This window comes from Dipteris shenzhenensis, chromosome 23 (assembly GCF_047967505.1).
Source record: "Dipteris shenzhenensis isolate YYH24624 ecotype China chromosome 23, Dip_SZ_1.0, whole genome shotgun sequence".
Lineage (NCBI taxonomy): Eukaryota > Viridiplantae > Streptophyta > Polypodiopsida > Gleicheniales > Dipteridaceae > Dipteris > Dipteris shenzhenensis.
The window spans coordinates 8,804,435-8,948,613 of NC_141618.1; the positions used below are offsets into that span (position 1 = coordinate 8,804,435).

At 44.0% G+C, this 144,179-nt stretch overlaps 1 protein-coding gene across 2 annotated transcripts; it reads right to left on the bottom strand.

Annotated features, from left to right (window-relative positions):
• Positions 1 to 13,353: 13,353 nt before the first annotated feature.
• Positions 13,354 to 92,219, bottom strand: LOC147886954 (uncharacterized). 2 transcript variants are annotated; one of them, XM_087394611.1, is made up of 6 exons: positions 91,918 to 92,219; positions 90,612 to 91,839; positions 57,229 to 57,301; positions 56,962 to 57,076; positions 14,041 to 14,435; positions 13,354 to 13,551 (listed from the first exon to the last, which is right to left on the bottom strand). In XM_087394611.1, exons 2-6 carry the CDS (start codon positions 91,835 to 91,837, stop codon positions 13,360 to 13,362), a joined length of 2,001 nt encoding a protein of 666 aa, XP_087250737.1. In that variant the 5' UTR covers positions 91,838 to 91,839; positions 91,918 to 92,219; the 3' UTR covers positions 13,354 to 13,359. The 2 variants fall into 2 exon arrangements, with proteins under 2 accessions (XP_087250737.1, XP_087250738.1); XM_087394612.1 differs by lacking the exon at positions 14,041 to 14,435.
• Between the last annotated feature and the right edge of the window lie 51,960 nt (positions 92,220 to 144,179).

Genomic DNA, 144,179 nt, shown 5'->3' on the forward strand with positions numbered 1-144,179 from the left:
GTTCTCAAAGAGCCACACCCCTCCGATAAGTACTTGGTCAGATAACATACTAAGGGCGTATTTTTTTGCGGAATCTGTGCATATCACTACTGGAAAAAAGTTGTATAATGTGTAATCGACCATGCAGAGCATATCCGATGGTGACAATACTTTGCACGCATCTCAAACTAGTTGAAACGAACTTGTCTGCAAAGTGGAGCCCCCATTCGATAAGTACTTGTTTCATTAACACACCTAGGAGCGTGTTTTTTTATGGTTGTGCATGACACTAAGGCAAAAAGGGTGTTTTATGCTTGATCGACAATGCAAAGCATATCAGATGGGCACAATACTTTGCACACACCTTCAACTAGGTGGAATTTACTTACATGCAAAGTGGCATTCCATCCCATAAGTGCTTGATCAGATAAGATACCTAGCAGTGTGTTTTTTTCGGATGTGCATGATGCTAGAGCAAAAATAGTATTTAATGCTCGATCGACCATGCAAAGGATATCCGATGGGCACAACACTTTTCCTATGCCTCAATCTAGGTGGTATTGAAATTTTCTAAAAGAGACACACCCATCCGATAAGTACTTGGTCAGATAACACACCTAAGGGCATGTTTTTTAATAGATGTGCATATGACTAGGGGAAAAACGGTGTATAACGCGTGATCGGCCATGCAAAGCATATCTGATGGTGACAATACTTTGCATGCACCTCAATCTAGTTGAAAAGGACTTGCATACAAAGTGGAGCCCCCATCCGATAAGTACTTGTTTGATTAACACACCTAGGACCGTGTTTTTTCATGGTTGTGCATGACACTAAGCCAAAAACGGTGTTTTATGCTTGATCGACAATGCAAAGCATATCCGATGGGCACAATACTTTGCACACACCTTCAACTAGGTGGAGTTTACTTACATGCAAAGTGGCACGCCCATCCCATAAGTGCTTTTTGGATAACATACCTAGTAGCATGTTTTTTTAGGGATGTGCATGACACTAGAGCAAAAATAGTATTTAATGCTCAATTGACCGTGCAAAGGATATCCGATGGGCACAACACTTTTCCTATGCCTCAACTAGGTGGTATTGAAATGTTCTCAAAGCACACCCATCCGATAAGTACTTGGTCAGATAACACACTTAAGGGCGTGTTTTTTTGCGGATGTACATATCACTAGGAAAAAAACGGTGTAGAATGCATGATCGACCATGCAAAGTATATCCGATGGTGACAATACTTTGCACGCACCTCAATGTAGTTGAAACAAACTTGCTGCAAAGTGGAGCCCCCATCCGATAAGTACTTGTTTGAATAACACACCTAGGGCCGTGTTTTTATATGGTTGTGCATGACACTAAGGCAAAAACGGTGTTTTATGCTTGATCCACAATGCAAAGCATATCCAATGGGCACAATACTTTGCACAAACCTTAAACTAGGTGGAATTGACTTACATGCAAAGTGGCATTCCCATCGCATAAGTACTTGATCAGATAACACACCTAGCAGCATGTTTTTTTACGGATGTGCATGACACTAAGGCAAAAATTGTATTTAATGCTCGATCGACCATGCAAAGCATATCCGATGGGCACAATATTTTTCCTACACCTTAACCTAGGTGGTATTGAAATATTCTCAAAGAGGCACCCATCCAATAAGTACTTGGTCAGATAACATACCTAAGGGTGTGTTTTTTTGCGGATTTGCATATCACTACCGGAAAAACGTGGTATAATGCATAATCGACCATGCAGAGCATATCCGATGGTGACAATACTTTGCACGGATCTCAACCTAGTTGAAACGGACTTACGTGCAAAGTGGAGCCCCTATCCGATAAGTACTTGTTTGATTAACACACTTAGGACCGTGTTTTTTCATGGTTGTGCATGGCACTAAGCCAAAAACTATGTTTTATGCTTGATCGACAATGCAAAGCATATCCGATGGGCACAATACTTTGCACACACCTTCAACTAGGTGGAATTGACTTACATGCAAAGTGGCACGCCCATCCCATAAGTGCTTGATGGGATAACATACCTAGCAGCGTGTTTTTTTACGAATGTGCATGACACTAGAGCAAAAATAGTATTTCATGCTTGATCGACCATGCAAAGGATATCCGATGGGCACAACACTTTTTGTACACCTCAACCTAGGTGGTATTGAAATTTTCTCAAAGAGGCACACCCATCCGATAAGTACTTGGTCATATAACACACCTAAGGACGTGTTTTTTTGCAGATGTGCATATCACTAGGGAAAAAACGGTGTATAATGTGTGATCGACCATGCAAAGCATATCCGATGGTGACAATACTTTGCACGCAACTCAATGTAGTTGAAACAGACTTGCGTGCAAAGTGGAGCCCCCATCCAATAAGTACTTGTTTGAATAACACACCTAGGGCTGTGTTTTTATATGGTTGTGCATGACACTAAGGCAAAAACGGTGTTTTATGCTTGATCCACAATGCAAAGCATATCCGATGGGCACAATACTTTGCACACACCTTAAACTAGGTGGAATTGACTTACATGCAAAGTGGCATTCCCATCGCATAAGTACTTGATCGGATAACACACCTAGCAACGTGTTTTTTTACGGATGTGCATGACACTAAGGCAAAAATGGTATTTAATGCTCGATCGACCATGCAAAGCATATCCGATGGGCACAATACTTTTGCTACCCCTTAACCTAGGTGGTATTGAAATGTTCTCAAAGAGGCACACCCATCTGATAAGTACTTGGTCAGATAACATACCTAAGGGCATGTTTTTTTGCCGATGTGCATATCACTATCGGAAAAACATTGTATAATGCATAATCGACCATGCAGAGCATATCCGATGGTGATAATACTTTGCACGCATCTCAACCTAGTTGAAACGGACTTGCATGCAAAGTGGAGCCCCCATCCGATAAGTACTTGTTTGATTAACACACTTAGGACCATGTTTTTTCATGGTTGTGCATGACACTAAGCCAAAAACGGTGTTTTATTCTTGATCGACAATGCAAAGCATATCCGATGGGCATAATACTTTGCACACACCTTCAACTAGGTGGAATTGAATTAAGTGCAAAGTGGCACGCCCATCCCATAAGTGCTTGATCGTATAACATACCTAGCAGCGTGTTTTTTACGAATGTGCATGACACTAGAGCAAATATAGTATTTAATGCTCGATCGACCATGCAAAGGATATCCGATGGGCACAACACTTTTCCTATGCCTCAACCTAGGTGGTATTGAAATGTTCTGAAGAGGCACACCCATCCGATAAGTACTTGGTCAGATAACACACCTAAGGGCGTGTTTTTTTCGGATGTGCATATCACTAGGGGAAAAACGATGTATAATGCGTGATCCGCCATGCAAAGCATATCCGATGGTCACAATACTTTGCACGCACCTCAATCTAGTTGAAAGATACTTGCATGAAAAGTGGAGCACCCATCTGATAAGTACTTATTTGAATAACACACCTAGGACCATGTTTTTTTATGATTGTGCATTACACTAAGGCAAAAACGGTGTTTTATGCTTGATCCACAATGCAAAGCATATCCGATGGGCACAATACTTTGCACACACCTTCAACTAGGTGGAATTGAATTACATGCAAAGTGGCATTCCCATCGCATAAGTACTTGATCGGATAACACACCTAGCAGCGTGTTTTGTTACGGATGTGCATGACACTAAGGCAAAAAATGTATTTAATGCTCGATCAACCATGCAAAGCATATCCCATGGGAACAATACTTTTCCTATGCCTTAACCCAGGTGGTATTGAAATGTTGTCAAAGAGGCACACCCATCCGATAAGTACTTGGTCAGATAACATACCTAAGGGCATGTTTTTTTGCCGATGTGCATATCACTACCGGAAAAACGTTGTATAATGTGTAATCGACCATGCAGAGCATATCCGATGGTGAGAATACTTTGCACGCATCTCAACCTAGTTGAAACAAACTTGCGTGCAAAGTGGAGCCCCTATCCGATAAGTACTTGTTTGATTAACACACCTAGGACCGTGTTTTTTCATGGTTGTGCATGACACTAAGGCAAAAATGGTGTTTTATGCTTGATCGACAATGCAAAGCATATCCGATGGGCCCAATACTTTGCACACACCTTTAACTAGGTAGAATTGACTTACATGCAAAGTGGCACTCCCATCCCATAAGTGCTTGATCGCATAACATACCTAGCAGCGTGTTTTTTTACGGATGTGCATGACACTAGAGCAAAAATAGTATTTAATGCTCAATCGACCATGCAAAGGATATCCGATGGGCACAACACTTTTCCTACACCTCAACCTAGGTGGTATTGAAATGTTCTCAAAGAGGCACACCCATCCGATAAGTACTTAATCAGATAACACACCTAAGGGCGTGTTTTTTTGTGGATGTGCATATCACTAGGGAAAAAACGGTGTATAATGCGTGATAGACCATGTAAAGCATATCTGATGGTGTATAATACTTTGCATGCACCTCAACGTAGTTGAAACGGAATTGCGTGCAAAGTGGAGCCCCCATCCAATAAGTACTTGTTTGAGTAACACACCTAGGGCCATGTTTTTATATGGTTGTGCATGACACTAAGGCAAAAGCGGTGTTTTATGCTTGATTGACAATGCAAAGCATATCCAATGGGCACAATACTTTGCACGCACCTTCAACTATGTGGAATTAACTTACATGCAAAGTGGCATTCCCATCGCATAAGTACTTGATTGGATAACACACCTAGCAGCGTGTTTTTTTACGGATGTGCATGACACTAAGGTAAAAATGGCATTTAATGCTTGATCGACCATGCAAAGCATATCCGATGGTGACAATACTTTACACGCATCTCAACCTAGTTGAAACGGACTTGCGTGCAAAGTGGAGCCCCCATCCAATAAGTACTTGTTTGAATAACACACCTAGGACCGTGTTCTTTTATGATTGTGCATGACACTAAGGCAAGAACGGTGTTTTATGCTTGATCGACAATGCAAAGCATATCCGATGGGCACAATACTTTGCACACACCTTCAACTAGGTGGAATTAACTTACATGCAAAGTGGCATTCCCGTCGCATAAGTACTTGATCAGATAACACACCTAGCAGCATGTTTTTTTACGGATGTGCATGACACTAATGCAAAAATGGTATTTAATGCTCGATCGACCATGCAAAGCACCTTCAACTAGGTGGAATTGACTTACATGCAAAGTGGCGCACCCATCCCATAAGTACTTGATCGGATAACATACCTAGCATCGTGTTTTTTTACGGATGTGCATGACACTAGAGCAAAAATAGTATTTAATGCTCGATCGACCATGCAAAGGATAACTTGGCATGTCCATCTGATGAGTACTTGATCGGATAACTTCTCCCACCAATAAATTAAGTACTAATTAGAAATTATAATAAATGAGTAGATTATTAAAAAGAGACTAATATTTATGTAATTGTTGCTAGTGCATCTTGCTTGCAAAGGACTCTCACAAAGGAGATGGCTATAGATTTTGTTCGAGGGATGGATGTGATTTTATGTAGCAAAAGAGAAGTAGTTGCATTTGCTACAATCCATGATAGTGATCCCAATTCAGTTTGCCACTTTCGAAGACTTGGCGAAGATAAGGTGGTAGTTACTATATCAAAGATTCTTAGCGCACATGTTGAGCTAAAGTATAAATGTGGAGATATGGAAACACTTGGAGATGTTATGCCCTACAATACATCCAACAAATCATTTATAGCATGGGACAAAGATGAGACTTATGCAACAGACATTATCAAGAATACAAAGTGCACCACCTTGGATTTTACTATAGGGGACATTTTACAAATGAGATCATTTGCAAATAAGACTGTAGCAGAAGGTGAAGTATTGGGATTTGAACAAGTGGAGCAATGGTCATTTGCACAGATGAGGATTCTAAAAGTCACTGATGATGGTATGGTTGATAACATAACATCCTTATGTGATCCCTCCTATGAGGTAGGCAAGAATATGAGATGGAGCATGCAATTTTTAAACATGAGAAAGAGGCACGTGGTTTTCAATGATAAAGACAAGGTATACTATAATATCAAAGGACCTAAAAAGCGTGCCCATGTGCCAGGCTCTATCAATTCAAATGTGGATGATTTCAAAGTACTCAATTATAGAAGTGACATCTTATCTGGAGTGGATGAGTTCATTGGTTCCGAGAAACTAAATGATTTTAGAAGCGAAGCCTTATCTGGGGTGGATGAATTCTTGCACAGTGAGAAGGGCAAAGGTTTCAATAGCGATGTCTTGTCAAGTGTGGATGAGTTCATGCATATTAACAAACCTGGTGTCAATCAAGCTTGTGGATTTGTGAAAGCCATGCAAGATGTCCCAATGAGTGATGTTCTCTCAGGAGTGGAAGAGTTTCAAGGTTCTCAATACTCTCGTAGAATATTGAATTCATTGAATGGTCCTAAGAGTATGTTAAAAATGAGGATGAGATCAACAGAGGATTATTCAATATTTAACTTTGATTGTGATATGGCCAAGGATGCAACGACCAATCATGGATGCTTGGTTACAAACAAATGTGAGGAGAAGAAGTGCATAAATACAAATAACAACATGCACGAGGAACGAAAACGGTCATACATACGCATGAAGAGAAAGCGAATCCAGGCAGATCCATAAAAGCAACCAAAGAGGAAGAGAGTAATGAAGGAGGAGAACATGTTAAATGCATTGGAATATCTATGTTGCAAGCGAAGATGTATGCGCTTCATTGATCTTGCAGACATCAGGGAATGCAGAGGACACGTGTGGTAAAGAAGAGGAAGCGAAAGAAATGAATACCTTCTCACAAGTCTCTCTTGCTTTCTTTAGAATGGCAATAAAAGGCTAAGTTCAAGACAAAAGGTAAAACCTCTCGTAAATTGAAAAAAGATTTACAATAAGGCATATCGCAATATTACTGGATTATCCCATGGTACATATTGGGATTTAGTCACCAAGGCAAAGGGTGGCAACAAATTTAGCATTCATGGTAATAGAGGAAGGTCCAAATCAAGAATCTCAACTGTCAGGGTAGCAGCAATTTCGCAAGACTTCATATATGAAAATGCTTTACCTCAACCCCATATATCTACCAAACTCCCTAACGGTGATGCGATCACTGAAATGCACCTTCCAATGGGCTTGACAAAGCTCGAAGTATTTGACTCTATTGCAAAAAAGCAAAGGCAAAGAGGGGATGCCGTAGCTTCTTCTCATACTTTGTATACTCTTTGAAAGAAGAACTTTGGATATGTTAAAATCCCAAGGAGGCAAAAAATGTCAAAGTGCAATGTCTGTGATGATTTAAAGCGAGCGATTGAGAGTGCAACATGTCCAAATCAAAGGGAATTATACAAAAAAAAACCGAAAATCTCATCATGACCTTATTCGACATTCCAGACAAAAATATGCATTTTGGAAGGAGCAAGCTATTTCGCATCCTGATGACTACATGTGCCTTATTGTAGATGGCATGGATCAGGATACAACAACATTGCCTCGTTTTGTTGCCACTCCACCTAAATTACAAGGAAAGCACTTTCTAAAGACACATCCATGTGGAGTGTTAGTGCATGGAATTAAGTTCTTTGCAGATATATGGATTGATTCCTTGCATCTACATGACAGCAATCAAGTTGTAACATCTATTATGAAGGCAATTCGCAATGTACATGCAGAAAAAGGTTGCCTACCACCAACTTTGAGAATACAAGCTAATAATTGCTAGCGAGAAAATAAGAATGTACTCATGTTTGCATTCTGCTCCATGCTAGTTGCTCATCGAATCTTCAATGAGGTCGAATGTGGATTTTTGTATGTTGGGCATACACATGAGGATATCAATCAGGTTTTTAGCACAGTCTCAAGGGAGCTTAAATGCAAGGATATGGAGACAATAGATGACTTGGTAAGAAGATGTGGTAGGCAAGTTGGTGGTTATAAGTAAAGTATAGTATGTGAGAGGCTCGAAAGAATGTATGAATGGAAGAGCTTCATTCTACCTTTCATACAAACGGGTGGTGATGCATTGACAGGTCATACCAATCCACACTACTTTCGTTTTTTTTTTTAAGATGAAAAACCCATAATGCAATGGCAACAGTATTCTCATGATACAAAATGGGAACCTGAAGAACCTTACAGTCTCTTAACTTCAATTCCCAGCAAGGAAAGGTATCCAACATGGGCTCCTATACAAGAATTCAATGAGAGGTCTAACTGTGAAATAGAAGGATTAAAAGTATTTATTACATACAAAGAGGAAATGCTCCGGAGATATCCTGATTCGAAGCCTACTTGGAGAGAACACACTACCACTGTAATTAACAAGACACGAAATTTAATAAAGGACCTTGAGAGAATGCGAGGCTCAAAGGATGTCAAGGAAGAATGCAATATGTTTTGGCCAAATATTCATAACGATTTGCGCCCAGCTCCAATCTTTGAAAATGAATTTGTATCATTACTCCCACGTCCATATTGTGGACCGAAGAAGAGAGAGTTTATGCCACAAGTAGATATAGAGGTCGATTGTTTTGTTGTGGTTCGACCATCGGATGATGAATATGAGAATGTGAAGTTTTGGGTTGCAAAAGTAGTTGATGTGCAAAGAGATGACCAAGGGAGAGCTACAACATTTATAGCGGTATGGTATGAGCCAAAGGGCAGGAAGGAGAATATGGATAACAACACATTGTATACTAATTGTATAATGAAGGAGTGGGTCCCAAATGATGAAGCGGTCTCTCAAGTTTCGACGGAGACAATCATAGTGTCTTGGCATTCAAGGGCAAAGAAATCAAAGAAGTGCATGGGATATGAGGTAGAAGGAAAAATAAAAATACCACAGCAAAGTATTTTGCATATACATGAATTTTTGAGGATGCTCGCCATGGAGGAAGTAGAAGGAGACCGCGCAAATGAAGAATGTCCATGATTAAAGCTTTGTATTGAAGTCCATTGAAGGATTTTATTTGGGTACTAGGCAAGAAGCCAATTCAAGACAATTATAATCAGAGTCATCACCTCCTATGTCAAATGAGAGTCAAAATATGCACTGGATGTCACCCAAGGGTCAAGGCTTGGCAAGACAATAGGGAGTTAATGCAGATGGCACCTGGCAAGGGACTATCACATTGAGCAATAAGACAATGGGGAGTCAATGCACCCAAGGGGCAAGGCTTGGCAAGACAAGTGGGAGTTAATGTAGATGGCACCTGTATTTTGCACTGGATGTCACCCAAGGGTTAAGGCTTGGCAAGACAATAGGGAGTTAATGTAGATGGCACCTGGCAAGGGACTATCACATTGAGCAATAAGACAATGGGGAGTCAATGCACCCAAGGGGCAAGGCTTGGCAAGACAAGTGGGAGTTAATGCAAATGGTACCTGGCAAGGGACTGTCGTGACATTGAGCAATAAGACAATGGGGTCAAATTATGTAGATGGCACGAATTGAGGCTCTTTAAGAGCAACAATTTAAATTATAAACATATGTTCAATCTATATCATTTTGGATATAAAGACTCTAGCTGAGAGCAACGTCTCTCAATGTAATCATATAATAATAGCTATAATTGCTATTATACCTCTTTGGTTCAATACAAAACTTGGGTCTTATGGCATCGTGTCTTTTTTCTATTTATTAAAAGTTTTAAAATTTTTGTGCATATTGCGAGTGACAATGTTATATTCATGAAATATTTAAGCTCCTTTCATGGATTTATAAATTTATCACATCAAGAAAAAATATAAAAAATAATTAAATTAACAAATAACTTAGATATAGCTAGAATTTCTAATATAGGATTATTTCAAAGTCTTACATGTTGGTGCAAAAGTATAGATTGAAAAAACAATATTTATATGTGAATATGATAGTGCCACAAAGTGAACTTTTGATTTGGGAAGAATATTTTCATAAAGTAAAATTTTGATTTGGGAAGGATATTTTCACAAAGTAAACTTTTCATTTGGGAAGGATTTTTGGGCTTCGTCCAAAAACAACAGAAAAAGTCCAAAATTAATAAAATAGGTGTTTAGGGCTACCAAGCTTGGCAACCCTACTTTATATGCTCCCAATGCCCTAGTTCTTCTTCATCATGACCCATGACACTGCCAATGCACTAAAGAAATACTTGGAAGGGGAATACAACAAGATGTAGCCATTCTGCTCTTGTGAAAATTTCATCAAATGATGCCTCATCTTTTGCTCAATGATACCTCATCTGTACCCCATCATGTCATTTCATGTTCATACATGCAGATAGGATATTGTGGCTTGCATTTCTTAGCTTGTTCAGGGGTAGAATTGAATACAGTGAGTGAATGAAGCTCCCATTAGACAAGCTCCAAAGAGGTCCTATTTTCAGGGCATGAATGCATGAAATAAGCAGTGTGTTTACGTGTTGCCTATTTCAAGCATTAATGCCTCTAAAACATGACCTTCTAGAAGAGCATTGGGAGCATAAAATATTGGTGACCCAATCCAAATTCTAGGGCTACCATTGCTATTAGAGCCTTATATTTGCAATCTGCTTGGCTTTTCTTTACTTAACCATGTATGAGAATGTCTCTATTGGCCAATGTTAACCAAGATATGCCTAAACTCTTGTTCCATATTTTGTTGCTCAAGATGTGAAACATGAAGCATTAAAATTTTTCTTTTGGAATCTAGAAGGGGCTATCAAAATGGTTAGACAAGGCAATTCGAAGAGGTATATAGATTGTTGCATTGTTTGAATGCTGAATACTATTGCTTGTAAGCTCCAAAACTTTTAAGGTAATCCAAATCCTTCATTGCTAGATGCAATTTGTGATACATCTCGAGGGCATTGCCTTCTATTCTTGAGTATTCTTTTGGAATTGCAATTTCTATGGTTTAAATGTTTTTCAAAAAAGACTCATCGATGGTAAGTTAAGGTCGGATATATAACTTGGTTGGTTAGCCTAGTTTGCTTTCACAATGTGGAGTGGTATTTCTTTTCTAGGTTTTTGGCCAGCAAAAAACATCCTTTTTTGGGACTTAAAAAACTTACTTGGTTGCATGCCTGAGATATATTATATTCTTGCATGCCTTTTCAACATGACAAGGAAAAGAGGAAGAAAGAGTCAAGAAGGTAAGTAGAAAAATGCGAGGAAAGAAGACAAATCCCCATCTTGAGTCTTTAGTAGGTGCAACTAAAGAATAAGTGCAATCTATTGTCACTGAAGAATGAGTGAATATTGTTGGTAGATCATCTACTCCAAGGGAAAAAGAAGGAAAGATGAGGTGAAGATGGAGAAGACAGAGGTACAAGTGGAGACTAGAGGTGATGTTATTGGGAGATGCAGGATAGTGGATTCTGATAAGTGTCCTCGAATCCCTCTTTCTAGATTGATCCCATATGCAGCATTCAATCTTTTCTGATGTTTCAAAGTGTTTTTTCAAGTGTCATGCTACATATTGTACAAATGGTTTGTTGTAGACGTTAAATAAATTCTTTTATTTGAGTTTAAGTTTGGTTTTTTTTAAATCAGGATTTGTTCAATGCTATCATGCTTCCAAGCCCTCTTCGTTTCTCTATTCTGTAATATTGTGTTCTCGTTTTGCAAATTTTGGCTCTACTCTTTACAGCTAAGAAGAATCCACATGTATTTAGGGATGAAAGTGCACCTCGGTTTGAGGGGATTGATTAATCCTCTAGATGATATGTGGATGCAGTACGTTACCTATAGCTGAGAGGACAACCTTACCGATGTCCTCTCAGGTGGTCTAAGGTGGGTTAGAGAGGAGTAGATTTTTTGTTGGGTGCTTTCTTTTTTGTTGGTTGCATCTGATCTCATTTTCTTTTTGGTCATACATTTGGATGCTTCATATGATTTATTTTTATGCTCTATTGATGTGCATGTGTAATCTAAATGAAACTTGACATTCATGGGTACCTTCTAATATTACAACTCTAGTTTGTGATACGTTTTTAATTGGTAATCTTATGTATTTCATAAACATTTCTTATTAGTAACCCTAAACCAAACAAACTTTTCAATAGAAGTTCATCTTGTGAGTGCCATGATTTGGACTTTTCTACTTTGACTTACTATGGTTTGAAATGTATGTTTAGTTGTAGTAAATTGCCATGCTATGTAAAAGAAATGGCAAGGTTCATGGCAAATAGGACTTCATATAGGCAAAAATTGCATAATTTCTTTATTGGCAATGAATGTGAGGAAGGGTAGAAAATGGTTGAGAAAACCTATTTGTTCATAGTTTACAGATAACCATTTGGCTCAAAAAGGCTGTTTCTTAAATTTTCAATTTTAAGAAGTGATATTATTGTTCTTTTTATGATGCCAAAGATGGCTTTCTTGAGATTTATTTCATGTGTGGATGAAGTATTTTTAAATCATTCAATTGCTTCATGGTTTGGCAACAATTTTGGTAAGTTGTGATTGTCATGATATATTTATGGCAGTGATGTAGTCCCGCGCTATGAAGTGTTTAGGATTGCCTTATATTTCTAAAGTGGTACTTATGTTAGTTAAAAATATCATGCAAGGCGAAGTAGGGTAATTGTAGTGGTTATAATAATAAGACCCATTTGAAATGCAAAACAAATTTTGTATCAATAATGGATCCCATGCCTTGGAGAGGAATATTGGTTTCTTTCAAGCACACATACTATCATTGCATAATGTGAGTGGAGTCAATTGGAAGTTATGCTAAAGTAACGTCAAAAGTATTATGGGCAATGTAATAAGGTAAGCTCTATGTCTTAAGCATATTACTTATGATTGATGCAAAATCATGCTTTAAATTTTGCAATGCTAGTGTAGTAAACGTAGAAAAGTAAGCTTTCTCCTTAAGATAGTTCCCAATTAGGGTTTTCACCAAGCTATCTGTAGAATCCTTTCAAATGAGATTGTGGAAAAGCTCGCACGCTTTTTTCAACCCGCTCGCTTTTTCTCGCTCGCTCTATTGACTGCCTCATAAGCATGAGCTCCTCAAATTGCATGAATCCCTTTTTGTCATACATATTGACCGCTTTTCATGCAAATTAATTTTGTTAGAAGCATCCTACATTGTGAATTTGGATCTTTGTGAGGTTTGGGGGACAAATCATCTCTGAAACACGTGATGTGACTGGGTTAACGACGATGCTAGGGCAAGTTTATGAGGGAGAACAATGAAGTACTTTTGAGTCTCTAAAGATCACAACTCATGCAAAAGCAGATTTTGTCAAACGATGTGTTCAATGCACATTAATCTTTATGTTGTATCATGTAGTAGAAGTGGCACAGGAATTTTGTTCTATTGATTTACCACAGCGTCAAGACTCGATCGCAAAACCTCATGAAGATTACAAACGTGGTATAGACATTTGGGACCACGTGTATTTGGATTCATATTTATCAACAAATGAGTCAAGAGAATGCATTCCTCCACCAGATGAAGTTCGCTTGTCATGTGAAATAAGTTCAGAAGACGCACAAGAAAGAGTTCCTGCACACCAAATAAATGTGCAGCATAAATTTAGGGTTTGCAAAGACTAGACAACTTGTCAGTTTCTCAAGAATGCATGTGCGTTTCAAACGAGGCCTCAACCAAGTGCTAAGACTTCCTTAGATATCACCCCTTTGTAAAATATTGTTTCATTCATCTACCAAAGATCTCCCCTGCAAGTTACAAACCTGACAGAAAACCTCTCAACCTCATGAAAAGCCTCATGTTTTCGATGGAAAAATCATCGAAAGCCTCGCATGCATTGTACCAAGTTCTCCTGACAAAACTTCCTAGAAAAGAGATGCATATGAAGCCTTCTCCAAGCATTCCCTTATCAGGCAATTTAAAACCTCGGTGGCTTGAATCACATAAAATCTATTTTTCTGGCCTCTTGATTCATACAATCCTCCAATTAAACTTGTTGTACGATTTACAAATAGTAAACCATCGACGGCCAAATCTTCTGAGAGCAGGTAATTTTTTACCTACATGCTTGTCCTCCCTTCTATGAATTAAGGTCTCTCCATTAATGTTCTTGAACGTGCTTTTTCCTCCTTCAAAGCTTGCTAATTGGATAGGCATGCTGCTGCCACTTCCTCTTGCGCTTTGTGCATGTGCTAGGTTGCCATTTGCCTCAGGTCCATGCTCACTGGGCTGCTCAGAAGTCTCATCAACTAGATTTTGATAATAGATTTCTGCACTCCGCAAATCTTCAAGACACATCTTTTTCGCAGATGAAAATGTAGCTTGATCATCTATTGATCTCTGCAAACCATGAGAAGCTTCTATGTAGTTTAAGCCATTCTCATTTTCTGGTAGTGTACTCAACTTGCCATCTTCTTTGTGGACACGCTTTGCATTCACTTTTGTATCAATATGCAATCCTAGGATTTGTAATTAAGGGAGCACATCACACACAAAAATCAGTAGAGGAATAAAACGTCTCTCTCTCTCTCTCTCTCTCTCTCTCTCACACACACACACACACACACACATTATTTTCTTGGGAGAAGCAATTAGGTATTTCTTGAGTGCTAACCCAACCACTCATATGCACATTAGATAGTACACGGTGAGCAACTAGTTCCAGGTTGGGTCAATTCTGGTGAGTCTAGATTGAGTTATGGACTTCGCAAGCTTGGGTTACACTAAATGTTCTAGGCCCACTGTGATTTTAATTGTGTGCATGGGTAGAGTGGTCATGGGGCATATTTATATTCCTAAATACTTGTTTGAATTAACAAACACTTATTTTAATTAAATAGCTGATTATAGATTTTTGGTTGATATCTTTAGCTTTTTAGCTTTCCTTGAGTTTCATTGATGAAATTGAGTGTATCCCAATTTCTAGCCATGGCATTATCAAATGGAGCCTTCTAAGGATTATCATGAGAAGACGATGACACTTCAACATCATGGACACAACATCATCGCTTCAGTCAAGTCTCAAGGAGCTCATTCCCATGGTAATCTATGTTCAGGTACCAAAGGCAGAGGGAGGCCTGGGTATCATCGATCTCAGGTCTGGCTCCAGGCTTTGAGTGGAGGCTTCTGCTATGGTAGGGGCTTGCCATAAACAGATAGTGGCAATGGTCTCACCGATGGATTTTCATGGAGGCCCCTCTCACATGGAAGGGATCGCCATTGATGTGGAGCTTGTTGAGAGTGTGGCAACATCTTTTAGGCAGCCTTACTTGGGTCAGGCAGCCCATATGTTGGGCCATATCCATGTTGATCTGCCCATGTGGCCCCCTGAAACATTGTGAACACGTGGCAGCCTCTTATTCCCCCTACCACTGATTGTCAAATTATGCAAAAGCAAGGCATGTTTAACATGTCTTGGCAAAGAGGGCTAATTTAATGGAAGCTCCTATCTTGATCAATGAGGATCTCACATGAATGTTGATTGAACAGTGCAAAACTCTTAAGAAGTTTATGGAGGCCATGGCAAAGCACAAGGGGGTAAGTACAGACATGAGAGTCATTAGTCAAAACTAGAGATTCCCTCCTCTCATTTAGCAGGCGTGTGCGATATGGACCATTGGTTTTTTTTTGGACCGCAAATAGAATTGTATGGTCCTTCATAGGGCAGTCTCGCCAAGACTTTTCACGAGAAAGATTAAATGGATCGAGCAGAATGGCAGTTCTATTTCACTTGTATCTTTAATCACTCATCACTATCATATACAGGATACCCTGTATACGTTGCAGCATGCTTCTCCTCCCTCAAACATCCAATTATGCCAAGACTTCAATAAGAAGGGGCACCTCACATAGATTGAGAGCCCATCAATAAGGGCACTGCGTGTGTAGATGGGGCTGCATGCTATGCATGCACAGTCTTACCATGGATGGACTATGGTCATAGGTTGCCTCGCCTCTAGCTCGAGGGTGATCCTAAGGAATCTACGGTTGGGTGGTGACGCGCTAGCCTGTACCCAGGGTGTCCTATGCTTGTACACCGACACTTGTTGATCTTGCAAGTTAGCATAGACATAGACGAGATACTAGAACCTCAAGTTTAGTGATGACTAATGTGTTAGGAGCTGTTTCAGAAAGTGTTGTGTATTATTGTGAATTCCTTTGACGACGTGACAACATTCTTAGAATCCTATGTCCTATTTTCCAAAGTCCTCGACTTTAGTGGTTTAACAAATCGCAAATTGTATTCCGATGGGATGATCATGGCTGTGGATAATGGGGATGATTAGAGAGAGATGGACAAATGAGAACCACAAAACAATCTCTGGCATTAAAAGATGAAATTTTCTAATTTCTGAAAAGAAATCAATGATGAAAGAGAGAAAGGAAGGGCGAGAGAATCACGCAGCTGCAATGAAGGGGGGCAGGGACAGATTTGGTAAAGGGCCAGAGATGGCAGAAAAGGGGAAGAGGATAGGGGGAAGGAAGGATGAGAGAGAGAGAGATACGAGGGAAAGGGGGTAGAGAGAGAGGAAGAGAGAGATAGAGAGAGATTGGGACAGCACGTAGGAGGAAAGAAGTGGGAGTAGATAGGATTAGATGTCACATGTACAAAGGGTGGGGAGCTGGACTTATATAGTCTCCCTCCGTACTATCTCCTTTTTGCCATTCTAGGCCTGAACATCCCCTAGAGGAATTAGACTAGCCCTCACTAACTTGGGCCAATCTTGGCCTTCATTACATCCATCCCTCCTCAAAAACAATTTTGTCCTCAAAATTGCAGGTGACATTAGGCACCAAGGCCCCCTGCTGTTAAAAGGACATAATTTATCATGCATGCCACTGGGATCAAAAGGAAATGTGATATATTCCTATGCCTTGGGTGTTGTGGCACCTCCTGGGCCATGTGGCTGATAATCCATCTTGGCAAGATCATCATTCATAATCTCAGAGTTCCAGCTGTCCCCATGGGTTTTGTTCTGCACAATGCATTGTCTTTTGCTGTCCACTTTCGTCCACATGGGAAGCATTGCTTGCTTTTCCATATACCCAACATCTTAGCTTCAATGAGCTGTCTTTTGCATTGCATCTCTAGTTATTCTGTCCTTACCAAATATGAAGAACTGAAAATCATCTTCATTATAGCTGTTGTGTTTGGACTCAAACAACTCCATGAGTTTCTCTCATCCCTCAGCATCCCCTGGATCTAGAGTTCTCACATATGAGACAACATAGGGCTCCAATACTTGAATGCTAGCATGTATGTCTTTTGTATTTCTTCAAAAGATGGCACAATTGCTGAAAAATGGTGCATCTAGCCTTTGAACAGCCAAATAACTTAAGAGAGAAAAATCAGGCCTGCTAGGAGTCATGTAGGCATGGTCCCTTGTCTCTGGATACACCAAAGTCCGCACGTGGGGCTTGTTTCAGCCCATATAAAGCTTTGTTAAGCTTGCAAACCTGAAGTGCAATGCCAGAAAGCTCAAATCCAAGAGGTTGTTTCACAAGTTCTATTTTTAGTAGTGGTCTTTTTTGTAGGACCATGATTTCTTGAGCATACCTTATGCAAATCACACCATGGGCTGATCTACTTTCTCTTTGCCCTTTTGTGATACTTGCATACCACTATCTGCATTGCTTTGAGGAGTGCAAGTCCCCATTAAGGAAAGCTATTTTTATGTCCAACTGATGGACATTCCAAACAAAATTTGCAGCCATGCCAATAACTGACCGTATGGTGGTCATCCGGGATGTAGGAGCAAAAGTCTCCTCATAATCTATGACCTTCTTCTGTGCATAGCCTTTGGCAACCAGCCTTGCCTTGTACCTGTCAATGGACCCATCTGGCTTCCTTTTCACTTTAAAAACCCACTTGGAACCAATGGCATGCTTACCTGGTGGCAAATCCACAACATCCCAAGTCTGATTTTTCTCAATGGACTGCAATTCATTGTGCATGGCATGCATCCAATGCACATTATCCTTTGCTTCTTCAAAAGAGTCAGGTTCTTCTTCATCAAGAAGAGTCCCTGCATAAACTGTCTCAACTGAAAGAGCCCCCCCTGCGTGCCTTAATGTACTACGAGTCCTGCCAACTACTCTCCCTGAGAGTCTGTAGCAACCAATTCGGGACTGTTTTGGCTGCATGTATCTCTTGAATCTTTTGTGTGACAACTTCATCCACACCTTGCGAAGGTACAAAATCAGCCTGTGGCTGAATCGGGGCATGTGGATGAGCAGGAGGTTGTTGTAAATTCTGATTTTCAGCATGAGCCTCAGGTGGGGAACCAAATGCTATAGGAAGCATCCCCTCAAAAACATCGAAGAAGTTGGAATTGTAAATTCAGCATGTGTATGTGCTGAATTTTCAGAAAATATAACATCTCTACTCACCAAAATCTTGCGAGAAGCAGGACTGTAGAGACAATAGCCTTTGCTTTGTGCATTGTAACCAACAGAAATGCATTTAAGTGCCTTATCTGACAACTTATGTCGAAACTCCACACGCACGTGGGCATATGCAACACAACCAAAAACTCTGAAGTGATCCACTGAAGGCTTTCTCCCATGCCATGCCTCATAAGGAGTGATTGTCTTTAAAGCCTTTGTGGGAACCCGATTCAAAACATAGTTTGCACACATGAGGCCTTCGAGCCAAAACCTGTGAGGCAACTTTTTACTGGTAAGCATGCATCTATCCATCTCCATAAGAGAGCGATTCTTGCGCTCAGCTTTACCATTTTTCTGAGGTGTAAGCCTCACTGTAAGCTGATGCGTGATGCCTTTCTCCTTCAAAAATGCCTCAAACTCATGAGACATATACTCCCCCCCTCTATCTGTGCGAAGTGTCTACACCTTGAGTCCTGTCTCATTCTCAACCATAGGCACAAAGTGTTTGAAATGCATAAACACTTTGCCTTAAGACCATAGACCCAAGTGTAGTTGGTGAAGTCATCTATGAATGTAACATAATAGAGATAACCACCAAAAGCAGTGTCCTCATGGGATCATCATCGTTAGTGGCTGTAGCATCTGAACTACCCACTGAAATATCTGAAGTGCAAGACAGAAAGGTATAGTGCTCTTTCACAAAGTTAGCTGTAACATCTCCCCCATCATGTGCATGAGAAGCTGATGCATCTGACACAGCCATACTTGAATCTCTTTTCTTTTCTTTAGCTATGCACTTCTTGCATTCACCAATATAATGACATGGCTTCTTGGAGTAGTGACAAATGCCTTTCTTTTTAGGCCAATCAAGTTCTTGGAGTAGTGACAGGTCTCTACCAATCAAGATGTTGCGAATCATAAAACTCCACAAGGAGTAGTTGGTACCATCCAACTTATCCTCATGTGTGAGGACTCCAAACACCTCATTGGGGTTGTTCTGAGCCATTTTTGCCAGATAAACTCAAAAACACAGCAAACTGAACAAGTAAAATCCCTTCCTGGGATGCAAAATGCATAACCAAAGTCTACCAAAGAAAATCTACCCACAGTGACAAATATTGTCACAGTCTATCAAAGGCTTGAAATGCACAGTGCTCTGCAAATGCCCAAAAAAATCTGCAAAGAAAATATGCAAAAAGTCTGCAAATTGACTCACACAGTGTTACGCTCAAGTTGAGGCAACATGACCTTTGACGGGTCAGTCGACATTTTCCTTTAAAGGATCAATGTTTGTATTATATTTGTTTGGGCTTCACGTAAATAATTCAAAAAGGAATCAAGGTCAAGGTCCTTGGTGAGGATGACATGGCACAAGACTAAGTGGATCTAAGGCTAAGGGGTCTAAATGCATAAAATGTGCCAAGGGGCAAATGATTCAATGATATCCCAAGAGAGGGGTAAATGATGCATTGAGGAGATGCCCTCAAATGTAGACATGTGGCATACTAGATCCATCTAGGGAATTTTGGGGCTTGGTGGAATTTGCAAGCTTGAGCCTTCACGTTGTTGACATTTCTAGAGGTTTTGCTACCACCGAGGTTGGCTAGGAGGAAATTTGTGTGTGCTTGCCCCGTGATAGATTGTGAATTTGATCTGTGAACTGAGCAAAGGATTGAGAGCGTAAGATTTTGGTATCAGAGCACAGTGGATACATTCTGGAAAAGAGAATTCAGTCGCATAGGTTTGTCCTCTTCGCCATCAGATTGACCACCTTGGTGTCGCCTTTAATTACGTTTATCACGGAGCATTTTTGGAGCGTGAAACAGCTACGGCTCTGTGCTAAGGTCACAAAAGTATCCCGGAGGATCTTTAAGGAGCGGATGGCCATCTGAGTGCGTAGAGCTAGGCGTTGTGTTTGCTGCTACGACATGGTTACTTTGCATGTAGCGTCCAAAACAGGTTTGATATTTACTTGATAGATACTTGGACACATACTACGACGATTGTTAAGCCGCAGGTCCGATACACATCAACCCAACTTCGGAGCCGGAACTGTGCTTCTTTCTTTCAACTAATATACTAAGCGAAGTTCAGCCAATACCTATGATGCGTCGAAGTTCAGCCAATACCTGTGATGCATCGAAGTTCAGCATGATATTGCCGTAGCGCAGGGACAACGAAGTCAACCGGCAATTCTGATTTTTCAGAGGTACTCTACGTCAGCAACAGAATAGACAAATTGGTGGATTTGCTGATGCAGATACTCACAGAGATTGGGTGAAGGAGATCTCGGGAGCGAGGCGACCGTCTGAACGTTTGTATTGACAGAGGCCACATCATCTTAGCCTTTGGAGCTTGAGGGGAAAAAAAAAAGCCAAATCATACATTCCTATTTCAACGATCGTTCAACTATTGCACATAGCGTGCACTCCACGAGATGGCGTCGTGACTAGCTGGACTAGGAATGTAACTGGAATTTGGAGAGGCACTGCGCTTGGTCGTGAGCTCGTGGGAAGGGGTCGAAAGTCCCGCATGTTCGTGGTCTAGGCATCATTGCTGTTTCTGGGGTGGTTGCAGGACAGATTATAAATACAGATTGGGAGTAGCACATGGACAAATTGATCTCTTCATGCAGCAGAAATATGACCAGGGAGCTCTATGCCTTTTAAATTTTGTTGGGGTATATGCTAGTTTATTTGCCCTCGGTGTTTGAGTAATTTCAGATTGCAGATATTTCCCTAGTATAGGGAAAAGATATTCATCTTGGTTCTCAGCTATTTTATGTTGATGGTTACGCCTGTTTAGACACCTTTTGTGGTTATGAGATTGAAAAGCAGTTTGTAAATACAGTTTTAGGCAGTGTTTTATTTTTATTTTTATTTTATTTTTTAAATAACACCCATCGACCTAAATGGAAGTTGAAGAAGAAGCTTCTAGGGTGGATCCCGTAGAGTCGAGAGTCCGACCGACCCCGCAGGTGTTGCGCCCAGCAGGCCATACACTATCTAGTAGAATTGCATTATTGGAGGATGCCTTGCAACAGATTTTAGCGCAACAGTTACAAGCAAATATAGGGCAATCTGAGCTTAGGAAAATGGTTCATAGTATATCTACCAGACCATCTCGTGAAGAGAAAGGTAAAGCTCCAATGGAGCCTGAATCCAGTGTTCATACGGTCGAGCCTAGGAGGGCTAAGGTGCCTAATATTGCCAATTATAGGCCAGAAAAGTATTCTAGTCGGATGTCTGACCATAGTTCCGATATCATAGAGACCCGGTTACACAAATGGGACGAGGCCTTTGCCATTTGTGAAATCAAGAATGATATGAAGAAAATCCACGAGGCCACCCATATGTTTAATGAGGCAACGGATCGGTGGTGGATAAAACAGGTGGATAAAACAGCAGAAAGATGGAGTAGCATCCACTACTTGGGAGGGGTTAAAAAAAGAATTTAGAAAACACTTCTTACCTCCCGACGAAGCATCCCGAGCTTGGTATCAGTATCGAAACCTTCGTCAGAGAAATTTATCAGTGGAGGAATACACTGATAAGTTCAGAGAAAGTGTAATGAAAGTTTATGAACCTCTACCTCAATCAATCTAGGTAAAAGATTTCTTCTTTGGACTGAATGATCGGATCAAGATGGAAGTTCGGGCTAAGTATGCGAACACGCTAAATGAAGCAATTGCCATATCCCTGAACTATGAGGATACAAAAGGGAACAGACCAAGTCGGTTTGTGCAAGTTGGGACTCGGTATGAGTACCTGAAGAAAACTGGGTTTAAGAAGAAGTGGATTAGCAAAGGGAGTGTCTCACAGCCTAGTGGTCAAGCCAAGCAGGCGAAGCCAATTGAGACTCCTAAACCAAGTACCACCATTGGAACGAAAAGAAAAGTAACACCAATGGCAGCCCGAGCTTGGTCGAAGTCTTCTTTGAACCCAAAGCAAAGAGAAAAAGCGAGGAGAGAAGGCTTGTGTTTTAGATGCCTTCAACCTCGTCAGTGGAAAGATTATCCACGAAATAAGGATCGTCGGATGGCTGAGATGGTAATCTCAGAATGCAACGTGGAAATGAAGGGAAGTCCCAGAGCAGAACAGATGCAGATTCAGGTAGCGGGATCTTCTCAAAGGTCAGTACCTGTTTTGTTATGTGTGTCTGTTGCTAACCTAGTAACTAGTTCACCTATAATGTCCTGTCAAAGCCCGTAGCAACGGGGTATACAGCCTTAAACGATACAAAGTTAATTAAGATGAAGGGGCAAGTAGCTAATCATGACATAATTGTGTTGTTTGACTCTGTGTCAACGCACAATGTAATTAACTCCAAGCTTGTAAAGAGGCTGAAATTAAAGACTAGCCCATTGGACTATGCATATGCAATCAGAATAGCAGACGGAAGTTCAACTGAAGTATGGGACCAAAGGATTACCCAGTTAGAACTTTGAATTCAGGACTATGCTGAGAAGCTTGATTTTGAAATGACAAAGCTTGCTCACGCTGACATAGTCCTGGGTAAGGCTTGGCATTCTATGAAGAATCCAGCCATAGATTGGAAAAAGCACATTTATCAATTCAAGATGAATGATGTATTGTATGTCTTACGAGGTGAAAAAGATATACCTCAAGGACCGTTGGTTTCCGTAATGAAAGTTCGAAAAGCTCAAGAAGAGTTTTTGTTTCTTTGTACAGCATCAGTAGAGCCGATTGATGGTTCTTCGGCTAGCACAGATGTTACCCAAAATGGAAAGATGGCCCAGCTGGCTGATCACATAGCAGAGGAGTTCTCTAATTGTTTTAGGGATGAGTTACCTCCAGAACGGAATGTTCAGCATAAGATTGAACTAATCCCGAGGGCAGAACCTGTAAATAGACCTCCCTATAGGTTAAGTTTTACCGAAGAAGCAAAGATACGAAGACTGTGAGGGAAAGGGAGAGGGAGTGGAACTAAGGAGACAGAGAGAGAGAGACACAAAATGTGTGGGTGTGTCAAAAAGTGTTGAGCCACACCACAAACTCATAGGTTTTATTAGGATTAGGCTTTCACCCTATGACTGTCTTAAGACAGTCATAGGTGTCATAACTTTAACAAAAGGGTGGCAATGTGCCTTTACCCCAACAACCTCCCACCTAAACGCCAATGTGCCTAAAGGGGAGAAAAGAATAAAATTACAGCAATATACAGTTACTGTATACAAGACCATAAAATAAGAATGGTCTCATCCTAATCCCATGATGTGGCGGCAATGTGCAAACCGCTCTGTAGGCAAGCTCTTAGTGAGCAAATCTGCAGGATTATCATCAGTATGCACCTTCACAAGCTCAAGTCGCTTGTCTTCCAGTACCTCCCTGATGAAATGGTATTTCACATCTATGTGCTTGGTCTTTTGATGAAAGACCGGATTCTTTGCCAACATGATAGCACTCTGACTATCACAATGCAAAACTGGCATATCTCCTGTAATGCCCAAATCTCCCACCAGCCGAGTAAGCCATATTGCTTCCTTGCAAGCCTCAGTGGCTGCAACATATTCAGCTTCAGTGGTTGACAGTGCAACGCATTTCTGCAACCGAGACACCCATGATATAGCACCTCCTGCAAATGTGAAAATATAACCGGTAGTAGACTTCCGGTTATCTGCATTCCCTGCATAGTCTGAATCTGTAAAACCATGCACCAATGCATCCTGCCTACCATAGCATATGCACAAGTCTTTGGTACCCTTGAGATACCTCAAGACACCTTTCACTGCTTCCCAGTGCCGCTTGCCTGGATTTGCCATATACCTGCTGATGACTCCCACCGCAAAAGCAATATCCGGACGAGTGGCAACCATGGCATACATCAAAGAACCAACTACAGATGCATACGGAACCTTGGCCATTTCAGCCTTATCATCATCTGATCTGGGGCTGTCCTTACTGCTGAGTTTTAAATGTGGAGGCAACGGGTTACTAATAGACTTCCCCCCCTCCATTTTAAACCTCTGCAGTACTTTGTCAATGTACTCCTTCTGTGACAGAAACAAAAGTCCCTTGGACCTGTCACGAATAATCCGCATACCAAGAATATGATTTGCATCACCCAAGTCTTTCATGTCAAAAGACTTATGCAGTTGTTTCTTCAAAGCACTAATCTCCTGCTGAGATTTGCTGGCAATCAGCATGTCATCCACATATAGAATGAGTAGCATCAAACTGCCATCCTTTGCCCGTTTGGTGTACAAGCAGTGATCGGTTTCACACCTATGATACCCTTGGGACTGCATGAAGGCATCAAACTTCTTGTACCATTCTCTTGGCGCCTGCTTGAGTCCATACAAGCTCCTTTTGAGCTTACACACAAGCTGCTCTTTCCCTTTAACAGCATATCCCTCTGGCTGACTCATGTAGATCTCATCATGGAGATCTCCGTGAAGAAAAGCAATCTTCACATCCATCTGACATAAATCCATGTCCTCATGAGCAACAAGAGCTAACACTGCTCTCAAAGTAGTCATCTTGACTACAGGGGAAAAGATATCATCATACCTCGGTAAAGCATTTGAATCCACTTTGACTTTGTAAACCCACTTGCATGGCAAAACCTTTCTGCCTGCAGGTAGCTGCACCAAATCCCATGTATCATTTTGAAGTAGGGAGTCCATTTCTGACTGCATGGCTTTCTCCCACTTCCTTTTCTCTGTTCTTCCCATAGCTTCCTTGAAGCTGGAAGGCTCACCACAATCTATCAGCATGATAAAATCAGCCACATTATTGGCTCCTGGAACAAACCTGTCAGGAGGCCGTTGTACACGGGTGCTCCTCCTAACAAAATGTTCCGGATTAGGCTGCCGTCTAGCCTGTTCGTCATGCATGACGGGTGGCTGTACCACCATATTTGGCTGTTCTACAGCCCCATTTGCTCGCATATCCAGTGGTGCATCATTGGCAAAATTGTCTGGCTGATTTTCAGCCTGTATACCCTCTTGAACAGGGTTATCTACAGCAGCCTGCTGCTGCATATTAATGGGCATTCTTTGCTGTCCGACATCATCATAAACAACCCTCCTGTATTCCAAGGGTTGAACGGGTTCTTTGAGTACACTATCCTCTTTAAAGATGACATAATTGCTGCGTATAATCTTCCGTTTGACGGGATCCCATAACCTGTACCCCATTTCACCTTCGTCACCATAACCCATGAAGATGCATCTGAAAGACTTTGGCTCCAGTTTGGTGCGCAGTTCTTTGCGTACATGAGCAAAGCACTCGCAGCCAAACACACGTAAGTGCTTATATGAAGGTGGCTTGCCAGACCACACCTCCTCTGGCACTTTCAACTCCAAAGCCTTGTTCGGCGACCTGTTAATTATGTGAACTATTGTTTGCACGGCTTTTGCCCAAAAGCCATGGGGCAATGCAGCATAAGACAACATACATCGAACCTTCTCCTGAATAGTTCGATTCATCTGCTCACTCACACCATTTTAAGATGCATTATGAGGGGCTGTGAGTTCATGTTTAATGCCTTTAGCTTCGCAAAACTGTACAAAAGCATGTGACACATACTCACCCCCATTATCAGATCTGAGGCATTTCAGCCTACGACCTGTCCGATTCTCAACCTGAGCGACAAACTTCTTGAAAGCATCTAAGGCATCGCTCTTATGCTTCAAGAAATAGACCCACACTTTGCGTGTGGCATCATCAATAAAAGTAATGAAATACTTTGCACCCCCTAGTGATAGCTGTGGCATCTCACACAAATCAGTGTGCACTAGATCAAGTGGTGCTCTATTTTGGGGAGTTCTCCTCTTATGAGGAGTAATAGAATGCTTGCCAAATATGCAATGATCACAAGTAGGCAAATCTGAAAATGAAAGAGACGGCAGATAACCCAAACGTGACAGTTCTTGCATTCCTTTAACGGACATGTGTCCCAACCGGCTATGCCACAATGAAACCTTTGGCAGCTCGGTTATGGCAACAACATGATTACCTACACTGGAAACATAAAGAGGGTACAAGGTATCACTCTTATAACCCTCAGCCACTACAACCTGGCCATCAATAATCACCCATTTGGAATCCCCAAATGTGGTGTAGTAACCACTGTCATCCAACAAGCCAGTGCTAATCAGATTTTTCTTGATTTGTGGCACATGACGAACACCATCAAGCATAAATGTGCGTCCATCAGAAAATACTATCTGTATACTGCCAATCCCTGCAATCTGACATGCATAGTTGTTCCCAAGGTGAACAACTCCATGAGTACCTGTGTAGGAAGTAAACCACTCCCTATGAGGAGTAACATGAAAAGAAGCACCTGAATCCAAGAGCCAGGTGTGCATGTCATGGCCATCAATAACCAATGTATGTGCAATTACAGCAGAAGAGCATAAAACATCATGTCTGTCACTTTCACTGTCCTCTGCTGCAACATTCACTGCATCCAAGTCATCTGCCTTGGCCTTGCCTTTGCCTTTGCTTCCACTGCCTGCATCCTTTGTCTCAGCCTTCTTGGCTTTCTGATCCCGTATAAACTTGAAGCACTTAGACTTCACATGTCCCTTCTTGCCACAGTAAAAGCATTCAATATCCTTTTTGCCACGAGACTGACTGCGGGATTTGGACTTGCCAGCAGATCTCCCCTTCTGCTGAGTCCTACCTCTTTCCTGTACCTGCAAAGCATTGGAAGACTTGCTGCCCATATTATTCTTCCTGCTCATCTCCTCCATAAGGAGAGAGCTCTCCACATCAGCATACATAAGAGTGACATTTGAATTAGACAGGGTGGTCTTGAAAGTGTCCCAACTCTCAGGGAAGGTACACAACAAGAAAGTAGCCTTGAACTCCTCATCAAGGTTCAATCCCTGTGCAATAAGCTGTGTAAAGATGGCATTGAACTCACTCAAGTGTGAGGTCATAGCTGTACCTTCCTTCATGCGAAGGTCTTCAAGCTTTTTCAACCAATAAACCTTACTGGCTGAACTCTTTTGGGCATATAACTCTTCTAGCCTCTGCCATAGACCATAAGAGGTCTTTTCAGCCTGAACATTGAACACAAGAGAATCACTGAGAGTAAGCATGATAGCAGCCCTAGCGGACAAATCAAGCTCCTCCCACTCATCATCTGACATCCCAGATGGCTTGTCACCCTTCACCCTTATGGGCTTAGAAATCTTCTTTAGCAGAAGTACATTCAAACACTATTCTGCCCATAATGCATAATTGTGTGCCCCTTCCAATTTCTTTATGTTCAGAATTGAAGATTCACTTCCCCCTAATGCCATATCAGATAAGGAAAGTACCTGACTCCCTGTAAGTCAAAAATGACTAAATAAAATTCTGATTTCTCGGAAAACCTGCTCTATCAAGAGCCAGGAGCACTCACAATAGTGCTGTTTTTACTGTCAAAAAAATCTGCAGCAAAACAGAAAATTTTCCCTCCAGTCACTGTACCTTCTGACACACTGTACCGTGCTCAAATAGGCATAAAACAGTAACTTCAGAATGCTGCAGCTGTTCCACAAGTGCTTTATCAGTGCATCATCATCTGACAAAGCACAAAACACTCACTGCTGTCCTGGACACTTCTCCCACCTCAGATGAGGTATTGCACTGATTTTATATGCATGAACCACTTGTCATACACTGTTTTGTTTACTGAAAAAGGCTCCAAACACCTCAGCCTGTCACAAACCTGCAACAAAGAATGGGACAAATCCCAAGCAATCACCCTTCTGCCAAGGGGATAAAAGGCATCTGAAGGTCTCAAACAGTAACTCAAGTGCTCACAAGCAAAATCTGGGCAAAAGCCCCTTGATTTGACACCTGTACCAAGTGAAAAAACACCCTCAACACTGAGGTAGCATACAAAATACAGCGCTCTCCTGGCACTTTCACCTGACAATGTAATGCATAAACGGCCCTGTGTACACAGTAACAACACAGATCCCAACGTACAAGCACTGAAGAGAAAATCTTTTGAGCACTGTCAACGATGGACAGTTAGGGACCGAGTAAACTCGATGCGCCCTGGCCAAGCGTGGCTCAACTGAGATTTTTCAAAGTGTCGTACACAGAATGTGACCAGCAAGAAATGTCACTGAATACACTGCGGAAACAAGACCAATGTGGGCACCCTGGCTCCACACTGCCTCAAGGCATACACTGCATAAACTTCCAGGCAAAAGCCCTTTGAAATTGTCACCCGAAAGCTGAGATTTGCACTCAGCAAAAGCATAAAAGCCCTCTGCAAAATCAAGGCATCTGACCTCCCCGAAACAAAGTAACTGTGCAACCACCACACACTGTGGCAATAGTCACCTCAAGCACGAGGGACAAAAAGGGTACTTGCTGTACCTCAAACACACAGTTTTGAGAACTGAACAAATTCCGGGAATGAAGAGCAGAGTGCTCTCTCTTTTCCTTCTTCCCCAAAAAAAAATGTGCCTGTTGTACCTGCTGTACCTGCGCAGGGTACTTGCTGTACCCTGTACCTGCAAGGGCACAAATCCCACAAAAAAAAAATCCGACCTGTACCTCCCTGATGCAGCGTCCTTACGGCGGCGTCCGTACGGTCGGTACGGATGGCCGTACCTGTCCGTACGACGAGCTGCACGCAGCCAGTGTTGCGCGCTGGTCGCGCTGGCTGCGCGCGGCCGGTGTTGTGCGGTGCGCGAACTGGCTGCGCCCGCGCAGCTAGCAACAGCTAGCTGCTGCTGCAGCTAAGGCTGCGTGAGCAGCCGCTCTTGCACTGGCTGCTTGCCCTACAAGCTTGCGCTGCCCCGCTCGCTGGCACTACCCCGATCTGCTCGCGCTGCCGCCCTGCTAGCCGTTGAGGGCACGAGGCCCGAAGGGAGAGGAAGGGGTAGAGGGATAGACCTGAGAGAGGGGGAGAGATAGAGGCTCTGATACCAGTTATGAGGGAAACGGAGAGGGAGTGGAACTAAGGAGACAAAGAGAGAGAGACACAAAATGTGTGGGTGTGTCAAAAAGTTTTGAGCCACACCATAAACTCATAGGTTTTATTAGGATTAGGCTTTCACCCTATGACTGTCTTAAGACAGTCATAGGTGTCATAACTTTAACAAAAGGGTGGCAATGTGCCTTTATCCCAACAAAGACAACTGGAAGAATATCTCAAGTTGGGGCAGATTCAACCCAGTTTCTCACCTTTTGCTTCGCCAGTGATATTTTAAAAAAAGAAAGATGATACTTTTCGCCTCTGTATAGATTACAAAGCATTGAATAATATCACTACTAAGCACAGATATCCGATGGCACGGATCGATGATTTGCTAGATGCGTTACATGGGGCCGTAATTTTTAATAAGATAGATCTTAAATGTGGCTACCATCAGATTCGTATTAGAGCCGAGAATGGGCATAAAACCGCTCTTAGAAGCAGGTTTGGACATTATGAGTTTTTGGTAATGCCGTTTGGACTTACCAATGCTCCAGCTACATTCGTCATGCTTATGAATGATTTACTACGTCTGTATATCGGAAAGTTTGTAGTATATTTTATTGACGATATTCTTGTGTTCAGCAAAAGTATTGCTGAGCATCACGAACACTTAAGAATAGTGGAAAGTCAGTCTTTATGTAAATAAAAAGAAAACTGTACTATGTATGGTAAGACTTGAATATTTAGGATCTATTATTACTCCTGAGGGGGTAGAAATGGATCCAAAGAAAGTGACTGCGATACTGACTTGGCCTATCCCTCAGAGTTTGACCACTTTTTGCGATCATTCTTGGGATTTATCCAATTTTATCGAAGACATATCAAAGGATATTCCGAAATAGTATCGCCATTGATTGATCTGACCTCAGATAAAGTACCTTTTATATGGGGACAAAATCAACAGGAGAGTTTTAACACCATAAAACAAGCTGTGGTCTCAGGACCGGTGTTAAAAATAGTTGATCCCTAAAAACCGTTTTTCCTTGAAACCGATGCAAGTGGCATTGCGGTAGGAGCAGTTCTCCTCCAAGAGGAAAGGCCAGTAGCCTTTGAAAGCAAGAAGCTTTCTCCCTCTCAACAAAATTGGCCAACTCATGAATTAGAGTTGTATGCTGTTGTCCATGCTCTGAAAACATGGACACATTATTTGTATGGGTCAGAGTTTAATGTTAATGTTGATCATGATACTCTGAAACATTTTTGTAAACAACCTGACTTGAGAGGCCGCCAAGCTAGGTGGGCAGAACTCATGCAAGAGTTTAACTTAACGATTCCGTACCGAAGAGGGAAGGATAATAAAGTTGCTGATGCGTTGTCACACATTATGCATAATATGAGTTTCACGGTATTAGAGAGTGCTCCAATGACCGAGATTAGAGAAACTTAAAAGGTGGACGAGTTCAGCCTTTGGCCTAAGACTCATGTATTCAAACCCGGGGAAAAGGATGACCTGGCATCCAAAAAAGGCCAAACTTATGCAAGATATACCATAAGAGATAGTGTGCTAAAAAGAAATGGCAAGGTAGTAGTACCTAATCAGAATGATCTCAAGCAGAGAATCATTCAACAATGCCATGATAGCCCATGTACGGGACATCCAGGAGTCGAGAAAACATATGATCTTGTGAAGCGAGATTTCTTTTGGCCAAAAATGAAAAAACATATTCATGAATATGTGACACGTTGTTTTTCGTGTCAGGTAAGTAAGGCAGAGCGGGTGAAGCCACCCGGACTTTTACAACCTTTGGAGATACCACTAGGTAGGTGGGAGAGCATTTCCATGGACTTTATTGTAGGTCTGCCTACGACACAAGGTGGATATGATTCTATCCTTGTGATAGTTGATCGTCTTACCAAGATGGCTCACTTCATTCCAACTAGAGAGTCTGTTAGTGTCCCGCAAGTGGCGGATTTGTTTATTAAACATATATTTCATTTGCATGGATTACCCAAATCCATAGTGTCAGACAGGGATGTCAAATTTACCAGTCATTTTTGGACTGCAGTGTTTGAGACACTAAGGACTGAGTTGGGAATGAGTAGTGGGGATCATCCAGAAACGGATGGCCAGATGGAAAGAATCAACCAAATTTTAGAGGATATGCTTAAAGCATATGTGTCATTGAGGCAACATACATGAGACAAGTGGTTGCCACTATTAGAATTTGCCTATAATGATAGAAAACATTCCTCTACAGGGTTCAGTCCGTTTGAGTTGAACTATGGTTATAGATGAGCGAATCCAACTACAGTTGGAGTACCTCAGAAAGTGCCTAGTGCCGCGAACTTTGTAGTTCAAATGCGAGAGATGCTAGCATTTGCGAGAGCTAACATCCGCCAAGCTATGGATAAAGCTAAGGCGTATGCGGATGAAAACAGATCCGTTAGAGAATTTAAGGAAGGAGAAAGTTTTTCTCAGAGTTTCTTCGCACTCTAAGTCTTTGACTGTAGGGGAGTGTGCTAAGTTATCACCCCGATATTCTGGGCCGTGGTTAATTCTAAAAAGAATAGGCAAGGTGGCCTATAAATAAGAATTACCACAGGGTTGTAAGGTGCACCCAGTGTTTCATGTTTCTCGTTTAAAGAAATTTTTGCATACAGGTGACTCACTAATCGAGGGTATTTTTTTGTTTCAGGAGATAGAGGATAATGCAGGACACAAACCAACAAGAATCCTGGACCGAGGAACAATGCAAGTACGCAATCGGAAGATACCCACGGTGTTGGTTGCATGGCATGGTTTACCTCTATCACAAGCTACCTGGGAATCCATATACCAGTTACGGAGAGTGTTCCCAGACTTTATCATCAAGGACGCTGATGCTTGAAGCGGGAAGGAATGTTACGCTCAAGTTGAGGCAACATGACCTCGGACGAGTCAGTCGACATTTTCCTTTAAAGGATCAATGTTTGTATTATATTTGTTTGGGCTTCACATAAATTATCAAAAAGGAATCAAGGTCAAGGTCCTTGGTGAGGGTGACATGGCACAAGACTAGGTGGATCTAAGGCTAAGGGGTCTAAATGCATAAAATGTGCCAAGGGGCAAATGATTCAATGATATCCCAAGAGAGGGGTAAATGATGCATTGAGGAGATGCCCTCAAATGTAGACATGTGACATACTAGATCCATCTAGGGAATTTCGGGGCTTGGTGGAATTTGCAAGCTTGAGCCTTCACGTTGTTGACATTTCTAGAGGTTTTGCTACCACCGAGGTTGGCTGGGAGGAAATTTGTGTGTGCCTGCCCCGTGATAGATTGTGAATTTGATCTGTGAAATGAGCAAAGGATTGAGAGCGTAAGACACTGAGTCCATAACTACTTGCAAACCTCCCAAATGGTCTTTCAATTGCCAAATTGCATCCGAATGCCAAAAGCCCCAAATTCTTCAGGGAAATTGCATCCAAAAATGGGCAAATTACCTGAAACTCCCAAAAATGCCTGAAATTGCAGCTCACAACCAAAAGCCCAAATTTTTGGGGTGAAAGTGCAAGCGAAAGAGGGTGAATTGACTGAAAGCCCCAAATTTGCAAGTTGTATGTCAAAGCCCCAAATGTACTCAACACCTGCTACAGAGAAATGCCTTCTTCAACCCACAGCCAAACAATGGCTAGATGCAACAAATCTGTAGACCAAATGTGAGCTGCAGGTCGTACGGACGGCAGCTGCAGTTACTTGTACGGACGGAACTGTCAATCTGTACGGACTGACATATTGTACGGCACCTACACAGTAGTACGAAATCCGTACCAATGTACGGAGACTAGTATGGACAGAATGCGGCGCTGCTGTACGAAAATCCATACACGGTACGGATGGCAACGCTTGGTTGTGCATGCAAGTACAGACGACATTGTACGGCCGAAACCCTATAGGAGTACGACGAGCAGTACGGAGGCTGAGTTGTACGGTAGAACTACAACAGTACGACGGGATCGTACGGCCTGTACGAAGCTCCGACGGGAGCTGTACGAACAGAATGCGTCGCACGTGCGGGTTGTGAGCAGGAAGCCGCGAGCAAAGAGCTAGGTGAGGCGCAGGAGCTTGGGCAGGAGGAGCTGGTCCAAGAGCTTATCCTGCTCTGATACCAAATGTAAACAAAATGAGAGCAAGAGTGAGCAAGAGAGTAAGCTGAACGTAAGTCTATTCAATAGTGGACTGAAATGAAGTAAGTACAAAAGAGAAGTGAGGGGTTTTGTCTAAGTGACAAAACCCTATCTTATCCACTAAACGTAGGACCTCAAAGAGGAAAAAGTGCCCCTAACCCACTTATTACATTACATTGGCCACTGCCTAGAATATGATAATAATTCTAACAAAGGACACAATAATGGAAAGGCCTCATCCACCTCTCTACTGGCTGCTGGCTGGTACTGTACAACTGCTGCCTCCCTAAAGAACTGAGGAAGGGAAACTGGGAGGAAACTGCATGATTATCCTCACTGACTTCCAAGGAATCGTCAACCTCCGCAATACACCAATTGTCAAGGTACTCCCTCATGCTAGGCCTAAAGCTAGTCCGGTAGACTCATGAAACGCCCCCTTCTATTGAGCATCAAGGCCAGTAGGACTGGAAGCAAACCTGAATACTCCTGATGAGAAGGTGAAATGTGAGTCATGCTGACTAAAGCTACTATGGCCAACTGAGCTCCAAGGGTGGAAGACCCATGGGAACTGACAATAGCTGATGAAGAGGCGTGATGGATGCAAGACCCATCACCCCTATCTGTTGCATCTGGGGCGTCACCTTGGGTGGAAGCCCCAAGAGAACTAACTATGGGAGCTAGACAACCCCCTCAGGTAGTGGAACCAAGAGGCTCATCTACTGCAATTGCTAATGGCTCTGAGAATCATGTCTCCAAGGATGAAAGACCCATCATACATATATGCTTCCCTGATAAAGCTGATCCAGGTGACTGAGTTCCTTGGATGGGAGACCCGGAGGAACTAACTGGATACGATGAAGCTGCTGGACGAGTGAAAAACCCATCCAAACTAACTCTATATGATGAGGCTGCTGGACAAGTGAAAAACCCATTCGAACTAACTAGATATGATGAAGCTATTGGACGAGTGAAAAACCCATCCGAACTAACTGCACAGATTGCATAGTTACCAGAAACTGCCATTTCTGGCCTAGAAACTCTCTTTTTCTTTGTGGCCCTCTTTCATTTAAACTAATTTTTGCCCTCTTTTGATTAAACCGTTTTTCGTCGATTCGTCGCCTCCCGTCATTATTTATGCCGTCTCCCGTGCTGCTACTCTCTAGCCTCTCCATCTTTGATTCCTGGGCCCTAGTAGCCGCAGCCTGCTCTCCTCTGCATCCCTCCATCCTGCAGGCTACTCTCCATCCTACAGGCTGTAGTACAGCCTGCTCTCCATCCTGCAGGCTGGCAACTGCTCTCCATTCTCAACCTGCTCTCAACTCTCCATCCCTCCACTACCTCTCCTCTCTTACCTCTCCACCCTCCTCTACCTCTCATCCTCCTCCCACTCCTTCTACCTCTCATCCTCCTTCGACTCCTTCTACCTCTCCATCCTCTTTCACCTCCCCATCCTCCCTCTCAAACTTCAGATTGTTGTAACTTCAAACTTGTTAGAAGTTAGAAGTTAGAACTTAGTTCATGACACATGTTGATTGTTGAAGCATCATTCATGGATAATGGATGATACTAGATAGATCAATCATCATAGGAATTCAGAATCATAGAAGCATGCATGATGCTTCAAGTATAGATAATTGTATTATGTATAATTTGCACTCGATTGATGATTGTACTATGTATTTAAAAATATTTTTTATACATAAATTGTACCATATTGCTGTTTTTTCCGTTTCTGTTTGGGCAGGCGCCAGAAACTCCATTCCCCCAGTTTTTCCCATTTCCATTCTTCTGTTTCCGTTTCGGCTGGCAACTATGACATATTGAATGGAACCCCAAGAGAATAAGTTGTTGAAGTTCGGATGATCCCCATGGGTGGTAGACCCAAGAGGCTCATCATCTGGACGTGCTGATTGAGCTAAACTGGCCCAAGGATGGACGACCCCTGAGAGCGGCTGTGGAAATGGCCGCAGCAAACCTCAGCGTGTATTGATACAGATCTTGGTGCATACCTTGAGCTGTAAGGACAGCAGAAGATTGTCTGGAGGGAGCAGCAAGCAGAGATCAACCAGAAGCAATACTGAAGCCTGTTAGAGAGGCACACGGCAGTTGAAGACTGCAAGGACATTCACACATCTACACATTGTATTAGCTTTGCTATATTCCAGACAAGAATAGGTGTGTTTTCCACATCAGGTCTTGGTGATGTTCTTTATGCCGTCAAGATTGCTGAATATGTTGTGACCATGGACGTTGTGAATGTAAAACTCAGTATTCTATTGATAATGGATCATGGATGTTTGAAGATAATGCAGAATGTAAAACTCAGTATTCTACTGACGAATGTCGGATGGGTGCATGAGTGTTTGTTTCTAAGAAGATCAAACGTCGAAGGGGACTCACTTTTTTGCACAAGAGAGGTACCAAACCTCTGTCGTATTTTCTTGAGTGCATCTATTCTGCTGCCCTCCCTTGTTCTCATCGCAATACAACAATTAACTATCTCCTTCAGGTGCTAATTGCTCAATCCACAGCCTTGTTCAAATTCAAGGAGGAGCCAATGTGTAGCAAAGGTTGATAGAGTACTGAAGGAGTCACCTCTCATATAACTATCCGCCAAAGAGGGAGAGTGATATTTTGGAGATGGCAGAGCATTACAAACATACGAAAAGGTGTGTGCAGTGGAGGGGGACAGACTACCCCCGTGTCAATGTCGATTGTTCTAGGCATCAGAGTAACAAGGGTCGTCCTCTCTCTTTTGATCTGCCCTTTTGTCAAGGTCCCTAGTGAAGAATTGATCGAATATAGACATGACCCCTGATCACTTCCGGCAGGAATTGGCAGGTTTCATTAGCCACTGCATCACCAAAGTCTAATGTATGTCAATATCAAGTCATCAAGTGGCTTATATCATCAATTGATTAGGAGCCAGAATAAAACTAGATGCAACAACCATCGAAAAAATTCAATCCAGTAAGTGAGAAAGCTGTGTAGGAGGAACTTCTGCTATTGAGAAGCGTAAGAGTGTCCTCTCCCCTTTCTCAATCTCCAATTCCTCAATCTCAAGCTCTGACAAAACTAGCCATCACAGCATCCTCTATCCAAGATGTCTATCAGAATTCCTCACATTTACATACCCTCCCTCACCAAAGCAAATTCAACTATAGGTTTGGGCCATCCAGCGACCCTTGACAATCACCAATGGATTAGCAGTCCCCCAATAGAGACTCAAGCTCAACTTGATGACCCTGGCAGCCCTCCATAGGATGCACCACAATCCCCTAAAGACGAACCTCAGCCAAAGCAAGCTTCTACTAGTAGCCTTTGACCTCAAGTGCATCAAGGCATGAGGACATGATTCAAATTATGGAATTGGAAATGGCCAGATACAACTCAAAGGTCACTATACTCAACATTGAACAAGCCTAGTTGATAGAGCAATCATTTGCTCTAGCAAAACCGTTCAAAAGCTACATGGATCAGAGCAAGTATGTATATATTTATGTATGTATGGGCTCTCATTATCGTCCTTTGTGGCGACAAATTACTTCTATGCTTTCGCCTTTTGTTCCGATTCCTCCTTTGGAACTCCAAGACCAGCTGGAAGATTGGACTTTGACTTCTCTAGGGTCCTCTTCTCATCCTTTGAGGCTATCTCAGATTACTGTACTTGCATTGTATAAAATCCTTTTGCCTCAACCTTGGGTTTCAGAGAGAGGTGATTCTGTTTGGCGAATGCATCGCCCAACCAAGTGGTGGAGGAAAAGATTACAGCAACTTTGGGGCTATAAAGTACCACTTCGGCAACCGGTTTTCTTTTGGCGAGTTCTTTTGGGAGTGTTTCCATCTGGACAGCTATTAGCTCATCGACACATTGCTCCTGCACTTTACCACAGATGTTCTGCTTCTTCGCAGACTATGCCTCACTTGTTTTGGCATTGTCTGTGCTCTCTGAGTTTTTTTATCTGCTTCGACAACGCCTGCGAGCGAGATTCCCATCTGTTCCGTTTGGAAAGTTCTTCTGGCTATTTGGGTTTCATCCATCCAGACCGGAGTTTCATCTTTTCTTCGTTTGAGTTCGCTACTGGGCACTATGGACTTTATGGACGTATAGGAATTGTAAAGTCTTTGGTGATTCTACTTTCTCGCATATATTGAAATTTTCAGTTGATGTAATTGTAGCACCTTATTTTGAGGTTGCTCCTCATATAATATAATCAATCAAAGATTTCACCCCAAAAAAAGTATGTGTGTAGATGTGTCTGTAGCTATAGAGAGAGAGGGATGTGTATATGTACATATATATATAGATATATGTTTATGCATACATACATGCGCACACACACACACATATATATAGAGAGAGAGGAGTATATACTATAAATACATACATACATATGTGTGTATACGTATGTATGGATATGTGCATATATATAGATAGTGTAGGCCATCATCTCCTGGTAGTATTGATGCCCTCTCGGCCCTAGCATGTGCCATGTAGCTTTAGTTATTGGCACTTAGGTCACCTAGTACTTTTTTTTTTTTTCCGAAAAAACAGTTCTAATTATATTACTTCGAGAACAAGATACAAGAGGTCAGCTTATAGCTGACGGGCTGCGTACACAAACCGGACGCAGCCCAAAAGGTAGCATAATAAATCATACTCTCACGGAGGAATATGCTGAGTGTGAATGAACAGCCATCGGGGTGGTGAGTAGTGCCACCGAAGGCCCTGCGTAGTCTGCTCGAAGAAGAGGCTCTGTGAATCCCAAGCCTGGAGGAAGCGTCTCCGCTTCTCCTGACCAGCCCGGGAGTCTCCCTGAATCTGGTCCCACTGGCCTCTGAGGGTATGAATAATCTCACTCCAAATCTCCGCCATGATCTGGGCAGTCGATAAGGAGGTGCCACCGAGGATCTGCGCGCAGCGCGAGGTCCAGATGTGCCATCCTGTAATGCTGCTGATAATCTCCCAGACTGGCTGCCTCTCCCGAACTCCTGTATCAGCCTCTGCTAGGTGCTGTGGGATACCCTCGAGCGGCCCCCACGTCCCCTGTGTGATAAGGAAAGTGGGGTCCTGCTGGCATGCCTCGAACAAGTGATGAAGACCAGGTGCGGTGCTGCACCAACAGAACGCGCCCCAAGTGATCACTCCTAGCTCTGGTGCTGCACGAGTAAGAAGCCCGAAAGTCCACCTCCACACTTCCTGGGCGCGCATGCAGCTCCACAGGCAGTGTTTTGGTGACTCCTCATCCGCATGGCAAATCTGACAGCAACCGTCCTGGCCTATCTGCCTCAACCAGCTCCCCACTGGAAGACCTTTGTGGGTAAGAAGCCACAGGAAGTACGAGATCTTCCGCGGCCGCCAGCTCTCCCACAAGGCCTTCCAGAAAGCCTGCAAAAAGAACCTGGAGATACCCTGTGCGTACCAGCTAGGACGCTGGGTGGGGGGGCGGCTCTGCATCCTCCCGAGAATTCGCCTGCCCAGAGTCGTGCTGTAAGCGAAGAAGGAAGTCTGCCCCTGTCCTGTCACAATCTCTGGCCACCACCACTCTCCTGGGTCCCACTCAAGCTCTGACAAGGCCCGCCCCTCCCAGAGCCAAAGACGCCAAAGCTGCAACTGGTCCTGCTCGATACTAGGGTCGGTATGCCAGACCTTCCCCAGAAGGCCTACGACCCTAACCCTCTGCCACGGTAGTAGGGGGTCAATGAGTGCATCCTCTCTCCTGAGTCGTCCGTCCCCTGAAACCGCGAAGAAGGCGATAGAGGAGTCATCCAAACGTCCTGCGACCACCAGTGGGATGCCACGGGGGGTGAACTGTCCCAGCCAGTGGGTGTCTCCAGGCATGAGGACCTGAGGCTCAGGTGGAGCCAACCAAGCGGCTGGGATCGCTCCGTCGATCTCCGTGCGTCTCGCCTGGACTCCGCGTGCACCTCCCGCTGCGTCTGCCAGATCGGCCATCTCCAGATGTCTGTACGTATCCCTCCAAACTCGAAGGGACCGGGCTGGCCCCCTCATCCAGCCGTCCCACCTGATATGTGATCTCTCCCCCAACTGAAGGCCCTCGGCGTCTCTGACCTGCCCATTCCAGACGAGCGGCTGGCGATCGATCTCCTCCTGACAGCTGGGCTGGGACTGAATGAGACTGAGACGGAGCCGCCTCCAAACCATGAGGAGGCTACGAACGAGTGGGGAGCGGGGCTGAGTGAGCGGGGCGGAAGTGAAGATCCACCTGAAGGACGGTAGCCACTCTCCACCTCGGCGCGGGACACAAGAGCCGACTCCCTGCTGGAGTAACATCTTCCACGTCTGCCCCCCTGGGGTCAAACCGCGGATGATAAGCTTGCCTAACAAGGCCTGACTCTGAAGCTCTGGATCAATGACCCCCAGACCCCCCTCCGCCTGCGGAAGAATGACTGTCTGCCAAGCAACCCTGGCTCTGGTATCTCTCTGCCCATCCTCCCCAGACCAAAGAAAGTTCCGAACCAACCTCCTGAGCTGTGCCACGCTGGATCTCGAGAAGCACCAACAGGAAGCCACATACCAAGCCGTGGCTAGAAGGACCTGGTTAACTACTAAAGCACGACCTGCAAGGGACAGCTTAGCAGTGCTCCAGAAAGCCAGCTTCCGTCGGATGGAATCTAGCACCGGGAGAAACTGCTGAGCTGGCGTAATGTCTAGGCCAACCTGGAAGCCAAGGTATCTAGCTGTCTGACCACGTGGAATCCATCTGAAGCCCAGGAATCGCCCCCACTGAGAACACGCCCCCGGGTCTGTGAGAAAACCAACTGATTTGTTCCAGTTGATTTTTGCACCAGCGGCCGAGCAGAAAACCTCCAGGGCCATCCGCACCCTCTCTAGCATCCTCTCATCGTCCTGGACATAAAGGGCTGTATCATCTGCGTACTCTGAGTCCAGAAGCTCCGTGTCCTCCCGGAGTGGAAGGCGAACACCCCTGAGCCCTGTGGACCTCGCCCGAAGGTAGTAAGTCATGGCCTCGGCGAAGAAGAGAAACAGATAAGGAGCCAGGGGACAACCCTGACGTACTGATCTCTCCAAGCTGAAACGCTCACCCATCCTGCCTCCAATGATGACTCTACTAGACGCTGTCCTGTACAAAGCTGAGATACCCTGAATCCAGCCTGCCGGGAAACCTAGCCGCTCCAGAGTCCCCTCCAAAAAGGACCAATCCACGAGATCATAGGCCTTCTCGAAGTCGAGAAGTAAAATGGCAAGGTGTGAACCGCTGTACTGAGCCCACTCCGCCGCCTCTGAAAAGGTGAAGACATTATCCAGGATACTGCGGTCCTGGACAAAGCCTGTCTGAGTGTCATGGACGAGGTCTGGGAGTAGAGGTCGAACTCTGGCACTGATCATCTTGGCGAGGATTTTGTAGGCAGTGGTAAGGAGAGTGATCGGACGCCACTGGCGGATCTCCTGTCTATCTCCTCCCTTCGGGATGAGGCAAATCAGTCCCGAGGAGAGGCTCTCTGGCATCTGACCGCTGCTGAAAATCCCCTGCAGAGCTGCAAGGAGGGGCTGATGGATCTGGTCCCAGAAGGAGGTGAAGAAAGCTCGGGATAGCCCATCCTCACCTGGGCATTTCTGCCCATCAATAGCCATCAAGGCCTCCAACATCTCATCCGCGGTGAACGGCGCCAACAAAGACGCCTGCATGCTGGGCTGGACCAGGGATGGAATGTGCCTCCACACCTCCTCACGGTCACGACTAGCACGAGGGGCAAGTGGCTCCTGCTGGAAGAGGGTCCTGTAGAAGTCAGTGGCCAACCCCATGACCTCCCCCGGGTCCGTAACAATGTGACCATCCGCTGTCCTGAGACTCCGTAGCTGATCACCTGCAGCTCTCTGGCCGTGTGTCCTGAAGAACTCCCTGCACATCCGGTCACCCTTCCGGGCCCAGAAGGAGAGAGAGGCGTGATAGGAGAACTCGGAGCGACGCTGGAGGGTCTCCTCCAAGAGGGCTCTGGCTCGAAGGGCCTGGATCCGAAGCTCCTCCGAGCCCGGGGAAGACTGCTGAAGTCGCTGAATGGAGGCGAGGTCCCTCCGAAGAGCTCTCTCTCTGCCCCACCAATCCTGTCGAACCTGTAGGGCTGCGAGCTGGCAGAGCTGGCTGGACTCCTGCAGAGCCTGCGCGACCGAGTCTACCAGATCCATGCCCTCCCCCCAGTCTCTGTCCCAAAGACTGCAAATGCTGCTACGGACGTCCACCCTCGAGAAGATGGAATCGGGAATCCTGCATGATCGGGGGGGGAGAGTCTGGGCTGCCGAATCTAATGAGAGGAGCACAGGCGCATGGTCGGATAGTGTCGTCCCTGGAACAATGCCCGCCTGGCCACCTCTGCTGATGGCCCAATCACTGACATAAAACCTATCAAGCCGCTCCAGGAGTCTGCCTCCTTCCCTGCGGAAGCCCCAAGAGAAGTCCAGGCTCCCGTGCCAACGCCGGAAGGACGGGTCTCTCCAACTGTCCCTCCCTCCTGTCGCAAAGATGAAAGAGTCCCAAGCTGACTGCTCTGCCTGAGCCATACCTGTGAACTCCGGATCTCTACCCTGCTGGTCCTCCAAGGTCTCCAGGTTGTTGAAGTCTCCTCCAACAATCCAGGAATCCATGTCTGGAAGAATCCCTGTAAGTGTCCTCCAAAAGGTGGCTCTGCATCTGAGGTCTGTGGGAGCATAAATGTTGAGGATTCCTATCTTGGATCCCTCCAAATGCAGGCCTACCCAAAGGGCTCGGCCTGGGATCAACGTGCCGTGACCGAAAACTGACTGAGCTAACTGCTCGCACACGGAGGTACAGACCCCCCCGCTCCTCCCCTGTGCGCCGATCGAAGGCTCCCAATAAGTGTAGGAGCGTCCAGGGAGAACCTTCCCGCAGCTACGGGCATGAGCCGCAGAAAGCTTGTGCTCCTGGAGCAGCAGTACATCCAATCGACCAATCACTGCAGGCTGAAGTTCCTGACGCAAAATGAGCTTCCTGGGACCACGGGTACTCGAAGAGTGAAACCCGTTCACATTCCAGGAAACGAGGTGTAGGCTCATGGAGAGGGATGGGGGGCTGCGAACAGCTGTCTGCTCGCAGAAGAAGTCGAAGAAGAATCAGACAGATCGGAGTGGAGGCGCTGCCGCTTGTGAGAAGGTTTGGAGGGGGAGACGGGGTCGTCCTGCCCGTTCTTTAAAACCTTCAGCAAAGGCGAGAGGCCCCTAGTGCCATGAACAAATGCTTTCTCGAGCCAGCTCGAGATCTCTGAAGCAGTCATCCCGTAGAAGGTTCGGAGTTTCTGTTGGGACCAAGCTCTGACATCCTGGGGAAGAGGCCATGCCAGGGGGGGTCTGAGGATCACGATCAATCGGAAACGTTTGGCAGCGCAACGCCACCGCAAGCGCACATCGCCCTCGGACCACTGAGTCTCGAGGAGCTGCCCACCGGACGGGCCTATCCAGGAGCAAATCTGGGCGTGTGTCTGCTCTCTGAGAGCCTCCCACACCGAGTCGTCTGTCCAGGTCTCGGTGCCATCGCTGAGGAACGTGAAGGCGAAGCTAGGGCCATCCCTGGGAGCCAAGGCACCAATCCTCCCATCCGCCCCTTTGCGGAGCATGAAGATACTAATGTCGAGACAAGCCGGGAAGGTCCCAAGGTCGGCCACATCCAGGTAGTCCCAGGGGCCAGATCTGTAAAAGTCTCGAGGGAGCTCTCTCTCCTGGAGCTGAGACCCAGCTGAGTCTGCCACTGAGGGGCTAGCGGGAAGGGAAACCTGCTCCACTGGTGGTACAGACACCAGGTGTCCTGCAAGCGGGGGAGGAAGGGGAGGAGGCTGCGGGATAGGCGACTCGGGCTCCACGGAGGCGACTGGCGGAGAAGGTGGAGGAGGTGGAGCGGAGGCTGCACTCGGCTGGGAAGGCGACGGTGCAGCTAACTCTGTAGGAGGGGCGAGGGGAGCAGGGGGGGGAGGGGGATGGGGATGCATCTGGAACTGGGGCTGAGAGGGAGGGGGAGGGGGAGGGGACTGAGGAAAAGGAGGCGGGGGCTGAAGCTGCGGGGCGGGCGAAGGGGGGGGAAACTGGGGAAACCGGGGAGAAGGCGGGGGGGTGGGGGAGAGGAGGATCTGAGGCTGTGGAGGGCGGGCTGCCGTCGAAGAAGAGGCTCTCCCAGGTCCCTGGGGCATCTGCCTGTCAGGCCTGTGGAGTGCTGCTGCAGGAATGGTGACCTCTGCCTCCTTGCCTTTATCCGAAATCTTCTTATTCTTTCCTCTTTTCCTTCGAACCTCGGTCCAACCGCCCACTACCTCTGGCCCAGGCTCCGACTGCCTCGGCTCCTCCTGACGTGGCTGTCCGGGGGGGGGAGGTGGGGGCGGAGGGGGCGGGGGCGGGGAGGGTCGAGACGAGCTGGCAAAGCGTGGACAAGCAGCCGCCAAGTGCCCAAAGCCATGGCACCGCAGGCACTGACCTGGCTGTCCGGTGACTATCATGCTCTGGGTGATACTGTCGGCACCTGTAACGATCTCGATCACTGCAGGGAGAGTCGCAGGATCCGCCACAGCCACACGGACTCGGGGAGCTCCTGCCGTGGTCACCGCATCGGCAAAGGTGTCGTGCATAACCCAGCCAAAATGGGAGCCCAAATCCCTGACAATCGGCCGCAGCTCAGTAGCAAGCCCTGGAAAAATGAGTGTCACTGGGTGGCGAGGTATACGGAACCGAGTATCGAAATCCGCTGCGCTGAAACCACGGTACCACGGGACTATCATGATGATCTTCCCATCCACCGATGTGGGGGAACCGGCAACCAGATTGCTCGCAGCTTTCTCACTGGAGAGTTTGAGCCAGAAGATGCCCCTTCCCATAAGGGCCACCTCCTCAATGTGGCCATCCTCTAGCAAGAGAGTGGACTGGAGCCAGTCCCTGATGGTAGACCTGGAGGGGGAGTGTCCAATGACTCTACCGTAAACAGAGGTACGAGCAAAGTCACTGGCTACCGCCTGAACACGGGATGATTGTTGCTCTGTCAGGATAACGCGGTAGGCATCTGGAGAGGGAGGGTCCGACTGGGCCTCCGGATCCGGGCTGGGGGCCGCCATACCGCCAAGACTAACTGCAAGCTTCCGATGAAGAAAAACAGGCTGCCACCCAAGAAGGGGATGAAGCGGCGGTGGAGCCTGGGGGTGAGGCGGGCGAGGCGAAATGAAGGGTCGGAGGGGTCGAAGCTGAGGGCGGGGCGAAGGCTGCGGGGTGCGGGGAGTACGGAAGGGGCGAGAGGGCGGGGGGGGGGGTGAAGTTGGAATGGCGGGGGTGGAGAGGTGAAGCGGGGGGGCGAGGGGAGCGGAATGAGGCGGAGGCGGGTGAAGCGAGGGGTGAAGGAGCAGCGAGGGGGCGGGTTGGAGCGGGGTGGATGGCGAGGGAGCAGCGAGGGGCGGAATGGCGGAGGCGGGGCGAGGGCGAGGCGGGCTGGGGAGAGAGAGAGAGAGAGAGGAAAAAAAAAAAAAAAAAACCGAGGCGAGGCGACGCGGGATGGAGCGCGCGGTTAGAGCGGCGGCGAGGGGGGGTTAGAGCGGAGGCGGTTATAGCGGCAGCGAGGGGGGGGGTTAGAGCGGGGGCGAGGGGCGGGGTGGAGCGAGGGGGCGGGATGGAGCGGAGGTAAGGGGGCGGGATGGAGCGAGGGGGCGGGTTGGAGCGAGGGGGGGAGGGGCGAGGGGCGGGTTGGAGCGAGGGGGCGGATTGGAGCGAGGGGGCGAGGGGCGGGTTGGAGCGAGGGGGCGGGAAGGAGCGGAGGCAAGGGGCGGGATGGAGCGAGGGGGCGGGATGGAGCGAGGGGGCGGCTGGAGCGGAGGTGAGGCGAGGGGTAGCGGGAGGGGTGGAGGTGGTCGCAGCGAGGGGGGGGGGGGGGGGAGCGAGGGGGGAGGTAGGGGCTAACGGCGAGGGGGGGAGGGGAAGCTCGCAGGAGCGTCACCTAGTACTTTTAGTGCCTTATGACACCTAGTACTAGTGGTACCACTAGGACACTATGTCCTAGGGTTCCCTTTTATTGTATTTTGTACTTTCATTTCATTCATAGTTGATGTGACGGCTTTCCTTCCTTGCTCCTCTCTTTGCATCCTTTCGCTTCCGTGAGCCTACAGTGGTATCAGAGCAGCTCGTTGCTCTTGGTGCCTGCCCCTTCTTGTGCCTTGCAAGTTTTCCTCCCGCTCCTCCGGTCCTGCCCACCTCATGCTACTCCAGCTTGCACCATCATATCATACGTTTGTCGTGCACTTACGCCATCCGTACGTTCCAGCAGTCATACTTGCGTCGTACGCCTATAGCATATGTGATAGCAGAAAGGAAAAGGCAAGGCTTCCAAGCCTATGGGCAAGCCTAAATACGTGCCTAATAGTGGCAATTCCTCCAATGTGTCTCAAAATATAGCAGATAAGTCAAAGAAGAAAAGATGCAACTATTGTCGCAAGCCAGGGCATGAAATTTCAGAATGTAGAAAGTGCATTGCTTTGGAGAAGAAGAAAGCAGGATTGATGGTAAATGTCTCACATGCAATTGAATCCCATGAGCCAGCAGATGCCTCATATGCACAAGCTCTCCAGGATGATTGGGCATGGGCTGTCCATTGCTCTTTTGATCCCTCCAAAGTTGATGCATTCTTTTCTGCTAATGATGCTCAGTCTTGGTATTTTGATAGTGGTGCTTCCAAGCACGTAACCTCTTGCAGACAGTTGTTTCATTCCTTGGCTAATGCACCTGGAGGGGGGACTATCACATGTGCTAATAATGCTTCCTATGTTGTAAAAGGAATTGGAGATGTGCAGCTCACATCCATTTCAAGCCATCCTGTCACTTTGACAAATGTTCTTTTTGTGCCTCGAATTGAAGTCAACTTGATTTCAATTTCAGCAATTGCCACTTCAGGTTTCAGAGTGATATTTGATGGATACAAATGCCTAGTATATGATCTTCGTGATGACAATGCCATAGTTCTCACTGGCACTTGATAAAGGGGCTTTATCACCTTGATTATCACTCAGCTGCACTTTCTATTGAAGCATTTGCTATTTCAGATTCACAGGCTGCTGAAACTCATCTTTGGCATGAGAGAATGGGTCATCTAAATTATAGAGCTCTTGCCAAGTTACATTCACAGGGCATGGAAAATGATGTACCTCAAACTCACACAATTTCCAAACATGTGTGTGAGGGTTGTCTTTTGGGTAAGACGCATCAGTTTCCTTTTCAAAAAGATCATCCAAAATTCTCACAAAGGAAATTGCAGCTAGTGCACAGTGATAGTGATGTTTGTGGCCCAATGAGGACAAATGCCATTGGAGGGTACAAATATTTCATGACTCTAATTGATGACTTCACAAGATATTGTTGAGTATATTCTTTAAAAGCCAAATTTGAAGTGTTCTCATGCTTTCATAGGTGGCTGGACATGGTTGAAAATGAATTAGGATGCAAGCTTGTCACCCTCAACACAGATAGAGAGGGAGAGTATATGTCACAGGAGTTTGATGCATTTTTGTCTTCACGAGGCATTGTTCATTCATGCACTACTCCTTACACTCCTCAGCATAATCATGTTCCTGAAAGAAAGAACAGGTCCACTATGGAGATGGCCAGATGCATGCTTAAGGCCAAGTCCTTGCCCAATAAATTATGGCTTGATGCAATCATGTGTGCCAACTATGAGCTGAATAGATCACCTACAAGGGCATTGAGGACTGTTACACTTTATGAAGCATGGAAAGGCAGGAAGCCTTCACTTTCACACATGAGAGTTTTTGGGTCTCTTGCATATGTACATCTACCATCTCAGCTGAGACATAAGCTTGATGATAAGGCAATCAAATGCATATTTATTGGTTACAGCCAGAAGAGCAGAGGATATCGGTTGTACCAACCAAATAGTGGGAAGATTATTGTCAGTACAGATGTAATCTTTGCTGAGCATTCAGCTTCTCCTCTTGTGGACTGCAAAGCAAAGCCAGAAGTTGACATGTTTGATGCCTTCGACTCTTGGTTACCTCTTCTTCCCTCAGGGGGGGATTTTGACCAGCAACATGAGCCTCCTGCAAGCCCTCCAACAAGCAATGATCAGCCAGCAACACATGCTGATTTGCAGGTTCCTCTTCCAACACAAAATGATCCCAATATTCATGATGCAAAGGTTGAAGAAAGAGCTGTCAATAGACAGCAAAGGCAAGTTCCCAAATGGCTTCTTGACACATTGAGGGACATCAAACAAGATCAACCTCTTGCTGCCCGGACAAGATCAGGGAATGGACAGATGCATGGTCACTTTCTTGATTTTTGCACTCCTTGCTACAGCTTGCAATGAAGAGCCTTTATGCCATAAAGATGCTTTTGACAGCAAAGAGTGGATGGATGCAATGAGAGCTGAGCTAAAATCTATTGCCAAAAATGACACATGGGAATTAGTAGATCTACCTCCTGGCAAGCATGCAATTGGTACCCGGTTTTCAGCTCAAGATGGGAGCCCACCATGTGATATCACTCTTTACCAGCAGGCTGTTGGATGTCTCATTTACTTGTGCCACACCAGACCTGACTTACAATATGCAGTATCCCAGCTCAGCAGGTTCATGCACATGCCCAATTCACAGCATTGGTAGGCAGTGAAGAGAGTCTTCAGATATCTTAGAGGCACTCAGGATTTAGCCCTCTTCTATGGTGATCAGGGTTCACTTACCATGCATGCTTGCACGGATAGTGACTGGGCAGGTTGTTCCGACATTAGGGTATCACATACCGGCAACTGTTTTTTGCTTGGCAGTTCATGTACCTCTTGGCTCAACAAGAAGCAACCAACAGTTGCCACATCCAGCTATGAGGCTGAGTACAGGGCAGCCTTCACCGCTACAGTAGAGTGTGTCTAGCTTCGATAGTTACTTACAGATCTTGGTATCCGCCAGACATCCTCCACTATGGTCTACCCTGACAGCCAAAGTGCTTTGGCCATTGCGTGTAATCCAATGTTTCATGCGCGTACCAAGCACATTGAGGTTCACTATCATTATGTTTGAGAGCGGTTATAAGCAGGAGACATAGAGTTGTCCTACCTTCCTACAGAGGACAACATAGCAGATATGTTTACAAAGGCACTTCCTCGTCCCAAGTTTGAAGTCTTTCGACAGGCTTTACACTTGGTTCCCTTTGTTACATGATCTGGCATACCTTGTACATTCATAGGTGCCACCATCCCTTGGGATGAACGTGTGCCACCAGAAAATACCAGGTATTCTGAGACGTTTCCAAAATACTTCAGCCCATACCATGGAGGAGGGTTTGTAGGCCATCATCTCCCGGTCGTATTGATGCCCTCTAGGCCCTGGTATGTGCCATGTAGCTTTAGTTATTGGCACTTAGGTCACCTAGTACTTTTAGTGTCTTATGACACCTAGTACTAGTGGTACCACTAGGACACTATGTCCTAGGGTTCCCTTTTATTGTATTTTGAACTTTCATTTCATTCATAGTTGATGTGACGGCTTTCCTTGCTTGCTCCACTCTTTGCATCCTTTCGCTTCCGTGAGCCTACAGATAGATATATATGTGTATATGTACACACGCGCGCACACACACACACACACGTGTGCACATATATATATACACACACGCACGCGCACACTTTTTTTTTGGGTGAAATCCATATGTAGTTATATTACAAGAGCTGATCTCCAAAGTGGAGAGAAGATATAACAAAATCAGAAGATTTCATTGTAAGACAAGTAAGCACTGTAATCTATCTTACGCACACATAGGCTATCATAAAGGGATTGCATAAGCAACACACACACACACAAATATACATATATGTACATATACATACATGCACACACACATGTATGTATGTATGTATGTATGTATGAATGTACATGTATATGTATATGTATATTGATACATATACATACATACGTATATGTGTGTGTGTGTGTGTGTGTGTGTGTGTGTGTGTGTATGTATGTCTTTGTGCGTGCGCACATTTCACTCCAAAAAAAAAAAGTGTGTGTGCACATACATACATACACACACACACACACTTATTGATTGATTTATTTATTTATTTATTTATTTATTTATTTATATTTATATGTGTACATATACAGATGCATATACATATACAAACATACATGCATGCACACATATACATACATACATATACATGTGTGTGTGTGTGTGCGCGCACTTTTGATACGGTCAGCTCGGACTTCATTGCAGATGTCATGCAGAGATTGGGTTTTGGATATAAGATGCAAAGGGTGGTTTACTAGCTTTATAATAGTGGCACAGCTTCCTGCCTTTTTTCTAATGCTCTTTCCTCTTCATAGTCATTAGGACGGTCTGTTTGTCAAGGTTGTCCACTTAGTGCTCTGCTTCTTGCCATGCTACACATCCAATCCTCATGCATATGGAGCTCCTATGTCCAAACTGTTGGAAAGTACTACAATTTTACAATGGCTACTTGAAAGAAAGAACAATTTCTGGCAACTGAAGTAGGCGCATCTACAATCCGGTAATGGCAATTACCAACCCAAATCTTCCATGTGAGGTCATTGGAGCTCCTACTTGTGTCCGATCAAGGATCCTACTGAAAACCAAGATGATGTGTAGAGGATGACTCGAATATGTCATTCATTAAGGCCATGAATGTTACAGGAATCCCAAAAGACATGACCAGACTACTTTGTGTACAAAGTTGTTCAACAGGTTTGCACATTCATATTTGGTGATAGCCTGATTGGAGATCATGTACTTTGCATTAAGAGCAGAGCTAATCAAAGTGGTCATCCATGTGAGGCAAGGGATACTTGTTTTTATCATGAATTCGTTGTGAGTTTTATCGTTGATGTAGAGTCACATAGACTTATTTCCCTCTTGCACAAAGAGCCCTAGACAAACGAAACGATTGCGACAAGGCTAAACGTGACCTTTTTCAAGTAATATGTGATGTGGTGCTAGATTTCCTTATGCTGACTGAAGGGCATGGAGGCTGCATAATGAAAAATGCATCGAATTGGATCAATAACATTGTTCACTTGTCATCGAGGTGGTAGCTATTGTGGTGATTTCTTTGGAAAGTTATGGAGGCAAGGGGGGCTGGAAAAATGGTTGGTTCACATACTTAGGTGGATGTTTTTTCGGTGCCTCGTCGACTAAGTTAACCAACATAAGGGCGATGAAAGCTTGTCGCTTTGAAACCCATTTCTTGACTTGCAATGCTGAGGACATCCGTGTAGAGGGAGTCCTGAACATTGTGATCAAGCTAACTTATCAAGGGTGTCTCTATCACTTTTTGCTCCTATAAGTTTTGACAATCTATTTTCTTTGTTGAATACATATTTTTAGTTCCTATGTTGCCTCTGCCTTGTTGGGGTAAAGGCTCTATGGCCACCCAAGTACAGTTAAGTACACTTAGTACTTTATTTGTTAAGTACACTAAGTACACCGTACTTAGTGTTGTAACCTTATCCTTTCATATAAAAGCTTCATTGTGTGCTAGGGGAGGTACACACATACCTTTTATCCCCACACTTCTTGTTGCTTGTTCTGCTTGTGTGTGTGTGTGTGCTCTCTCACACTCTCCCTTCCACAACTGGTATCAGAGCCCAAACGTGGGTGTGCCCAAAAGTGGGACTTACCAACAGCCAAGGGGCACCGCCAGCCATTGCTAGGCAGCATCGACATCCTGCAAAACTTGCCTCCTTTCAGCCTTGTCGATCATCCATCATCAGGCCCAGCCAACGCTAGGCTCAGTTCCGACGCCGTCAGCCACCAGCCAACGGCATCTCAGCTGCTAGCGCTGCGCTAGCAGCCCTTTCATATCGCAACGCCAGCCATCACCGACGCCAGCGACCAGCAGGCCACCGACGCCAGCGATCAGCGGCGCCAGCCAGGGCCAGCAGGCCACCAACGCCAGCGGCCAGCAGGCCATCGACGCCAGCAGCTACCGGTGCTAGCCAGGGCCAGCAGGCCACCGACGCTAGCGGCTAGCAGGCCACCGACGCCAGAGGCCAGCAATCAACGGCGCCAGACAGTGACGCCATCGACTCACCAGCAACCACCGACGCTAGCCCGGGCCAAGGCCACCATCAAATCCGACGTTAGAGCCATACGTGGCCACAGGTTCACGTTATCGCTGGAGCGCTGGAGAGCTCGGGGACAGGTTGTCCTTTTCTGGTTCCTTGTGTTGTCAGTGAGGTAGATCTGCAGATCTACCCCCTCCAATGTGAGAGAAATTCTCATTTCTGAACTGTGGAATCAAAGGGCTTTTGCAGCCACAGCCAAGCATTGGCTTCTACATGCACTTATTTGCATATATCCTCCTCATTGGAGTTGATTTGTGCAAGGATTTGATGCATTTTATGACTTATGGGACAGTGGCAGATGCATATGAATTGGGGCTTTTGACATTGTTATGCATATCAGTGTTGGGGGAAACACCTGGATGCTTTATGTGATCAGTGGAGCTTTGGGAAAGCTGTGTATGCACTAAAATCTTCAAAATTGGCTTCTAGTCAAGGGGCTTTTGCCCAATTTCTGTTCTAAACTGTTGTATACAGTTTTAGAAGTGTCTGGAAGCTTGAAATTGACTTTTTTGAACAGTCAAACAGTCAAATACTGACTCTGTACTTTCTGGTACAGTCGGGGACTGTCCTGTGTCAACAGCTTTGAATGAATTCAGTCACGGTACAGAGGTACAGAGTACAAAGTACACTGCTGTTTTTCACTGTGTATGCAGGGCAGATGCTTCTGTAAATTCAGAATCTTGCTGTTTGTACAATGGTGCATTAAATGATGCAAACAGAGTTGCTGTTCAGAAACTGCAGCAAGCAGTAAACAGTGATAAATCTCTGTTTAAGTGGGAGATACAGTGCAAGCGCAGTTCCTGTTTGTTCCGCTGCAGGAATTGGATCTTTGAGCACAGTTCAAGTGCAAGTGTGTACTTGGTTTGCAGGAAGTCAGGCACCTAAGTGTGGGTTATATTTCTTGCTGATTATAATGGCTTCATCCTCGGAATCTTCTCTTCTCAATATTAAAAAGTTACAGGGTGCTGCTAACTACCCAATGTGGAAAAAGATGGTCCTGAATGTTCTAATTCTCAGGCAGTTTCATGCTCCTATTATACACAAAGGTGTGAAGCCCACTGGCACATCTGATGATGCTTGGGCACTAGCTGATCTGTCAGCAAAGTCCATAATTGAATTGTCACTCCATGAGAGTGTTGTTTGGAATGTGGATGGTGAGAAAACAGCCTGGGGTGTGTGGAAAAAGCTACAGGACACATATGAGCAGCAGAGTGTAGCTACAAAGATATATTGGCTGCGCAAGTTCTTCAATCTGAAGATGAAAGAAGGGACCTCCATGGATGCACATCTCAATGAGTTTAATTCAATTGTCACTCAACTTGCAAATCAAAAATATGTGGTGGATGAGGAAACCAAGGGTATGGCACTCTTGATTTCTCTTCCTGAAAGTTGGGATACATTCACCATAGCTGTAACAAATGCAAACACTTTCATAAGTTTTTCAGATATCACAGGGCTGATTTTGCAAGAAGAGCAGAAGCTGAAAGCTCAAGATGCAGTAAAGCCTAACAATGCCTTAAATGCAAGGGGGAGAAGTCAGCAAAGAGGCAAATCTCAGGAAAGGGGAAAAGGGAGGAGCAAGTCCCGCTCCAACAAAGATGTTGAGTGCTACTACTGTGGTAAAAAGGGACATACTAAAAAGCAGTGCTTTAAACTGAAAAATGATAAGAGAGACAAAGCCAAAAATACTGATGCGTCAGATGCAAAAGCAATTGTACCAATAAGCAATGGTAAGAGCAGTGTGAAGATTGAAGAGCTTCATTCTACACACGGTTATGACAGTGAGGGAGAGGTTCTATTTCTCTCTACTTTGGATGCTCATTCTCTCCATGCAGGAAATCTTGCAGACATGCACTCTTGGATCATTGACTCAGGTGCCTCATTCCATGTTACACCTTACAAAGAATTGTTTGTAAGATATGCGGCAGGCAGTAATGGAGTCGTTTTTCTAGGGGATAATCATGCATGCAGTATTGTTGGTATTGGAGATGTCAGGCTTGTATTTGCTGATGGTACTCAGCTTATGCTTCAAAATGTTAGGCATGTACCCGAAGTCAAGAAAAATCTGATTTCTACTGGCATGTTGGATGATGAAGGTTTTGTGACCAGCTTTGGTCATGGTTTCTGGAAGGTTACCAAAGGTGCCCTGGTTGTTGCCAGAGGCTCTAAGGTTGACACAATGTATACTCTTCATGCTAAAGTATGTAATCATGCTGATATTCATGCCACCGAGCTGCCGAATATTTCTATGTGGCATAGCCGGATGGGACATATGAGCATAAGTGGAATGGAGCAATTGGCTCGCCTTGGCTACTTACCGTCTCTTAAATTGTCTGATTTAAAGTTTTGTGAGCACTGCATATATGGTAGACAGTTACAGTGTCCTCATAAAAGGAGATTAGGACATAAAGATGCTCAACTTGAGCTTGTGCATACAGATGTGTGTGAGATGCCTAGTCTTTCACTTGGAGGTGCACGGTACTTTGTCACATTTATAGATGATTCCACAAGGAAGGTGTGGTTGTATCCTCTTCGATTGAAGAGTGATGTCTTTCCAGTGTTTCAAAAATGGCTTGCTATGGTTGAGAACCAAACAAGCAGAAAACTAAAGGCTTTGCGGTCAGATAATGGTGGGGAGTATATGTCTAATGCATTCAATGCATTTTGTGATGCTAGAGGTATTAAAAGAGAACTCACTGCCCCCTACAATCCAGCGCAAAATGGCACTGCAGAGCGTATGAATAGAACCATACAGGAAAAGTCTCGCTCTATGATGTCACATGCTGCTTTACCTCATGGATTTTGGGCTGAAGCTGTAAAAACAGCAGTACACCTCATCAATAGGTCACCAAATAAAAGACTAGATGGCAGAGTGCTAGAGGAGCTTTGGACAGGAAAACCTCCTTCCTACAAGCACTTGAGGGTCTTTGGCTGCACTGCGTACGTGCACATACGCAGAGAAAATCGCAGCAAGCTTGATCCTAAGTCTCTTAAATGCATTTTTCTTGGATATGGTGACAGTGGTGAGATGGGTTACCGCCTATGGGATCCTGTGAATAAGAAGCTAATACGCAGTAATGATGTCTTATTTGATGAGTCATGTATGTTTAAGGCAGCAGATAAGCCTTCTGATGCTTCAGAGGTTGACACTTATGACTCGGGACATCCTGTACAGTTCAGGCAGGCTGCAAATCAGCCACAACATGATGCTGCAGCAGGTCCAAATGGACAGCCCGCAGTGGCGGAAGATGTACTACGGGACATGCCACCTTTGGAAGACCTTCCACGCCTAATTCTGCAGCCTGATCTCCTAGAACAGCAACCTGTTCTAGATGAGCAGCAAGTTGGACAGCAAGACCAATGGGTCAGAAGGTCCACTAGACAAATGAAACCGCCAGACAGATTTGTACCAGGAGCAGATTTTATTATGCTTACAGATTGTGGAGAACCCTCCTGTTACAAGGAAGCAGTGCAAATGCATGATAAAAGGCTATGGGAACTAGCCATGAAGTCTGAAATGGACAGTCTCCATAAAAATGGTACTTGGGAATTGGTGCAGTTGCCTAAAGGCATGAAGGTACTGCCATGCAAGTGGGTGTATAGATTGAAAGTCACACTTGGAGCTAAGCCAAGGTATAAAGCCAGGTTGGTTGCCAAGGGCTTTAAGCAGGAGTATGGTGTTGATTTTGATGAGATCTTTTCTCCAGTGGTTAAGATGACCACACTCAGGATTGTACTTGCTTTGGTTGCATGTGAGAATTTGGAATTATGCCAAATGGATGTGAAGACAGCCTTTCTTCACGGTGATCTTCATGAGGAGATCTACATGCAACAGCCAGAAGGATTTGCAGTCAAGGGCAAGGAGTCACTTGTATGCAAGCTTAAAAAGAGCCTTTACGGGCTGAAACAGGCACCAAGGGAATGGTATAAGAAATTTGATACTTTCATGAAGTCCCAAGGTTTCAGGAGAAGTGATGACGATCACTGCTTATATACCAAAAGGGCTGCAAATGGCAGCTTAATCATTCTCATTTTATATGTGGATGACATGCTTATTGCTGGTAAAGCTCGTAAGGAGCTTGATGACCTTAAAAAAGGATTGCATGAGGCCTTTGATATGAAGGACCTTGGTGATGCAAATCACATACTGGGAATGCGGATACGGAGAGACAGGGGACAGCGTTTGTTGTATTTGTCTCAGACCGAATATATTGGCAAAGTATTGCACAGGTTTCATATGGAGGGGGGGAAGACCCTTAGTTCTCCATTGCCTCCGTATGTGAAACTCAGTGCAATGGACAGCCCACACTCAGATGCTGATAAAGCTGAAATGGCCAAGATTCCGTATGCTTCAGCTTGTGGCAGTCTCATGTATGCCATGGTTGCTACCAAACCTGATATTGTGTTTGCAGTGGGAGTGGTTAGCAGATATATGGCAAATCCAGGCAAGAAGCATTGGAATGCAGTGAAAGGTATCATGAAATACCTGAAGGGCACACAGGAGTTGTGCATATGCTTTGGTAAGAGAGATGCAAAGGTGCATGGTTATGTGGATTCAGATTTTGCTGGTCATCCCGATAACCGGAAATCTACTACCGGTTATGTTTATACATTCACTGGAGGTGCAGTGTCATGGATGTCAAGGATGCAACAGTGCATAGCCTTGTCTACTACAGAAGCTGAATATATTGCAGCCACAGAGGCATGCAAAGAGGCCTTATGGTTATCTCGGCTAGTGGGAGATTTGGGCATTACAGATGATATTCCATTGTCGCATTGTGACAGTCAGAGTGCTATTCAGTTGGCACACAATCCTGTCTTTCATGCAAAGACAAAGCACATTGATGTGAAGTATCACTTCATCAGGGAAGTGATAGATGATAAGCTGATTCAGCTTGTCAAGATTCACACAGATGATAATCCAGCAGATCTGTTGACAAAAGGCTTGCCTGTAGAGCGGTTTGCACATTGCCGACAGTTGATGGGTATAGGTTGAGCCTCATTTATTTTTACTTGAGGACATATTGCCTTTAAGTGGGAGGTTGTTGGGGTAAAGGCTCTATGGCCACCCAAGTACAGTTAAGTACACTTAGTACTTTATTTGTTAAGTACACTAAGTACACCGTACTTAGTGTTGTAACCTTATCCTTTCATATAAAAGCTTCATTGTGTGCTAGGGGAGGTACACACATACCTTTTATCCCCACACTTCTTGTTGCTTGTTCTGCTTGTGTGTGTGTGTGTGCTCTCTCACACTCTCCCTTCCACATGCCTATGGCCTACATACTTAATTTATTTTGAGAGTGTTTTTCCATTCATCTTTTATTTGCCTATTCAGCAGTGGATAATACTATAATATCCCCATCACCCCATCACTAATATCAATTCCTATAAGAAGGATCACATCACACATGTAGGGATGAGCACCTGTATCTAGCTTGGCATCCAGATCAAAAGAAGCAAGCCTTGTCCTTAGCTGATCAATAATCTTTGTTAACTCAATCACCTGACTGGATAAATGGTGAATCTCACTCTTTAGACTCTGCAAAAGTTCCAAAAACGCTAGAAGTGATGAATTACCAACATCCAAAAATGTTTGCTTCTTCTCTCAAAATTAAAGCAGGTTCTTTCACATCACAATCAGTGCAATTTTTGTTTGTAGACACTGACATCAAAGTCTTGTTTCCTACTTACTGGAATAACCGAGAGTTTTTGCTTCAGAGAACGATAACTTTTAGACCTTCGCTGCCTCACATGATTCTGCCCTCTGAAATTTCCCACCCAAAAAATATAAAAAAGACAAAATCAATGCCTCATAAGCATACACTTCTACTAAATTATCAAACATGCAAGTGATGTGAGGTAAATTAGAACATGCTTTGTAACAAAAGAAAGGAGAAACAGAAGAGGCCTCTAAACAAGACAAGGTTTGAAAGAAACATCACAATTTGATAGAACATAGCTAATAAAGGGTGCTATGCGAAATGGTATGTCATGTGCATGGACTGTATCTTACGTGCGCTTTAGACGCACAAGACTAGTTCGGGAAGCCTGCCCAGGCTTGTGGCTAGGGAGGCGATTCTCTAGTTGAGTTGCAAGGGGACAGATGGATTAGGGTTACGAATTAGGATTTTCGCTTATTTTGGCGTATCAGGCTCGAGCCTATATAAAAAGCCCATCGTATTAGGCTCGAGCCTATATAAAGAGTCCATCAGTAGTGCAAGTTAAAGAAGGTCTAGTTCTTCCTTGCCGATCTGGATCCTGCATTGTGTCACGGACGCACGCATGCTTCCTAGTGTAGCCCAAGACCCAGCAACTATTCCAAGGCCCTTAGGCACCACCTAATGGTATGGGACACTAAGTGCTTGGGAACTGGTTGGGAGATGTGCCAATAGCTCAACTTGTGCCTCTAATAGGACGTCCCAATTCTCAAGTCCTTTTCTCACGGACGTCATAGTTGGGTGGTGAAACCAACCTAAAGGCCAACAAGAGGGTGGTAGAACACTAACTAAACAAAAGCCTTCACAATCAAATACTCAGCAAACACTCCAAAGACAGATAGGGGGAGCTAGAGCACTCCTGCTCAAATACAAAGACACAGACTAGCCCCAAAGCCTTGGCGCTCCTTTCGGTATTTCTTTATCAATTGAAGAGTGCCACAAAGAGTTTACACAATCAGTACCAACTCACGCGCATTCAATGCTCTTCCCTCACTCAAAGCATCAGTATCACAACACATTAGCCCTGCGGGGCTCTGCTATCACACCCATCTGACCACAAGCATCCATACTCAGTGCAAACACCTGCATTTTAACATGGGAGCCATTATTTACAGACCAAGCAAGGCCACACACTCCCCAAACACAACAGTTCACCAATCCACTAGGATACCCAAACAATGGGTGAAAGCATAACTGAGCTGCCCCCGATGCTCAGAAGCATAAACCATATCTGCAAGCATTCACTGTGACCACTCTGCCAAGCAAGTCTCTTGAAAAAACAGGTTACAACTCAAATGCCAATTCGTGAGCATTCAACACTGTTCTGCATGGCTTGTACTAAGCCTTGACTTGTTGCCAGCAATCCCACACTGGGCCCTCTTGAGCATAAGCCTAGAACCAATGGTCAATCGTAAGGTGACCAAGCTCTACTTGTCAACATCTCGAACACGTAACCAGCATCAACAGCTGCCCGTTCCCAAACCGTACAACAACTGAGCTACCCTGCCAGCCCTGCATTCATACAGCCTTCTATGCAGTCGTACATACAGTCCCGTACCTGCAGCAACCAAAAAATATTTCGTACCGTCCTGTTTACTGTTCCGTATAGATTTCGGGGGCCACAAGCCCTCCCCAGCTGCAAGCGCCTGTCCACAATGCACGTTTCGCAGTCGTACGATGGCTATTCCTGCTCCGGGTACTCACAGCCAGCAGCGCCTTCGATCACGTAGCCTCTTTGCCTACCCGCGTGACAATCTGCATGTGCCTTTCTTTTCGTACGTGATCCTTCTTCCTGCTCCTTCTCCAAGAGAAACCCGTCACCCCATATGCCCATCGGCCAGCCAGCTCCTACCATCGTTTTTCCTCCAAGGCCTTCCAAGGCTTCCTTACCAAAAGGGTCTACATGGGCTTGCCACGTGACAGCCCATGCCTTGGGTTGCCCCCAAGGGCTTCATTTGCTCCTAGGTCCCCTCTAGTGGGGTCTTTTTTAAAAGCCTACCAATTACCAACTTGAAAAGGCTAAGGTTTTTGGGCCCCTTTTTGGCCCTAAACCTTTCAGTTGCCCCCAAGGCACAATTGCCTAGGGGGAACTTGCACACCCACATCCTGTGACCTCGCCATTTGATTACCGTGGTCATTACTGGGGTCGAGGCCACATGTGAGCATCAAAACTCACGCCCTCGTGACATACCCCTCTCTTGAAACATGGCAAGTGACCTCGATTGCATCTGAATGTTACAAGGATATGCAGTAACTGAAATACATATGAATATACCATCATAAAAGCATGTATTACCATTGAAAAACAGATTATATGATTGTTCGGAACCTAGGATAGAAATCCATATAAACTGCAATAACCCACTCATAGTGACTACTGCACTGATCATAGAAGTCCCAAGGCATCTGATGTACTGTCAGCAAGCAATACCTCTGTTAGAATTATTGATAACTTCTAGGCAGTGACCAATGTAAAGTCAATAAGTGGGTTAGGGGCACTTTTCCCTCATTTAGAGGTTTTTTTCCCTAACCACAATTAGTCCACTATCTACGGTTAGTGAAGGATAAGGTTTGTCACTTAGACAAAACCTTATCCCCCTTTTGTATGGTTCTTACTCAATTCTATTGCACATTCGACGTTCTGCTCACTCTCTCTGACTTCCTGCTCTCTCTCTCTCTCATTTCTATCATTTGATATCAGACCGTACTATAGTACGGATTCCGTACTTGCTCACGATGCCATCAGCCGTACAAGCATCGTTGTAATCGTCCGTACACTTGCAGGTTCCCATTTGTACGTAGCCCGTACAACATACGCCTATCTGTCCGTACGACACTCCATCCGTACAAGCGTACGACGCCGTACAGCTTGCAACGAAGAGCCATGCTGTCCATACAGCCACACGTGCGGTGCCATACCTATATCCATACAGCTCTTTAGTTTGCACGCGCACTACCAGTCCATACAACTGACGCTGACCGTACATTCTTCATACACCTATGCCATACATGCCGAACAGCTCAAACCGCACGTGCGACCTATACCTGCCTCGAAATTTTGCGACCCACATCTGTACCTCTAAGCATTTCCGTACAGTCCATACACAGTGTACAGGCTGTTTGTCTAGGAATTTGAGCTGATGTCCGTACATCCAGCAGCAAACTCAAGGTACAGGTACCTCTATTTTGGTAGCAGACAATCTTTTGTAGGCACATTGCATTTTTTGGAACAAAAATTGGAGGCTTCTGTGCATTCTTGGACAAGTATTGCAGGCAGATGGCGAGAAATTGGGGCTTTTGCAATTGGATTGCAATTTTGCAGTAGAAGAGCAATTTGGGAGCTTTGCAAGCTTTTTGGACTCAGTTTGAGTCACATTTGAGCATTTGGGAAATTTTGCAGATATTTTACTCTAGTGCATTTTGAGCCATTGTTTGGTTGTGGATTCAAGCAGGTGCATTTTGAGATTGTGGGTGTGCTCATTTGCACACATTGGCAGTAGAATTTGGTTCTTTTGCATATAAATTGCAAATTGGGGCTTTCAATCAATTTGCCCCTTTTTGAGTTGCAATTTCTTGCAAAAATTTAGGGCTTTTTGCTTTACGCTGCAATTTCTTGCATTTTTGGGGCTTTCAGGCAATTTGCCCTCTTCTGGATGCAATTTCCCTGAAGAAATTGGGGCTTTTGGCATTCTGATGCAATTTGGCAGTGTACAAGCATTTTAGGACTGTTGCATGCAATTTTGGACTCATTTTGAGTGACATTGGAGAGCATTTGCAAGATAATTGAAGTGCATTTTGAGCCTTTGATAGGCTGTGACAATATTTGTCATTGTGGACAGATTTCTCTTTGCAGATTTCACTTGTGCATTTTACATCCCAGGAAAGGATTTTACTTGGTCAGTTTGCTGTATTTTTTGAGATTATATGGTGAAAATGGCTCAGAACAACCCCAATGAGGTGTTCGGAGTTCTCACACAGGAGGATAAGTTGGATGGCGCCAACTACTCCTTGTGGAGTTTCATGGTTCACAATATCTGGTTGGCAGATATCTTTGGGATTATGTCAATGGAGATGAAGCAAGACCAGCTACTGTCACTCCTACAGCTGGAGGTAGGGGTAGAGGTGCAAATGCAGCACAAGTCGTTGGAGCAGCCACTCCAGGAGCTCCCACAGCAAAGCAAAAAAGATGGGACTCTAGAGATGCACAAGCTCTTTCAGTAATTTCTCTTTCTGTCAAGAGATTCATTATACCTCATATTCGGTCATGCAAGACATCCATGGCAGCTTGGGAGATACTAGAGAGTATGTTTGCAGCAAGAAATGATACCAGGGTTTCCTTTCTGAAGCGAGAACTTTCCCATACGCATATGGAGGAGGGAGATTCCATGAATTCTCACCTCACAAAGCTTCAGGACTTGAGGGAACAATTGTTGAATATTGATGAAGTCATTCCGGATTCAGAGATGATCACCCCCACTCTGAACTCTCTTCCTGAGTCCTATCTCGGTTTCCAAACCTCGCTGAATTTGTCATTGAGTCCTCTCTTTTCACGAGTTAGTAGGACTTCTGTTGCAAGAGGAGCAGACTCGCAGAAATATGGCAACCCGGGCTGGCGAGCATGCTATGCTCTCCAAGTTCAAGCCCAAGGGTAAAGGGCAGCAAAAGCCACAAGCCAATCAGCCCACAAATCAGCATAAAGCTGATTCAGGACAGCCCTGTTATAAGGAAAAGGGTGATACAAATAAGCAGAAAAAGAAGGGCATCTATCATTATTGCAAGAAGCCACGTCATTATATTGGAGAATGCAAGAAGCGCATAGCCAAAGAGAAGGAAAGGGATTCCAGTATGGCTGTGTCAGATGCATCAGCTCCACATTCTCATGATGGGGAAGAGCACTATGCCTTTCTATCTTGCACTTCAGATTTTTCAGTGGGTAGTTCAGATGCTACAGCCACTAATGATGATGACCCATATGCTTACTTGACTTGCAGTTATGATCCTTCAAAGGATGCATGCTCTCTTAGTGTTGATGAGACACTTCATACTTGGTATTTTGACAGTGGTGCTTCAAAGCACATCACTTCCAAGAAGAGTATGTTTGTATCTCTACATCCTCCATCCACCGAAAAGAAGATGACTTGTGCGAATAATCCTTTTATTCAGTATGTGGAGTGGGAGACATTATTCTCACATCCATTGATGGCACAGATTTCAGAATTTCAGATGTTCTTTATGTGCTAGACATAAAAAAGAATTTGCTTTCAATGTCTTCACTCAATAGAGGAGGATTTCAGGTTGTTTTTTATGATGACAAGTGTGCAGTCAGAGAAAAAGAGAATGACTATGCTTTGATGTTGTCTGGCACTTTGTATCGGGGTCTTTTTCAGCTTGATCTATATGAAAAAAGATCCGATCTTGCATAATCAGTTAGCACTCCCACTGCTGCGATGCAAATGCGGAGTTATGGCATGCCAGGTATGGGCACATGAGCTATGTGACACATCCCATCACTCCTGAAACCCCTGATCTGCAAAATAACCACACACAACATCAGAACTGAGCAGGCTGCTCACCACCCAACCGTGACATCTACGGGATGTGATCCCGAATCAGAAGATGTCCCCCCGAGCCACGAGCTGAGCTACTGGCACGAACTCCCAATCAGATCCCAACCAGCCTGGTGTCCCATACCACCAGGTGGCGCTGTGAAGCCCTGGATCTGCCACTGGGCCTTGGGCTACGCTAAGATGCAGGCGCGCGTCCGCGACACAATCCAGGATCAGACCTAGCACCTGGGAACGAGACTTGCTCCCAACTGCACACTGAGAACTGAACCCCCTGGGCCTCTTTTATAGACTCAGGCCCCGGCGCCAAAAATAGCGAAGACCTATAAATAGTTCGTACCCTTGCCACTCAACCCGAGAATCAAGCCTGCCTAGCTCTAAGCCTCCCCAGGCTAACCTGAGCTAGTTCTGTGTACCCAGTACACGTCAGATACCGATCCGTGCACATGACATACTCCCCCTCCTCTAAGAACTCACTCCTGAGTTCGCTAAGAAATCGGGAAATGTTCTTTGGAGGTTTTGTAATGTCTCCCATGTTGCATCCTCCTCAACACGATCCTTCCACTTAATCTTGTATTCCGTGATAGTACGATTTCGAATCTGTCTTTCACGGAATTCAAGAATAGATTCAGGTTCGTGAGGAATAAAAGTTAAATCTGTAACTTCTATAATCTCATGAGGAGAAACAATTTGATCATCTGCACCCAATACTTCTTTCAGTCTACTGACATGAAAGACTGGATGTACTTTAACATCAGGAGGCAATTCTAGTCGATATGCAACTGGTCCAATTCTTTTAATGACCTTGAATGGGCCACAGTATCTGGGGGATAATTTCGGAACCAAACCAGTACTTAGGCTCTTGGATTCCTTAGGAATTCGCAAATATACCATCGTTCCTTCAGAGAACTCTCTAGGTGAACGATGTCTATTAGCATAAAATCTGTCCCGATCTTGGGCACTTCTAATAGATTCCTTGGCAAACTGCAACATTTCCTGCATGTCTTGCAAGAAGTTCTTAGCAGCATCATTTTGAATTCCTTTTAATCCTACCATAACTGGTGACTTAGGTTGAAACCCGTACATAAGCATAAAAGGACTATAACCTGTACTAGAATGCTTTGCACTGTTATAAGCAAATTCAATCATGGGTAGATAATCTTCCCATGAAGACTGTCTCTTAGATACATATGCCCGAAGCATGTCTTCAACCAACTGGTTGACCTTTTCTGTACTGCCATCAGATTGTGCATGATCTGAGGAACTCATACTTAGAGTAGTTTCTAACTTCTCAAATACAAGTGTCCAAAAGTTACTTGTAAACTTTGAGTCCCTGTCACTGACTATGTCAGATGGCAAACCATACAGCTTGAACAAGTGGTCCACAAACTCGTGAGCTAACTGAACAGCTGAAATAGTTGTTCTTGTAGGTAAGAATCTAGCCATTTTTGTCAAACGGTCGACTATGACCCAAATAGAGTCATGACCCTTGCGCGTACGAGGCAAACCAGTAATAAAATCCATGGAAATACTCTCCCATTTATTACCTGGAATCTGTAATGGCTGTAATAAGCCCGCGCTTCTAAGGCGTTCAGCCTTAGTAACCTGACAAACTCGGCAACCTACCACATAGTTCTCTACGAATGCACGCATCTTAGGCCAATAAAAGGTATGCTTCACAAGAGACAGAGTCCGATGTATACCTGGATGTCCCGCACTAGGAGCATCATGACACTCCCAGAGAATCTTGGATTTTAGGTCCAGAACATCAGGCACACAAATCTTTTCATTCCGGAACAGCAAGCCGTTCCTAATCATCCACTGACCTCCCGCCGCCTGTATCCTAGGTGGCACAATCCCTGAGTCCTGGTCAACCATGGAATTCCCATCCTGGACTTTCTGCCAATAAGAACTGAAATGACTATCAGTTGCGTATAGCCCTCTCAAGGATTGAAATAGGTCTGAGGATATTTCCGTAAATGACAAAGCATTTACAAACTTAACTCGACTTAAGGCATCCGCCACACTATTCAACGAACCCTTACGATAACGTATTTCGAAATCAAAATCCTGCATTAACTCTGCCCATCTGGCTTTCCTTCCTCTCAAGTCTGATCCATCACACACATACTTAATTGACTGGTGATCAGTCAATACAAGGAACTTTGAACCATACAAGTAGTGTCTCCAAACCTTGAGAGCATACACTACCGCATAAAGTTCCTTCTCGAGTGTGGGCCAACGATACTGAGTGTCGTCTAGCTTCTTACTCTCAAAAGCTACAGGTCTACCTTCTTGGAATAGAGCTGCCCCAATCGCATAATCACTCGCATCGGCCTCTAAAACATAAGGCCGGGTAGGATCGGGTAATGCAAGAACGGGTGCTTCCTTGATAGATAACTTCAAGGTTTCAAAAGCCTTGTTCATTGCATCATTCCAAGGGATCGGTTGAGTAGACCTGCGTCCACGACCTTTCAATATGTTGGTCAAGGGTACCGTGATATGTGAATAATCACGCACTGACTTTCGAAGAATACCGTAAATCCAAGGAAAGAGCGAAGTTGTTTCACAGTCTGAGGTATAGGCCAATCTAAAACCTTCTGGATACGATCCAGATCAATGCTAATACCTTCAGAAGAAATCTTGTGTCCTAAGTAAATGATCTCCTTCATAAAGAAGTCACATTTACTCATCTTGGCATAAAGCTTATGCTGTCTTAGAACAAGTAAGACAACCCGAAGGTGTCCTATATGATCCTCAAGCGTTTTACTATATACCAAGATATCATCTAAGAACACGACAACAAATTTGCCCAGATAATCTCTGAACAAATCATTCATCATCTGCTGAAAAGTAGCAGGAGCATTGGTCAAACCAAAAGGTAATACGAGGAACTCGTAATGACCATACCTAGTCCGGAATGCGGTCCTATCTATGTGTTTAGCATAGATACGGATTTGATGATAACCCGTACGCAAGTCAATCTTTGTGAAATACTTCGCTCCGGCCAAACGGTCTATCAAATCATCAGAACGAGGTAAAGGATAGCGGTTCTTAATTGTAACTTTATTTATCTATACACATCCTCCAGGAAGAATCCTTCTTCTTTCGTAAGAGGACAGGTGCACCCCAAGGAGATTTACTTGGGCGGATATAGCCCATATTCAGGTAATCCTGAAGCTGGATAGCTAACTCATCCTCCTCTACCTGGCTCATCCTATACGGTGGTACACTGATAGGTTGAGCCCCTGGGACTAAGTCTATGCGATGATCTACTACCCTTTCTGGAGGTAACCCTTCCGGCAGTTGAGCTGGGAATACGTCCTTAAAATTATCTAACAACGTTCTCAATTCTCGGTGTTCAAACACACTTAATTCATTTTTGTTAATTACCGAGACAATAAATGAAGAAAGTGGAATCAAAACACACTGATAAACATCATAATGAGAAGTGTTCAATATATTCCGAAGCTGCATCGCAGATACAATAGGCCCCTGAGAAGGGGTAATCTTATCACACTGAATACAAAATTGGGTGCCTTTGTCTTCAAAAGAAAGCGTATGCGCTGTCCATCCGATCTGGATATTGTGGGTTTTAAACCACTCTATCCCGATCAGCAAGTCTACATGCTCTAGATGCATAACATAACATGTGAGAGCTCCCGTGTAGGCTTGAATCCGGATGGGAAGCGCTTCAACCTTGCGATCCCAAAACTGCTTCCCGGCTGGAAGCTGCACCTCGTAGGTGTGGTCGCTAGGTACTGTGGACAGCCCCATCTTCTGCACAAATTTGTAATTAACAAAATTGTGAGAGCTGCCCGGATCAAAGAGAATGTGAACCTGTTGGTCCCTAACTTCTCCATAAACTCGGAAAAGATCATGGGAACCAAACAACGAAGTATTAAAGGTACAATTGCAAGAAAGGGGGCAGGTAATGACATTTACTGAAATACCTGTCATCGTAACCTGGTTGGCTCCCTTGGCTGCGGTACGTGGACCTGCCTGGAGCTTCGGTCCTAGCACCAATTTCTGGTTCTTCCGCTTAGGACACTCATTCTTCGTGTGGCCCCGCTCCTCGCAATAAAAACACCGGCCCTCTTTCTTGAGCCTGAGAGTGCGAAGGAAACGGGCCTTACCATTCTTCGCAGGAGTTAAGCTTTTCCTGGAGGCGTTGTCCGTAGACTTCGTCTCCCCAATACCAGTTGCATGCTGAAAGAACTTGCGTTTGTTCTTTCCGCTGGTCTCGGTAACTGTGGTTGCCTTGGTTCCGGCCATGGTATCATCATATATGCGCGCATATGTCATGGCCTCCTGCAATGTTGTGCACTTGTTATTCTTAATCTGTAACTTATAGGAGTCTGGCAAACCATCCACGAAAAAACCTAACAAGGTTACAGGATCCATTTTGGTGGCCCTGGTTTGCAGATCCCTAAATCTTTGAAGATAGACTTCAAAAGTTAAATTCAATTTTGACATATCGAGGGCTTTGAGCTTGCCGACGATATCATAGTCATCTTCCTTCTTCAGGAACTCCTTCCTGAAGATACCCTCAAATTCTGTCCAAGTGTCAGGCTTAGGCTGAAGTTCTTTCCACCAAAGCAAGGCTTTACCTGACATAAACCCTGCTGCTAGCTGAATCTTTTTCTCGTCTGGATAGGGGTGAAATTGGAAGTGTACTTGCCACTTGTGCAACCAAGTGTCAACCACCTCCTTTGTTCTTGATTTCTGGTCACCTGGAAAGGGATCCGGAGTGATATTCGGGCCTAGCACGGAAGCCATGGCATCCACATGCGTGAGTGCCTGTACCGTGCTAGCCAGAAGAGTCAAAGTAGCTTGTATCCCTTGGAGTTGCTGTGTCAACCCCGATTGATTAGCGTTGACCTGCTCAAATTTACCATCCAGAGCAGTCGTGAACTCACTGAAGGCTTTCTTAGTGATCAGGTCGTCATAGAGACCCTGGTCATCCTCTCCCACTGGAGTGTAGTCTAATTCCTGCTCCCCCATAGTGAACTCGGGATTCGGAGCATCAGACATGGCTGAATACTGATTCGATTACAAATGGAGAGAAATAAATAACTGAAACGGAGCACGGAGGGAGATGGAGTAGAAGAAAACCGTCCCAGATAAATCTGACAGAAAAGATGCTGAAATCTGGAAGACCACGAGCCCTGGTGCCTCCTCGAATCTGCAACCGGATGCGCAGTCAACAATAGAGGCTGTACGGACTGCTGACGTGGCCTGTACGGCTGCTGACGCAGTCCGTACGGTGGCTGCAGAAGCTGGCGCAGGCGCTGTACGGAGCAGCAGCAGGTACAAGAGCTGGCGAAACAGTCCGTACAGGCTGTACGGCTGTCGCTGTAACTGTACGGACTGGTACGGAAATTTTGGGAGCTGTGCAGGGCTGACGCAGGCAAGGCGGATGCAGGGAAACTGCTCGAACAGGGCGCTGCTGAAGGGCGAGGCTGGCTGGCACAGATCTCGAGGTGACGTCTCGAATCTTGGGCTGCTGGTGGATTGTCTAGCACCCAGCCCCCCATCTATATAGGGTGCAGGGCTGCCCGATTTGGAAGCTAGGCTTCCAAAGAAGGCTGAGCCCCTCCAGCTTTGGAGGGGTGCTTTTGCGAAAAAAGCACCTGAGCCCCTCCAACTTTGGAGGGGTGCTTTTTTTCGCAAAAAAGCACCTTCCACCTGCGCAGGCTGCACGCAGCCCTCAACGCAGGCTGTTCGCAGCCTGTTGCGCAGGCTGTGGACAGCCTATTGCGCTGGCTGTGGACAGCCTATTGCACAGGCTGTCCTGTCGCTACTGCCTCGCCTACTGCGCCCCTTCCTACACCCCACATCCTCTACTCCCTGGCTGTAAATTTCCTGCCCTACTCTCCTTCCTTTCTGCTCTCCTTCTCCTCCCTCAGACTTCTCTATGTAGCCTTCAGAATTTTCGATTCTATTTCACTCCTCTTCTTCTTCCTTTCCCAGATATTTCTTCACCCCTTCTACCCCAGGTAGTCAGCAAAAAACGCAGCAGGTAATCTCGAATTTTAGGGCATACCTGGAAGAGAAATCCGTCAAATTTCTTGCATCAGAAGTTCCTACCTCAGGAGCTGGCTCTGATACCAACTGACACATCCCATCACTCCTGAAACCCCTGATCTGCAAAATAACCACACTCACCACCCAACCGTGACATCTACGGGATGTGATCCCGAATCAGAAGATATCCCCCCGAGCCACGAGCTGAGCTACTGGCACGAACTCCCAATCAGATCCCAACCAGCCTGGTGTCCCATACCACCAGGTGGTGCTGTGAAGCCCTGGATCTGCCACTGGGCCTTGGGCTACGCTAAGATGCAGGCGCGCGTCCACGACACAATCCAGGATCAGACCTAGCACCTGGGAACGAGACTTGCTCCCAACTGCACACTGAGAACTGAACCCCCTGGGCCTCTTTTATAGACTCGGGCCCCGGCGCCAAAAATAGCGAAGACCTATAAATAGTTCGTACCCTTGCCACTCAACCCGAGAATCAAGCCTGCCTAGCTCTAAGCCTCCCCAGGCTAACCTGAGCTAGTTCTGTGTACCCAGTACACGTCAGATACCGATCCGTGCACATGACACTATGGCAGCTTAATGACACTTCAGAGGCATGATATGGTTGATGCATTGCCTCCTTTGGAGTTGCCTCCTCCTCATGTATGTGAAGGTTGCATCCTTGGCAAGATGCATAGACTTCCTTTCAAGAAGGATGGTGCAGTGAAAGCTACACAAAAATTACAACTTATTCATAGTGATGTCTGCGGTCCCATGAGGACACCTGCTTTTGGGGGTTATCTCTATTTTGTTGCATTCATAGATGACTTCACCAATTACACTTGGGTTTATGGTCTCAAGGCAGAATCAGAAGTATTTAGGCATTTCAAACACTTTGTGGCTATGGTTGAGAATGAGACAGGACTCAAGGTGCAGACACTTCGCACAGATCGAGGGGGAGAGTATATGTCTCATGAATTTGAGGCATTTTTGAAGGAGAAAGGTATCACGCATCAGCTTACAATGAGGCTTACACCTCAACAGAAATGGCAAAGCTGAGCGAAAGAATCGCACTCTTATGGAGATGGATAGATGCATGCTCACAAGTAAGAAGTTGCCTCACAGGTTTTGGCTTGAAGGCCTCATGTGTGCCAACTATATTTTGAATCGGGCTCCTACAAAGGCTTTGAAGACAATCACTCCCTATGAGGCATGGCATAGGAGAAAGCCTTCAGTGGACCATTTCAGAGTTTTTGGTTGTGTTGCATATGCCCACGTGCCTATGGAGTTTAGACGTTGTCAGATAAGGCACTCAAATGCATTTTTGTGGGATATAGTTCACAAAGAAAAGGCTATCGTCTCTACAATCCTGCTACATGCAAGATTTTTGTTAGTAGAGATGTTATATTCTCTGAAAATTCAGCACATACACATGCTGAATTTCAGATTCCAGCTTCTTCAGATGATGTGTTTGAGGGGATGCTTCCTATAGCATTTGGTTCCCCCGCTGAAACTCAGAATTTACAGCAACCTCCTCCAGATCCACATGTCCAGATTCAGCCACCGGCTGATTTAGTACCACCTCAGGGTGTGGATGAAGTTGTCAGGCAAGAGATTCAAGCCACCTCCAAGCTTTGCGGTATCAAATGATGCACGTAAGGTATGCAAGCTGAATAAAGCTTTATATGGGCTGAAACAAGCTCCCGTGCTTGGTATGCAAAGATAGATGCCTTTCTGTCCAGCAAGGTTTTCAGCAATAGTCCAACTGAAAGCACCCTCTACATCAAGAAGAATGGGGGGGAAATCTTGGTCATCATTCTTTATGTAGATGACCTACTGCTCACAGGGCCAAATGGTGATAAAATTGCAGATTTCAAGGCTGAATTGAGAGCCACTTTTGACATGTCAGATTTGGGCATGTTACATTATTATTTGGGGATCCAATTCATTCAAGCGAGACGTGGTATCATTATGTCTCAATCCAAATATGTTCAAAAACTCTTCGATAGATTCAGGATGCAAGATTGCAAGCCTATAGCTACTCCCATGGAGCCAAGGCCGAGGCTTACAATGTACGATGCAAGAGAATTTGTAGATGCCACACTCTACAGTCAGGCGGTTGGATGCCTCATATATCTGTACAATACACGGCCCGATCTTCAGTTTGCAGTATCTCAGGTGAGCAGGTATATGCACAGCCCAAAGACAACACATTGGCAGGCTGTAAAACGCATCTTCCATTACTTGCAAGGCACAAAGTCCTATGGCTTGATGTTTCCCAGGGGGGGTGACTTACAGATGAATGCTTACAGTGATTCAAATTGGGCTGGAGATTATTATGACACTAGGCAGTCCACAAGTGGTAATTGTTTCTTTTTGGTCAAAGCTTGCATTTCTTGGCTGAGCAAGAAGCAATTTACTGTGGCTACTTCCTCATGTGAAGCTGAGTACAGGGCAGCTTTCAGAGCGATAGTTGAATGTGTTTGGCTGCGTCGTTTGCTTGCTAATCTTCATCTTTCAATGGAGGGTCCTTCTCCGATTCTCACTATTAGTCAGAGTGCTATAGCAGTTGCAAAGAATCCTGTGTTTCATGCTCACACGAAGCACATTGAGGTTCACTATCACTATGTTAGAGAGAAGTTGCATGCAGGAGAGATCAGTATGATCTATGTGTCAACACATGACAATGTTGCAGACATCTTCACCAAAGCACTTCCACGTGAGAAGTTTGAGGCATTTCGCAGTGCCCTGAACTTATCGCCTTTTGGTGATTGATCATTTCCTTGTACATGACATTGGCACTGCAGGGGGATGTTAGAATTATTGATAAATTCTAGGCAGTGACCAATGTAAAGTCAATAAGTGGGTTAGGGGCACTTTTCCCTCATTTAGAGGTTTTTCTCCCTAACCACAATTAGTTCACTAACTACGCTTAGTGAAGGATAAGGTTTGTCACTTAGACAAAACCTTATCTCCCTTTTGTATGGTTCTTACTCAATTCTATTGCACATTCGAGTTCTGCTCACTCTCTCTAGCTTCCTGCTCTCTATCTCTCATTTCTATCAACCTTGGGTAAAACAAACAACGTCACCAAGCGACCTCTAGATATCTGAGCCTATCTGTAACATAGAAACAGAGGTACTACCCCTCTCTTGAGCATCAAGCAATGCTCCAAATCTACGCTCTACTAAGCCTGAAGGAGCCACAACCAAGGTCGGCTGAAAAGCATCTAGATAGAGCTGTAATAACAGAGGTGTATCTGCTAGATCACCCTCTTCCAACCACTTTGCATGTGATGGAGAATAATTTCTGAATTTTACCAAGTAGCGGCGGGAAACTCTACCCCTGATCTTCCTTTCCTTATGTGCCAAAATCTACTCTAGAACTAGGATCTCATCCAATTCCTCAACCTCTGGTTGCATCTCATCACGCATATCCTCTAGCACATCACCCTCGAAAGGTTTAAAGAGACTCACATGGAAAGCATTGTGAATCCTCCAATGATCCGGTAGCTTCAACCTGTAGGCTACATCACTTAGCTTCTCTGAAACCTGAAAAGGCCCATAATAAAACATGCTGAGTTTGGGAAACAACCAGTCTTTGGCCCTTTTTTTTTCAGCCTTGCCTTTTCAAAGCGCAAAAGAACCCAATCACCTTCATTAAATATCAATTCACGACGGTAACGACAATCAGCTACCTTCTTTTGCTTTGCATGAGTCTTCTAGAGAGCTTGCTTCACCTTCTTATATGCCACATCCATGCTTTCAACATACCTATCAGCTTCAAAAATCGTATCCTTTGTATGCAAGATAGGTGGAACTTTCCTGCCTCGTCACACTATTTCAAAAGGAGCTTTCCCAGTGGAAGTATGCACAGTATTGTTGTAAGCAAATTCTACTAAGGGTAGAAACTGCTCCCATTGTGTCTTATGCTCAAACACATAGTATTTCAGCAAATCAAGAGCAGTCAAATTAGCCTCTTCGGACCGCCCATCTAACTAAGGATGGAAAGAAGATGAAAATCTCAACGTAGCGCCCATATTTTCGAAAAGCCCTCTCCAAAAGAGACTCGTCATGCGCAGATCTTTGTCACTTACGATAAACTGAGGCATCCCATGGTATTTCAAAATGTTCTGCATGAACAACTTTGCCATATGATCCGCTGTAATTTTCTTCATTACTGGAATGAAGTGTGCCTGCTTACTGAACCAGCATATAATAGTCCAGAGACCATCATTCCCCATAGGCGTCCTAGGAAGATCGAATATAAAATCCACGGCAATACTTTCCCACGGTCTATCTGGGATTGGCAATGGCTGCAATCCAGGTGTCTTCTGGCACATGATGCATGTTCTGATAAAGGCATCCACATCCCGTCTCAAAGCTGGCCAATAGAAAAAGTGTTCCACTGCTTTAACCATAGCATCAATGCCTCTATGTCTTGCATACAGTGGAGCATAACTTTCTATTATAACCTTTGACCTTAGCTGCTTTGTGACACAAAGGCGTCCATGCTTCATAATGAAGCCATCTTTGACAGTGTAATGGTCATGCCGCTGATCATTAGACAGCTGGTCATAAATCCTTGAGAAATCCTCATCCTGAGCATATTGATCCTTCATTGCATCCAACTCACTGTGGTAAGCAATGGTTACTGCGGAAACCTGAGGCTTCCATAACAATGCATCGGCCACCACATTCTTTTTACCTCCCATATGCACTATCTGAAAGTGAAATATGGATAAGAAATTGGCCCATCGCATATGCTTCTCAGATAACTAAGTTTGAGTGAGGAAATATCTCAAAGATTGATGATCTGTCTGCATTGTGAAATCGGCCCCAAGCAATTAGTGCTTCAGCGTAAAAAGGGGATGAATTACAGCCAGCAATTCCTTCTCATAAATGCCCAGATGTCTCTCATCATCCCGCAAAATTCTAGTCTCATAGGCCACACGAAGATTTCAGAAATTTCAGCAAAATGGCATATAAATCGCCTGTAGTACGAGCATAAGCCCAAAAAGCTTCATACTTCATGCAAATTCTTAAGCTGTGGCCAGTTGCGAATTGCTTCAATCTTCGCAGGATCCATGCACATTCCATCCTTTGAGATAATGTGCTCCAGAAAGTGAATCTCAGACATAAAGAATTCACTTTTCTTTGCATTTACAATCGGCCTATGCTTGATGAGTTCTGCAAACACAATTGCCAAATGCTTCCTGTGCTCTACCTCATCTTTTGAGTACACAGTCATGTCATCAAAGAAAGTGCCCACAAAAGCCTTACGCTCACAGAAGATTCTATCCATCATCCGATTAAAGGTGGCAGGAGCAACATGCGTTAAGGGAAATTGCAAACAAAGCCCTACTACTACTCCCGCCGCCCGCCTGCCATCGCCCTTCCGCCCCTAGCCTTCTCTCCGCCCCGCCTCCTCTCCGCCTTCCACCCTCGTCTTGGCCTTTCGCCCCCGCCTCGGCCATCGCTCCTCCCCGTCTCCTCTCCGCCCCCCCTTCCGACGCTCCACCCTTCTGCCTCCTCTCCATCCCTCTCCGCCTTCACCTCCCTTTCCGCCATCTACTCCACCCCCCGCCTACTCGCCCTTCCACCATCCGCTCCGTCCCACCCTCCCTTCCAGACTCCACCTCCTCTCCCCTCGCCTTCTCTTCACCGCCCTCCCACCTCCTTCACACCTTCACTCCCGCCTCCTTTTTCATCCCCTCCCGCCTCCTTCCCGCCCCCCGTGCTTCCTCCCCTCCGCCTTCCTCCCGCCATCTTGCGTCCCCTTTCTGACCCGCCCCCGCTGCTTTTCCGTCTCACCTGCTCCACTCCTTTCTTCGTCTCCTTTCTTCACCTCCGCCCTCCCGCCTTGTCCATCCCCTCTCGCCCCACATCCCCCCCTTTTTCCTTCCATTCTTCACCCGCAGCAGGAGCATTTGTGTTTGTCAAGAGGAGGAAGAACTCGGTGGTGACCTTTGGTCTGGCCAGAGGGACTCTATGGTAGCACCCTCGAATCCCACAGCCGCTAAGGTCCTTCTTTCCCCAACCGACAAACAATAGGTTCAGCAAGCAGTTCAGTCCCTCCGGGACAAGGCGATTGTGGGCAGAATTGTGGACCTCACACCCACAAGGCGACAGATGCGAGAGTGGATCCAGGTGAGTTTGGCACTAGAGAGTGACCACATTCAAGAGATCACCATTTATGGAAGAGGCGTCTTCCTCATCCAACTGAGCTCTCCCGATACAGCCTTAACACTTGTGGAGCAGAGCCCCATCCTCCTTGGCCTGCATTTGGTGTACCTCTTTCCTTGGTACCATGGCTTTACAGTGGAGAACATGGACACAACACATCATGTTCCCTGCTTCCCGGTTACGCTCCGCTTCCCAGGGTTTCCAAAGGAGTACAAAGCCATCCTCCCCTCCATTGGTCGGGCATTTGACACTGTGCTCGAGTCTCCTCCAGATTCGGCCGCAGCAGTGGTAGCAGATGGCGGGGTCCCCATGATCAGACTGGTGGTTGAGAGCCCAGAGTCCCTCCCTGAGTTGATTCTTCTAGAGACCCTTGAAGGGGGTATACTTTGCCAGCGAGTGGAGATTTTTGGGTTACCAAGCCAGTGTCTCCGTTGCATACTGATGGTTCACTTAGCCAAAGATTGCCCCCGTGGCCACGACCGAGTGCCTCCCTCCCCATCCCTGTAGAGCAGGCAGAGTCAACAGGTCCGAGTCCAGCACCCTCTCAGACAGGAGCAGCAAGAGAGCACCCTCTCAGACAGGAGCAGCAAGAGTCTCAAACCCCCTGGGCTTCCCCCTCAGAAGGGGACTAGAACCAGGTTAAAAAGAAAAAGAAACCAAGCAAACAGGCCCACAAGCGCCGCAGGCAAAGGGCTAGACACAGAGAGAGGGACAGGGTTGACCGAGAGGTACCTAAGAAGGAGGAGCAGCAGCTGAAAAAGACCCCAATACAAAGTGCTAGACAACATCAAAGCATAGTCATTATCTTTGTCTCTGACAGCACACTTAGCATCATCAAATACAACTAGAAATCCTCCTCTATTATAAGAGGAGTCAGATTTGGGGCTGCTTCACTTTTATTTGGGGATCCAGTTCTCTCATGAGAGACGTGGCACTGTTATGTCTCAGACCAAGTATGTGCAGAAACTCTTGGACAGATTTAACATGCATGATTGTAAGCCCATAGCCACTCCCATGGAGCCGGGGCTGAAACTCACAATGCATGATGCAGTAGAATTAGTTGATGCCACACTTTACAGTCAGGCTGTTGGATGCCTCATATATCTCTGCAACACTAGACCTGATATTCAGTTTGCAGTATCTCAGGTGAGCAGGTACATGCACAACCCAAAAACTATGCATTGGCAGGCAGTTAAGTGCATCTTCCGTTATTTGCAGGGCACGAAGTCTTTTGGCTTGCTATTTCCCAGGGGGGGTGACTTGCAGATGCATGCCTACAGTGATTCAGATTGGGCTGGTGATTATGACACTAGGCAGTCCACTAGTGGCAATTGTTTCTTTTTGGGTAAATCTTGCATTTCCTGGCTGAGCAAGAAACAATCTACAGTGGCTACCTCATCATGTGAAGCTGAGTACAGGGCAGTTTTCACAGCAATAGTTGAATGTGTCTGGCTGCGACGTCTATTTGCTGATCTTCATCTATCTTTGGAGGGTCCTTCTCCAATTCTCACTGATAGTCAGAGTGCCATTGCAGTGGCAAAGAATCCAATGTTTCATGCTCGCACGAAGCACATTGAGATTCACTATCACTACGTCAGAGAGAAGTTGCATGCAGGAGAGATCAGTATGATCTTTGTGTCCACACATGACAACGTTGCAGATATTTTCACCAAAGCACTACCACATGAAAAGTTTGAGGCATTTCGCAGTGCCCTGAACTTATATCCGTTTGGTGATTGATCAGCCTTGTACATGACTTTGGCACTGCAGGGGGGTGTTAGACTTACAGATATAATTCAGCAGTGACCAATGTAATTTAAAAAGCTAGTTAGGGACACTTTTCCCTCTTTAAGAGGTTTTTTCCCCTAACCGCAGTTAGTTCAATAACTATGGTTAGTGACTACTAAGGTTTTGTCACTAGGACAAAACCTTATCTCTCACTCATTGAGTTGTACTCTTCACACTCTTCTATTGCAACTCAGCTTCCAAGCTTTCAGCTCTCCAGCTCTCACTCTCTTGCTCTCTCTCTCTCTCCCCATTTTCTCACAGGGAGGCAAGAAACAAGGCTCGCCGGTGGGTGGGTGCCTGTTCCATAAAAACTACCTTTTGTGACTTTGAGAGGGGTTTGGAGGGCGAGTAGTCCGTGTCTGTGTGACGGCGTACCAAGGTGGACACCGGCTCTATGCCAAACTTCCGTGCCCACAACAACATAAAGGAAACGTCCACTCCAAATAGCTCAACACACTTCTGGAGTGGCCAGTAGTATGCCGGATCAATCATTGCCTTAGGCGGCAATCTGATAACCCCTACTGTCAAACCATAAATCGGCTTCTCCCACGTGAAGCTGAACTAGAAGTTCACTTCAGTACCATGGGCGTACCAAAGATCTAGTCCCAGTGGACCCATCTAATCTTCCATCATATGTGAGATCTAATCCCCAATCATAGCATCAAATACCCCTGGGGTCCACTTCTCCAACCCTGTGGAGGCAAGCTGGAATCTCCAAACTTGATGTGTCTGGGAGCCCACTGCACTGATCGAACCCCGCTTTTGGGGTTGCAAGATCATGAGCATCACCTCCAGTGGTAGAGCGTAAGAGTCCGAGATCTCAAAGTAATTCCAAGGCCCCAATCTCCAAAAATCTCTCGGGAGAGGCTACCCAAGCTGAAGGATGGGAGTTACTGATCAGAAGGAGAAGCCCCTTTCCTCTAAATCCCCCCCGGAATGGGAGGGCTGAGAAGGGAAGGGGACAGGCCGCTGAGACGAGGAAGTGGAGGGGGAAGCGGTCGTGCCCTTACCTACTGGCAGGGTAGCCGAGGCAAATCTGATAGGGGGGTCCTAGGGGGCGGGAGCGAGGGAGGGGGGGTGGGAGCGAGCCCTGTCTTGCTGATCAAGAAAAACTGGGCTCTAAATCCCCTTCTCCTCAACCACTACCGGCTACTCTCCGCAGCTTCTGCCATCGCAACGTTAGGAGCTCCTAAGGCACCTGTTGATGCAAGGGTGACTGTGGTCATTGTACCTCCACTGATGGAGGATCAACTAGTTGAGCCATGGCCCCTGCTGCTAAGGGGGGGAGGATCTCCAATCAAGGGCTCCTGCCGGTGCCTATCGACCTGCTCTGTCTCTCAACCAGGACCATGGCTCAACGGCCATGGCTCCTCGTTGAGCCATGGCCCCCTGCTACTGGGGGGGAGGGTCTCCAATCAAGGGCTCCTGCGGCTACTTCTCTGCCGGTGCCTATCGACCTGCTCTTTCTCTCTCCCTGCGTCCAACCGATTGCCTGTGGCGCTTTCGAGCCAATTTACTTTTTTCTTTTTCTTTTTTCCCACCTAGGTCCACTCTCCCTCTGTGAAGGTGTCACCCAAGGGGTCTGGGACTCCTAATGCTCCCGTCTAAGGGGGTGCTGGGCTCTGGCCTACTGCTAAGAACAACAATCTTCCACCTATCCACTTCCCCAGCTCATTTGGGGTACAATTGTCTTCCTTTGAAAAGAACTAGCATCTAGCTTTCTGCATGGCTCAAAAAGCTTGGTACTATTGCCTTGCTGCTAAATGCATCTTTGAAGCAAAAATGGTGAGCCAAAACACTGAGAGGAGAATTGGCCCCTCTCTCACTATTGTGGATTGCGATGTGGACCCATTGCCTCTCTGGGCATGCTAATTGGTGTTATAAAAGGACCAGTGATTCTCATGGGAACAATGTACACCAGCCGATAAGCCCAAAATAGAGGGCTCCATCTACAAGGTGCAGAGAGCGCACCATCAATGCCAAATTAATCCCCATACTAAGGTACAAACTGCTCCAACTAAGATGGCCTTGCCTCCTCTGTAGATCCTAGAAAGCTTTCAAAAAGTTTCCATAGGACCGTAAATTGCAAGTAGTAAAAGGGCTGAAAGCTAGAAGGATGTCGAGCATCTAATATTAAACCTCCGCATGGTGCAAAGAATTCATCCTAGCCCTCCGAGTAACCGATGTTGGGTTACAGGGCGCTTGCCTTTGTCCTGAAATGCATGTGCAACAACTTGTTCATTGTTGGTCAATCTATTAAGAGATTTGCTGACAAATTGCTCTCCCATACCACGCACCTATAAATTGTTCCTATACATTGGTCGATGCACATGATAGGGGACAGGGAGGAATCCCCCTACTACTAGTGGGTCCACCCGTTATGGAAGACGCTTGCTCATGTTGAGAAGCCTCAATCGGTGAATAGCCATATTTGCTAGCATATCGACATGTTCCTTGCGAGCTAAGGTCGTAGAAACTTGTGAATAGAAGCAAAGCCTAATTGAAGTTGTATTAGCACAAACTAGGCGTAGACGGTAAACTAGATAGATGGGAAACAATTTCATTTTTTGAAGACAAAGTGTCAATTGCTATTGACAAATTTGTTGGCTGGAACCTGTTTTCGGCTACAGTTTTTTAGTAGCTGATGTTGACGTATGTTGGGTATGTGTGCAAGTCTCTGTAGCTTTTCTTGGTAAGAAAAGGTGGCTTCAAAGTTGTACTGGTAGCGTGCTAGAAGCCTCTACTTTGTGCCTCTATTTACGGATAAAGTTGCCGTGCACAGTCAGGGTTAGCATCCCAACAACAGGAAATTATGAACCAGGTCAAGGACCTGTTGGAGAAAGGGCTGATTCAACCCAGCTCTTCACCCTACTACTCACCTGTGCTCTTGGTCTAGAAGAAGGATGGATCCTGGTGGATGTGCATTGACTACAAAGCCCTCAATAAGATTACCATCAAGAACAGATTCCCTATACCCAAGATAGATGATATTTTGGATAGGTTATAGGGGTCTAGAATGTTCAGCCGCATTGATCTGAAGAGTAGATCAGAATTCAGCTAGAGGATGGCCACAAAACAGCATTTCGTACCACATTTGATCTGTACGAGTTTCTTGTCATGCCATTTGGGTTGACCAATGCACCTACCACCTTCAACACAGATGGACAGAATTTTAAGAAACACCGAGCCTTTATTGGGACTTTCTTCGATGACATCATCGTGTTCTCTCAGGATGAGGCTGAACATAAGAAGCACCTGGCAATTGTTCTTGAGGAGCTATGGAAGCATAAGCTGCTTGTCAATGCCAAGAAAAGTGGAATTTTCATGCATGAGATCCATTTTCTCAAGCACATTGTTTCCAAGGATGCCAAGGTAGAGGCCATCAGCAATTAGCCACACCTGAAGAACATCCATGAAGTACGCAGCTTTCTGGGCTTGTGCTCGTACTACGGGAGGTTCATCCAGTATTTTGCAGAGATTGCATCTCCTTTACATGCCTTACAGAAGAAAGGGGTCACCTTTAGATGGGGTCCCAAAGAAATTGCAGCTTTTGACCTACTGAAGGAAAAACTTTGCTCAGATCTTGTGATTATTTTGCCAAATCTTCGCAAACCCTTCACTGTCCAAGCAGATGCATGTGGGAACAGTGTAGGAGGGGTACTTATATAGGATGGTAGAGTCATGGCATACGAAAGTAGAGTGCTCCAAGATGCTGAAATGAATTTTGGCATCTATGAGAGAGATGTTGGCTGTCATACATGCTCTTTCGACAGAAAAAGCTATCTGAGAAGCACATGAAGTGGGCAAATTTTCTTTCTCTGTTTCATTTTCAGATTGTGCATGTGCCTGGGAAGAAGAATGTTGTTGCAGATGCACTCTCACGTAAGCCCACCCCAGATGCAGTGTCTATTAAGCCACAAGTTTCAGCAGTGACCAGGCACTAGAGAGGGGTCTTAAAGTTGGGCCCAAGGACAACCAACGTTGCCCTTGGCAGGAGGGTTAGGACTTTAATGAAGGGGCAAATGGCAAGAAAGAAGTGCCATTTGTCATGTATGTGTATGCATGTCATTTCCCCCAACCTACCATCCCTCCCAAGCTCTCCCTAGAGCTAGTCAATCTAGCAGAAGCTCTTCCTGTGGATTTTTCCACGTCTGTCTTCCTGCTGGCTCTTCCTGCTTGTTGTCCTAGTCCTGCACCAGGCCCTTGGCTGCTGTTTTGAAGCTGCACATTCCCCGAGGCATGCAATCCGTACAGCTGTACAGATTGCATGCGCATTAATTGTGACTGTACGGACGCCATACAGCAGCCGTACACCATACTGCTGTACAGATAGTTGGCGCAACACCCAAACCATGGCACACTTTTTGAGGCAGATGTTCGAACAGTTGGGCGCTGATTTTGAGGTCTTGGGAGACTGGAGCACAGATTCCGAGGCAGATCTCGACCAGGACATGCATTCTGGAAGCACATCGCGGTAGATATGCTGCAAAAACCTTTTCAACCCCTTCTCGTTCTCCCTTCCGCCTTCTACTTGCTCTTTTTCTCTTCTCCTAGTAGCTGGGAACCTCTTGTACGCTGCGGGGAGCCTAGATGGAGGATAGGCACAAGGAAGGAGCTCGCCCCTATGCCGCAAACAGCGGGATTTGGTTCTAGGTTCTAGTTTTCATTGGTTTTTCTCGCTTTGGAGCTTTTTGCAGTGCATGTGTGTTGTTTGCAGTCCTTTCAGGACTCCTACAGGTTCTAGCAAGCACCCAGTGCCTTGAGCTCAGTTTGCCAGTGGTTTGGATGCCCGAATGCCTCTCAGTTGGAAGTGGATAGAGTATGCCTTGCCAGTTGATATTCTAGTGGTGCATTTGGATTAGATGCCTTGAAGACAGATAGAGGATTTGCAAAGAGGAACAATGCAGGGGTGAACCCCTGGTGGAAAGTATTTCCTATCAGAAGCATTAAATAGATACCGTAAGGGGCGCCAAGGCATTTGGGGCCAGTCGATGCAATGTGTACTGTTTTCATTGAGCAGGGGCATTCTAACCTTCCCTTTGTTGTTGTTGAAGTTTGTTTCTAAGTTTTGCTAAGTAGTTGAAGTGATTGAAGCTTGCATTGTGGCTATTTATGAAGTTTATGACTGAGTAGAAGAAGATCGCTGCCCTTTCGTTTATTGAAGGCCGGTTTCAATAGGCTGGTGATCCCATAAGTAGTAATTGATGCTAGGCCCACACCTATAAAAGGGGGCTTTACTGTACTATGTACCAATTCATTCTTAATGCAATCTTGTGATCACTCATTTGCAGCTGCGCTTGACTAGCTCTAGGCTGAACTAAGATGTTTACTCCTAGCCTACGAATCTCCATTCCTAGCCCTGTTGCTGGTGCAGCCCATCACTAGCTATGGATCTACGCACATCCAGGTACCATGGTTCAGCTCATGGATTTCTGCAACCTACATGCTTCTTTACCTTTGCATTTATTTGCTGCCATTTCTACATTACTAGGCTTTTGAACTAGAGGGCTAGTTTAGCTACAGTGGTATCAGAGCATTTTCCAGGGATTATCATATTATTTGGTTCTGAAAATTGGATCATCCTGTCTTGAGCCTAAGGTCTACCTCTGTGCAAAATTTCATTGCCAGAAGTGCCCTGGATTCTGTTCTGCCACATGTCAGACTGCTAGAGGGCCAAATTTTTGAATTTCTCAGAATTACAATTTTTTTACATCTTCCTGGACGCAATGGTCTCCTGAACACAAGCCCTAAGGTACTGCATCAAAATTCCCAGAGTTGGATCAGATTTGCCAGGGTTTATGTGACTTAGGCAGAGCTGAGAAATTGCTGCTATCTGGATATTTTCTCTACCAAATCTGGATTTTTCTGCACACATGTTTTTACCCCAGCTGCTACAAGACCTGCACCAAGTTTGGTTTTGATCAGGTGTCATTTGCCCTAATTTCTACTTCGAAATTGGTTCCAGCCGTTGCAATTTTGAATTCCAGCAGTTATGGTTGCACTGAAATTTGGGGCTTCCAAGTTTTTCATGCTTATTTGGAATCACCCCAGCTGATTATACATCTGTACCAAGTTTGGGACTGATCAGAGTTCATTTACTCCTGAAATTGCCTCGAATTCTGTTCCAGCAGGTACAATTTAGGGTTTTTCTAAACCTACAGATCAGCTTTTCAGTTCTATGCCATATGTTTCTATATGCTATTCTATCTATAGAATAGCAATAATCATTGGTAATTGGTATCCCATAAACTCAGAATTAGGGGGAACTACTGTGCTGTTGCTACATGGCAGTGTACCTGTTACCCTGGTAGTGGCACGTACTGTCAAACAGTGTCTATACGGACAGTGATCCAGCTAGAATCCTCAAGTTCCAAACAGCTCTTCTAAACAGTGGTTAATTCACTGCTCAAACAGTGTTCAATTTACTGTTCAAACACTGTCTTTATATCAGAACTGATTTGGGTTATCAAGATGCCTCCAAAGAGATCTAGATATCAGTTTAAGAAGCATCAGATGGGGAACTTTGACCCCATTCCAGAGGATGATCTGGTGTTGGATTCTACGAGACTGATCTGGTGTTGGATTCTACGAGACTGGGCATTGGCTCCAGTGAGGGAGCCCAAGATAATGGCATGGAAATGCTGGAAATCCCTGCCAGTTGCAGACAGGAGCTAACTGATAGCACTTCCCATGCCCAGGCATCTCAGGCCCAGGAGAAAAACACGAATGGGTATATGGATCCTATATTACAGACCCTTAAGGAGATGATTGTTGAGATAAACGCTAATGGTATAAGGATGCACAATTCCCTTGCTACAATGAACAGGAGGTTAAACCAGCTCGAAGGAGTCAGATTCATGAGGGAAAGAAGCCTATGGAGCAAGCCCTAGAGGGCTGAAAAGGATGTGATGGTTAAGCCTACTGTAGACCCTCATGGCTTCATGGCATCAGCAAGGAAGACCTATCATTCTGATGAGGAAACAGCTCACAAGAGCAGGGAGCCACTAAAGAGTAATGTCCCCAAGAGTGCCAGCCCTGAGGTAGATAGCCTCTGTCAAAGAGTGCCAGCCCTGAGGTAGATAGCCTCTGTCAAAGGTTTAATGAATACAAGACCTTACCTGCTGATCTCGGGTCAGTCATGCCAATTCATCAATATATTCAGTCTATTATAGGGGACCTACTCAAGACAAGAATATCAAGCATGAAAGTGTTCTATCTAAGTTCAAGGGTAATACTTGTACCCCTAGTGAATTGGAAGAATGGCTGAGTAAAATGGAAGACTATTTTCTGCTCTATCCTAGAAGTGATCAAAGTAAGATAAGATTTGCTGTCCTACACGTGGAGGATTATGCTCATTCCTGGTGGAGAAACCTTCAACATGAGGGAATCACTATTCACTCTTGGGAGGAATTTAAGGAGCAAATGTTTCAGACATTTGTATCTTCTATTGCCAGAGATAAACTTGTTTGTGAATGGTATGATCTATCTCAGCAAGGCTCTGTGAGGAGCTATATTAAAAAGTTTTGGAAATTATCCTTGTTTGTTCATGGTATTGATGAAAGAAGTAGGCTGCTTTAATTCATTTACAGACTCCATCCCAGCATAGCTGCTGATGTGACAGCCCTCAATCCTAGCACTCTTAAGAAGCAATGAGGTTGGCAGAACTCTACAAACCTAAGTATAGCTTGAAGGAGAAAGGATTGGGCATTGGACACATAGACAGTAGACCTATCAGCAGGGGTAACCTCCCATTGGTTCCAAAGCAAGTGTTATCTGCTACCCCAGCCACTCTCATTCCAAGATATCCCATTGTTTATTGCAGCAATGTGGGTAATGTCAAACCTTTCAGGTCTGGAGATGCAAATGCCTCAACTAGGTCCAGCTCTAAGGAGGACCTAAAGGACAAGAAGGATAGCCAATCTGAGATCTATAGCATATCTCCGGAGGCATTTATGGGTTCCCAAAGCACGCAAACACTCAGGCTAAAAGGGGCCATCAATGATAGACCAGTTCACATATTGGCTGACAGTGGGAGCACCCACAATTTCATGAACTCTAAGTCTGTCCTATCAGTTAGACTACACTCTACACAAATCAAGCATGGTCTGCAAGTTCAAATGGCCAATGGGGAGCACTCCATTAGCAGATATTGCTGTCAGGCACCCAAATTCAGTTGTCCCCAGATTATACCTTCCAAGGAGACTCGTTTGCTTTGGATCTAGGGCCAATAGACATTGTCCTTGGATGTCTATTGGCTGAGAGCTTGTCATGGGGACGTGAAAAGTGATGTAAAGTATATTTGTAACTCAACCTATGCTTAACGCGGGGTTAACCATGGTTAAGTGTTGTAATGGCTTGGCCGTGAGGGACTGGCTAGAGGAAGTGCACACTTCCTAGAAGTTCCTAGGGGCAAAGTCTAGGTGCACCACTAGGTCCTAGGGGCAAGGCAAAGGCTTTAAAAGAGGGGTCTAAAAGTTGGGCCCAAGGACAACCAACGTTGTCCTTGGTATGGGGGTTAGGACTTTAATGAAGGGGCAAATGGCAAGAAGGAGGTGCCATTTGTCATGCATGTGTATGCATGCCCTTCCCCCACCTTCCATCTCTCTCCCCTCACTCTCCCAGAGGTGTTGGACGTTTTCAGTTGTTCTTGTGCAGTTTTTAAGCTGTTTAAGCTGTTTCAAACCTGTTTTCAGCTTGTTTTGCCAAAAGTCATTTCCCAACTTTTTGGAAAAATTTATACGAACTATACGGACACGGACGTCCGTATGGCTGTACGGAATCTATACGGACATGTGCTGCTGCCTCTAGCAGGTGCCCAGGGTTGTCTTTTGCTGTGTTGGACCTTTCTGCACGTGTTTCTAGCTGCGTGGTGGCTTCTGGAGCTGTACTGGACCACTGCAGGCTGCAGGAGGAACTTTCCCTGCTGCTTTTGGCATGTGCTCTTAGGAGGACTCATGCACAAATCCCGAGGCAATCATTTCGGGGCAGATCTGTGGACCATCTTTCCTCTACAGCTCTTTCTTGTTCACCCTCTGCTCTCCACCTTCATTTCTCTCTTCTCCTGATTGCTGGAAGACACCTGCACCCTGTGGGGAGCCTCGACAGACGATAGGTGCGAGGAAGGAGCTCGCCCCTTTGCCACAGACAGCGGGAGTTGGTTCCAGGTTCTGTTTTTCCTTGTTCTTTCTTGCTTTGCAGCTTTTTGCAGTGCATGCGAGTTGTTTGCAGTCCTTTCAGGACTCCTGCAGGTTCTAGCAAGCACCCAGAGGCAAGGGTGATCATGTGGCAGGCCTAAGGACAGTGTGGATGCATGTGAGAGCCTTGAGGCTGCCTTGAGCTCAGTTTGCCAGTTGTTTGGATGGTTGAATGCCTCTCAGTTGGGTCAGATCAGAAGTGAATGCCCGAGTATGCCTTGCCAGTGGCAATTCTAGTGGTGCACTTGGATTAGATGCCTTGAAGACAAGTTGAGGATTTGCAGAGAGGAATGGTGCAGGTTTGAACCCCTGTTGTAAAGCATTTCCATTTAGAAGCATTAAATAAATACCGTAAGGGGCGCCAAGGCATTTGGGGCCAGTGGGTGCACTGTGTACTATTTTCATTGAGCAGGGGCATTCTAGCCTCACCTTTGTTGTTGTTGAAGTTTATTTCTAAGTTGTGCTAAGTGATTGAAGTGAGTGAAGCTTGCATTGTGGCCATTTATGAAGTTTATGACTGAGTAGAAGAAGATCACTACCCTTTTGTTTATTGAAAGGCCGGTTTCAAAGCTCTTGGAGAGATTACTATGGATTTCAATCACATGTTTATGAGGTTCTTCCACAAAGGTAAGGAGGTAATTTTGAAGGGTCATGAACAACCTAAGTTGACTGTTATTTCTTCTAGGAAGGTGGCAAGGAACCTCAAAATGTGTGTGCAGTCTATGCCCTTCACCTTTCTAAATCTGAAGGGACAAGGAAGTGTGGGTTGAAGATCATGTCATGCAGGAGCTGTTACAGCAATATTCAGATGTGTTTGTTGATCTGCCCCATCATCTCCCACCTCAAAGGGACATTGACCACTCCATCACTCTTTAACCAAGTTTTAAACCAGTCAATAAAGCTACCTTCAAGTTGTCAATAACTTTTAATGTCATGGCAGTCACTCATGAACTCCATCAGTCCTATAACAAGGACTAACTACTATGGCATCCCCACCAACATCATCAACACCCAACGATAGGTGTGGAACATAGTACAAATATATGCTCTCACACATACATAACCACACCCCCCACATATTCTAAGCATCCATTATACAAAGGTCTTCGTACAGAGTTTCTGTTAGGACTTCAGAGGTGAAGGGCAGACTCAGCCGTGACAAAGGCTAGCAGTCCACATTCTTCTCATTAGAGCTACAACTGCTTGCGAAGACTAAGTATTCCATTTTAGTCCCTCCCAAACGAGCATTTCTAAGCAAAAAATGTTTAGAAAAAGACATATGTTGCTTTGTGGACTTCTGCAAAGCTTTTGATACGACGCCCAAAGCCCGTCTTATCAGAAGCTGGCAAGATTTGGCTTGTGACTTTATGGAGACACTAGGGGCTCTTGCTGGCACCTTTCTCTTATATGCAAATGACGTGGTCTTGCTCTCGGCCTCAGCAGAGGGGCTTCAAAGACATTTGGAATCTGGATGCGTTGCACATATCTTGTGAATCGCAAGACTTGGTCAACCTTGGCAAGACCAAGGTTATGATCTTCAACACATCCCGAGCAGCCATGCATAAAGAGTTGTTCACGCCAGATGGGTTATCAGTGTGGACGTGGTTTCCTCACACACACCTCGGCGTTCTCTTCTCTAGCCCGTTATTTACGATGCAACCGGAAAATCAGGCCCAACTGAGCAGGGGATATGCTTTGCAAGAGGTGCAAGGTGTAAATTATCAAGCACAGTGGAGGGAAGGTAGTCGTTGCAAGCGAGGCTATCAGAGGCTAAGTAAGAAGGAAAGTCGCGAGGTGCCATAGCAGACAAAAAAGGAGGGGAGAAGGTCACAAGCAACAGGGAGTTAGACAAGTGGCGAGGAACGGGAAGCACTATGTTGCCCTATGCTCGTCATGAGGAGGCGAAGCGTCGGCGATATGAGGTGGATCTTCAGGAGGGACCGTTATGGATGCATGGAGTGATGGTGATAGTAGCCCTCCGCCATTACCTCATGAGGCCGTGGAGGAGGAGGTGTTTGATGATATGGTGTGGGATTTATATGTCCATCAATCCTCAGGTAGGGATGATAGCATAGAGCAGGACGATCTTTTTACCACAGCATCGACTCCACTGTTTGAGGGGTGCACATTCTCTGTTCTACGTGCCTCACTTGAGTTACTAAACTTGCAGACCTTGGTCTGCCCAGCGGGTATGTATGGCAGCCCTTGTTAGTGGTCTAAGTTCCAATTTATCAGAGGCAGATTGGGCTGAGATAGAGCGTATCCAGGTTCTCTTGCTGTCATGGACGATCTGTAGCAAGCCATCAGTCCCGCATCAGATTGTTCTAGCTGTTGGTCAGTGCATCTCCACTACAGCTTGACAAGGCATTTTAGGTCATCGCGTACCTTTACTGAGTTAGGGACTATGGCCCTTGCACCTCAAGATGATGTAGATTACCATAGCTGGCCCTATCTTCCTTCACATGGATCACTTACCCCTTTTCTAGTATAACATTGAGGCTCCTTCAGTCCCGCTCATGTATCACGAGGTCAACCAGGACGTTCAAGAGGACCTCCTACAGCTACGCACATTCAAGACCCGGTTGGCACCCAACGAGCTTCTAGTGAAGCCCAGCTTCTACAGGGGCCACTGTTTACGGATTTCACAGGAAGGCCCTCTCTAGCTTCCTCTCTTACCAGATCAAAAAGGCCTTGCCGCCTTCATCCATGAGATCATCAGATACACAGGGCACTTGTCCAGGAAACAGGGGCGAGTCAGGGCCCACAGCTAGACTCTACCTAGAGCATGATCATGGAGTTTTTCCAGCCAGATCGTACAGACCAGCAGATCACGGGTAGTCGGCAAGGCCGAGGTCCAGAGCTAGTGACACAACAGATTCAACAGCAGCTTGACGCATGGATCATGCTTGGGGGTCTTCCCTCCATGTTCACTACAGGGGTTACAATGGCTCATCAGGCATAGGGCCACTGCTAGGAGACCACAGCAGGCCACATGCACGGACTGCTATCAGCTCTCTATCATAGATTCCTGTCATCACAGCCTCATTCATCACCGGACCCCCCTTGAGCTTCCAACTTGGCCACGGGTCCAGACTACTCTCATGTATTAGATCTGATATGATTTGATTATGTTGTACTCGTTGTGGGTTATGATGCCCAATTGGAGGCTCCACCCTTTCAGCTCATTTTATTAGGTTTGACCCTTTGATCTCTCTCTCTCTCTCTCTCTCTCTCTCTATATATATATATATATATATGTAAACTGATGTGATAAACTCTCTCTCTATATATATATATATGTGTGTGTGTGTGTGTGTGTGTGTGTAATGAAGGCCACTTTGTTATAGGACTATTACATGCATGTGTGCTAAAACAATCTCGAGCTGAGATGCCATGTGTACTCCTCAACTCTCTGAGATATAAAGACGTAGTAGCTACTTTTTTTTTGTGTACTTTGTCTCATAGGCCCCTGAGACCTTCTGAAGACCTCTCTCTCTCTCTCTCTCTCTCTCTCTCTCTCAGCCCTACACACAACAATTGGTCAATTCTAGCGGTACACGGTTTCCATTGTTAATGGAGCAGAGAATTATTGCCATTGAGGACACTGATAGCTTTGGTGCCGCTATCATGGCCAAGCACAATGGATGCCCATCTGTTTCAGCACAGCAAGCATGGGATTCTGCTTTTCATCGAAATATGAGGTGGGGTTTCTACTTCTGCTGCGCAAGCATGACCCTAAGCTTTGTATCGGCCACTGCACATGCAGCACTCTTTTCTTCCACGATGACTCCCAATGGTCATAGAGGCAGTCTAACAAGATGTTACCACGAGGCAGGCCACAATCGTAGATTATGGCACCATGGTGGGAAGGCTTCCATTTATAACGTTGCTCAAGTTTTCTTCATAGGCTTTCCCTGCAATGCGGCCATGTCTCCTTAATTTAAGGAGATAACGGGCAATAGCAGAGTTTGGGAGCACATATACTACCCCTACGTATAATACCTTGAGTGCAGCCGCCAAGGTGGATGATCTTGTGTTTCTGAATGCAAATTTATGTTGCTTCACAGAATCTGCTCCCAAGAGCTTCACTGGATCGTGATGAATAGATCATCCTCATGAAGGGTGGAGATTAAGAAAAGGTCCAGTATCAGAGCCTGGATTGGGAGCAGTAGATATTTGGGTCCCTAGAAGTTTGATTTAGGTCGCTGCTCAGTTGTCGCTACAACTTAGCAACTACCTTTACATGTATTTTGATTATTGGCCCTTGAGCCCTGGGACTTGAACCTCAAGCAGACCTTGATGACTTGTGTGGTGGGACTTCGGTGTCGAGTTGAGAACCGTGATTATAAAACCTATTCATTCCGGCTTTTTCCTTCTTTGATGATGTGGCATTTGCCCATCCCCACCCCAAGATGTTCTCTCTTTCTGCAGGTGTAGTTTCCGTGTCCCAAAAATGTACACTGCAATCTTGTTTGTAAAGCTCCAAAATTTCCCAAAAGTAGTGGCTGTAATTTAGTTACTTCGTAGCATGCTATTATACAAGAGCTTGCATGAAAATAAAGTAGTCCACATGGGCATGGAAACATCCAAGTCTCAACTAACCTGATAGCATTGAGTAACTCAGCGTTTTTTTGGTCTGAAACTAGAAAATCATTGATCTTATCTAGAGTTTGCTTCAGTAAATGGATTGTTTCCTGCTCCATAGTAGCAGAGCCTTTTGATTCTGCATCTGATAGCCTGTTGTCTTGGTTGACCATATTCATCATCCGACCTTGACTTTGCAAAGCTGCATTCTGCAGCATCTCAGAATAGAAAGGGAACGAACATTGTACACCTGCTTCTGACAGCCTGACATTACCATCATCATACACTCCTGTGCCCTTTTCATATTCCAGCAAGAGAGAGCACTGCAAACCTGCTTCTGATGACATGGTTTTCTTCTGAAGCAAGGTTTTCTCTTGTTCGAGACTGTGATCAGAAGATACCGTGGTATTCTGCTGATCTTGACCAGGTATTGTCTTAAAGTCTGGAGAGAGCAGTGATTCCAAACCTGATAATATCCCAGGTGTGTGACTGCCAGCTACTCTATTCTCCAAGCTCCTGCAAGGAGATGTATCAGTCTTAAGCATCAGTTTTGGCTGTGAGGGGTTTAAAGAGCTTTCAACAAGGGTTGAAAAATCATTGCAACGATCGTTATTGATATGCTGGTTCTCGTCAGTTCGTGGGTCTTTGTCCAGCGTTGACATTGGACAAGCAGGCATTTTCGAGACATCCTTAACATAAAGTGGCTGCAGACTAATACCATCATCCCATTTGTCCTCCTCGACAAGCAATCCTGAAGCAATAGGAGGCTCGGCAAGGATTATATCTGCAACAGCATCTGGATCATGCCATTGCTCCATGCCAACAATGTCATTCATCCTCTTTAAGAATGATTTTGGAGCCTTTGTTTCATACGAGAAAAGATTGTCCTCAGAAGTTAAGTCAGCATTGGCACTACCCTCACGTTTGTCGGAGCCATTATCGTCAGGTCTACCAGACTCATCAACTGACGGAGCATCCTCACGCCTCACATTGGATATCCTCAACTCCCTCTCTTTGGATTGGACAGTGTCTTCATCCTGTCTTGTCTCATGGATTTCAGGCGGGGTACCCTGGTCTGCAAGTCTCTCCTCGTGTGCATGATCCACTGATGGTCCACTAATACGAGTACTCACGGATTCGAGAGCAGTATCCTGTATGTGCCCATTATCTGTGAGATCGTTTTGGACTGCATCAGAGGTCTGCCCCAAGTCCAATTGCCCCTGGCTATTGCTTTCCAAAATCATTGCTGCCAAAAACGCAAATCAAGTGTCAGGTGCCTCGTAAAGATATAATCCACTCAATAATCTTTGTACCATGAGCTTACCCTCGGAGCTCGGAGTATATGCCGCACGATGAAGCACCCAACCGCTTGGACGACACCAAACCTTTTCTCTTCGCCTTCCTGCCACTGCTATTCGAACTTTCAATGGGAAATGTGCAGCCCCTGCGATGGAAAGCCCAGATCCAAAAAGGCAACTAGCTATGAAAGGCTCCTTAGACTTCTCGAGATAGGCCCCAAGGGTCACCCAAGCCCCCCAAAAAAAAAAAAAAAAAAAAGTGAGTACAAGTACTCGTGAGCAATGCCTTCAAATTGCTTCTGTCAAAGGAAAACACTTGTCAAGATGAATCAATGATTAATTTGCAACACCTGTGATGGAAGCCTGTGTATAGGAAAGTTCGAATGATTTGCAAACTCTGTGTGTGTGTGTGTGTGTGTGAGAGAGAGAGAGAGAGAGAGAGAGAGTTCTTAAAAAAAGAAAGTGTGAGTGAGTGTGGGTGTGAGAGAGAGAGAGAACCAAAATAGAAGGGGGCCCCACTTGGCAACAAAGTGTGTGGGACACTTTTTAACAAAAATGTAACTAGAGCGCATACTTATGTCAAGATACCGATGTTAGCATATTCGTTAGCATATATATGTTAGCATGCTTGTGTCAGGATACTGATGTTAGCATACTTGTTAGCATACTTACTTATGTAAGGATACTGAAGTTAAAAACTTGATAGCATACTTATGTTAGTGTACTTATACCAGGATACTGAAGTTAGCAACTTGATAGCATACTTATGTTAGTGTACTCATGTTAGCATACATGTTAACACAGATTACCTTTTGAATGTTTCCAAACACTTCGTATTGCAAAAATTCCAAACACTTCATATTGCAACTATTCCTCAAAGAATAGATTATTGCATGTCAACATCAAAGGGCATGCTGTTATATATGACCTCATAGGTATTTGGAGTAATTGAGAAAATGTTTCTTCGTTTTAGGAGACTCTCCATAGGTATCTTGATGCAACGCACAAGGTGCGAGAGTATGTGGTTGAGTCGTGAGGAGTTTAAATAAATAGTGATCTATTTGTTTGTAGAAGATATCTTTAATGACATAAGAATCCCTCACTATGACATTTCCCAAATCATCAAGATAGTCCCGATCGTAGTCTGTTGTACCAGCCCTCTCGTCGTCCATCGTAGCTCTCTCTCCTATCGCCAGCCCTCTCAAGCCCTAGCTGCTACCGCCGCCGTCCTTGGCCCTCAAAAACCCTAGCCACCGCCACTGCCCAATTTTTGCCGTCGACACTATCACCAGCAATAGTCACTGATAGGAGAAGCCAGCGACCCCCCTTCCAACTTACAGCCCCCCTCAAAAAAATCCTAACTTAACCTAATCTAGGTTAATTATGACCTAACCTAACCTCGATAAATGTTAACCCAAACCAAGGGTAGCTGGGCTGAATGCCTAGCCCAGCCAGCAAACATGCCCAACAAGGAATGGCCGAGCCTCTTCTCGAAGTCCCCCCCTCAACCCCAACAACCTCAAACAATAGGACACCGTTGCATCTATGACACCCTCTCCGTATGCACAAACATACCTACGAGGATGTCTGGACCAACCCATCATTGGGTACCATGGACATATTTTTTATCTACAAGAGTAGGTAAGAGAGTTAAAGATGGAATTGGTGGATGCAGTTGCTAGAATTCAAGTTCTAGGACCTGGCAAGCAAGCAGTCATTGATGAGGAGGTAAAATCTTGCAAGGCTTCCCCACCCTACCCCCACCTAGTCTCCACAATCAAAGATCTAGTTCACATTGAAGTACAAACCACAAAGAAGAAAGTTATTGTGGAGTTTGATGCAAAGGTAAATAAGGCTGACATTCAAGAAGAGATTAAAGAACATGCAGCTAGGCGTGATAATGCTTTGAAGATTAGAATAGGGGGACTCCCCGAAGGATGGTACAAAGAGGACTCTTTCAGCGTCACCTTAGCACATGTTTGGATGGTTGATAAGGATGATGCTCTTGATGACGATGATGAACCCATAGCAACTCCTATCTTAAAGTCTAAAGGTCATGCTATCATTACGCTTAACTCAAGGGATCTACGGGTCAAGCTTCTCCAATGATCCTACAAGTTGAAAGGAGCTAAGATATGGACACCTGAAGATTGTTGTTTTTCTGCAGTGGATTTAAGTAGGTAAAAATTTGCACCCTCAACATAATTGGTCTCAGCGTCGAATGCAAAAATGCCACCAACACGCAAAGCATTGCTTAACACATCATGATGGCCTTCAAAAGTTGCAGATGTGTATGCATCTTCCTCATTTGTAGTAAGCTGTATATCTGGCAAAGGTACCAATGTGTGAAAACCCCAAGGTTGCACATGTGCTTTGTTGGTACATCTGTTCCAAAGCCCATGCATGCATGCATCACGAAAGCATGACAAATGTTTGGTAGCAAGGCCTGATGGATCTTGTGGGTTGTGACCACAAAAAACATGTAAAGAACGTGAATTGGGAATAGCTTCACAGTTCCACTTATTTTCCCTCTTCACATCTCCTACCTTTATCTCCCAAAATACATGAGCACACTCCCTTTGTTTGGATGCGTAAGACGCTACAGCTCCCTCGGATAAGTTGGCCTGCAGGAAAGCAACAACATTGCTCGTACACTTTAAAGTAGCATCGTCTTTCTTTAGTTGTTCATGTGTTAAAGTTCTTTTAATAATAGCCCCTGCTCCATCGTGCTCTCCTTTGCCATGCCCACTTGCAAAGAAGTTCCAAGTCATTTCCATGCTTGTCATTTGCCATACCTAGCAACAAAATAGAAGGGCCTGCAAGCCTTGAACTGGGAGGCAACCCCATCATACCAAACCCAATGCCATTTCAATGCAATTTCTTGTTCTTTCAACCACATGTCATGTAACATGAAACAATGTTGTACAAATAATGTGTCATGCTGCCTCTATCATATGAAATGAAGAAGTGAACTATTTTAATAAATTTTCCTACCTTACAGTAGTAAGTTATATGCACAAAAATTGAGACCTTTAGTGAATGCATGTGCATTGACTAAACCTCATTTTGTTCTTTGAAAGCATAATTTTCTACGAAGTCTACAACTGAGACAACCACATCATCAGGGAATTTGATAATACATTCCTTGAATTGAAGCGCTTGCCATCGGGCTATGTAGTTGTGTTTGATAAAGTGCTTCATTTTACTTTTCAAGAACTGCAAAAATTCCCAACATGTCTTTGTTCACGAGATCTTTCCTCTTCTTCTTATTCCATGCCTGTCTATAGTATCCACATATTCAAATACTTTCACAGTGATGGTTTTCCCTTCCTTCATTATCTCCAAGGGGCAGCAAGCCAACTTCTTTATGCCACAATCCTTGAATTCACCCATTAAATACTTCCTACGATGGAAGTTTGCATAATTCTATGTTGGACAAATCAATGATTCCCACCAAATGAGTAACACCTTTGTAAGTGTGCAGAGTAGATGAACATATGTTGCTTGTGTCATCACTAGTACAGCCAATGCATTTGCATTGACATTTCAAATGGATGCCAAACTTTTTATTGCGCATTGGATTCAACGTAACTTTTAGAAAGGACATCTGCACATGGTATTCATGGCAACAGGTGTAGCGGTCCTTTAACTTGCGCACGAATAGAGGCTTCAAATATTCAAATGACCGCAATTGAATCCTACACTCTGGATTTTTTTGTTTAAATCAGTGAAAGAGTTCAACCTACCATCAAAAGGAATCATAATTGCTTATTAGCAATCATAGGTGTTGATGACTAGTCATAAGTGCTAACAGGTAGTGCATGTGCTAACAACCAATGCAGATGCTAACAAGCAATGCAGGTGCTAATAGGCAGTGCAAGTGCTAATTAACATAGCTAGTAGGTGTAACAACAAGCACTGTAGATGCTAACAGGAATTCCAGGTGCTAATAGGCATAGCAAGTGCTAATTAGCACAATTAGTAGGTAAAATAATAGGCATTGCATGTGGTAACTAGCATCTGGCAGGTGGTAGATGAGGGTGCTAATAAGCATTGCACTTGAGCTAACAAGGATTGCAAGTGCTAACAACCACAAGTGGTGCTGGCAGGAAGTATAGGTGCTACCCAGCATATGGATGTGGTAGATGAGAGTGTCAATATGCAATTGCTAGTGCTAACAAGGATTGCAGGTGGTAACAAGCATGGTGCTACCAACTACAGGTGGCACTAGCAAGAATAGCATGTGCTAACATGCACAAGCATTTCTTGCCAGCACATGCTAACAAGCACGTGAAATTCTTGTTAGCACATGTATGTTATTGCTTGTGCTAACAAGCACTCGCAATTACAAGCATTGCATGTGCTAACAAGCATCTAGCAATGGTAGATGAAAGTGCTCATAAGCATTGCAAGTATATGTGCTAAAACCCAAACTAGAAGCGTTTCTTGCCAACACATGCTAACAAGCACATGCAATTGTTATTAGCACATGAATATTATTGCATGTGCTAACAAGCACATGCAATAGTAGGTAATGCACATGCTAACTAGAATCTAGCAGTGGTAGATGAGAGTGCTAATAAGCATTGCACTTGATCTAACAAGGATTGCAGGTGCTAACAAACATTATAGGTCCTAGCAACCACAAGTGGTGCTAGCAGGAAGTATAGGTGCTAACCAGCATATGGAAGTGGTAGATAAGAGTGCCAATAAGCATTGCAAGTGCTAACAAGGATTGCGGGTGCTACCAAGCATGGTGCTAGCAACTACAGGTGGCGCTAGCAAGAATGGCATGTGCTAACACGCACAAACATTTTTTGCCATCACATGCTAACAAGCACATGAAATTCTTGTTAGCACATGTTTGTTATTGCATGTGCTAACAAGCACCTGCAATTACAAGCATCGCATGTGCTAACTAGCATCTAGTAATGGTAGATGAAAGTGCTCATAAGCATTGTGAGTGTATGTGCTAAAACCCAAACTAGAAGCGTTTCTTACCAGCACATGCAATTGTTATGAGCACATGAATGTTATTACATGTGCTAATAAGCACGTGCGATAACAGGTAACTAACATCTGGAAGTGGTAGATGAGAGTGCCAATAAGCATTGCACTTGATCTAACAAGGATTGCAGGTGCTAACAAGCATTGTGCTAGCAACCACAAGTGGTGCTAGCAGCAAGTATAGGTGCTAACTAGCATATGGAAGTGGTAGATGAGAGTGCCAATAAGCATTGCAAGTGCTAACAAGGATTGCAAGTGCTACCAAGCATGGTGCTAGCAACTACAGGTGGCGCTTGGCAAGAATGGCATGTGCTAACATGCACAAACATTTCTTGCCAGCACATGGTAACAAGCACATGCAATTCTTGTGAGCACATGCCTATTATTGCATGTGCTAACAAGAATCTGCAATTACAAGCATTGCATGTGGTGCTAACTAGAATCTGGTAGTGGTAGATGAAAGTGCTAATAAGCATTGCAAGTGCTAATAAGGATTGCAAGGGCTAATAGCAGTGCAGGTGCTAGCATATATATGCAAGTGTTTATTGTGAGATGAGAGTGCTAATTGCAAGTTCTAGCCAAGATTTATAGTGCTAACAAGCATTTCAGTTGCTAGCAAGCATTGATTGTGGTAGCAAGCATTATATGTGCCAAGAAGCCTATGACATTGGTAGAAGAGTGCTAATCATAATATGACAATTATAACTAATCATAATCAATCATGCACTTTAGTAGGGCAATACCTGAGGCTCCTCGAGAAGGTGCACCGGGTGCTTGATGTAAATATTTCTACCAATTCTTTCTTGGCACATGTCCTTCTTGTTGGGGGAAACATGCATCTCGGCCTCCCAAAAAGATTGTACAAGTTCCTTTATTTCATCCACTGATTAGGCTTGTGTGGTGTTGCTTCCAACATGCAGCCAATGAGAATAGTCCATTACCATCATCAGCCCGTGCATAGACTCTGGATCTTGCCTCATACAAACTACGCCTAGGAACTTGAAGTACTCTTGTGACCTTTGCCAAGGAAATGCACTAATTGGAGTTCATTAGCATAGTCAATGCACTTTTCTTCAAAAACAACTCATCTTTGGAAACTGATTGCTTTACAATTGCCAGTGTACTGCTTGAACATCACCTTTTTCTCTTGATGAAGGGTCACAAAGGCATTGGACCCAAGGATGTTGCAATATTGAATTGAAAAGTTCAGTCTTGAGTTTTGCACCCATGCCAGGCGTCATGCTATCAAAAAAATTCATAGTTTTGCAAAAAATCCTCTACTTTTGCAAGTCATCAATTCCATGTAAAGTAGCTCTTGAGCGCTATTAACTGGTTTGCATGCTGTCATACCATATTTTTTCAGCATATCCAAAGCATATTGTCTTTGTATCATCCAAATACCATAAGGTGAATCAATTACCTCACTCCCAAGAAAGTGCCTTAGCTATCTAAGATCCTTCATATCAAATTCATTTAACAATCTCTTCTTAATTGTTGTAATTTATGCATCAAGACTCCCCGTGATGATCAAATCATCCACGTATATTATCACAGTCACCATTTTGGCAACCTCTCACTTCACATATGGTGAGCTATCACTCTTGGATTGCCTGGGTTGTATATTTAGCAAGGTTTTACTTGTTCTCTCGCACCAAGCTCTTGGAACTTACTTCAGCCCATATAAGGCTTTCTTCAATTTGCACACATGCATCGGATATTTGGGGTGTATATACCCCTTGGGATGATACGTATAAACTTCCTCATGGAGTATACCATTCACAAATGAATTCTTGACATACATTTGACAGAGCTTCGACCCATGCTTTGTTACATTTGCTTTATTTCAGCAGAATTCGGGGCTTTTGGTCATTTTCCCCCTGAGGTAGGCCTTGGGTGAAAGGGTGGAGTGCTTTTTAGGCCCCCCTAGGTCCCTTTTTATAAAGTTTGGTGCTTGGCATGAGAGGGGGTGACCCTTGGAATGGGTAAGTTTTTTCGTGAAAGGGGTGCACCAAGAGTAAAGGCATAGTGGGGGTGTATATGTGTGATTGTTTATGAGTTTGTGTGTATGTTTGTGTAAATATGGGGAACAAGGGAACATAAGGTTTTAATTGCCCCGGTAAAAAGCCATGCATGAATAAAATTGGTGAACCAAGGGTTTTAAATAACCTTAGGGGGGGGAAATACAGTACAAAAGGAGGGGAAAAGAAAAGCATGGGGGGGGTTGAGTATAGATGATAAAGAATGTCCTTGTGCCCAAGTTTATGACACCTCTAAAGTGCCTTTCCCTTGCCCCTAGGACCTAGTGGTACACTTAGAATTTACCCCTAGGAACTTAGAGAACTCGTCTCCCTTGTAGATCATGGAGAATAAGGGTTAAGGAACTAAGGGTTTAGGGGGAGGATAGGAGTGGGAGAGGAAGAAGGTGTAAGAGCATGGGGGAAAGAAGAGAGAGGAGGGAGGAGGAGGAGGAGGAGGAGGAGGGAGGAGGAGGAGGAGGGAGGAGGAGAAGGGAGGAGACGGAGTGAGGAGGAGAGGGAGAGGATGGGGGGCTGCCAGGATCGTCACCATCTTCCCATAGAGGTGAGCCCTGGGAGTGTTGGGTGAAGGACACCTTCATTGCAACTGTTGCTATAGCCATCAATCTTAGTAAGCATGTTACACTGTGAGAGGTCATTGACCATCTCTGAGTAGGAGGGTCAGGAGGAAGATAGAGCATCAGAGAGCTTTGAAGAGGAGCATAGCATTAGTAGGGGTGATGACTAGCACGATAGTGGGGCACAACCAGTTTCTCCTAAGCATGCCATTGAGGACTCACAGGATGAGGTAGATGAGCAGAGGAGCTTGATCCCAATGCCCTTTTTTAGCTGAGAATGCAAAGCATAGCAGGAGCCTTGTTATAGTTGCAAGATGCTTTCACAGAGATTATGCAAGCTCCTCCTATTGTTGCTCCCTATGGAAGCACAAAGACAGCTCGGAAGAAACAGAGGAAGCATAAGAAGACTCAAAGACATGTATCTTTCAATGGTCAACCTTTAGATATTCCCACAATCACCCCTGTAGCGGGTAATGCCAATAATTTTCATTCAGTAAACCAGGGACAGCAAGTCCTACCTCAGCCCATGATGCATCCAAGAAACTTCGGAGGGGGATCAATTTTTCAAGCAATGGTGGGACCACCCATGGAAGGGCCCAGAATGCTAGGAAGCTTTATGGGTAGCATGTAGCCCAGAATGCAGAATTTTCAGCAGCAAATGATGGGTGGAATGCCCCCCCCAAATGCCAACTTGATGTACTCAAACATTGGGATGCAACCTGGGATGCAGACAGGAATGTCTGGAATGATGGGCAATACTTGGAATGTGCCACAGATGCAGGGAGTGGGACTCAGAATGTTTAACCCCACCATGGGTACGGGTGGAACAGCTCAAAATGTGGGAGTAATGATGACTCCGCCCTTTTTACAACCCCTCATTTATGATAATTTCACCCCTAAAGGCAAGTTGAAAGATTACAAGGAGGGAGGGGCAGCTGTAAAGTTTGAGACCTTTAATGGGATGCAGGAAAAATTGAAGGCTTTGACATTCATGTAACAGTTTGATGCCACATACTTAGGTGGACACTTTATGGAGTCTTTCAAAGTCGGAAAGGTAGCCGCCTTTTGGAAGGGCAATGTGCTCCAATGGTGGACCAACCTCCTCTTGCAAGGATGAGCACCTACCACTTGGGTCAAATTCAAGCAAGTCTTCTCGACAGCATCGCTCACTACCACTTTTGAGGTGGATATCATGACTACCCGGTACAAGTTGGATGCCCCTAACTCACTTATGGATTACATTGGTCACTGCCTAGGGGCGCAAGGCATTTGGGGCCAGTGTGTGTTTTGTGTATTGTTTTCACGTAGTAGGGGCATTCCAGCCTCCCCTTTGTTGTTGTTGAAATTTATTTCTAAGTATTGTTAAGTGACTAAAGCTTGCATTGTGGCTATTTATGAGGTTTAGGATTGAGTAGACAAAGATCGTTTCCCGCTGGTTACAGATGCAGTAATAAAATTTTCACCCATTGCCCCACATAACTTGTTATTGGCCTCTCTATCCCCCTCACATCACAAGACGATGTGAATGGACATGACTGGGCTTGTGTCCCTTCGAGTGCTTCCCAGACCAAGGGACACATCTTTTTGCCCAACAAAAGCACCTTGTACAACATGAAGAGTCCTACCTCTTCAGTCAAGGGGCACCTCCTAGCGTGAAAAGTCTCAACTTTTTCATGAAAGGACGCACCCTTTTATGAAGGGTCACACCTCTTCACTTGAGGGTTTTCTCTCAATTGAAGGGACACCCCCCCTCATACCTAGGGTCGCACCCATTCGCAAAAAGTCACAACCATTCATGAGAAGACATATCTTTTTAGTCCTTAAGCTGAAGGGAATTGATCAATTCCAAAAGATAAGGGGTTCCATGAGAGGTCTCAAAGACATTTATAAGGTTGAAGTGAAAAGAAATTCTCCTAAAACCTTTGAGGAAGCCATTAAGTATGCCCAAATATATGATGATATGATGGGGAAGTTCAAAGTTGGAACTTCAGAGCAAACAGGTTTTGTTCCAAAGTTCAACAAATTTCCCAATTTGAAAAGGAAGGGGCACTATAAGAAGGTGGTTCCTCAGGTACCACCTAAGAAACCTAAAAAATTATCCTCTCTTGAAGAAATAGGATTATGAAAGGGCCAGGCAAGAAAATATTTGCTTCAAATGTTTGGGCAAAGACCATGCTGCTTGGAACTGCTGTCCTAAAAATAAATAAGCGGGAGCTAAAGCCCCAAATAGACCTCCACAAAAACAAGTACATGCGGTGCAAATGTTGCCGCTTAATGGTACTGAAAAGTACACTAAGGTAGAGGTCTATCATGAGGATAGCACCCACATGTGTTGTCTATCATCGGCAATGTGGCAGCCCACCTTTGATCCTCATGATTCTGTGAACTTACTTTTATTTGTGATTTTATGTCTTCAGCATCAAAAAGAAGTAATATTGTTTTTGATAATGTTAAAAAGTATAAATCTTCTTTCAATGATTTAATGTTTGAATTTAAAGATGTTTTTCTGTCTGATTTCCCTGATGCTTTACCTCCTGAGAGAGAAGTAGATCATAAAATAGATTTAATTCCTGGATCTACCCTTGTTTGTAAACCCCCATATAGGCTTAGTCAAATGGAGGAACGTGAGGTCGAAACACGGTTAACGGAATATCTTAAGAAGGGCAAATCCAACCAAGTAGCTCATCTTGGTCTGCACCAGTTTTATTTGTAAAGAAAAAGGATGGTACTATGTGTTTATGCATAGATTACCGAGCACTACATAAAATCACCATAAAAAATAAGTATCCTATGCCTCGCATTGATGAGCTCTTTGATCAATTTCAAGGGGAAAAATACTTTACTAAAATTGATTTAAGATTAGGATATCACCAAGTACAAATTAGGGAAGAGGATGTCCCTAAGACATCATTTTGTACTAGGTATGGGCGTCATTAATTTGAAGTAATGCCATTTGAATTTTTAAAAAATTAAAAGTGGCTATAGCAGTAGCTCCTGTCTTAAAAGTAGTGGATCCCAATGAACCATTCGTGGTTGAGACAAATGCCATTGATTTTGCTATTGGGGTGGTACTTTTACAAAAAGGTCGACGAGTGGCTTTTGAAAGCAAAAAGTTAGATCATGCCCAACGGAATTACTCAGCATATGAGAAGGAACTATATGCTTGCAAAAAGAGGAGGCACTACTTATATGGTGTAAAATTTGAGATCATCTTTGATCAAGAGAGCATGAAGTGGATTTGTAATCAGCCATAGCTTAAAGGTAGAAAAGCTAGATGGGCTGAGTTAATGCAAGAGTTTGATATACAATTGACATATAGGAAAGGGATGTTCAATGTGCTAGTAGACCATTAGGACAAAAGGAAGCTCATTTTGGGGCCTTTTAGGGTTTGAGAAGAATGTCTCTCTACACACAAGCATATAGCAAGCATGTAATGAAGCATGCACTATCCCCTATGCACTCGTAGGTCCGTGCTTGTAGCGAGAAACCAAAACAGCCATCTCTTGACTTGTGGCTAGTGGCTTGACCACCTTCTTGGTTGAGTGCAAGCCCTATATCTATCCCTAGGTGCAAGCATCCCACATTGATGAAGCCCAACCCCGAGGAGGCTTTCGTTGCCCACTTGATGATGAAGACAAGACTCGATATCCTTTAAAAAGGGTAAGATTATAGTCAATGGGACTAGTTTGGCTAAATGGCAGTTCTGTGGCAGTCGAGATTGATTGACGAAAAGTCTTTAATTCTCGTTCAGTAGAGATATGTCATGATAGAGTAACTTATTCCAATAGCACTTCAAGAGGGTAGATAGCAATAGTACTTATTTAATTTTGTGATTACTTATTCCAATAGCACTTCAAGAGGGTAGATAGCAATAGAACAGTGACTTGCATTGTATTGTATGATAGAAAAGGATAGTTCTAATCTCATAACCTTGATTCGTATATGCAATGGCATTCTTACATGCTAGTAAGGAAGAATTTGCACTGGTTATGTTCGACCGTCATAGTTCACTATCACAAAGTGGTTTTGCTCGCTTGAAGATGGTTTTATTTTGTCTTCCTTTCATGGGTCCTCTTGGGGCTTAGATCTATATAACAATCTACAAGCTTTTCGGGTGTATGACAACCTTATGTTCTCTTATGCTAAAGGACATTGGTCATAAGTGTCAGGAGAGTTACGAATCTCTGGCAGAAACTAACCAGCCTATCACAATTTGGAAATAAAAAGGAAAGAGTTTCCTCGAAAAGAATCTATCAGAGGATATGGTGTATTCTACTCAGAGATCAGTTTACTAACTATTGGCTATGGCAGAGTTCTACTATGATGTGTGAGGCTTTTGGCTGGTTATTTTTCTGAGTTTAATAAATAACTATTATAGTTGCCAGATTACTAACATGCTTGGTGAGAACTATAGCAAATGGCATAAACCATGAAAAAGAGGGGTTCAATGTTGCCTGATAATTATGACATATTGTTTGAGACCCCATATTTGGGATGTTGTATTCGGTTTTCTATGGTTTACCAATATGATTATAAGAGCTCCTTGGTTGTTTTTTATGACTTTTGTAGAGGGACCTAGATAACAACTATGTGGGGTTTTCCTTCCCATGGAAATCTAACTATAGTTGTTTTCCTTGGATGGTGACAGGTGAGTCCCTGCAGTTCTTAGCAAGATTCTATGAAGACATCTAGGATGGCTCGGGTGGTGGAACAAAGACAACACTGGCATGGGCATTTTTGCCATTGGGACAAGAAATGAGACTATATAATGCCTAGGTCCTGGTGGAAGCCCCATAGCAGGATTTCTTTTCTGTCTATTTGAACATATAGGCAAAAATAGTTTTACTACCAAGTCAGAGGTTTATAATTCTGGGGTGATTTCATATAAGTAGAATGATGAATGAGAGATATGAAATATGGGACCCCTGCCTAACAGTTTTGATACAAATAGAAGAAAGAAAGTTTTGAATGACATGTGAAATTCTACAGTTGATATTCAGGCACGTACTTGCTTTGAAAAGAGATATGCTCTTTGAACATGGATTGATTAAGTTGCAATTATAAGAGATATGTTCCCCTTGCTAATAAACTAATACGAAAAGCATTGAGATAGCAGTGGTTTCTACTTTGAATTGGAAGTGATTACATGTCCCTATAACTTGGTGATCTTGTATACATAATGAAAAGAATATATAAAGAAAGGTTTGGTCTTTATAAACTTTGAGTTTGTGGATTTATTATAGCTAGGAAACACACACACACACACACACACATATAATTAATTTGATTAGTAAATGTATCTCACACACACATACACTTATTTCTTCACACACAAACACACACACACACACACAGACACACACATATGAATACTTTGACACACACACATTCAAATACTTTCCTAACTATGAATTATTATTTTATGTACCCCCGTGAAATCTTCCCTTTACACTTTCTTTTTAACCACCCCACATACCAAGTCCACTAATCATCCCATACCTCCTCTAATCCCTTCTTAACCCATGCACTCATTCACTCCTTACTCCACTTGTGGCTAAATTGTTTTTTTAATTATCTTAGAATCCATATGGTTTTCTATATTCCTAGGTAAAGCGATAATAAACTGGGGAAAATAGGCATTACCTATCTACCCAAACATAACTATGATGTTCTAACACCTAGTTTGTTTGGATGGTGGCAAGTAAGTGGACACCAACCTCGAAAGTTGAACTGCATGAGGATTTGACATCTTTTTTCAATATTATGTTTGTCGAACTCAACATTATTAAAAATTCTTAATTTTGATCAAAATTTTTACAAACTCTAGTTGCATTTTTCAACTTAGATATCTCAAACATTTTTTCCTTATATATGTTTCTCTTTTTTAACTTTTTATCCAATTCATGGAATTAATTGTATGGCTCAATTATTGATGGGAGTTTTTAATATAAACACACACTTTGATTTCCCAACGCTAGTGCCATACAATTAATTTACATCCATTGGATAATTCTTTAGCATGGATAATCCGTTGTGATCCACCTTATATTTTACTAACTTTTATATCAATTTTGTAGAAGTGGTTTATGCATTTACTATTGGCATTATTTTTTCATTTTGACACTTATCATACACATCCACTGTTATTCACTTATTATCAATAGGTGGGGAGTAAGTTCCACATGGTGGGCTTACTCCCCACCATGTGGTCTTACCCTCTAGGTTGGGGGAACACACACACACACACACACACATTTTCTATACTTTACAAACACACATGTTGGTCCCCACTCCCCGCCCTCATTTCCCACTTATGAATTACACAAAATGAACCCCCCACCTGAAAGCTTCTATTTAATACAATCAACTTTTAAATATTTTTTTCTTAGACTGTCTTTACTTTATTTAACCCTACTCCTCCACTTTCTTTTTGAATTTATAATTTATTTAAATTGAATTATTTTCCCCCCTCCCTACCTCCTTGATTTATTTAACTATTTTATGATTACACTCTTACTCAAAATTTAGTCCCTTAAGTATATTGCCCCCCTTCTTAGAGCACAAACTTTGGAGTGGATTGCCCCCTAACCCTTGCTTTTCTCCTTTAATACCCCCCTAAACCTTAATGTCCCTCTACAAAACTCCCCTAGACCTTCCCCTACCCTAGCCTTACCCTAAGCTAAAATTTCATAATATATAGATCTTTTATAATTTCATTTTTACTAAAACCCCCTTTAAAATTCCCTCTTAATGTTAAACCCCTTTAAAATAAACTACCCCTAAAATAAGCTACCCATTCACCTAACCAACCCCTAACCTAACTTATCTTACTTCTTACCATCCTCTAGCCTAACTACACTCATAAACTTATGTACTACACTCAAAAATCCCCCCTTCCCTTGAAAATTATTTAAATCACTAGCCTATTATGTTTTGTTTTCCCCGCCTATTCTACCTTTAAAAATCGTCTAACTTTTTTGCTTCTTGCATTTCCCCCCCCCCACACACAAATATTCATATTAATGTATCTCACTTTCACTATCACACACACACACACACAAAAATATATATATACAATTTGACCCACTATTTTTCTTTCTTTTTTATCACACAATTTATTAACAAATTTGTTAACCTTGTAATTTATCGACTTTAGTATATCTATGTAACTTTAATATTTGATAATAGGTCAATGTTGTATTTTGGACTTTATTAAATCCCCCTAGCACTTTGAGTATTAGTGTATTCCACCTACTCCTGGCCCCCTTTCCTGTGCACATTATGCCGTTATGCATCACCCCTTGATTCTCATGACCATTATCCTCCTTCTTACAAGATAATCATCCCCTTGCTTGACAACTTCCGTGACTTCTTGCTCGTTTCCTATGTTTTCATGTATGATAGCACACTATCTAATGGTGGTTCATTTCGCGGTGATTCTTGTCTGCTCATCAGCTCTATTTAAGAGCCTGAATTGTTGTTCCTTTGCACTGTTTGCTGAAGGCCTCACTATCCACTCCTCTACCAGTCCTCCCTTGGCAACTTCTACATTTGCTTTTAGTCTTACCATTGCTCTGTAAGCTTACAGCCTCCTCTCAAGCTAAAGTACTCCTTTTCTCCTCACTGCTGGCACCTTGTTCATTGCCTTACACTTTGGCGTCTCATGACTCCGTAGCCTTACTTATGGAGACTCTCATTTTTGGTGCATGTCGCATGGACTCGCACTTTTCTCTGGACCTCTTTTGTTGCCTTCCATCATCTTTATTTCCTCCTTTAGCTTTATGTTATAGCTGCCCTTCATGTCCTTGCAACCTCATTCATAGGCTCTCTGCATCCTTAGTTGCTTGCCCTTACGCTCTATAGCTATGTCTCCTGCTCTACATGTGGAGCTAGTTCTTGGAGTGGTCGACACTTGCTACATAAACATTTTACACTGGGATTTCTCTGCATTGAGGTAGCTACTGTTGCATTCTGTTGGTGCTTTCCGCCATGAAAAACACACAATGTTCATAGTCTGGCTTCCTTAGTGAACACCAACCTCAGATACACTACGTTCTAGCCTTCCTTCACTCCCTAGTTGACTAGCTCATTGCAATACTCGCTTTGCTCTCCCCTTCTATTCTCCGTGCTGCCAGCTCCCTGTGAACTTTATATGCACTCTGCATGAATGCTAATTCCATTATCTCTCCCTCCCTTACTCCTTAGTTTTCCATAGTAACTCGTTTGATAGAAGCCCTGGTCTACTCGCATAGTCGTCGTATTTGAGTTTACTTACACTTTTTCATGGAAGACTCCTTTTACTAGGTTCACTGAGGTGGTTCTACACTGTCCCTCAGATACATGTGCTCCACTTATGGGTTGGCAAGCGTTTCATGTTAACACTTTCGTTTGTTCATTTACTTCCTCTGATACTTGCTTTAATTTATAAATTAAAAATTTTATTTGTCTCCATTTATTCTTTAAAATTATCCTCAGAGTTGCATGCATTTAATCTAAAGGTAATTATTCATTTTTTAAATTATCATCTATATACTTATATATAAACTCTGTGGTACACTACTAGATTTCCCTTTGCATAAGTGATTGGCTGATTGAATTTTTTTTAGTGTTCATAGTCTATGCTAAAGTTTGTTGTAGTTTTATACAAATTTTTTTCTTAAGGCCCTCTTCCTTTACTAATAAATAGCAGTAATTTCTAAGGAGTCTTGTTATATATAGCGTTATAACCAAACTAGTTTTCTCCTTTGTTTATTTAGAGACAACTTTGTCTTGATTATTACAGAATTTTATTTGTTAATGCTCCTTGTATTTTAAACATGCCCCATGATTAGTTAATATTGAAAAATTAATTGCTTATAAAGATAATGATGGCTCTTTTACCCCCTCTAAGTGTAAAAACCTTTTTTTTGGCTCATTTGTTACTTAGTCTTTTAGCTTCCTTAGGGTGGCTTTTTTAACCCCTTCTTTTTTTATTAATGTATATGTTTTCCCCCTCCTCTAATTGTAAACCCTTTTTGGCTCATTGTTTACTTGGTCTTTTTGCATCGTTAGGGTGCCTTTTTAACCCCTTCTTTTTTAATAATTCATGTAATGTGTGCTAGTCTGGTTTGCTTTTCTTTTTAAAGTAAATCTCTTTTTAGCTCTCAACAACTTTCTTAAAGTAATTTGCTTGTCATAATTCTTTTTACAAACTATGGATCACTTGTTCATGTTAGCATGGGCTTCGAAAAAATTGATAAGTGCAATGTATGGTCTAAATATAGGTTTTTTCCAAGCATTTTTTGTACAATTGATTTAATTATTCTAACTACTTGCCACCCAATTCCTCCTCTCTCTATTAACAAAGAAACCCTTTTTATTGATCTTAGTTCCTTGTAAACTTTTTTGACGGTCTTAGGAATTGATTCATTTTTTTCTAGAATCCAAAAGGTGTTTCAATTTCTTAGGTAAATCGATAACAAGCCAAGGAATCTAGGCATTACCTGTCTAACAAATGGTTGGTTTGGATGGTGGCAGGTAAGTGGACCCCGACCTTGTAACTTGGACTCCCTGATGGATTCGACACCCTTTTCCAATCTAGTGTTCTTATTTCAAACTCAATATGATTATAAATTCTCAATTTTGTTAGAATTTTTGCAAACTCTCAATTTTTTACAATTCCCAATTTAGATGTCGTAAATATATATTTTTGTACTTGTCTCATATATAACTTTTTATCCAATTGGTGGAATTAATTGTATGGCTCATTTATTGATGGGACTATTAAATCTAAACACACATGAATACTTTCCTAACTATGAATTAATATTTTATGTACCCCCGTGAAATCTTCCCTTTACACTTTCTTTTTAACCACGCCACATACCAAGCCCACTTATCATCCCATACCTCCTCTAATCCCTTCTTAACCCATGCACTCATTCGCTCCTTACTCCACTTGTGACTTAAACTTCACTTGTGGCTAAATCATTTTTTAAATTACCTAAGAATCCATATGGTTTTCTATATTCCTAGGTAAAGCCAGGGAAAACAAGCATTACTTGTCTTCCCAAAAGTAACTATGATGTTCTAACACCTAGTTTGTTTGGATGGTGGTAGGTAAGTGGACCTTGACCTCGGAACCTGGACTGCGTGAGGATTGGACACCTTTTTTCAATATTTTGTCAAACTCAATATTATTAAAAATTCTTAATTTTGATAGAAATTTTTGCAAACTCTAGTTGCATTTTTCAACTTAGATGTCTCAAACATTTTTTCCTTATATATTTCTCTTTTTCAACATTTTATTCAATTGATGGAATTAATTGTATGGCTCAATTATTGATGGGGCTTTTTAATCTAAACACACACACATACACACAATCCCCTTTTTCCTCTTTTATCCATCCAAATTACTTTTTGTCCCTTTATACCCCCTTTGGAAATGCCTTTTTAACTGCCTTTCCCCTCTCTCTTTTCCCAATGATATTTCCCATATTCTCTCTCTAACTTGTTCCTCTCTCTCCTCTTTCCCCCAAACCCCCTCCCTTTCCCAACTTATCCCCTATTCTAGCTCCTTATGTCCTTATGTTCTCCTTATTTTCCTCTAATTTTCATTAATTTTTCCTATTCTCCCCTAGTTTATTCAATATTTAACTCTCCATATTTCTTCCTAACTTTCCTTAAACTTTTTCCTAATTTCCAAACTCCCCTTAATTTTTTCCTATTTCTCCCTATTCTTTCAATTTTTTCTAAAACTTTTTTTCTAAATCATTCCTAAATTATTTCTAAATTTCCCTAAAATTTTCCTATTTCTTCCTAATTTCTCTCTTTCTCTGTGTGTGTGTGTGTGTGTGTGTGTGTGTGTGTGTGTGTGTGTGTATGTGTGTGTGTGTGTGTGTGTGTTTACCCTTTGTCTCCCTCCCTTTTAAACCCATCGAGCTCTCTTTTCTTCCCCCTCTCTCTTCACTTCTCTCTCCAACCTTTCCCTAATTTCTCTAAACTCTCTCTTAATTTTTTAATTTCTCTCTCTAATAAATGACTCCCAAACTAAACCCCTCTCTCCCCAATTGCTCTAATTTTTTCTAACCTGACTACTTTGCTTAATTAATCCCCTTGACTATTTATCTTTTTACCCCCCCAATCATGAACCGACTAGCCAACTCCTCTTTTCTTCCCCTCTATTTAATACTCCCCATTCTCCCTCATTGTGCCTTCATTTTCTTGCATAGTCATTTCTCTTGGCTTTCCCACTACTCATCTTGCCACCCAAATTAGCTCTAGCATGTGCGCACAAACCGAATTTTCTACATACACAATCTAGCATTCAAGACAATAGCGCCAGTGCCAATCTCTGACCATCATTTGTGACATCCTTAACATCTAAAGAATGGCACTAAGCTAAGCTTTTTTCTATATGGCTTGATATTTTGACCTGATGACCATAATATTTTAACCATATGGCCAATTCTCGCAGAATGTATCTAGTGCAGAATTTGTTCACTAGATGGGTTGAAGCTTGAAGGATGGCACTGGTGCCATTCTCCACAACATAATATAAATATTTGAAGAATGGCACCAATGCCATTCATCACATGGAGAATGGCATTGGTGCCATTCTCCTCAATCCTTATGATTAATGGCACAGGTGCCAATCTCAATATGAGAATGGCACTAGTGCCATTCTCATCCGTGATGACAACATTGACATACAAGAATGATTTGAATTCTATATGAGTTGAATTTTTAAGAATGGCGTTGGTGCCATTCTCCACAACATCATATGAATATTTCAAGAATAGCACCAATGTGATTCATACATGGAGAATGAGAATGGCACTCATGCCATTCTCCTCAATCCTTGTGATTAATGGCACATGCGCCAGTTGATCTCAATATGACCATATGCAATTGATTTTTACCATATGAAATTGTCATGAGGGTGTCTTCTTCAACGGATCAGTTGAAGTGTTGGAACACAACCTTATATGAATATTTGGAGAATGGCACCAATGCCATTCATCACCTAAGAGAATGGAGAATGTCATTGGTGCCATTCTCCTCAATCCATGTGATTAATGGCACTAGTGCCATTCTCAATGTAATCATATGGTGTTCAATACAATGGAACTAGTGCCAATCTCCGACCATCATTTGTGATATCCTTGACATTTGGAGAATGGCACCATAACCATTCTAGCTAAGGTTTTATGTATATGGCCAATTTCCTCAGAATGGCTCGGGTGTAGAATTTTTTCACCAGACGGGTTGAAGCTTTAGAGATTCTCCACAACATCATATGAATATTTGAAGAATGGCAACAATTCCATTCATCACATGGAGAATGGAGAATGGCGCTAGTGCCATTCTCCTCAATCCTTGTGATTAATGGCATAGGTGCCAGTCTCAATATAATCATATGGTGTTGTGGACAATGGCACCTGTGTTATTCTCTAACCATCATCTGTGATAACATTGAGATATAGGAATAATTTCAATTCTATATGAGTTAAAGTTTGGAGAATGGCACTGGTTCCATTCTCCATAACATCATATGAATATTTCAAGAATAGGACCAATGCCATTCATACATGGAGAATGGAGAATGGCATTGGTGCCATTCTCCTCAATCCTTGTGATTAATGGCACAGGTGCCAGTCTCAATATAATCATATGGTATTGTGGACAATGGTACAGTGCCATTCTCTAACCATCATATGTGACAACATTGACATCTAGAGGATGGGATACGACCATATGCGATTGATTTTTACCATATGAATTTGTCATGAGGGTGTCTTCTTTAGCTACTCATGAGGCTTTTCTCGAATTTTTGCTAGGGATTTCTTCACTGGATCAGTTGAAGTGGTGGAATATAACATTATATGAATATTTGGAGAATGGCATCAATGCCATTCATCACCTAGAGAATGGAGAATGGCATTGGTGCCATTCTCCTCAATCCATGTGATTAATGGCACTGGTGCCATTCTCAATATAATCATATGGTGTTCAAGACAATGGCACAAGTGCCAATCTCTAACCATCATTTGTGACATCCTTGACATCTAGAGAATGGCATCATAACCATTCTAGCTGAGGTTTTGCATATATGGCTTGATATTTTGATCTTATGACCATATGGCTAATCCCCTCGGAATGGATCTAGTGTAGAATTTTTCCATTAGATGGGTTGATGTTTGGAGAATGGCACATTGTCCACAACATCATATGATAATTTGAAGAATGGCACCAATGACATTCATCACATGGAGAATGGAGAATAGCACAGGTGCCATTCTCCTCAATCCTTGTAATTAATGGCCCTTTAATGGCATAGCTACCAATCTCAATATAATCATATGGTGTTGTTGACAGTGGCACCAGTGCCATTCTCTAACCATCATCTTTGACAACATTGACATATAGGAATAATTTGAATTCTATATGAGTTGAAGTTTGGAGAATGGCACTGGTGCCATTCTCCACAACATCGTATGAATATTTTAATAATAGCACCAATGTGATTCATACATGGAGAATGGAGAATGTCACTCGTGCCTTTCTCCTCGATCCTTGTGATTAATGGCACAGGTGCCAATCTCAATATAATCATATGGTGTTGTGGACAATGGGCACCTGTGCCATTCTCTAGCCATTCTCTGTAACAACATTGACATCTAGGGAATGGGATATGACCATATGCAATTGATTATTATCATATAAAATTGTCATGAGGGTGTCTTCTTTTTACCTACTCATGAGGCCTTCCTCAAATTTTTGGTTAGGATATTCTTTACCAGATGAATTGAAGTGTTGGAACACAACATTATATGAATATTTGGAGAATGGAACCAATGCCATTCATTAGCTAGAGAATGGAGAATGGCATTGGTTCCATTCTCCTTAATCCATGTGATTAATGACACTGGTGCCATTCTCGATATAATCATATTGTGTTTAAGAAAATGGCATGAGTGCCAATCTCTAACCATCATTTGCAACATCCTTGACATTTGGAGAATGGTACCATAGCCATTCTAGCTAAGGTTTTGTCATGTAATGAATGGCACTAGAGAGAGAGAGAGAGAACATAATAAGAATATTTGGAGAATGGCACCAATGCCATACATTAGATGGAGAATGGAGAATGGCACTGGTGCCATTCTCCTCAATCCATGTGATTGATGTCACTACTACCATTCTCAATAAAATCATATGGTGTTGTTGACAATGGCACTACTACCATTCTCAATAAATTCATATGGTGTTGTTGAAAATGGCATCAGTGCCATTCTCTAACCATCATCTGTGACAACATTGACATCTAGAGAATGGCACCAGAACCATTGTGTGCAATCAAAGAGATTAATCACCATATGGATAAAGTTTTGACCATACGCATGATCTTTTCCCATTGTCCAAATATTTGACCACATGGCTCAATATTTTGACCATATGCAATTGATTTTACCATATGCCAGGAAGCTCTTCACTAGTTATCACCATATGGCTAAAGTTTTAACCATTTGCCAAGGATTTGACATTATGGATCAATCTTTTGGCAATATGTCTATGATTTGACAATATGGCTCAATCTTTTGACAATATGCCTATAATTTTGACCTTAGGTGTCATCTTTACCTAATCATGAGGGTGTCTTCTTTACCTACTCATGAGGGTGTTTTCATTACCTAATCATGAGGCCTTCCTCGAAATTTTTTTGGGGATATTCTCCACAACATGATGGAGCATTAATGGCACAATCCATGTGATGAATGGTCCACAATCCATGTGATGAATGGCACTAGTGCCATTCTCCACAACATCATGGAGGATGGCAATAGTGCCATTCTCCACAAATCCTCATGAAGGATGGCACTAGTGCCATCCTCCGCAAACCACATTAGGATTGGCATCATTGAAGTTCTTCAAAAGATCAGTTGAAGATTTGGAGTATGGCACTAGTGCCATTCTCCAAAATCCATGTGATGACTAGCACTAACGCCATTTTCTATGTAATCATATGGTGTCATGGACAATGCCACCATTGCCATTCTCTAACCATCATCCATGACAATCTTGACATCTGGAGAATGGCACTAATGCCATTCTGTGCAATCCATGTGGAGCCTAACATAGGATAGTTGGAGAGTAGCACTAGTACCATTGTCCACAACACCATATATTTATTCAGAGAGTTCCACTAGTACCATTTTCCACACCACCATATGATTATTTAGAGAATGGAGATTGGCATTTGTGCCACTATCCAAAATATTCTATAGAATGGCAATTGTGCCAGTCTCTGCAACCCATGTGATGAATGGCAGTGGTGCCATTTTCCACAACAACGTGGAGGATGGCACTAGTGCAATTCTCCACAAATTCTCATGGAGGATGGTACATGTGCCATTCTCCACAAGTAACATGAAGATTGGCATCATTGCCATTCTTTAATAGATTAATTAGAGATCATTGGAGTCATATGATTGTTGTCAAATCACAATCAAATCACAAGATCATTGGCATTGGCTCCATGATCCACAGAATCATATGATATTGTCGACAATGGCACCACTGATCATATGATATTGTGGACAATGTCCAGCCATGATCTGTGACAACCTTGAAATTTGGAGAGTGGCACCAGTGCTATATTGTGAAATCCATGTGATACATGGCACCAATGCCATTCTACACACACTCACATAGAGATTGGCATCAGTGCCATTCTCTAGAAGGTTAAATGACATTTTGGAGAATGGCCCTGGTGCCATTCATCACAACATCATATTATTATTTCGAGAATGACACATTGAAAATGGAGAATGGCATTGGTGCCATCCTCCAGAATCCATGTAATGAATGACACTGGTCCTCTAAATTTTCCATGAGAAAACTCTCATGTGATAACCTTCACATCAAGAGAATGGCACTGGTGCCATTCTCTGCAATCCATGTGATGAATGGCACTTGTACCATTCTCCTCAACATCATGGAGGATGGCACAAGTGGCATTATCCTCAAACTCTCATGGAGGATGGCACTAGTGCCATTCTCCACAAACTCATAATCCATGTATTCAATGGCATTGGTGGCACTCTTCACAACATCATATAATTGTTGGAGAATGGCACAAATACCATTCTTTATGATAACCATATTAACTTTGATAATGTGTAGAATTGCTTGTAGTGTGGGTGTAGTTTTTCATAATGCATATATTAAGTTGCTTTGCCTTGGTTATTTTGTTAATAGAAGCTGCATGTGGTTGTAATATTTCCTACTAAATTTATGATTTTCTATTGTACATTTCATTGTTGTTTTATCCATTTGGATTGTTCATTTTATTAATGTAGTTTCCCTTGGTTCTTTTGCTAACAAGATTGCAAGAATGGCTAGCAAGAAAAAGAGAAAGGTTGAGAGGAGTCAGTTTATGATGGAGTTAGTTTTAGAAGAGGGTGGTATGATATATACAATAACAAACTCCAAAGACTCCATAAAGCGCATTGTTTTTTGAACATTCAAGGAATTCCTTATCTCAAAATTCATACATTGGGTGGCAATGTGTATCAATTGGATCCTGCTTGTTTTAATCATGCGAGGATGAATGCTACTATAGAGGACACGACGATAACTAGGGGTTGGAATATTGAGCCAAAAAATTATACTAACCAACAGATATTAGAAGGATTTGATTTGGTAACAAAAGGGATAAAGCAAGATAATAAAAAGAATATAAAAATTTCTAAAGAACCAAGAAAAGCAATGTTGAGGGACCAAGCTCTCAAGTGTCTCACAACATAGTGAAACAAAAGGCTAGAGGGACCAAAACAACAAGTGAGAAGGAAATAAGGTCAGATGGAACAACAAACATTGGGGATATAGAAGATAAAGATAAAGAGACAAATTCAGGAGGAGAACAAGGAGGTACTGGAACAATCATTGATGGAACAGGCAGTGGAGGTGATGCAATGGGGAGTGGTGAGACACAGATAACAAGACATGGTGAGAAGTCATACGAAGCAACAATCATACCGTATAAGAAAATCTAGCCAAATGTTCACTCTACTTTTTAAAATCGTGCTTTCAAGGATGACCATAACCATTGAATGCCACTAATGGACCGCTAAAGGGATAGTATACTCGTGGCCTCGACCTCAATTAATTGTGATTTTTCAAAAATTGATCATCATCAAGGGTGACATTCTTACCACCATGAGGAGCCCACTGTCAGTGAGGCCAGCTCGTCATATGGCATTGCAAGACGCTGCTCTCCTCAGTTCTATTCCATGGTGTCTTGTGCAACCTACTAAATGGAGGTCAACGCAAAGAGCATTGCTACAACTTTATCCTACACGAGATTATAGAATCAAAACATGCAAGTGTTTTAGGTGTACCTGATCTCTAGCGGCCGCTAACCCTTATCCACCTGTAGTGAACAAACCTTTGAAATCGGTGGCCAGATGACTAGCCGCATGTAATTGTTATTATAGTTTCACACTCATTCTAAGATGCACAACAACCGTCAGATATGGTAAATGAATCCTAAGCTATACTGTCACTTATATCTTTTGCAAGCAAATGTGTGCCTTGCGAGCTTAGTGTCACTCATTTCTACGTAGTCAATGCCTCATACGGTATTCCCAACTCTCCAATACATCTCTACAAATTATTTGGTCTCGCAAGATTGGATCCTTGTATTGTTGATCAATTGTGTCCTGCCTTGAGCCTAGTTTTTAGTCTTGGTCATGTGCAAAGATCAACATAGATTGATCTATATTCCTGTATATCTACTGGAATAGCTCATAAAGATTTGCTCATGGCATGTCATCTATGTGCAATAGCAGCAATCTGTCTTTAGGAATTTTTCGACTGGACTCAAATCACCTCAGGATCTTGTAGAGTGCTCAAACTACTTAAAGATCTATGTATTGCGAGATGCATGTGCCTTGATCAGCCAAATGGATATGTAAAAATTTGTAGATTAGTCCACAAGCCATGTATGAGAATTGGAATAGAAGTCTTTCATGCATGTGAAGATAGAGCATCATGTCAGTTCATATTCACCATAAGAGCTTTGCTGTGTATTTGCTATGCATAGTCAAATGTTAATATGCGTCCAATTTAGCTCATTGGCATAGAGAAGCCAACTGTAGTCATGGGAGCTATATGTGGGGTTACTAAAGTCAATATTAGGCCCACTTAGTTATTGAAATGGGCTTTGGAAGGTAAGGCTCTAATGCTTGTCATAGGGTAGGTCCTACTAAAGTATATTTTCATGCCATAAGGATCAAATTCTCCTTGTGATTTGATAGATCAAATTACACGACTATGACATCATTGTAAAGCGAGTAATCTTTACAATGATTGTAAAGAGAGTTCTCTTTACAATGATTGTAAAGAGAGTTCTCTTTACAATGATTGTAAAGAGAATTACGCAACTATTACATCATTGTAAAGCGAGTTCTCTTTTATACATACGAGCTATCCAACTTGAGATATTCTTTTCATGTAATACGTCTCAAAAGAATCAAGATTTCAGTCATAAGTTGCCTCAAGCTATATATATGATGTCCAGGATATGGAGTTCATCCATGAAAAATTAACATGTTTATCAAACCATATAGGTATAGTTCTTCATACTTGACTTCTTAGGAACTTTTCATAGCACATGTCATTGTGATTGTGCTTGTACCAATACCATATATTGATAAAACACGCACATGCACATGCACACGCACACGCACATGCGGGGCACATGCACACGCACACGCACACACACACATGCACACACACATACACACACACACACACATGCATGCAACACACATACATGAGCGTGTGTGTGCATGTGTGTGTGTGCACGTGTGTGTGCATGTGCATGTCCGTGTTTTATTATTATATGGTATTGGTACAAGCATAATCACAATCACAATCACATGCACACACACACACACGTGTGTGTGTGCACGCGCACCCGCATGCGAGCGCGCATGCCCAATTGTCCTCCTACACATACATGGGCCCATACCCCACAAGGGTCACCAGTCCCCCCCGTGTGGGAGGGGCCATGGTGCCCACCACATGCAAAAAATAGAGATCATAAATCACATTCACATTGTCTCTATTGTTACCACCATAAATTGTTAAGTCATGGAGATCCATTTTTACGTCATCCATAATCTCGGAACCATGTATTGTGATTGTGGTTAGGCAGGAAACCAAAGGGCTTGATGATGTTTGCATACTATGAGGCCTAGAGGGTTTGGGTCTAGGGTCACGTCTAGGCCTAGACATTAGTTAAGAGGTGCAAAGGGCAGCCCATGAGGGGGCTAGAAGGGTAAGGTCCCTTGTGGGACACATGGCACCAAAAGAGGAGACCACTTTGCAAGCATTGGGCTTGGGGGAGTTTTCCAGAGAGAGATCTTCAGGGTGATAAAAAAAGAAAGAGGGCTCACGAGTTGGGGGATCACTGGAAACTGTGGCTGGGAGGAATGAGCAGACAGAGCCCTCTAATTCAATTGATGTATCATTGGTATCAGAGCTAAGGTGACGCGAGTTATGAATACCATGATGACGATTCACAAAGGGGTCGCACGCATAGAGAATTGAGTCGTGGTTGACGATTGGAGTTATCGGAGTCTGGACGTGCTGCTGGAGTACCACCGAGATGGGAGCTAGCAAGAGAGCTTAGACAAGGTGGAAAATTCCCAGTAGGAATTATTTCTACTTAGTACTGCGGGGCAGCACGACATTAATGTAAGGTGAAGTCATTTGAGGTCCCGTATCACCTGAAGATTACCACTGTGCCCGCTCATAACCAAAGTCATCCTTTTGACAGACTACAGCTATATCTGCACCAGAACGTGGGGATCCAGAACGTGGGGATTTGAGAACCTTATTACACATACAATCCATGCTTCCATGACGAGGCTGAGTCTAGTGCCGTAGGAATGACTTCATCTCCCCATACAGCTTGCTTTTACGTTAGGGCGCTGTGTGAAGTCATGAATTGACAACTTGCTGTCGGAATTGGTCGCGCGACAACGAAAATCCTTTCTGTGTAAAGATTGTTGTTTTTCCTTACAACAGTTACCATGCCATTTCTAAAGTTTCCCAACCTTTAACAAAAGCCACCTCACTTTTCTCTTTTTTACCCCTCTCATTTCTAAGATTCTTGCTTCCACCCCCAAGAACTTAAAAAGCCACCTTATCTTTCCTAAAGGCCCCTAACTCTCCCAATCTCCTTAGCCTCACCAAACTCAAAGAAGATCGAAGAACGGGTCGAGAAGTTCGAAGCAAAGAATATAAAGGAGAGCAGGATCGGGGAGAGAGATCAAGAATTAAAAGCGTGAGAGAACGCGTCGACTTCAAAGACAAATCCAATGCCTCGAACAAATATCAGGGAAGTGGGCACTACATTTTTTCTCTTTGACATAAGGCGTTTCACTTTATAATTTCGGGAAAATACACGTCTTTAAAATGACGACTCCAGAAAGGGATAATAGAATTAGGAAGGCGGAGGAAAGGGCTAGAAAGGGAAAAGCAATAGTTGGAGAGAAAATACATGAGGAGGCACAAATTGAAAATCAAGAGGATAACGTGGAAATGGAGGGAGGATAGAGACTACGGTGATTATACGGAATTCACTAAACTTGAAACTCGAACGTAAAATATAGACACAACTAGGAGTTATCAATGATACATTGAAAACCCTAGCTGAAGCTATATCTAAGATAGCCGATTCTCAATCGGTATCTATTATTAAAAAATCATCGATTCCTCCTAACCAAGTTGAGAGGTCCACCTCTCGACTTAGAGAAACCCCGAACATCCTTAAGGACTTAAAACCCCCAATTTTCAATGGGGAAGAAAAGGAGCATAATAAAGATGCGATTAATACGTTCTTGCAAGAGTGACAAGACTTCCACTGACTCAGGAATACACCTCCTAAAAATCAAGTCGTGAAAGCAAGTCTTTCCCTTGGAAATAAACCCTATCAATGGTTGATGAACCTTAGGGAGAGTGAAAGAATTCCTAGGTATTGGATTGAGTTTGAGCAAGCCTATCCTAAAAGAGTTTTTACCGAAAAATGAATTAAAAAGAGCATGGGAGGCTCGGGACAATTGCACTATGGGTAAAAACACTCTAGTCCAGTACATAACAAACTATAAGGAGGCAGTCCTTAAGCTGAAGGGAATTGATGAATTCCAAAAGATAAGGGGTTTCGTGAGAGGTCTCAAAGACACTTATAAGGTTGAGGTGAAAAGAATTTCTCCTAAAACCTTTGAGGAAGCCATTAAGTATGCCCAAATATATGATGATACGACGAGGAAATTTAGAGTTGGAACTTCAGAGCAAATATGTTTTGTTCCAAAGTTCAATAAATTTCCCAATTTGAAAAGGAAGGGGCACTTTAAGAAGGAGGTTCCTCATGCACCACCTAAGAAACCTCAAACACAAAATTATCCTCTCTTAAAGAAATAAGATTATGAAAGAGCCAGGTAAGAAAATCTTTGCTTCAAATGTTTGGGCAAAGACCATGCTGCTTGGAACTACCCTAAAAATTAAACCAACGGGAGCTAAAGCCCCAAATAGACCTCCACAAAAACAAGTGCATGCGCTAAAGCCCCAAGTAGACCTCCACAAAAACATGGGCACTTTGAGAAGGAGGTTCCTCAGGCACCATCTAAGAAACCTCAAACACAAAATTATCCTCTCTTAAAGAAAGAAGATTAAGATTATAAAAGAGCCAGGCAAGAAAATCTTTGCTTTAAATGTTTGGGCAAAGACCATGCTGCTTAGAACTGCCCTAAAAATAAACCAATGGGAGCTAAAGCCCCGAATAGACCTCCACAAAAACAAGTGCATGCGGTGCAAGTGTTGTCGCTTAATGGTACTGAAAAGTACAGTGAGGTAGAGCTCTATCATGAGGATAGCACCCACATGTGCTGCTGTCTATCATTGGCAATGTGACAGCGCACCTTTGGTCCTCATGATTTAATGAGGATGCATGAAAAAATTAAGGAGCAAAGAGTAAGAGTGATGGTCGATGATAGTACAACACATAATTTCGTGAACTACTCGTAAGTTAAGAAATGAAAATTGCTTGAGAGTCCTAGTGCCCATAAATATGTGGTCTCTTTGGCAAAGAACAGTCATAAAAAAGTTTGGGACACCATGATACATGGTGTAGAGGTGGATATTCAAGGTTATCAGGATGCCTTGGATTTCCAAATCATGCATCTCGACCAAGCATAGGTAGTGCTTGGTCGAGAACGGTTGTATATATAGTCTTGGACATAGCTTACAGAGGAGTTATCTTAATAACTCCATTATGTTTAAAAAAGAGGATAGAGTCCTCCAGATTCAAGGAGAACATGATGTGCCTAACTATCCTCTTATTTGTTCAATGGAATTAGAACGACTACTAGACCAAGAAGAAAGCGAGGTATATCTTTGTGAACTTACTTTTATTGGTGATTTTTTTTCGAAAGGGTAAGAGCTTCCTATTTGTGAATTCGAAATGTAGAGTTTCATTTTTTCAAAATATTCAAATCAAGTCCTATAAACTTATGATTTACCTAACAAACAAGCCCTCCCTTTTTGGTGAGCGAGAGAGGAAATCAAAAGAATCGACTATGGTGAATGGAAAATCAAAGAATAATAACACCAATGATAGTAGTCAAACTCTCATATCTTAAATGTCACAAACGATGATGATTACTTCCATGTTATAAAAAAAAGAGCTCATAATCACAAGCTCATGCGAGCGACCCCTCATTCATGTATTTGTTAGGCTTTACTTTCCAAAACGCACTAATCTTTGTCCTTAACACGAATGATAAAAGCACTACCCCTGATATACGCAACTTAGGTCCTATGGACTCATTGAAAATTTTATAGAATTGTAGATTTCAACTATGCATTGCAATTCCAAATTGGAGCGTCACATATATCGTTTATAAGGCGATAAGTATGACAATAAATAAAAAACATGTTATAGGCGAACCTAGTCATGCACTATGTTAGTTTTCATGTTGGGGACCCCCCTTGGAGGAGAGGTGCGCATGCGCGCAAGGGCCAAACCTACTCATGCACACTGCCAGTTTTCATGTTGGGGACCCCTCAGGAGGAGAGGGGTGCGCATGCGTGCAAGGGGAACGTGCATTGGTTAAGAAACTAAAACTAATAAACGGCTCGAGAACGTTGTAAATATGGATACCCATGGAGAGAAGCATGGCCTTTACAGTTTGTATTTTGCCACATCCTTTATCGTATTCTAATATTATATAGCTTATGCAATTGTTTCCATTTTAGACTACAATATATTGTGTCCAAGTGGAAGGTCACAAGTGGCAAGCTTTGAATCCCGGTTTGAAGTGGGAAATTGGGACCCACCAAGCTCCGTCTTCTTCATCGCAGCCGTTGTCCCCACCAGCACCAGCACCAGCACCACCCCCACCAACTACCACCAGAAACTCATCCTCCCTTCTCCCTCTCCGCCTGCTTATCAAACGCTCCACCTCATAATATTGCTCCTCCGCGTTGCTCGTATCTCCTACCATCTCTGCCCGCCTTGAAGATTTGCTTTCCCTGCCATTTCCCCCCCCTCTCTTCGATTTTGCACGCTTCGAAATCTTCACCGACCGTGTATCTTTTCGTAGAGATTTAGAATCGATCGTAGCAGGACACGCAACAACAACTGAATGCAATGGTGGAGATCGATTAGATGCCTCTTCACCGTTCGCAGCGGCCTTTGACATGCTGCCATGATGCTCTGAATCCTGTGAGTTTGCAGCCTTTGAGACAATGCCATGATGCCCTGAGTTTTGTGAGCGCAATTCTCCCGGCTCTACTTGTTTGGTCGCTTCCTGGATGCATGCTTGTTGACAGTATCGAAGGCTCCCCCGCAATGAGGTTGGACAGTGCCGCTCTGTGTAACTAGGCTCAAATGAAAAGCTTTCAGGCTTTATAAAACCATTCTTGCTGGTTGAAGTTATATTTTTCCATTTGGTATGCGAAGAAATAGGAAGCAATTCACTATCTGAAGTAGCCAACGAGCACTTGTTTGATACTGGTGGAGCATCATTTTTCGCAGCTTCTTGCATCTCCTCAAACTCGACTTCTTTCTTCACCGTTGTAAAGGAGATGAACGTGGAAATCTGACGCATCCCCCGTTCCTCAACCGTGGATATATTCCCAAGCAACTTCTTCTCCTTTGGATTCTGCATGCCATCTAGTGCATATTTCACTCCGGGTTTCTGCTTAGTGTGAGTGCACGACATTGCCATGTTTTCCTGTTCAGAGGAGCGATCTATGGCAACTGTGGATAACACCTTAGATGGAACCGGCAATGCTTGTACTATCAAGTTTTCTGGGCGTTCCATTGATAATTTGCTCACTTGCAATCCCTTCTTTCTCACATCGACGTGCTGATCAACAAACGTCTGCACAGAAGTTGACACATTCAATCCATCATTCTTTCGATATGCTAACACACTATCATGCATGCATTCGCCGTTTTTATCACTAACAGATAATATACTAGTCTTCTGTGATTGCTTCTGTCCTTCCTGTGTTTCAGAGGAGATAGCGCCACGCATCTTTCCCAAGAAAGGAGAACGATTTGGTGGTTCGTCTATGTCCTTCCCTGCGGGTCTGCCGGCTTTCTTCGTCTGTAAATGGCTACACGTGGCATCGTAACCATGACCAGGTTGCACTACTCTCCAAATGTGCACCTTCACCACAAGTTTTTTCTTGTCCGCCACCTCAAAAATGCAGACATCCCCTTCCTCTAGGCGGTGGTCCAAAGCAAATTTGCGCCATCCTCCACTAAGAGCAGGATTGGATCGATTTCCCATCCATTTTGCACTCCATTCTTTACCAGAAGAGTCCACTAATGTAATTCGTTGTATTTGGTCTGGCAAATGTTTAGCAGCAAAATGCACCGGAAAACCCTGCAAAATCAAGGGAGAGTTTAAATTCACCACATCCTCTCTCTCTCTCTCTCTCTCATACCCCCACCCCAAACACACGCACCAGCTTCGCATTATTGACTCATTTGATCGTTACTCCACGTGTGTACAGTTTTCAATTCTTTCAGGTTGCTTTCACCTAGACTCCTGAACACTCTTAGATCCTTGAGGCTTTCAGCGGACGTTCATAAAGCGCGCTCTCACACAGACACGAGAACAGGAAAAACTGCATGGTCATTTCAGCAATGACAAGGGAGATGGTGGTGTTTTATATACACAACGTTTTCACCAAGAATTACCTACTTTTCTGATTGTAATACGCAACAGCTCCTAGACCATACATGCTTTATATGTAAAGAAGCCATAACTAGACCAAATATCAGAGTCAAGGACTATTTGAGCTAAGTAAGGTAAGGGGTTGTTTCGGCCTACGAAGACTTACCTCACGGAAGACTTACCTCACGTTTTGATGTTGACCTCTCTTATGTAATTTGGAGCTCGCTCGTACTTCCTTCACCGATACCTCAATCTCACTCTCTCCCTAAACCTCACCTCACCTCACCTCTCTCTCTCTCTCTCTCTCCATGTTAACCAGATCAGAGGCATGATCCGATGGATATGACAATGGCACTTGTACGATTCAAGGCCACAACTAGGAGATCACAACAAACCACACACATTAATCGTCGCCAGTGCTCTATCACAAGTTTTATGCCACCGTAGCCTCGTGCATCACTGCGACCTTCCAACCCTCGTCTAGCACCTTGCGGACCACCTCAGTGATGCTACACCCTCTCCATGGGCTAAAACATTTTTTGAACTAGTGTTTCTATGTGTAGCTGCCAGCTTGGAGGCTCCATCTCATTGTGTCTGTTTTTTCCAATCTCAGACCATTGTTTCTTTGGAAGACTTCTCTTTTTTCTATATTGGTATGAAGCTCCACTTGGGCCTCTAACCCTTTCCATCAAACGTCTTCTTTTGGCTGTATTTATCTCAAGCAATATATAGCCTGTGAGTATCATTAAGGAGTATTCTCAACAGGACTGCGGGTTTTTCTTGCTGTTCATGGGACGCATCACCACTGAGGAGGAGTTCCCCAGATGGTTCCATGCGCGGTTGGGTACAGAGGTAATCTTGTTTATGCAATACCGTGGTGCGCATATGAATACAATTTCCCAATGTTAGTGTGAACTTTTGGGAGAGATTGAGAAGATTGCATCTGTATTGGGAACGGTGCTTTACGTCCCCCCATGATGCCATGAAAGTGGCTCGTGATGAATCCATTGAGAAAGAGTGTGACAATCAGGGTCGTAGCACAGCGGTCATGCAAGAGGGGAGTAACGACAAGAGATCTGTTTCTGACAAAAACAAAGAGGGACCCCTTGTCTTCGCAGCACTGAACATCCAGAGCGGACTACAGCTGAGGGCGGTTCGAGCTCTACCCAGGACCAAGAATGCGAGGCAACGCCAAAATCTGATGACGGAACTTCGCCGAGATAGTCGTTGGAGAGCAGCAATGAAGGTAGCCAGAGTGAGACGGAGAAGCGCAGAATGCATGATGACATGGGAGGCATGCAAAGAAGCTCAAATAGCAGAAAGAGGGCGTCTCTCGGAACGAACAAAGCAAAAGCACGAAAAGGGAAAGCATTTTTTAATATCTTTGTGCCGCTTGCGGAAGCTATGGATCAGGAGCTCGTGGATTCGTAGGTAAGTGGTTATTTTCTCTATCCGAATGAAAGCCGTTTCATATGGAAATCAATTATATATGCTTTTCTTCCATAGCTTTCCCAACCAATAGGCCTTTCTTCCCACTTTAAAATACATTTAAGGAAACCCATACGAAATCTATGAAACCCATATGAAACCAGTGTACCAACATCAAGTTAGGGTTCTGAGGTTCTGCCACATAAGGACAGATCTGAGAGACATAAAGGTTGGACAGTGGCTGAAAGGCTGTCACATGGGCATTATCCACGCCCTAGATCAAGGGCTGTCTATGTGTGTACTGTTAGTTGCCAGGCGTTCAGAAAAACTACTAAAAGGAGATCACATAAGATGCACAAAAAATGAAACGAGATTCATCAATGATCCTGAGTCCTACAAGCGATAAATCAAAAGTCAAGCCTATCATCCTGCTCCTCATCCGCATCCATACCCTCAACAGCCGCTACTGGCACTCCTAGAAGACTCCTGAAATGCATCCTCATCAGGCTTATTTTTGCACACTTTTCTTAACAGGCGACCCTAGGGAAAAGCAACTTCATTTGAAACAGGTTTCAAACGTTCGTACGAGTTTCTTAAACATTTGAAATGTGTTTCTATGCAACTATGTTGTACAGCCAGACATGGGGGCATGACAGAGGCCAAATGGGCTGGGACAGGACTGCATCAGATGCAGCATCAGCCTGGAGCAGAGAAGGCCCTGCAAGGGCAGCCAACGTGGGCTGCCAGGGCCAAGATATAGGCCCTGTAGACAACGACAGCAAAGAGCAGCATCAGGCCAGCAGAAATGTACAGCAGCAGGTTGGGGCATTGCTGGAGCAGGCCAGGCCAACGGGCGCCTGCCATATGGCAGTCAGGCGGCAGTTGGCAGATCAGGTCGGACCAGTATACAGATCTGGTCGGCTGGTTTTGGGGGGCATCCAGCCCTATATAAAGGACCCCTGGAGGGGCAGTTTATTATTCATCCCAGGAGTCTTCAGTGCCTCAGTTTGGGCTGCAGTTCAAGCAGCAGGTAGGTCTAGAGAACTCAATGATAGAGCCTCAAAACAGGCTGCAGTTCCAGTCATCCCAGGAGTCTTTGGTGCTTCAGTTTGGGCTGCAGTTCAAGCAGCAGGTAGGTCTAGAGAACTCAATGATAGAGCCTCAAAACAGGCTGCAGTTCCAGCAGCAAGAAGGCCAGCAGAGAGAAGATCAAGGATCAGGGTGCAAACAGTAACTCACCTTGGGGGGAGCAGCAAGCAGGCCTGTTTTGAAGGCATCTACACAGCCCACTGAAGCTCTAGAAGAGCACGCATGCTGACAGTGTTTTGAAGTACCAGGACAAGTTGGAGAACAGTTTTGTACTGCCAGGGGTCCAGATCTAGGTAGTACCTTAGTTGCTACATTTGAAACAGGTTTCAAACGTTCGTACGAGTTTCTTAAACATTTGAAATGTGTTTCTATGCAACTATGTTGTACAGCCAGACATGGGGCCATGACAGAGGCCAAATGGGCTGGGATAGGACTGCATCAGATGCAGCATCAGCCTGGAGCAGAGAAGGCCCTGCAAGGGCAGCCAACGTGGGCTGCCAGGGCCAAGATATAGGCCCTGTAGACAGCGACAGCAAAGTGCAGCATCAGGCCAGCAGAAATGTACAGCAGCAGGTTGGGGCATTGCTGGAGCAGGCCAGGCCAACGGGCGCCTGCCATATGGCAGTCAGGCGGCAGTTGGCAGATCAGGTCGGACCAGTCTACAGATCTGGTCGGCTGGTTTTGGGGGGCATCCAGCCCTATATAAAGGACCCCTGGAGGGGCAGTTTATTATTCATCCCAGGAGTTTTCAGTGCCTCAGTTTGGGCTGCAGTTCAAGCAGCAGGTAGGTCTAGAGAACTCAATGATAGAGCCTCAAAACAGGCTGCAGTTCCAGTCACCCCAGGAGTCTTTGGTGCTTCAGTTTGGGCTGCAGTTCAAGCAGCAGGTAGGTCTAGAGAACTCAATGATAGAGCCTCAAAACAGGCTGCAGTTCCAGCAGCAAGAAGGCCAGCAGAGAGAAGATCAAGGATCAGGGTGCAAACAGTAACTCACCTTGGGGGGAGCAGCAAGCAGGCCTGTTTTGAAGGCATCTACACAGCCCACTGAAGCTCTAGAAGAGCACGCATGCTGACAGTGTTTTGAAGTACCAGGACAAGTTGGAGAACAGTTTTGTACTGCCAGGGGTCCAGATCTAGGTAGTACCTTAGTTGTTAGATGGTAGCACACTGTGCACACCTTTGTACAACGTTTTTGTCCATCTTTGGAGCAATATATATTTACTGTTTCTACTTGCATAGCTCAATAACTGTCTGCATCTATCTATATTCACTTGTGTACACAGTAAGGAAAGGAGCACTGTGTGATTTCTGGGCAGCCATTTACACAATCTTCCGCTGCACCAATCTTCTGCTGCACCAGTGTTCGCTACAGCAAGCGACCTCCATCTCTGTTTTCTAACCTCTCCCAGACCCTCCATTACGATTTCTTCGATGCACACCCTCCACAGAGATTGCCACCAGGCCCCATGTCCACCCAGCTCCAACTGCCGGACAATTGTCTCCAGAGCCATACGCCGCCTGCAGATTCAGGACATGCGCCAGTGACATGGAGAGCTCTTATTGCAAATGGTTGACATCTTCACAGTCATCTTCTGCTGTTGGAAGAGGATGGCATCACTAGATGAGCCTTGACATAGTACTCACCGGCATTGTTATTGTTGTTGTTATTTATATTAGTTGTTGATTATTATTGTTATTATTTGTATTAGTTGTTGATTTTTCCTTCTCGTATTTTTTTTCCATGGCTCAGTTTCCCATGGACTCATTGTAATACTTTCGTCTCATAACCCTTTCGGTCTTTTGAAGACCTCTCTCCCTCTCTCTCCCCCCGACTGTTCAAACCCCCTTTAAACAAAATTTGCAGGTACTCACTTTAGATGGCTTGATAAAGATTCTGAACACCAACCACCAACAAGGGCTTACTGCGATTTCGTTACATTTCTTGGAAATGCTGGATGAATTTGAAGCAAAAGCAAAGCACTTATTGAAGAGATTGGTAAAATAGCAAGGCAAGGAAAGGGCTCTTTAGCTGGAAATTTATCATGCCCACATATGAGCACAAAGATGCAGTAGGCAAACTATGAAAGCGGAAATTTGGATGCCCCTACTGCCACAACCACAGAAAAATGCATTCGTAGGGATCAAGCATATCTCTAATCCACCTCACCCTTTCTTCCCACTGCTCTCCCTCGTCCAGTACTTGCTCCTTTTTTTTTTCAAAAGGATTATTTCATTAAGTATGAATGAAAACCGCAAGAGCAAGCTCTAGTACGGGATTACATCATGCCATGCATGAGAAAAAAAAACCGGCTCAAATCTTCTTCGGCCACGTTCATGTCCTCCAAGATCCACCTGAGCCTCAATGTTTTACATGCCGCTATACAAGCAGCCCTGTACTCTGTCTCTATTGATGAAAGGACAACAATAGGTTGTTTCTTACTCAGCCATGACACAACTCATGATGAGAGTATGAAACAGTATCCAGAAGTCGATCTCCGGGTGCCACTATCACCTGCCCAATCACTATCGTAGAAACCTCCCAACCCAATGCCTCTCGTGTAAGTGATGCCATAGGTGCAAGTACTTTTCAAGTACCTTAGCACCCTCATACCTTCATCCCAATGGGCCTTCTTGGGTGTGGCGGAGAACTAACAGAGCAATCCAACTGAGAAAGAAATATCCGGTGAGGTAAAGCAAACTCCCCACCATGCGTCGATACAGTGATGAATCAACTAGCTGAGGTGGATCATGTACGAGTACTCAGCTTCAGACCAGCTTCCACGGGAGTCACTACTGCTTTGCAATCTTCCATCGGAAAGCGTTTTGAGTAGCTCCCTACAATATGTATCCTATGAGATAAAGATACAGCTCTTTCCCTGCTTCACTTCAATCCGAAGAAAGTGAAGTATGGCCAAGTCCGTCATCTCGAACTCCTCCATGAGAAGTCTCTTGACCTGAGCAATCTTCTTTGTATGATCTTCTGTAATGATGAGGTCACTGCTGCTTTGCAATCTTCCATCTGAAAGCGTTTTGAGTAGCTCCCTACAATATTTATCCTGTGAGATACAGCTCTTTTCCTGCTTCACTTCAATCCGAAGAAAATAGTGAAGAACGGCCAAGTCCATCATCTCGAACTCCTCCATGAGAAGTCTCTTGACCTGAGCAATCTTCTTCGTATGATCTCCTGTAATGATGAGGTCATCCACATACAGGATTAATACCAGCTGCAAATCCCCCTCTGAGTCGAGATAAAGATTTGCCTCTGATGGACTCCTTTGAAGCTTGATTTTCCGAAAGAAAACGTCTATCCGCTGGTACCATGCTCTGGGGGCCTGTTTCAGCCCGTATAAGGCCTTCTTCAGCTTGCATACTTTTGATGGGGATCCTGGAATCTGAAATCTTGGTGGCTGTGCCACATATACCTCCTCCTGTAGGGTTCCATTCAAAAATGCAGACATGACGTCCATCAGAAAAATAGGCCAACTGTGATGAGCAACCAAGGCAATGACTGTCCGAATGGTGGTCTCAACGAAGTCAAATCCTTTTGACTGTGCACAGCCTTTCACCACCAATCTCGCTTTGTACTTGTCCAAGCTGTTATTTTTAATAATGGCATCCATTGCTGCTTGCATGGCTTCCTACCATTCTGAAATATCCTTTGCTTCCTTGAAGGAACGGGGCTTCTCAAGCTGAGCCACCATAGCATAGTTCATGGACTCCAGAACTATGTGCATTCTCGCAGCTGGTGGAAGTGGTCAAGGATTCCCTAGATGGCTGGCCATTTGTCAATCAAGGGTGGAGGAGTGACTCGAACAATGTTGAGATCCGTCCATCGCTGAGATTGGAGAGGGTAGGGGCTGAGGAGAGAGGGGACAAGAGAGGAAGGGAGGGGCTGAGACTGAGCGTAGAGGGCTGGCACAGCGGAGGGCTGAGCGCGGGGGAGGGAAGGCGGTGAAGGGAGGGATGGAGATGCCTGGCACTGAGGACAAGTGGAGGGTAATGGGAGGGGAAGCAGGTGAGAGATAGATAAGGGACGTAAAAATCAATGGAATCAGAAATCCAACATTAAAGGTGTCTCCCAACATCTGGTAAATATGAGATAAACCTTACAAGAACTTACAGCTGCACAACAAGGCTCAAGAGCCTCCCCCCCTCCCCCTTCAAAACGGAATATCAAACTAAATGGCTAATGATATGCAAAAAAGACGAGGGATCTGCTTGAGAATAAATCTATATAGCTTGTATACTGCATGTAAGGAAAGAGGGCAAACTCTTAATCCTGTGTCTTGACCCATAGGTTTGAGGATTGTTTAAGGCCTTAGTCACAGCCCCTCCAAAGGGAGTCTCACTAAAGTCCCCCTGCTAAAAAGCATCACCTATCTAAGGAAGAAAGGCAGCTTCAAGGCCTGTCTTTGGAAAGGGACACTTGTGTCAAGGAGCCAATGTTGTCTACTCAAGGGCATCAACTTTTATGTTGGCATAACAGATATGTCTGAGTCCCCAGCAACAGGGCCTAAATTACATATATCAGTGGAAGGTAATCAAATATGGAAATCGTTGAGAATTTAATGTTCCCCAAGAACTTTGTTACCAAGCTTTCAAATAGGATGTATAGGAAAAGAGTGTTGCTTAGCTAGCACGGTGCAGCGACAAGCTTGCATGATCAAAGGCAATTTTTTTCTAAGTAACAAATATCGCTTGCATGATGAAAGCTTAATTTTTTCCCAGCAAATGGCCATTAGAAAACAATAATCATCTTCGTCTCACCACACATGGCCAAGTAATCATGGACAGAGCAAGTTGAAAGCTTAACTTTTTTCCAGCAAATGGCCATCAGAAAACAATAATCATATTTGTCTCACCAGACGTGTCCAAGACATTATTCACTATTCACTTTCTTTTGACAATGAGATAAAACAACTTACCAGCCAGAACCCTCTGTAGACATGTGATGCTGTCATTATTTTCCTGAATGATGGTCGATTTGTTTTAAATGCTTGGGAAGCATTGAGTGCATTTTCTCGTTCTTCCTGTGAGACAGGGCGGCGTTGTGAGACATAACTATATAGTCTTTTCTCCTTGTCTTCTGAATTTTTCTCTGCCTCAGAAGCATTATTATGTTGAATGCCAACAGCTTGCTTTCTGACATCTGTCATCATTGGTAATAATAAAGATGCCTTCAGCTTCGGGGGACTCCTCAAGTTGTGATGTTGACGTGCCCTTAACATTTGTACATCCTCTGCAATATGCTGGGAGGGTGAGTTGCATATGAAGCCTCTGCAAGGCTGAGACGCTTCAGATATCATTGCTTTGTCATGTGGGAAAAGCTCTCGAGCAGGTCCCGTCCACTCCCGATCTTGAACAAGGAGATTATTGTTCTCTTCATCAAAGACGACTGATGTTAGTTCTTTATCCTCCTTACTGCACACATTCGACACTTTTCCACTTATTTTCACCTTCTTGCCCTGTCCTGCATTAGTAGAGCAGCCTAAAGCCTCTACTCGGTCCTTCCTTTTTCCATGGTGAGGTCTAGTGTCACTGTGCTGAGTTGGAACTCTTTTCTCCAAGCCCCATTTGCCAAATATTTGAACCACAAAATAGCCTTTTGAAGTCATTCTAAAAACAATCACATCGCCTACTGCAAGAGAATGATCAATTGCAAACCTTCTCCATCCTGTTTTGAAACCTAAACTGGAATCTTTCCAGCCAAGAATGTTCACCAGCCATATGTTTCCACTAGGTCCTTCCAATGATGCTTCCGTCTTTGTTACTTCCTTACTTGGAGTGTTTGGAATGTAATCACGGAGGAATTTCCTAACAAACATAGCTGGTATTTGCTGGATCACAAAGAAGCAAGTTTCAGTACAAAGGTAAGCAAATGGAAACATCCACTTGCTCATTTTATAATTCCTTTTCATGCCGACATAGGATGGGAGAAAGGAATCAATTGCTTTTGAAAAGTGGCCAGGGTATGCTGTGGGGGTGGCGGGTTGATGAAGGGGGGGAAGAGAGAGAGAGAGAGAGAGAGAGAGAGAGAGAGAGAGAGAGAGAATAAAGGCAAAGCACTGCAATGAAAAAGCTAAGTTTTAGTCAAGCAAAGCAAGCGTTCATGGCATTTCAATTGATGAAAGAAGAGGTCCACCATGTCTGAAAAATTCATTTTCGCCTATCTAGATTGTTGTGGGAGGGAAGAACTGGGTGATATGAGAGAATGAGCCAACATTTGACAAGATTAAAGTGGCATTCATCACAGCACAATTTACTTTTTAGTTATGTCTAGTTGATTTCTGCTAGGCAAAGATGAGGAATCAGAAGAAGATAGTTCCTTGAACTTCTCTTGGAATATGTCATATGGAATTTACCAAATTATAGTAAGGTGTCGCATGTGTCCCTCCTACAGGGAGCAGGAATAGCCAACATGCCATACCACCTCCCTTCCTATGGCACGTCTCAGCATTCCACTGGAGAGCTGTCCTACCATAAATACTTATCTTTTATTTGCTGCCTGGAGCAGGGAGCCCTTTTTTCTCCAAGGACTGCTCTATCATAAAGATACAAGTAAAGTAAGAATTGGGTGCAGGCGTACTCAGCGATAAATACAATGTCTTAGTCTATAGGAATGACATATAATATTCGATCTACCATAGTGGGACCAGCTAGCATTATCTTGTCATAATATTGCTAGAAAATATTATGGACATGTAATACTAGAGATTGCCAACAAAGAAGGCTAGGTATGCAATTATTGTTGGACTTTCATGCTGAACTCCACTCCTAAGCTCCATTGGAAGGAAAATGCAAGGCCCAGCCTTGGAGGCTCTAAGACCGAAAATACAACTGATTCAATCAACTCTTAGAAAGGTTTTACCCAAAAATATATTGACGTGTAATCATGCATATTAGATGCCCTTGTAGCCCATATGACCTGCTCGCTTGGCAGCGTAGAGCCTCCAAAGCACAATCGGCTCACTTGTTGCATAGCTCATCAGCCTAGTGCCAAACGTGACCATTTCTGATCAAGTTGGTCTAACCCAACAAACAGTCTCCTAAACAAGTATATCAAGTGTCACACTAGAGTCCTGGCTAAACCTGGGTTTGGTAGTAAGCTGGTCACCCATACTACAAGTCAGCCATTCAGCTCCTAGGTGAATGATAGCCCCTTGGGCAGCAATAAACTATGAAGCTCGTGACTGAGTCTATGGCTATTCGGATTGCAGCATTTACACTTGGTACTTGACGTTTTCTATTTCATCCATTGTCCTTAGAGAGGCTGCCTACGTGGTGTCTACTAAGGCATTCCAGATATGTTGAATGCCATATCCAGATGTCAAGTCTAGTAGTTGTTGGGTAAAAATATGACACTTATGACTGTCTTAAGACAGTCATAGGGGGAAAACCTAATCCTAATAAAACTTAAGAGTTTGTGGTGTGGCTCATCACTACACACCCGCATTTTGAGTGTCACTCTCTCTCTCTCTCTCTCACCTTCTCTCTGTTGCTCTTCTCCCTCTGACCTTCCTTTTCAACTGGTATCAGAGCCAGCCTCTCTTCCCCCTCTACCCCTGCCTACCATACCCTCTACCTCCCTTGGGACTTGTGCCCCCTTGACATAGAGCAAGCAGCTAGGGCTGCAGCGCGGCACAGCTACGCGGGGCGACCAGGCAGCATCGCGGGTAGCGCGTAGGCAGGGCATGGACGCAAGCAGCGCGTGCGTGGACGCAGGTAGCGCGCGGGCGTAGGCATCGCGTGCATGGGCACAGGGAGCGCGCGGGCATCAGCTGGGCTTCGAGCCCATTCGCCGTACAGTCGCGTACGGCCGTACGGTCGTCCGTACAGCCGTACGTCGACCGTACTGTATGGACCGCCGTACAGACTGCGACAGTAAGGTGTCTTCTTTCGATTGGGAGCAACATCAGGGATCTGCATCAAGGAAGGCTTGTTTTTTTCAAAAAAAAATTTTTGTACCCTGCACAAGTACACAGGTACAGCAGGTACTACAGTGCTGCCAGTACAAAGGTACAAAAGTACAGCAGGTACATCAGTTTTTTTTTGGGAGAAAAAGAGAAGGAGAGAGAGCACTATGCTCTTCATTCAGGATCATTTTTCAGTTCTCAAAACTGTGTTTTTTTTGAAAGTACAGCAAGTACCTTCGTCTCCCTCGTGCTTGAGGTGACCAATACCATAGTGTGTGGTTGATTGCATAGTTATCTTGTTTTGGGAAGGTAATGCCTTGATTTTGCAGAGGACTTTTATGCCTTTGTTCGAGGAGCCAATAATGTGGCTGATTTTATCATGCTAACAGATTGTGGTGAGCCTTCCAGCTTCAAGGAAGCTATGGGAAGAACAAAGAAAAGGAAGTGGGAGAAAGCCATGCAATCTGAAATGGACTCCCTACTTCAAAATGATACATGGGACTTGGTGCAGCTACCTGCAAGCAGAAAGGTTTTGCCATGCAAGTGGGTTTACAAAGTCAAAGTGGATTCAAATGCATTGACTTTGATGAGATCTTTTCCCCTGTAGTAAAGATGACTACTTTGAGAGCAGTGTTAGCTCTTGTTGCTCATGAGGACATGGATTTATGTCAGATGGATGTGAAGATTGCTTTTCTTCACGGAGATCTACATGATGAGATCTATATGAGTCAGCCAGAGGGATATGATGTTAAAGGGAAAGAGCAGCTTGTGTGCAAGCTCAAGAGGAGCTTGTATGGACTCAAGCAGGCACCAAGAGAATGGTACAAGAAGTTTGATGCCTTCATGCAGTCCCAAGCAGTCCCAAGGGTATCATAGGTGTGAGACCGATCATTGCTTGTACACCAAACGGGCAAAGGATGGCAGTTTGATGCTACTCATTCTATATGTGGATGACATGCTGATTGCCAGTAAATCTCAGCATGAGATTAGTGCTTTGAAGAAACAACTGCATAAGTCTTTTGACATGAAAGACTTGGGTGATGCAAACCATATTCTTGGCATGCGGATTACTCGTGACAGGTCCAAGGGACTTTTGTTTCTGTCACAGAAGGAGTACATTGACAAAGTACTGCAGAGGTTTAAAATGGAGGGGGGGAAGTCTATTAGTACCCCGTTGCCTCCACATTTAAAACTCAGCAGTAAGGACAGCCCCAGATCAGATGGTGATAAGGTGAAATGGCCAAGGTTCCGTATGCATCTGCAGTTGGTTCTTTGATGTATGCCATGGTTGCCACTCGTCCGGATATTGCTTTTGCGGTGGGAGTCATCAGCAGGTATATGGCAAATCCAGGCAAGCGGCACTGGGAAGCAGTGAAAGGTGTCTTGAGGTATCTCAAGGGTACATATGCTATGGTAGGCAGGATGCATTGGTGCATGGTTTTACAGATTCAGACTATGCAGGGAATGCAGATAACCGAAAGTCTACTACCGGTTATATTTTCACATTTGCAGGAGGTGCTATATCATGGGTGTCTCGGTTGCAGAAATGCGTTGCACTATCAACTACTAAAGCTGAATATGTTGCAGCCACTGAGGCTTGCAAGGAAGCAATATGGCTTACTCGGCTGGTGGGAGACTTGGGCATTACAGGAGATATGCCAGTTTTGCATTGTGATAGTCAAAGTGCTATCATGTTGGCAAAGAATCCGGTCTTTCATCAGAAGACCAAGCACATAGATGTGAAATATCATTTCATCACTGGAAGACAAGCGACTTGAGCTTGTGAAGGTGCATACTGATGATAATCCTGCAGATTTGCTCACTAAGAGCTTGCCTACAGAGCGGTTTGCACATTGCCGCCAAATCATGGGATTAGGATGAGACCACTCTTATTTTATGGTCTTGTATACAGTAACTGTATATTGCTGTAATTTTTATTCTTTTCTCCCCTTAGGCATGTTGGCCTTTAGGTGGGAGGTTGTTGGGGTAAAGGCACATTGCCACCCCTTTATTAAAAATATGACATTTATGACTGTCTTAAGACAGTCATAGGGGGAAAACCTAATCCTAATAAAACTTAAGAGTTTGTGGTGTGGCTCATCACTACACACCCGCATTTTGAGTGTCACTCTCTCTCTCTCTCACCTTCTCTCTGTTGCTCTTCTCCCTCTAACCTTCCTTTTCAGTAGTAAGCTTGCTAGCCATACTATAACTGGGTCAAACCTAGGTAGCCACATGGGCTTCCAAGGAGGAGTGCTTCAAGGGACTAAAACATATTAGGGGGTTAGGCCTTAACCCTTGGGTTGCATGGCAACTAAATCATGAAGAAGTGCATGGATGTCAACAAATATGCCTCCAAGTAGATTTGAGCCAACCAAAATTTGCCTTAACAAATCTATCGAGTGTTGTACTAGAGCCAAGATTGGGTTTTGTAGTAAGCCGGTCAACCATACCATCAATGACCATAGCGGTGGCCAAGAAAAAGTGCTTGAGGAGGCTAAAATATAGGGACCCTAGCCCCTTCGGCGGCAGTAAAGCATGAAGCTCATGAGAGGTGCATGGCTATCTCTATTTTCACAATTGCTACTTGGTGTCTTCTATTGCATCCATTATCCTTGGAGAGGCTACTTTCATGGTGTCTATTTTGGACATTATGGATATGTACTACCAGATCCAAACATCAAGTCTAGCAATAAGCTCATTTAGCCATTCTATAAAGCCATCTTGACCGGTCACCGTTCCTTTGTTGGATCACCCTCATCTGTTGTGCCTGCCTACACCCCCACCAAAAATGGCACCGGCACCTCTTGCCGAAGAACAAAGAGTCATTGTCCTGGACTTGAATGGACTTCTAGTGGAGGTTGGGCTGCCAAGGAGGGGTGCTTCAAGGGGCCACATTGTGAGAGATTGCGGAGAGAGAGAGAGCAAGAGAGTGAGAGCTGAAAGCTTGAGAGCTGAGTTGCAATAGAAGAGTGTAAAGAGTACAACTCAAAGAGTGAGAGATAAGGTTTTGTCCTAGTGACAAAACCTTAGTAGTCACTAACCATAGTTAGTGAACTAACTGCGGTTAGGGGGAAAAACCTCTTTCCCCTAACTAGCTTATTAAATTACATTGGTCACTGCAGAATTATATCTATAATTCAGTGCCAATGTCATGTACAAGGTTGATCAATCACCAAACGGATATAAGTTCAAGGCACTGCGAAATGCCTCAAACTTTTCATGTGGTAGTGCTTTGGTGAAAATATATGCAACGTTGTCATGTGTGGACACAAAGATCATATTGATCTCTCCTGCATGCAACTTCTCTCTGACGTAGTGATAGTGAACCTCAATGTGTTTCGTGCGAGCATGAAACACTGGATTCTTTGCCACTGCAATGGCACTCTGACTATTAGTGAGAATTGGAGAAGGACCCTCCAAAGACAGATGAAGATCAGCAAATAGACGTCGCAGCTAGACACATTCAACTGTTGCTCTGAAAGCTGCCCTGTACTCAGCTTCACATGATGAGGTAGCCACTGTAGATTGTTTCTTGCTCAGCCAGGAAATGCAAGATTTACCCAAAAAGAAACAATTGCCACTAGTGGACTGCCTAGTCTCATAATCACCAGCCCAATCTGAATCACTGTAGGCATGCATCTGCAAGTCACCCCCCCTGGGAAATAGCAAGCCAAAAGACTTGGTGCCCTGCAAATAACGGAAGATGCGCTTAACTGCCTGCCAATGCATAGTTTTTGGGCTGTGCATGTACCTGCTCACTTGAGATACTGCAAACTGAATATCAGGTCTAGTGTTGCAGAGATATATGAGGCATCCAACAGCCTGACTGTAAAGTGTGGCATCAACTAATTCTCCTGCATCATGCATTGTGAGTTTCAGCCCCGGCTCCATGGGAGTGGCTATGGGCTTACAATCATGCATGTTAAATCTGTCCAAGAGTTTCTGTACATACTTGGACTGAGACATAACAGTGCCATGTCTCTCATGAGAGAACTGGATCTTCAAATAAAAGTGAAGCAGCCCCAAATCTGACATGTCAAAGTTGGTCTGCAAATCAGCTTTGAAATCTGCAATTTTGTCTTTATTGGACCCTGTGAGAGTAAGTCATCGACATAAAGAAGGATGACTAAAATTTCCCCCCCATCCATCTTGATGTAGAGGGTGCTCTCAGTAGGACTATTGTGCAGCCCCTTTCTGGTCTAAAAGGCATGAATCTTGGCATACCATGCACGAGGGGCCTGTTTCAGCCCATATAAAGCTTTGTTTAGCTTGCATACTTGAAGTGCATTTGCTGTAATTTCAAAGCCTGGAGGTTGTTTGACATACACCTCTTCCAGCAAGTCCCCATTTAAGAAGGCTGTTTTTATGTCCAACTGATGAACATTCCACTCAAAATGTGCAGCCATTGCAATAACTGATCGGATGGTGGTCATCCGAGATGTAGGAGCGAATGTCTCCTCATAATCTATGCCCTTTTTCTGAGCATAGCCTTTAGCAACCAGCCTTGCCTTGTATCTGTCAATGGAGCCATCTGGCTTCCGTTTGACCTTGAAAACCCATCGTGTGCCAATGGCATGTTTACCTTGTGGCAAGTCTACAACATCCCAAGTCTGATTTTTTTCAATGGACTGCAACTCATCGTGCATGGCATTCATCCAATGCACATTGTCCTTTGCCTCTTCGAATGTGGCAGGCTCCTCCTCATCAAGAAAAGTACCTGCATATGCTGATTCCACTGAATTAGCACCTTCCATGTGCCTTGCTGCACTGCGAGTCCTGCCAGGTAACGGAGCATCAATTTTACTCTCCCTGAGAGTCTGTAACAGCCAGTTTGGGACTGTTTTTGCTGCATGTGTGTCGGCAATTTCTTGCTGCACCACCTGTTCCACTGCCTGTGGAGGTGGCAAGACATCCTGTGGCGGAACTAAAGCATCAAGAGGTGGCTGTAAATTCTGATTTGCATCAGAAATATCAGCAGGGGAACCCAAGGCAATGGGTAGTAACCCCTCAAAGACATCCTCTGAAGAAGAAGGCATTTGAAATTCAGCCTGAGTGTGAGCTGAATTTTCTGCAAATATCACATCTCTACTGACTATGATCTTGCGTGTAGATTGTAGAGACGGTATCCCTTGCTTTCTGCACTGTATCCAACAAATATGCACTTAATGGCTTTATCCGACAACTTGTGCCTAAATTCAACTGGCACATGAGCATAAGCGAGGCATCCAAAGACGCGGAAATGATCCACTAAAGGCTTTCTCCCATTCCAGACCTCATAGGGAGTTTTTGTTTTTAAAGTCTTAGTGGGAGCCCGATTCAAAATGTAATTGGCACACATCAGACCCTCAAGCCAGAATTTATGAGGCATGTGTTTGCTTTTCAGCATACATCTGTCCATCTCCATGAGAGTTCTATTTTTCCTCTCAGCCTCACTGTGAGCTGATGCACAATACCCTTGCCTTTCAGAAATGCATCAAAATCTGCAGACAAGTATTCCCCACCTCTATCTGTGCGCAATGTCTGTATCTTGAGTCCGGTTTCATTTTCAACCATGGCTGAAAAGTGTTTAAACACCATGAACACTTCTGATTTGCGCTTCAGCCCAAACACCCAAGTGAAATTGGAGTAATCATCAATAAATGTAACGAAGTAGAGATGACCACCCAATGATGGAGTCCTCATGGGACCACAGACATCACTGTGTATAAGCTGTAATTTGCGGACAGCTTTAACTGAACCATCCTTTTTGAAAGGGAATCTATGCATCTTGCCTAAAATGCACCCTTCACAGGCATGTGGAGGAGGTATCTCAAGAGGTGGCAATGCATCAACCATGGAATGCTTCTGAAGTGTCATCAAGCTGTTGTAATGCATGTGACCATATCGGGCATGCCATAATTCTGCATTCTGCATGGCAGATGTAGGGGTAGAAACTGCAAGAGCATGGGCTGCTCTTTTCTCAAAAAGATTAAGCTGAAAAAGCCCACGCAGCAGAGTACCAGATAATCTTAAGGCATAATCATCTTCCCTGTCTCGGACAACACATTTGTCATCCTCAAAGATGACCTGAAATCCAGCTCTGTTAAGAGTGGACACTGAAAGAAGATTTTTGGTTATACCAGGCACATATAAAACATCTGAAAGTCTGAAAATTAAGCCATCAATGGCAGGAAGCTCAACATCTCCTGTGCCACGTACTTAATATGATGAGTTATTGGCACAAGTGACTTTCTTACCAACGGGAGGTGGATGCAAGGAAGTAAAAAGACACTTCCTAGAAGTGATGTGCTTGGATGCACCGCTGTCAAAATACCAAGTGTTCAGTGTTTCATTGACACTGAAAGCAGATGCATCCGTAGAAGAGTCATAACTGCAAGTCAAAAATGCATATGTATCATCATTACAAGTGGCTGTACTATCCCGAGCATTTGGAGCAGCCAACCTAGAATCTGAAATGCAAGATAAAAAGGCATAATCCTGTCCAACAAAGTTGGCTGCAGCATCCCCACTGTCAGATGCATGAGGAGCTGAATCTGAAACAGCCATACCGGAGCTGTTTTTCTTCTCTTTTGCAAGCCTTTTCTTGCATTCTGCAATGTGATGACCTGGCTTTTTGCAGTAGTGACAAAAACCCTTCTTCTTGGGCTTACTTGCATCATTTTTAGCCTTTTGTGAAGGCTGTCCTGACCCACTGGAAGGCTGATTTACTGATGTCTTTGCCTGTCCCTTTGTTTTTTATTTAAACTTTGAGAGCATAGCTTGTTCACCTGCACGTGAAGCCAAGTTTTTCCTGGTCTGCTCTTCCTGAAGCAGAAGTCCTATCAACTCATGAAAAGTGAGAGGATTTGCACCCCCCCTCAATGATAAGTTCAGCGAGGTATGAAAGTGGGATAAGACTCAAGAAGAGAATTCAGAGTGGTTGTAAACATCTGTGAATCAGGAATAATCTCATCTATGTTTAATAATTGCTCTCTGAGATCCTGTAGCTTTGTGAGGTGGACTGACATGGAGTCACCCTCTTCCATATGTGTATTACTTAACTCTCTTTTCAAGAAAGATACCCTTGCATCATTCCGGGCTGCATACATGCTTTCTAAAATATCCCACGCTGCCTTCGAGGTCTTACACGACCGGATATGCAGAATGATAAATCTTTTCACTGAAAGAGAGATGCATGACAAAGCTAAGGCATCTCGTGAATCCCATCTCTTCTGCTCTGGAGTAGTGGCTATAGCTGCACCAACAACTTGTTCTGTAGCTGCACCCTGTGCACGACCTCTTCCACCTCCTTGCTGAGGAGGGGTATTAGGTGCCATACCTGCTGGTCAGATCTCACCCCCATTCACATAATCCCATAAATTGCAAGAAATCAGAATGTTGCGTACCATAAAACTTGTTGGTACCATCCAACTTGTCTTCCTGTGAAAGACCACCGAACTGGAAGTCATTCTGATTTTGCTGGGCCATATCTGAGAAAGAGATTTAAGCAGATACAAAACTGAATTCCCTTACTGGGAATAAAATGCACAACTCCCAAAAAATACAGCCAAGCACTGGCTGTAAATGCAACTCAGATTTCTGTACTTGCACTGTCAGAAATCTGTCCAAGCATCAAAAACTCTCCAGAATCTGCCAAAAGTGCTGCAAAACACTTCAAGAAAGGCAGTATGAACTGAAAACTCCAGAAATTGCTCTCCCAACACAAAAGCCCCAAAATAGGCCTGAAATTGCAACCGGAAAGGGGCAAATTGATCAAAAGCCCCAAATGTTGCAAGAATTGCGCTCTGTCTGCAAAAGCCCCAAATTTCACTGCGAAATTGCAGTGTAATTACAAAATCCCCAAATTTCTTCAAGAAATTGTACTGCAAAACTGAAAGCCCCAAATTTCGAGCTTGAAATTGCAACCAGAAAGGGGCAGAAGTACAGAAAGCCCCAAATTTTGCAATTTCAGCAGAAAGCCCCAAATTTTTTGCTAAACCTCTGAATCTGCCTGCAATGTCTGCTTCACAAGCAACAATGAACCCGAAAATACCCAAATGACTGCAAAGATCTGCAAATGTCTGCACAAATACCACCAAATCTACTGGTACGGTGACTGTACGACAGAGTACTGATTAGAATGTACGGATGTACAACAGAGTACGGATCAGCAGGTACAGTTGTACGGACAAACAAAGTACGGATCAGCGGGTACAGTTGTATGGTGCAAAAACTGATGAAGACATGTACGGAAGCAGGGCCTGTTGACCTACTGTACGGCTTGTATGCGCAGGTACGGACGGTGACAGCGAGCTATACGGCTGGTGGCAGCGAACCGTACGTGTAGGTACGGAACTGTATGGCGAACCGTACAGTCTGGCGACGGACTGTACTGCACTTGTACGGACGACGAGCTGTACGATGACCACGCGTGTTGCAGATCTGTACGGCGCAAGAACTGTACGATCGTTGGTTGCTTCGCTTGTACGGACGACGTAGGAGCAGTACGATAGGTACGGTACGGCAGGGTACGGACGTGCAGATACCAAGTACGGATTTCGTACAGTTTGTACGACTTTACAGGCGAGGTGTAGCAGCAGGAGCGTGGGCTGTAGGCTGGAGCTGAATGGGGAAGAAGCAGGGAGCGGGATCAATTGCTCTGATACCAAATGTGAGAGATTGCGGAGAGAGAGAGAGCAAGAGAGTGAGAGCTGGAGAGCTGAAAGCTTGAGAGCTGAGTTGCAATAGAAGAGTGTAAAGAGTACAACTCAAAGAGTGAGAGATAAGGTTTTGTCCTAGTGACAAAACCTTAGTAGTCACTAACCATAGTTAGTGAACTAAGTGCGGTTAGGGAAAAACCTCTTAAAGAGGAAAAAGTGCCCCTAACTAGCTTATTAAATTACATTGGTCACTGCTGAATTATATCTATAATTCTAACACACATTAGGATCCTTTGGTAGCATAGTGACTACACTTGTGAAATATGATTTAGGGGGCTTAACATTTAAGAGGTCTAGTCACTTGTGTTGCATAGCAAAA

Coding starts and splice junctions, on each gene's coding strand:
- LOC147886954 (XM_087394611.1), bottom strand. CDS start 91,837: ATGATTTTGGAAAGCAATAGCCAGGGGCAATTGGACTTGGGGCAGACC. Junction 57,302..90,611: donor GAGTTACTCAATGCTATCAG/GTTAGTTGAGAC, acceptor GGGAAATTTCAG/AGGGCAGAATCATGTGAGGC. Junction 13,552..14,040: donor ATAGAAGGGAGGACAAGCAT/GTAGGTAAAAAA, acceptor TTTGGTGTGCAG/GAACTCTTTCTTGTGCGTCT.